The sequence below is a fragment of the Pollachius pollachius genome, assembly GCF_949987615.1.
Source record: "Pollachius pollachius genome assembly, chromosome: 13".
NCBI lineage: Eukaryota > Metazoa > Chordata > Actinopteri > Gadiformes > Gadidae > Pollachius > Pollachius pollachius.
Window position 1 is genome coordinate 8,408,762 of NC_136946.1, and position 141,117 is coordinate 8,549,878.

At 46.3% G+C, this 141,117-nt stretch overlaps 6 protein-coding genes across 12 annotated transcripts; all 6 read right to left on the reverse strand.

Annotated features, from left to right (window-relative positions):
• Positions 1 to 7,944: 7,944 nt before the first annotated feature.
• dus3l (dihydrouridine synthase 3-like) lies at positions 7,945 to 15,416 on the reverse strand. 3 transcript variants are annotated; one of them, XM_079749921.1, is made up of 17 exons: positions 15,401 to 15,416; positions 14,924 to 15,025; positions 14,149 to 14,266; positions 13,618 to 13,912; positions 12,888 to 13,251; positions 12,411 to 12,490; positions 12,158 to 12,247; positions 11,902 to 11,943; positions 11,646 to 11,798; positions 11,285 to 11,401; positions 11,120 to 11,185; positions 10,635 to 10,745; positions 10,256 to 10,352; positions 10,085 to 10,160; positions 9,649 to 9,837; positions 8,764 to 8,892; positions 7,945 to 8,212 (listed from the first exon to the last, which is right to left on the reverse strand). In XM_079749921.1, the coding sequence occupies exons 3-17, from the start codon at positions 14,262 to 14,264 to the stop codon at positions 8,137 to 8,139; spliced, it is 2,001 nt and encodes a 666-aa protein (XP_079606047.1). In that variant the 5' UTR covers positions 14,265 to 14,266; positions 14,924 to 15,025; positions 15,401 to 15,416; the 3' UTR covers positions 7,945 to 8,136. The 3 variants fall into 3 exon arrangements, with proteins under 3 accessions (XP_079606047.1, XP_079606048.1, XP_079606046.1); XM_079749922.1 differs by lacking the exons at positions 14,924 to 15,025; positions 15,401 to 15,416 and adding an exon at positions 14,669 to 14,851; XM_079749920.1 differs by lacking the exons at positions 14,924 to 15,025; positions 15,401 to 15,416 and adding an exon at positions 14,663 to 14,851.
• On the reverse strand, positions 15,152 to 17,139 carry mterf1 (mitochondrial transcription termination factor 1). The gene is made up of 2 exons (XM_079749923.1): positions 17,013 to 17,139; positions 15,152 to 16,650 (listed from the first exon to the last, which is right to left on the reverse strand). Exon 2 carries the CDS (start codon positions 16,622 to 16,624, stop codon positions 15,404 to 15,406), a length of 1,221 nt encoding a protein of 406 aa, XP_079606049.1. The 5' UTR covers positions 16,625 to 16,650; positions 17,013 to 17,139; the 3' UTR covers positions 15,152 to 15,403.
• Positions 17,140 to 17,721: 582 nt separating this feature from the next.
• Positions 17,722 to 93,009, reverse strand: akap9 (A kinase (PRKA) anchor protein 9). 5 transcript variants are annotated; one of them, XM_079749539.1, is made up of 52 exons: positions 92,779 to 93,009; positions 86,280 to 86,618; positions 83,427 to 83,471; positions 82,985 to 83,044; positions 81,672 to 81,821; positions 81,089 to 81,244; positions 79,849 to 80,034; positions 75,395 to 78,631; positions 73,901 to 73,969; positions 71,865 to 72,012; positions 71,180 to 71,441; positions 68,257 to 68,311; positions 66,360 to 66,731; positions 65,011 to 65,382; positions 62,288 to 62,427; positions 61,203 to 61,414; positions 58,470 to 58,711; positions 51,944 to 52,106; positions 47,648 to 47,742; positions 47,239 to 47,356; positions 45,269 to 45,307; positions 43,783 to 44,015; positions 43,139 to 43,258; positions 40,454 to 40,630; positions 39,362 to 39,466; positions 38,753 to 38,905; positions 37,735 to 37,824; positions 35,745 to 36,806; positions 35,004 to 35,555; positions 33,444 to 34,709; positions 33,274 to 33,318; positions 32,684 to 32,824; positions 32,522 to 32,566; positions 31,463 to 32,308; positions 31,121 to 31,181; positions 30,914 to 31,035; positions 30,360 to 30,569; positions 29,942 to 30,109; positions 28,967 to 29,072; positions 28,513 to 28,708; positions 27,617 to 27,767; positions 24,687 to 25,004; positions 23,628 to 23,897; positions 22,929 to 23,158; positions 22,246 to 22,351; positions 21,604 to 21,810; positions 20,940 to 21,149; positions 20,234 to 20,469; positions 19,712 to 19,800; positions 19,338 to 19,491; positions 18,891 to 19,021; positions 17,722 to 18,343 (listed from the first exon to the last, which is right to left on the reverse strand). In XM_079749539.1, exons 1-52 carry the CDS (start codon positions 92,824 to 92,826, stop codon positions 18,300 to 18,302), a joined length of 14,352 nt encoding a protein of 4,783 aa, XP_079605665.1. In that variant the 5' UTR covers positions 92,827 to 93,009; the 3' UTR covers positions 17,722 to 18,299. The 5 variants fall into 5 exon arrangements, with proteins under 5 accessions (XP_079605665.1, XP_079605663.1, XP_079605661.1 ...); XM_079749537.1 differs by having other exon boundaries at positions 33,444 to 34,919; XM_079749535.1 differs by having other exon boundaries at positions 33,444 to 35,555.
• An 8,190-nt stretch (positions 93,010 to 101,199) lies between these two features.
• Positions 101,200 to 109,071, reverse strand: cyp51 (cytochrome P450, family 51). The gene is made up of 10 exons (XM_079749001.1): positions 108,750 to 109,071; positions 108,501 to 108,599; positions 108,220 to 108,396; positions 107,177 to 107,303; positions 106,758 to 106,932; positions 106,168 to 106,287; positions 105,398 to 105,593; positions 103,574 to 103,669; positions 103,013 to 103,181; positions 101,200 to 102,263 (listed from the first exon to the last, which is right to left on the reverse strand). The coding sequence occupies exons 1-10, from the start codon at positions 108,903 to 108,905 to the stop codon at positions 102,085 to 102,087; spliced, it is 1,494 nt and encodes a 497-aa protein (XP_079605127.1). The 5' UTR covers positions 108,906 to 109,071; the 3' UTR covers positions 101,200 to 102,084.
• Positions 109,072 to 109,393: 322 nt separating this feature from the next.
• On the reverse strand, positions 109,394 to 135,070 carry LOC307084753 (zinc finger MYM-type protein 4-like). The gene is made up of 26 exons (XM_079749245.1): positions 134,850 to 135,070; positions 133,080 to 133,845; positions 132,673 to 132,743; positions 131,825 to 131,995; positions 126,811 to 127,094; positions 125,455 to 125,620; positions 123,269 to 123,475; positions 122,164 to 122,314; positions 121,726 to 121,841; positions 120,758 to 121,018; positions 120,216 to 120,366; positions 118,333 to 118,505; positions 117,813 to 117,954; positions 117,328 to 117,432; positions 117,137 to 117,174; positions 115,836 to 115,971; positions 115,591 to 115,700; positions 114,746 to 115,052; positions 114,212 to 114,442; positions 113,644 to 113,753; positions 113,132 to 113,267; positions 112,788 to 112,939; positions 112,303 to 112,417; positions 111,602 to 111,862; positions 111,024 to 111,147; positions 109,394 to 110,417 (listed from the first exon to the last, which is right to left on the reverse strand). The coding sequence occupies exons 2-26, from the start codon at positions 133,702 to 133,704 to the stop codon at positions 110,171 to 110,173; spliced, it is 4,590 nt and encodes a 1,529-aa protein (XP_079605371.1). The 5' UTR covers positions 133,705 to 133,845; positions 134,850 to 135,070; the 3' UTR covers positions 109,394 to 110,170.
• A 2,988-nt stretch (positions 135,071 to 138,058) lies between these two features.
• Positions 138,059 to 141,010, reverse strand: paqr7a (progestin and adipoQ receptor family member VII, a). The gene is made up of 2 exons (XM_079749003.1): positions 140,889 to 141,010; positions 138,059 to 140,308 (listed from the first exon to the last, which is right to left on the reverse strand). Exon 2 carries the CDS (start codon positions 140,263 to 140,265, stop codon positions 139,198 to 139,200), a length of 1,068 nt encoding a protein of 355 aa, XP_079605129.1. The 5' UTR covers positions 140,266 to 140,308; positions 140,889 to 141,010; the 3' UTR covers positions 138,059 to 139,197.
• Between the last annotated feature and the right edge of the window lie 107 nt (positions 141,011 to 141,117).

Genomic DNA, 141,117 nt, shown 5'->3' on the forward strand with positions numbered 1-141,117 from the left:
GTCTTAATGTTTTTCACATATGGTCGACGGGAAACTTACTTGAATGAGGTGCAGGTCATGTAGTTCTTGATTCGGTTCCCCTGGTGTAACTTAGAAGATGAACGTTAAGTGAGCCATAGAAACTGATCTTCCACAATAAACTTCCACCTCAGCTGATGTCCAAGTGATCCGGTGTAACTGCGGGTCCTGCTGTAGCCTGATCGAAGGCTAAGAAAGCATGGGGAAGACGAGTCTCTCAATACAAAATAGCAACTCTCCTTTTCTTTCTTTCTTTCTTTCTTTCTTTCTTTCTTTATTTATAACCAGTTGTATGGTAAGTATACAGCTCCCTCTATGTGCCGGCGAGTGAATCTTTTAGAAAAGAAGCCCAGATGCGGTTATCACATTCAGGGTGCTAAAATGTATACATAGCCTACATACCAAAAACGAAGCGAATATTCGCACCGCATGTTGAGTAAATATGCAGAATTGCAGTGGTCAAAAAAATATTTTTGGACCTCAATTAATTGGGCCTCGCTGCTGCTATATTTCAAGGGAAGCAGAAATCCACCTTAAAGTTAAAGATCTCAAGTTTTGGGAACAGGTTGGAAGGTTTCTGAGGTGGGAGATACATTAAACACGGAAACAAATTAAATCACATGCTAAACTTGTCCTTGTCTTTAAGTAAATTAGCAGTTATTGACATGAACTAACTTCTGTGTTTATCATGGGAATTATTGAACTGAAACACTATATGTCAGAAACAACCCAACTGATGACGGCATCTCGGGCCTTCTGTGTGCATATTATTTATGATATTATATATTTGCAATGGGTGACATATTTTCTTATATATGTACAGCCAGGGGCGTAGGAATGAGTTTAACATTGGGGGGGACACATATCGGAAACCTGACAGATCCGTTAATGGTTTGAACAGAAATATGTCATAAATTAACAACACTGAAAAAATTCACAAATATATTTTATTCTACTAAAAAGATACATTCGTAAATGTGAAGGAAAACACATTTTGAATGGCAGTAATGAACTGATAAATATCAAATCAATTATTTAATTGCACACTCAATCATCCAGTTTTTTAGAATAAGAAGCGGTGACAAGACGCTGTGTTGCGCTTTCAAAATAAAATAAAATATTTTTCTCCCCCCGGTATAATTTTTAGGTGGGACAAATGCGCCTGTCTCCAATATTGGAGGGGACACGTCCCCTCCATCCCCCCCGGTTCCTACGCCCTTGTGTACAGCGCACATGCACTTTTAGTGAAATCACACACACACTTTAGCAAGTATCCGACCAGATGTGCGCTGGATCAGTCTACTAGCCTACCAAGTGGACTGCAGCAAACGTTGCTCATCTATCCGTGCCGTTTTTTAGAGGTAGGTCAAGGAGGAGGGTGGGGGTGTGGCCCTGAGCAACTTACAGCCACGGTACCACGCGCTCGTGTTTACAGTGGATGCATAGCAATGGCGAGGCGCACAAAAGCTTTTGGCCGTGTTCTATAAATATTCTAGAACTCTCCGGGATCTCCGGCGGCAGTCCTGGAGCTCTATACCTAAATAATATCATAATATACATAGATATCTATATCATATTTATATATATTATTACGGCCAAAAGCTGTGTGTGCCTCCAGACGATAGGATCTTACGTCTCTGTTCTTCCACTTCCACATCAATCTGAAGTAGACTGAACCGCGACATGGAGAAGAAAGAGATTGTTGTCCGCGATTGTTGAAAGCGATTGGCTCCGGCGGGAGAAAATCGCGGGCAACAATCCCTTTCTCTTCCATTTCGCGTGTGTATTCACGCACCCACACATGTAGTGCTCGCACGGTCGTAGCTCATTGTCGGGCCAAATTCTGTGGGCGGGCAAAGCAGAGAAAGGAGAGGTAACATGTTCCCTTATGACGACATACAGGGAAAATTCCGAATCGGCGCGTCTGAGCTTTGTTATTTCAAAGGCAGAGCAGGATACCTAGTGCTCGTTTTACACCTAAAGCCATTTCTAGCTACTGGGGACCATAGGCAGGCTAGGGGAACTAATTGTTAGAAAACCTCTTAAAGTGACATTTTCATGCCATTAGACCTTTAAACATTAAACTAAAATTAAGTTAACTTTATAAAAAAATGACTCAGATGTCACCTCCCGTGCTCCTTAAATACCCTTTTCACATTTCTCCATTTTAATACGATATTAGAAGCATTTTTAAAAACATTGTAACATCCGTTGGGGTGGAAGTGCCTAGATGCAGATGTAAATCGTTGCACTAAATTAGGAGATGCTAGTGATTTCAGATGCTGATGCTCTCCTTGTAGTTGTGTAGAAGTGTTCTTTTAGGAATAAGAACATAACCTTTTAGTTTGTCATATTTAGATTTTTTGAAATGTTACTGATACTAGCTCACATGCCAAAATCAAACACTTTAACATTTACAAACAGTTGGGTTAAAACATGTCAAACCATTACCAACCCATCAAGACCTATTAACTCTCTACCAGCTCTGCCAAAATGGACAACAGGACAACGCTTAAAACTGTTGGGTTCTGAAGGACTGACAAGCAGAGAAAGAAATTAAGGTCTTTGCTGTAGATTAATTTGGATTGTTTCAAATGTTTAAGACACATTTGCTTAGGACACCCCCTTGGATTTAGAGCAAGCTGTAATTGTATGTGAAAGTGAACATTTGAAGTGTTTTATTTTGCTCCATTTTCTGGGAAAAATTAAGCAAAGCTTGTGCTGGACCAAGTGAAGCATGTTTGAGTAGCAAAAGCCTTGAGTTTAAGTTTTTGTTTAGCACAAATACATCTGTAGCGAGGCCTATGCAGGCCTCGCTACACTGGAAATGCAGGCTGAACATAGAAATTGGATCCACTAGAAAGGGAGGTTATTAGGATCAAAAGCAAAAAAAAAAAAAAAAAAAAAAATTCTCTTGAAGGAGCGTCAGGTAGACAGTAGATGTTTCAATTCAAGAAATCGGCTTTTAATTTTGTCAGATGCTTTTGTACAACTAAAGTCAGGCTGATTCTGGACCCCTTGGCTCGCCCACTGCGATTTCTGGAATCCTCCAGCAAGTCTGAACACAACCGAATGCATTTCAGCCCACACCTTGTGGCTCCAGTCTGTCTGGTTCTTTCCTTTGAATACTTCAGATAAGAGACCCCAACGGCAGGTCTTCATTGTACGCTTATAGATGTTCCAAACCTGACATTAAGTGAGTGATTTAGTGACATTAAATGGATTACAGCAATTAAGAAATTGTCAGAAACTTTATTTAATTCCCCATTTGGTACAGCACAAATCTATTATGGGCTCTGTAGGAGGAAACACAAATAAGGGTTACATTAGCATATACCCGGTGACATGGGTAAAATCCAAATTGTAAAGTGAATGTTGTCCACCCACCATGGTGCAAAGCAACCTCTGTTACACCAACGCCTTTTTAGACAGACTTCTGTCGAGCACATGAAGAAGATCTGCAGGGAGAAAGAATCCAGTTAAAACCAGTGGAAGCAGATTAAAAACTATTGGAAGTCCGTCACCCGACAAACGCAAGGTAGAGAACCACTGGACTACAGCTCCGTGTTCCCCACGATACAGTCACCTCTTCGTCAAGGTACGTGTTTGTTTCCACATTCATGAACTGGAACGCTTGGACCATGAAGCGCTTCTGCTTCCTGCTGCCGCGGCCTCGCGTAGACAAGATGGAGATACCAGGGTCATTTGGGTTTGCACAGCTACAAAGCAGGACAAAAAGGAGGTTGTCAATTAGCACATGAGCCATCTAAATACCAACGTCTTGAGAGTAAGCTGGTACTCGCCCCTCGTAAACCAGCACTAGCGCTTTCTTGGCGTTCCTGGGGAAGGCCAAGCAGTAGTTGACCACGAGCACAGCGTATCTCCGTCGCCGTCTCCATCCCCTTCCCAACAGCTGGGGGTCTTCCTGGAGGTTGACCTCCAGGTAGACCGGCGAACCGAGAATGACTCTCAACGGCAAGGAGTCCTTGCTGTAGTAAGAGTTAAAGCTTCCATCTGGTCGGTGGAGTAAAAATTAAGGTTTGGTTACGCACACCGGCCATAGCCAAGGGACAACTATGCAGTGTTCCGATTCTTCCCACCGACACACCTGTAGCGAGTCTCAGCTGCACACTGTAGCGTCCCTGGGAGCTGAGCATGACGGGCAATTGCAGATTTGGGACCCTCACCGTGTAGCCCACACTGGCCATTGATATGCCACAGGAGTCCGAATGGGGGTAGCGACACTCGATCATGAATCTACCATAAAACAGGGTGTGGTTAATACCTCAGAGCTGCCCATATACACCGAGACTGTCATTTTGGAGAGGACATGTCCAGATATGACAAAGCATTGAAGGCATACACATTGTCAAAACGGATGAGAAAGTTATCAGGTTGGTTGATTTCATCGCACCTGAAAGCATCCTCCCTCGCTATCACGCCATACTTGAGATCGAGGGCCTCGACTATGGTGTGAACCTCAACCATGTAAATGATGGTGTGCCCAATCATCTGTAAGGGGATACGGAAGGGTTAGATGGCGAGAACATCAGGGTGGACCTGAGGAGGGCAGAAGCATGACCTAATACTTGCATAAGAATGAACACCACAATCAGTCAGAGGGATCTTGTAGATTGCAACCTCGGAGTTGGAGATAGTGGGAACGCAATGGGGATACCCGGGAATAATGAGTCTTGTTGGGTCAATAGGGATCGATGCAGAGTTTTTGCGGATGGCAAACACAAAGTGATTATCCACAGTGCATTCTAAAGGAAAATGATAGGATAGGTTAGTGCAATGTTACAGCCTCGATTAACGACCTCTGCAAGATAGTAATTGAGGACGATATGATCAAATTACTATTCAAGCAAGACAGACTTTGAGTAAACTAGACCCACCATCTAGTGGGTAATGGCAATTCTGCATGCCATTTTGAGTGTCGAAACAGCAACCCTTTAGCTCGCAGGCTGCTTCGCTTATTCCCACATGGCCACACGTCAGCTGCTCTTCAACAGGAATGTCACACTCTGAAAGAAAAAAAGGGCAACTAACATGACGCGCTTAAATTTTAGGCTGAATCTCAAACAACTAAAAGCCATGCTTGAACCTACTTTGTGCCACGCCCGTGTGAGGATAGGTACAGTGGTGCGTGGATTTGCCCCTAGGGTCCAGCAGATCTGTTGAGTGCACATTGGTGCCAGCTACGCAGGACACCCATCACAACACAGTACAGAAGACTTTTGGCATCTCAAAACAAACTAGGCTTAGACTTACTTTGTGCCATGGCCGTGGGGGAATCTGCAAAGTTTGAGGTTGACTGTGCTTCGTCGGCCCTAGGGTTCAGCATATCTGTGACATTGGTTCCATCGGTGCAAGACAAGGTGGTGTCCATCAAGCGCCCATGCTCACTGATGTAGGACAGTTTCAGGGTGTACTGCCCCTTCTGAAGCACATTGAAGCCACCGCCCAGGTTTTAACATGCAAAGCATCAACGAGTTATGAAATTCATTAGAGGAACAAAGAAAAACAATGTTTAAAAAAAAAGATACCTTTAAAAACAATTTGGAGAAACGTCCTCCTTGCAAAATTACCTGAGCGTCGACGTGACAGCCTGTGTAGGGCACCCTTACGGTGTTCTTATAAGGGCTCACAGAGTAGCCACACGACTTGGGAGCATTTACGAGTATGGTCGCTGCACCTGTAGAGTAGGGATGTGAGAAACTGATTCCATGCAGTCACCGTCCTCAAACATGGCAGCTACCACTCGTACATTTTAGAGATTCGTAGGACTACTCACCCACTACTTTCAGCTCTTTAATGGGGCTAGAGTGCATGGAAAATGTAAAGGCATCGTCGCTGCACGTCAGGTGTAGTTCCCGAGAGGACACGGAGTCGACTGGGCGCCAGGACCGGGGCGAAGTGTCAAAGTACTGCTCCTCCTCATCCTCATCCTGCCCCTCATCCTGCCCCTCATCCTGCCCCTCATCCTCATCCTGCCCCTCATCCTGCCCCTCATCCTCATCCTGCCCCTCATCCTCATCCTGCCCCTCATCCTGCCCCTCATCCTCATCCTGTCCTTCATCCTCATCCTGCCCCTCATCCTGCCCCTCATCCTCATCCTGCCCCTCATCCTCATCCTGCCCCTCATCCTCATCCTGCCCCTCATCCTGCCCCTCATCCTCATCCTGCCCCTCATCCTGCCCCTCATCCTCATCCTGCCCCTCATCCTGCCCCTCATCCTGCCCCTCATCCTCATCCTGCCCCTCATCCTCATCCTGCCCCTCATCCTCATCCTGCCCTTCATCCTCATGATCCCACTCCTCCTCCTCCTCCTTCTCCTCCTCCCGCAGGAGCCTCGCCCAGTAGTTGGAGTCGGCAGCACCGTTGTTGACTGTAGTGTCTGGGTCGACGGCAGCTGCGACCACTTCGTCCTCACCTTCCAGGTAGTCATCGTCTACACGTTTAACAGTAGGGCTTAGATCAGCGTGCATCATGGGATAGTTGTTGCAGCAAAACTAAAATCCTGAATAAGACTTTATATATATCGTATCCTAGGACCCACGTTTTGCCAAGCCTAGCATGAGAAACATTGGCAGTTTCAAAACACAACTAGGTCATCCTATAATAAATTGCAGCATTAATTACTAAATGAACCTTTATATAAGCTAGTTTAAACAGATTAAAATACTTTTGGATACATTGCGTTACGTCACAATGAAGCGTTTGGAAGCACTTGGTCCCAACACATTGACCAAATGAAGTTTGAACGCTGAGATGTGCATAGCAAAAAAGTAATATAAAATGTAAAATGGTCAGGAGTGGCAAAGCGCCGCATGATGCTGATAAAGGAAAACTTACCCCACATCCTGTCAAGTTCGGCGTAGGTCAACGCAGGCCACTCGTCATCGTCTCCGTGGGGGAAGTTTTGCAGTTGGGCGACTGACGCCGTCATCGCCACCACTAGGAAAATCCGGAGCGTCGTCTGCCGAGCCATGTCTACCGCTCGACTGAAGGAACTTAATTAAATGGCTGTACGGAACACGGGGTATTTGTAGGTCTTAACGTGCTGGCTTAATTGACTCACCACCAATAGGGGTGGCCGACCAATTAGGTTGTTTCTCAGGCGGGCCAAATTAAAATCTGCTGGGGAGATGACGCGGAGTAACTCACGCGAGATGCGGGAAAGTAACGCATTTGAATGATCTACATTTTATTATTTCTTGTTTTGAATTTCTGAAGAGTTGTGAATTATTTGTTTTCGTTTTTCATTGCATGGCACCTTGTCAGCTTTGTTTTAAAATATTTTTTAAACAAGTTATCACCATGGACATATGCTCTTGTATATGGTTCATGGGTTTAGCTGTAAGCTATTTATTAATATTCCTGAGAATTAAAAAAAAACCCTGATTAATGAGTAAGCCTTTCAAAGTCAAAGTCAGCTTTATAGCATTGATTTGATATCATTAATTCATCATTAAAATAATTAACAAATGTGCTTCAATAGTTATCGGATGAACTGCAATAAGATGTACTAAATGTACGTACATCTGTGAAGAGCTCCATTTTTTTAATGATTGAACGTTTCAGATATATTGACTTATTGAAAACGTCTCACACAGGACAATCATTGATTTTCGTGACACCAAAGGCAATTCTGATACAGAGCCTTCCCAAGCTGTCCCTAGACGAGCAACATTGGTGAGTATATCTCCATTAAAAAGACTCAGGACATATTTTCATCAATAGGGAGCTGCGACTGAGAGATTAAGAGAGTAAGACTCTTAATCTCTCGCATTTTAGAGACTAAGATGCACGTGTATATAACTAATCTATGTATATATCTCACCATATAGGATCAGTGCAACAGTAGGAAATACACAGACAAAAGAAGAAAAACACTGCATACTTTTTTATTGATATGTTCTATACACAGCCACATACATATTATTTAGAGAAAACAAACCAGATATTAAACATCTTTTATCATTCCAAATTTGCATACACACACACACACACACACACACACACAGTCTTCAAACGTTATGTTTTTATCTCCATGGTCAAACATAATAGAGCAAAAGAAACAGGGAGAGAGAGATAACAGAGACAGAGAGACCATCACTTTTCATAGGCGTTCGCTTTATGTTTGGGCAGGAAGTTGAAATTCTTCGGCACGGGTCCAAGAAGCATTTCACTGTAAGAGGATGAGAGAGGAGATCAGAACCCATTAGGGGGGAGGAACCGTTCCACCCCAGGGTCGAGAACCAAACCCTGTCACCAGCCAATGGCGGACAGAATACATCATTTTGGCGTGTGCATCATTTCCAGGGTAACATGTTACAACAAGAGTTTGGTCTGGAGATTTTAAAATGAAGTTAGGACCCTGAAACCCAATCCACACTACGATGGCTGATTTAGCGTGAGTGTAACCGGACGGAGGGACACAGAGTGGAGGCGGTAGTAGGGCTGATAGAGTATGGAAAAAAATCATAATCACGATTATTTTGGTCAATATTGAAATCACGATTATTGAAACGATTAATTTTGAGTTTGAAAACATGATGCATTAATTCAACATTTCTCTCCAAAAAAACACTTTGAAATTTCGCCTTTAAAAAAAAGACACAAAATGTTCAAAAAGAAAATAATGTACAAATATGTATCCAGCCATTCGGAAATTGTGAACAAAATTGGATTAATGGCACAGCCCTAAGCGGTAGGGGAGCCGTTTGAGGGTAGCCTCACCTGATCTTGACCCAGTCCCCCACGTGCTGACTGGCCATCAAGGACTCCAGGTAGTCCCGGCCCATGTAGTACGGAGGACGGTCGTTGATCCTCTGAGGAACGCGCTCCAGGAGCCCCACCGGGACGTACCTGGAGGGGGGGGGGGGAGATACAGAGAGAGGGAGTGAGAGAGAGACATACAGAGAGAGGGGGAGGGAGAGAGAGACATACAGAGAGAGGGGGGGGGAGAGAGAGACATACAGAGAGAGGGGGAGAGAGAGAGAGGGACATGGAGAGAGAGAGACATACAGAGAGAGGGGGAGGGAGAGAGAGACATATAGAGAGAGGGGGAGGGAGAGAGAGAGACATGGAGAGACATACAGAGAGAGACATACAGAGAGAGGAGGAGGGAGAGAGGGAGAGAGACAGACAGACAGACAGACAGACAGACAGACAGACAGACAGACAGACAGAGAGAGAGAGAGACATAGAGAGAGAGAGAGGGTGAGAGACATGGAGAGGGAGACATACAGAGAGAGACATGGAGGGAGAGAGGGAGACATACAGAGAGAGAGAGAAATACAGAGAGAGAGAGACTTACAGAGAGAGGGAGGGAAAGGGCGAGACATGGAGAGGGAAAGAGACATGGAGAGGGCGAGAGAGACAGAAACCCATAGACTTTTCTAGCCCAGTTTCCCTTACCTGAGAATTGTTCAGTTACGTTTAAATGTATCGTATTGAACATTTTAAATACACTGTTCAAACAAAATGACCAACAAACTCTACAAAACACAGCATGTTCTAAGCATAATTGTAAGCACAATAACATTAACATAATATAACATTCGTATGTGTAACCCCCCCCCACACACACACACACACACACACAAACACACACACACACACCTGCACAGGAAGGAGAGCCACTCCAGCATGAAGGTGCGTGTCTTCTCCAGGCCGCGGGTGTCAGAGCCCCAGTGCTCAAGGCCATAGTTGGAGAAGTTCCTGAGGTTGTCCAACCGCTCAGACGAGGAGATGTCCCAGTTCCGCCTCTCCTTGATCTCCGTGAAGATCCAGGGCTTAATCAGCGCTCCCCTGTAGCCAGAGGTGGGAGTGCATGCGCGAGACCAAGCAGAATGAAAGACCTTTCACTTATAATTCTATTGATTTGTTTAAAAAAAAATAAAAACATTCCCAGTAGATACAGTCTTATATATGATATTTCTTCCCTACTTACGGGTCAAATAAGAAACGGTATTAGTGAAAAATAGCTGTTTTTGGCAAGTGTAGCTTGAGCTCCACCTTATCAAACCATCTCTTCCGGGGGACACTACACACCCACCTTGCGATCATGAGGCCAGACACCCCTGTTTCTCTTGCCTTCATGGCGTCGTCGTACGACAGAATATCTCCATTCCCTGGGTTCCAACGGTTAAATAAGTCAACAACAACAACAACAACCAGTGAGTAAAACAGTGAGGGGGGGGTCTGGAATTCACGAGGTCATACATACCGAAGAGAGGGAGAGGTGAGGCCAGGGAGGAGCAGGTGTTTATGTAGGCCCAGTCCGCTAGCTTCGTGTAGCGCTGCTCCCTGGAGCGACCGTGAAGCTGTGGGTGAAGACACAGGCGAGGGTGAGGCCATGACCACGTCAGGACTCAAGCACAGAGCGCCCGGCGGACGGATAATTCGGGGCTGTGTTTCGCACTGGACATCAAGTTTATTTCTGACATTGAAAAAGGCAAAAAACTTTATTTTCGAGACACTTCTCCAGACATGGCCGCGTGCTCTGGCCTCGAACCCTGACGGCCCCGCCCTCGTTCCAGGATCCTGCCAGGCTAGCGCGGACGGCTTGGTCGGCACGGCAATACAGCGGCCCCCGGGGAACGCACCGTGATCATGGACACGCCCCACTCCTTCATCTGGGGGATGAGCTTGTGGGCCACGTTGTACTTCTCATGGACGCCGGTGCGGATCTTCACCGTCAGCGGCACGTCGAGCACCTTGGGGGCCGGGAGGGAAAGACCAGGAGGCTGTTCATTAGACCCGCCTCACTGTGGTGCTCTCCACCTGATTGGACCATTTCCTCAGGTATGCTCATTTCAGGTAACTGATTTTGTAGGTTCGAGAGACACAGTTCCCTTCAAGGAAGACATTGCTTTCAGTGCACTGACTTAACAGAAAGGTTTACATGTCCAAAACAAGATCACTTATCGTGTCTTCGATAAAAATGCTTGATAGATACTTTATACAAAACACAAGTTAATAAATCTAAACTTGAAATGGTTGTTAACACAATATGTGATGGTGAAATCAATAAGCGTGAAAACTTATCTTATGGGTAACATTGTACTTGATGTTTCATGGTTGGACTTACGTAGTTCATTCCTCTGATTATCTGTTCAAACTTTTTGGTGCGAGTCATCAGTCCACATCCTCCACCCTGGAGAGGAGACAGTAGCAGACGAGTTTACACACACACACACACACACACACACACACACACACACACACACACACACGACCTGTGAGTAGGTGGTACCTTCTTGTACACGAGGTCGATGGGACAGCCGGAGTTAATGTCCACAAAGTCCACGTCGATGTGTTTGTTGATGAGCTCAGCGCACCTGGTCATGGTGTCCGGGAAGCAGCCCTCTATCTGGGGGACGACACGGAGCAGACCCACACCTTCACGTGTGGACCACGTTCCCACTAAAACCACACCTCAACCTTCTAGAATGAACTATTTGCAAACCCAAAATCCTTCAAGTATACCGTATCTAATTTCTGAGCAAATTTATACTGCCTCTAATTTCTCCGTAAATTTTAACCCCTTTATAATGTAACTATGATGACGACGATGATGATGATGATGATGATGATGATGATGATGGGGTTTTGACCTGCACGCCGAAGAGGTCCTCAGACTCGTGTCTCTTGAGCAGCGCCCACTCTGACTGCTGGCCCTGCAGCAGGTTGGTACACATGGCCATCTCGCCGCAGGTGATGTCGGCGCCGAATCGCTTGCACACACGGCGGAACGGGAGGTTTCCACACTGGGGGGAGGCACAAGCTGGGTTAACCAGCGTAGCTGCAATGCCTCTCTCTGATATGGCCTCTGATACGGTTATTTTCACAGCTGCGACGGCATGGACTTACTGTAGTGAGCGGGGCGAGGTAGAGCTTATCTTCAAAGTCCACCTTAAAAGCAGATGGAGAAATAGACCAATTAAGAGACAGGAACTCGGGTAAATCAGTCATCGTAACACCTATCTGCTTAAAACAATTCAACCTATTTAACCCCATGCCAATGACTGCATCTGGAAATAAATACTCATGGTTTATGTTACTTTGTCATCTTTTAAAATAACAACTCCTTGCACTTTTATTTTGAAATCAGCCTTAAGACAGATACCTGCTTCTTTTCACATGGGCGCAACTTGATGACATCAACGTCTGTCAGCGGGCCAATCGTCTGCACCGTCGTCTTGTTCTCTGTGCCAGCCTGAAATTTATCCAAAGGGAAAACCTAGTAAGGCTTCTATTGAATGCTAAAGACAGCTCCCACTTAAGGTGTTATCCTTGGACTATGGCAGTGCAGTACATGCAGTATAAGAGCTTGAACGTGCGCTGTCAGGTCAGGTGGTGCCACCAGTGAAATGCCTTACTTCAACATCCGGTGCCGTGGGTTCAAGTGCTCCTTCTGCTGCTGGAGTTTGGTCAGAGCTTGGAGCTTCAGGCTGGTTGCCTGGGAATGAAGAAGAAGAAAAAAAAACGCATTAAAACAACCATATCATCATTACTTTATATAGCTTTTTTTTTGTCCTTTGGCACAGGTTTCATTACCAAAACGTTTCAAGTCGAGTTACTTCATTATAAGCTATGTCATCTTCTGATCCAGCCACATTCAGAATGGAAATAAGAGACAAAGTTGTACTACTACTGTCATTATTTACTAGCTATTTATGACTTGCATTGGATTCAGATACATGGATGAAGATGTAGGGGTACGGGGGGCATCTCGCTCAAGGGCGTTTTCAGCCTAGACTGCGAACATCAGGGCACCAAACCCAGGACCCTTTGGCAGTTCCCAATCCAACACTCTACGCCCCTTGACCTAAACACACCCTACCCCTGTGCCTCACCGTTCCTCTCCTGCTGCTGCTGTTTTGGGCCGGGCTCCTGGGCCTTGGCGATGGTCTGGAGGTACACGGCCGAGCGGTCGAAGGCCACCTTGTGCTTCCTCAGGCTGATCTGCAGGTCCTTGTCCAGGCTGTTCCTGACGGGCGTGCGCCCCTCCTGGGCCTTGACCCGCGCCTCGTCCCGCATGCTCTGGAAGTCGGCCGTGGTGTGCGCCAGGGCGAAGCGGCACGTCACGCCGTAGAAGCAGGCGCCGAACGTGTCGTACAGGTAGCAGGAAGGGCCGACGTCCGCCGGCTTGGACGCCATGTACTCCGCCACGTCGTGGAGGAACTTGCACTTGTCGCCGTAGTGACACTTCCTGTTTTCCTGTAGAGGAGTGAGGAAGATGACGTGTTGTTTTTCCTTTAAATGTGCAGTGTGACAGTATGTGTGGGACGTGCGGGACATGCCAGGTGTATCTGGAACTGACACTGTAAGTGACTTGTGTATGAAGCGTCTGCAAAATAACTATGCTAAAAAAACAACATTCGCTTCATTCTTTGAGAGTGTGAGAGGCAAGTGAATTGTCGTGAAGTTAGTGAACGGTAAAATGACGTGGTTTTACTCGTTGTTTTTTAGTTTTCACTTTAGTCCCTTTCGATAAAAGCGTCTAAATTACCAAATCTATACATTGGGGATCGAACCCAGATCCTTAGTCGGTGTATGGGACACACTGGCCTCAGGCTCTCCCACCTGCGCCACAGACTGACAGAGCCGCTGGTCCTCGTACGCGGTCGGCTTCACGTGCGGTCGGGACTTGTTCTGCCCTCGCTGCCTCTTTCCCTGCTGCTTCCAGGTCAGTTTGTTCTCCTCCTCCTGCTGCTCCACCTTCGGCTTCTTGGCTGCCGGTTCCTCCTCCCATGCCTCCCTAGTGCCTTTGAGCTCATCGCTGTCGTGGGGGAGATCCTCCTTCTTCTCCTCCTTTTCTTTGGGGAGCTGCCCATTGGAGTCAAGAAACTCGTGGAATTTGTCTTTAGTGGTTAGAAAACTGTTAATTTGGAAAGAATAAGGCGGGTTGGGGGATAATAACATGGGTAAATATACATTGAAAAGAACAACCAATGCATTCATTAAAGATTAGAGTAGCCTACCTCCTAAACAAAAGTGCTGCATGGCCATGTTGCTAGGGTTAGGGTAATAAACGTTTGTCTGCATGTCTTCTGTTTGCTACTGTTAACTTATCCACTTCACACACAATATTTTCATGCCAACCGATTAACTTACTCTGTTTTAATGGCAGCTGTGCCTTTTCTAACTCCATCTCGCCTTCCATCAACAGCAAGCTCTGGTACTTTCTCCGTCACCTGTGTTTCTCCACCATGACTGGCTGCTTCCTCCATTCCTATCGACACCCAAACAGCTACGAGTTAGCTCGATTAGGATGAGAACAAACGGTACCTTATGAACAAAGTATCGACTTTATTGTGTGTTCAATGGCCGATGAGTATTAAAAGACAAGTGCACTTATGTGTGTGCATAACATGCTTGTGTGTCCAGTTGTGTTCAACGTTAGTTCCAGTGAATGACACCAGCGGTCTGAATGTTTGAGGTACAACGTTTACAAGCCAACTTCTTTTCTCAGTGAGAGTTGATCGCTACATGAATATTTAATATTAGCGAGCGACATGACATTAACAACCGTTGAAATGATTATGAATGAAAATACACATAGCAACACGTGATCAAAACACCACCGATGTGCTTGTCTGCTATGCTAATGGCTGGAGAATGAACGCACGTTTACCGACGAGGCGCTTTATTTGATGTAAATCAGTTTCTTCGGTCCAGGTCAAGAAAGCTTTTGAAATAATACGTTATCAATAATGTACATCTAATGCTTATTTAGGCTTCAATTTATCTTGTCAGCTAGCAATAAATAGTGACCGATCAGTATGCTTATATCAGTAGCTGATAGTGCTAACCTACGAGCACACTTCCTCGTCGAACATGTATAATAAAAGTGAAAGTAGTGTATAGTAGTATTGTTGCAGTCGGATACCTTCACAGGAGCACCGAGTGTGTAGTGCGAGCGTGATGAACTGCTGTGCAACGGTTTTGGACGGTCCGCTGGATGCTCGGCGACAAATGTAGGTTCCGAGCTCTAGCAATGCAGCACAAATTATTCTTGAGCAGTAAGATAATACTTATTAACACCAAACCTGCCGCATACAATTATGAAGAACACACTCTGCCACAGCTTTCACAAACCAAATACAAATAATGGTGTTCAGCATCTTTTTATGGTCTTTGATCAACTAAAATAACAAAAATTCCATTATTTCATAATTTATGTTGAAAGCAGATTATACAATCTATAAAAAATATCTCGGAAACATTAAGAGAAAAGAACAACAATTCGGAGAAGTAGTGCGCATCGAAATTCCCATTTTAAAACTGACCAATAGAACTAAACAAACATCCAATCAAACATCCATCCTTCAGTCATAATAGCAACAACATTCTCCCTGCAGCTCACAGATCATCCTCCCCCTTCCTGTGGCGGCGTCGACGGCGGCAGCGCAGCACTGAGCTTCAGCATCTTTGCGTCGAACCTCTTGCGGCTCGTGTCCAGGATGGCGATGCCGTGCCTCTGGAACTCGTAGCCCACCCTCTGCAGCTCTTCGATGCGCCCTGCGATGTTCTGCGTGCTGTAGTCCAGCACCTTAGGCTTGTCCACCACCTGCTGTACGCTGACCCCGCCCCTCAGCAGGGCGTCCAGCTTGCCGCTCAGGTTCTCCGAGCTGATGTACAGCACCATGGGGTAGGCCACCACCAGCCGCTTCACGTCGGCCCGCCCGCAGCCCAGCGACGCCATCTTCTCCCGGAGGCTCCTGAAGTTCTTGCTGAGGTACTCGTTGGACAGGTCCAGGATCTCCGCGCCGGGTCCCTGCAGCAGGGCCAGCAGCTCGCCGTCGTCCAGCCGCAGGGACGCCCGCAGCACCTCCACGTTCCTCCGCACCCGCTTGGTGCTGCGGATCAGCACGTACACGTTCCGGCTGATCACCGCCTTGGCGAAGCCCTCGGGCGTGGGCTCCGAGCGGTGCGTCAGGCCCAGCTCCGAGCCCACGTCCTCCAGCAGCTCCACCATCTGCCGGTTGAGCTCGGCGCTGTTGGAGAAGGTGCGCGGCGCCGTGGTCAGCAGCCGGTGCAGCGCCTTGGCGTCGAAGCCCAGCGAGGACAGGAAGACGATGTTCTTCTCCAGGTTCTCGTTGTCGCTGGAGCGGAAGAACGACTCGGGCGAGCGGTGCAGGATGTCCACCACCTCCGCGTCGCTGGCGAACACGCGGCGCCAAAGCGCCCAGCGCTGCTCCAGGTGGTCCAGGGAGCGCGTGATGGCCCGGGGGTACCGCGAGATGATGCCGGCGATCACCTGGCGGCTGGCGCCCTTGGCCTGCAGGAAGCCGGCCACGCCCTGCTCGTTGGTCAGCAGCTTGCGCAGCACGCCCGGCTGGCGCTGGCGAGCCTTCTTCAGGTCCACGCCCAGCAGGCTCAGGTTCTCCAGCAGAGACACGTTTTCGGAGCCAGCCAAAGTCTTCTGCTTGCCGTGGAGGTGGTCGCCGTCTGGGCTGGGTGTGGCGGTGCAAAGCCCCCGCGAGAGCCAGGGGGCTGTCGTCAGGACGGGAAGGAGCGATGAACTGCAACGCAGCGCCACTGCTCGGTCTAGGCTCAAAAGAGCTCTGGTTATGGATACTAATGTCATTTTTGTGTTAGACAATGTCTGTTGCACTATATTGTGGGAATAGAAAGAAGTCTGCATTAGTCCACATATATTATCAAAAGCAGGACAGGTGCAGGACAGGGGCAAAGGAGAAGAAGGCACAGGTTACCAGTTTTCTGGAGTAACTAGGTTAAATTAACTTATTAAATTAAAACAATGCCCCACCTATTATTTTTATGTAACTATACTCGTTAATAGTACCGTATACCTATTCTTGCATACGAACTGAGCCTCAAATGAACCCACACCATTCATTCTTTCGGTTTTGGCATGTTTAACCCATAGCCGACATAAGTTACAATAAGTTGAAGCAAACTAGTGTCAACACAGATCACATATGTTAGATAGAAGTTGACGCCTCGTTAGTTACCATTAGTTTGTGAACATGTTATCAAGGTAAGTCCTTTGGTAAATATTGTACGTCATCAATAACAAAGTCCAGATCAACCTGCGTAGTTATAACCTCACACCGTACACCGCAGGACCGTGGTTTATTTCTTGTCGGACCCAATTGATGACGGACTCAATAGAAGAGGAAGATGACGCCGAAACAGCTACACGACAGTCAGAAGGACCTGACGCCCTCTATCGGTGTGGAGACTGATACTGGCTAGCTGGCAACATATGGCAGCAGTAGAGTATCCTCTCTATTGGTATTAAGTCGTGCACTATATAAAGAACCAGATTTGCACAATCACATTTGACTATAAATTGGTTGCACCTTAAATAGGACACAATATGGGCACAAGTGGACCATTCTTAATATATAGCACTACCTGTAAATCTTCAGTAAGCCTAGGCCCGTCTCCTGAAGACGTGACATCTTTATTCATTTTAAGATGTAGATAAGAAAATATGTAATCGGTTAATTTCATCAACCATTTCATGTTATACAGTATTTAATCATCTCTTTTTAGTTTTGGTATCCATGATGACTGTTTTGTGTATTAGATACAATCTGTCAACATCATTGTATCGTAGGAGAAGGCGAGTTAACTAACTATATGCGCTATAAATGTTATATGGAAAACTCCCAGGAATCGTAGACTTTAATTGGGAAACAAGCAATGCCACATTCATTATTTCAAATATCATCTTTATTTCAGTTCTTGACAAAATACCCAGGAAATTCAAAAGCACCTACCCTTTACAAAAATACACTCTCTACAAATGTCGTCTGCAGTCCGTCCGTTAAAGCGGTCTTAACAAAACACAGTGTAGTGTATTAGCATCCAGCCGCAGCCTCCTCTACCCCTCAAACTCTCTCCACAGTCATGTTCCAGTCGTCCGAACAGAGAAACAACAACAACGACAACAACATACATTTTCATAAATTAATCGAGAGAGTTTTAAATTAGCAATAAGACCAATATACATGATTGAAGTTCCATTCAATACTAAAGAGAGGCAGATTGAAAAATGACAAACAAAAGCTATTTTTTCCATTGTGTGCTGGAGACAAATCAAACGCACGCAAAAGTAAAAATAAAAAATAAATAAATAGCCAAATAAGCCCACCGACACCAAAACACGACGAGAGTTTTGGTCCACATGGAATGTAGCGTCCGTGAAAATAAAATAGCGCACGCTGCACTGCACGAGAGAAAGGCCACAGAGAATTCTTCAAGCCAGTTTCCACGGCAACACCTCAGCCTCCTCATCTCCTCAGACCAAAGTGCAATGGGGCGTAGGAAGATGACCCTGGGGAAACAATGATATCATCATTTTTATGACAAACAGCTGATGTATGCATCACAAAGGAAAGGACAAGCACACAGTTTACTGCTCACAGTTTTGTATTTGTGACTCAGTAGATGTATTTTATGCACGTGCACTTTGCGTGTTAGTACCTGAGGTGATATATTTGTGACTCTGTAGATGTTTTTGATGCAAGTATACTGTGTGGGAGAATGAGTGAGTGAGTGAGTGAGTGAGTGAGCGAGTGAGCGAGTGAGTGAGTGAGTGAGAATGAGCGAGTGTGTGACAATGAGCGAGTGTGTGTGTGTGTGTGTGTGTGAGAGTGAGTGAGTGAGTGAGTGAGTGAGTGAGAATGAGTGAGTGAGTGAGTGAGTGAGTGAGTGAGAGAGAATGAGTGAGTGAGTGAGAATGAGTGAGTGAGAATGAGTGAGTGAGTGAGTGAGTGAGAATGAGTGAGTGAGTGATAATGAGTGAGTGAGTGAGAATGAGCGAGCGAGTGAGTGCGTGAGAGAGTGAGAGAGTGAGAGTGAGAGAGTGAGAGAGTGAGTACCTGAGGTGACGCTGCCCAGCCTCCTCTGCAGGGCCTCCAGCCGGGAGATGTAGTCGGTGAGGGCGCGGTCGGGGTCGTAGTTCAGGAGGTGGGAGCACGTCAGAGAGCCACCGTCCCCGCCTACATGGTACCTGGGACAGGGAAGGTGGTATTAGCGCTTTAGGTTATTGCCTACCATTCACCCATTCACACAGCGACGGCGGTGTCAGCCACGCAAGGCTACAGACATCTCGTCGGGAGCAGTAAGGGTTAGGTGCCTTGCTCAGGGACTGAGTGGGTTGAGCGTCGAGGTACCTCGACATGAGGAGCCGGGGATCGAACTAGCAACCTTGCGGTTACCCTTCTTCATCAGGCCCCTAAACGTGTTATCTGTGTTCAGCTAATACCACCAACGAGTCGAGTAGACCAGGTTGACCTCTGACCCCAGGGGGTGATCGATGACCTTACCTGTGGGTGGTGTTCGAGATGGCGGATCTGGGGGAATCCCGTCCGCTGCGTCCCCGGCTGCTGGTGCTTCCTCCTCCACCACCTCCTCGTTCTCCTCCTCTCTCCCGGTACACCTCCACGCTCCCCGGGTGGAGGAAGCCCTTCACCTCCATCCCTGTTTCACACACACACACACAAACACATAGCTGGTTAGCGTTCTTGGAGTTACCATTGTGAAGATTGTCACGTGACCACTTAAAATGCTCCTGCACTCATTTAGAAATGTTTTAAACTTCAGTCAAATGCTATCAATGTACTACGGGAGCTGGTTTCTCCTAGCATGTCTGAATGCTTCATCAGAGCCTCGATGGAACCACAACACTGGAGACAGGTACCTATGGCGTGTGTCTTGCCCACACCGGAGCTGGGGCTTGGGCTTCTGACACCGGTGGCCTTCTGCCATCGCCGCACCAGGAAGCGCATCCTGGTGTGAGAGAGGCAGGAGAGGTGTGGGTGAGGTTCTGTTGCCCTTAATCACATTTCCTTCGCATTTCGCTTTTTTAAAAAAAAAATGATGCGCTACCACATAGTACAAGGTGCTTCACATCAATGCTGAACGAGTGACAGATACATTAGAGAGGTCGCTTTCTTTACAAAAAAAGATGGAGGAGGGCCAGGAGGGAGGAGGGGGGAGATGGAGGAGGACCAGGAGGACCAGAGGGAAGAAAGGAGGAGAAGGGAGAGGTGCATGCAGGATGAGGGAGCAGAAGGAGGTAGGAGAGTGAGAAGGAAGGATGGAAGGAAGAAGGACCGATGTCATAAGCGGACACCTCCCAACACACGCGGTCCTCGTCCACCCGGTCCTAACCACGCCTCTCCCCACCCTCCACCCAGAACCCCCCCCACGGGCCCCCTACCTGGAGAGGGCGATGGAGACGCGCACGGCCGAGCGGAAGCGCGTGAGGCCGCGGCGGCGGCGTAGTGCGACCGAGTCCGGGCCGCAGATGGCGGGACGGCCCCCCATCCTGGTGATGAGGGCCAGGGTGGCCTCCTCACACTCCTGGAAGCTCCCCAGCAGCAGCAGCAGGTACTTCTTCTGGTAGACCAGCGCCTTGCGGAAGCTCTCCGACCGCAGGTACTTCCCATATATCCTCTATGGGGAGGGGGGGGCAAGGGATGAGGAATGTATTGGTTAATGTATTTTTCCGTTTAATTTCATGTGTTTATTAAAAGGACAGTGCACAATGATCCACGTTTCTGCCAGTGTTAGCCAGCAGGCTTATTTTCAACTGTAGTCCTTTGGCAAGATGTTAAGCTAGGCACAGGATGGCTAAAAAATGCAAAACATATTAAAGAATACACACAGCAACGGATAACAACAGTATATTACAGGTTTTCCCAAAGCACTTTACACTGTACCAAAAGAAAATAACGAAAAGAATAACTACAATTTACATACAAATACAAAAACTATTCTAAACTTCATTCCCTCTCTGGTGTATAGATCAGGCTGCAGGGCATCAGTCTGACAGCCTGCATGATAATAAGCAGAAATGTTGCACCTGTAAAAGAGTGCCCCCCCCGCGGCCCTGGTCAGACAAGCATCCCCCCCCCCTTGCTGACCTTGAGGGCGGCGTGGTCCAGGTCGGGCCCCGTGACGTCGCTGAGGGCCTCGCTGCGGACCTCCCCCCTCAGCCGGCCCGTCTGGGCCTGGGCCTGCTGCAGGGCCTTCTCCAGACGGGAGCGCTCCCGCGACCACGCCTCGCGCTCCTGGGACAGCAGCGCGCTGGACACCGCCCAGTCGCTCCTGGTGGGGCCGCTCCTGATCCCAGTCTGGGAGGGGCGGAGGAGAGGGTGAGGGGGGGGTTACTAAAGTACTGACTGAGTACGACCTGAGGTACTCTCTAAAGTGTTCACTGATGTAGTGAGTAAAGTACTAAAGTAAGTACTCTGTAAAGTGATCAGTGATGTATTGACCATAGTACGCAGTGATGTAAGACTGAAGTACTGGGAGAAATACTGACTAAAGTACCGGCTGCAGTACTCTCTAAAGTACTGGGTGACGTACTGACTAAAGTCAGGCTGCAGTACTTAAGTCAGTACTCGGTGATGTACTGACTAAAGTACTGGCTGCAGTACTCTCAAACGTACTGGGACAAGAACTGACTACGGTACTAGCAGCAGCGCTCTCTAATTTACTGGGTGATGTACTGACTAATGTCCCGCACGCAGTACTCTCTTAAGTACTGTCTGCAGTACTGTCTGCAGTAGCGGCCGCAGTACTCACGGTGTCTGCCGACAGGGCTCCGGCGTGGCGCTGTCTCCGCAGCTCGTCCTCCAGACGCAGCGTCTGGTTCCGCAGGTCGCTCTTCTCCTCCGTCAGCCGGCTCACGAAGCCCGTCAGCTCGGCATTCTGACGCAGCAGGCGCTCCGACAGGAAGTTAGACGAACTGCTGCCCAGGGGACTTCCTGCCATCGGAGCCAGACGCTGGTGCTAGACGAGCAGGACGTCAAAGTCACAATGATTGAGTTTCTTTCGTTTTTCATGTCAGTAATATGAAGTCCTGGTTGAAGTTACTATATTTGATAATGGTTCATGAAGAACAAAATATGAAATGAATAATATACAGAGATAGGGAATTTAAAGATATTAAGAGATATTTTAATACAAATAATCAGCAGTCTTTGGAAATTCCATACAGGTCTGCAGTAAAAAAAACGAACATGTTAACGAGAAAACCGTCTGAATTGGTGTAAAAGACTATTGTTTTGATCACATTCAAAAGTTGACCGCAACACAACAGGACGAATGCTTTGCTTGAGTTATCGGGTGTGTCACATTCAATTCAAGAAAGGTGCTTGTATGTCAAGGGCCGTACTACCCTGACACAAAAAGGAAAAACAAACACGCCAACAGCAGTGGACTGACCTCAGAGAGCGCGGGCAAGCCGGGGGACTGCTGTAACATACTGATGACCTCGTCCAGGTTGGTCTGGATCCAGGAGAGCTCCTCCTTCTCCACCTCCGCGGTCAGACTGCAGCCACACACAGGACAGTGATGGGGTCCAGAGGGGAGATCAGGCCACTCCTGCTACCACTAGGTACCAGCTAATGGTACAAACTTTATTTCATCCCACGCATGAGAAATGTACTTGTTACAGCAACCCATAGAATATAAAAAGATGCAATAATAAAATAAAGAAGGTTATAGTATGTCCAGCATACATAAAAAAAAAATCAGAGTGAATACAATGCCATGTCACAGAAGCATAGATGAACAATCCTAATGGTTACACAACAATTGAGGCACAATGCCTCAAATGTTGTGTAACCCTTAGGTTACTCTGTCTTCAACAGGTGAGTGGATGCTTAACTGAGTGCTGAGGTTAAAGGGCGTGTCAACACTTGTTTTGAACACATATAAACACACAATTGCAACGATGGAACATAACAGGTTATAATTTCATACTTTGATTCTTAATTTTTTTTTTTTTTACATCATTAAGGAGAAGGGAGAGGTTTCCTCCCGTATCAGAAACAAGCAAAAACGTCTGATTGAATGAAAGGAATTAAACAGGCACCGCAACGCAGGGCACAGGAAGTGCGTGCTACCTGTCGGTGCTCTTGCCGGTCATGGCGCGGATCTTGGAGGCGGTGAGGTGCAGCTTGCCCAGGATCTGGTCGCCAGGGCGCCATGCTCCCGGCGGTCCAGACTGGGCCCCTCTGGTGCCGTCAGAGTAGGGGCCGGGGCCCGCGGGCCCATGGGTGGTGGAGGCGGAGGTGGGGGTCTCCTGGTGGTGCAGCCCGTCTGTGGCGCGGTCCGTGGGTGTGTCGCGGGCAGGCTGTGGGAGAGGCACACAGAGCGATACGCAGGCTTAGCTGGAGATGGCTAGGTCGTGGTTGCACTACTGTGAAGAGGGGGAAAACACCACTATAAACCTACTTCAACTTTAGTGGGCCATTTTAAATAGCACACTACGGTTAGGATGTTATGAATCCGAAAATGTAACGCTAAGCTATTCGGTCATCGAGTAGTTTTCAACTTAAAAGGTGACGTATTATACCCCCATGTGTGAGTGTGATTCGCGAATAAACGCCCATTTGAAAATCGGCCCTCTTCTGACATCACAAGTGGGCGTGTCCACCTAGATGTATGAGGGATTTTCAAAACGGCTTGAAACGGCTAATAACACTCAAACCTGGTAAAAGGTGTAAAAACTGGATATGACGTATTTTAGCCTGACAAGCCTTAAAATATTAAAATATCACAACAAAAACCCAACAACGAGGTAAAGCTCTTAAAACGCTCACGTCTTGTGGGTCGTGCGACCGCGCCAGCTGCTTCCCCACCTCCGCCAGCCTCTCCTCCAGCGCCTCCTTCTCCTGCTCCAGGCACCTCCTCCTCTGGGCCTCTCTCTCCAGCTGCTGCTGGGTGTCTCCCGCCCGCTGCTCCAGCAGGGCCAGCTGGCCGCGCGCCTCCTCCAGCGCCCCCTGGTCCCGCTGCCGGCCCCGCTGCACCTCCTCCTGCTGCCGCACCGCCTCCAGTCGCTGGGCCTCCAGCTCCCCGAGGAGGCGCACCACCTGGGGGGGGGGGGGGGAGGAGGAGGAGGAGGAGGAGGAGGAGGAGGAGGAGGAGGAGGACGAGAAGGAGGAATGAGGAGGAGGAATGAGGAGGAATGAGGAGGAGGAGGAAGAATGAGGAGGAGGAGGAGGAGGAAGAGGAGGAATGAGGAGGAGGAGGAGGAATGACGAGGAGGAATGAAGAGGAATGAGGAGGAGGAGGAGGAAGAGGAGGAATGAGGAGGAGGAGGAAGAATGAGGAGGAGGAGGAGGAGGAATGACGAGGAGGAGGAAGAATGAGGAGGAGGAGGAGGAGGAATGACGAGGAGGAATGAGGAGGAATGAGGAGGAGGAGGAGGAGGAGGAAGAGGAGGAGGAGGAAGAGGGATTTGTAGCACATTTGTGTTATACAGGATCTGGTTAAAGATAAATAAAATATATATATATATATATATATATGTATATATATATTTAATAGCCGCGTCTGTGTGTTAGGCTTCCCTAACACATAGCCACAAAATGTTGTGTGGCGGATTTCATATTCAACATCGCTCATTACAACTGTTACACAACAACGGTATTAAGAAACTATCTTTAAGTTAGCCTGGGTCGTAACCATGGGGACAACAAGCCCCCTCTTTCTCTAAAGCTCTCAGCCCTAAACATCATTATTTTTTAATCACATAGTGTTCAAATCATCATTTAAAAAACAAATCTAAAACTAAATGTTTTTGTATACCATTAACTCGTGTTAACCCATGTGGTAAAGTGTGTTCCCCATCAGGTCTCCAGGTGGGACCCCACCCTCACCTGTGCATGCTTCTCATCCAGCTCCAGCTGCAGCCTCTTGAGCACGCTCCTCTCCCCCCCCCCCGCCTCCTGCTCCTCCTCGGCCCCGCCGGCCCCCGTCCTCAGCTCCCGCTCCCTGCCCAGGGCGCTGCTCATCTCGCGGGCCGTGGCCTGCTGGGTGTCCAGCTGCACCTGGAGCTCCTGGAGCCGGCTCTGCAGGGAGAGCTGGGCCTGCTGGCCCTGGAGGCTCCGCTGGGAGGAGGCGCGGCGCTCCTCCTCCAGGGAGGAGGCCAGCTGGGCCGCCTGGCTCCGCTGCTCCTCCGCCGCCACCCGGAGGTCCTGGGAGCGGAGCGGTGGGAGAGGACGTCCGTCAGGAGCACGGCATCACTCAGCATTGTGGTTATTAATACAGCTATAGCCTGGGACAGGTTATGTTATAGACGTTATACATGAGGAGCATAACATCATTTATAATGTAATAATACTTATTAATACAGCTATAGCCTGGGACAGGTTATGTTATAGACGTTATACATGAGGAGCATAACATCATTTATAATGTATAATACTTATTAATACAGCTATAGCCTGGGACAGGTTATGTTATAGACGTTATACATGAGGAGCATAACATCATTTATAATGTAATAATACTTATTAATACAGCTATAGCCTGGGACAGGTTATGTTATAGACGTTATACATGAGGAGCATAACATCATTTATAATGTAATAATACTTATTAATACAGCTATAGCCTAGGACAGGTTATGTTATAGACGTTATACATGAGGAGCATAACATCATTTATAATGTAATAATACTTATTAATACAGCTATAGCCTAGGACAGGTTATGTTATAGACGTTATACATGAGGAGCATAACATCATTTATAATGTAATAATACTTATTAATACAGCTATAGCCTAGGACAGGTTATGTTATAGACGTTATACATGAGGAGCATAACATCATTTATAATGTAATAATACTTATTAATACAGCTATAGCCTAGGACAGGTTATGTTATAGACGTTATACATGAGGAGCATAACATCATTTATAATGTAATAATACTTATTAATACAGCTATAGCCTAGGACAGGTTATGTTATAGACGTTATACATGAAGAGCATAACATCATTTATAATGTAATAATACTTATTAATACAGCTATAGCCTGGGACAGGTTATGTTATAGACGTTATACATGAGGAGCATAACATCATTTATAATGTATAATACTTATTAATACAGCTATAGCCTGGGACAGGTTATGTTATAGACGTTATACATGAAGAGGATAACATCATTTATAATGTAATAATACTTATTAATACAGCTATAGCCTAGGACAGGTTATGTTATAGACGTTATACATGAGGAGCATAACATCATTTATAATGTAATAATACTTATTAATACAGCTATAGCCTGGGACAGGTTATGTTATAGACGTTATACATGAGGAGCATAACATCATTTATAATGTAATAATACTTATTAATACAGCTATAGCCTGGGACAGGTTATGTTATAGACGTTATACATGAGGAGCATAACATCATTTATAATGTAATAATACTTATTAATACAGCTATAGCCTAGGACAGGTTATGTTATAGACGTTATACATGAGGAGCATAACATCATTTATAATGTAATAATACTTATTAATACAGCTATAGCCTAGGACAGGTTATGTTATAGACGTTATACATGAGGAGCATAACATCATTTATAATGTAATAATACTTATTATAACAGCTATAGCCTAGGACAGGTTATGTTATAGACGTTATACATGAGGAGCATAACATCATTTATAATGTAATAATACTTATTATAACAGCTATAGCCTAGGACAGGTTATGTTATAGACGTTATACATGAGGAGCATAACATCATTTATAATGTAATAATACTTATTAATACAGCTATAGCCTAGGACAGGTTATGTTATAGACGTTATACATGAGGAGCATAACATCATTTATAATGTAATAATACTTATTATAACAGCTATAGCCTAGGACAGGTTATGTTATAGACGTTATACATGAGGAGCATAACATCATTTATAATGTAATAATACTTATTATAACAGCTATAGCCTAGGACAGGTTATGTTATAGACGTTATACATGAGGAGCATAACATCATTTATAATGTAATAATACTTATTAATACAGCTATAGCCTGGGACAGGTTATGTTATAGACGTTATACATGAGGAGCATAACATCATTTATAAAGTAATAATACTTATTAATACAGCTATAGCCTAGGACAGGTTATGTTATAGACGTTATACATGAGGAGCATAACATCATTTATAATGTAATAATACTTATTAATACAGCTATAGCCTAGGACAGGTTATGTTATAGACGTTATACATGAGGAGCATAACATCATTTATAATGTAATAATACTTATTATAACAGCTATAGCCTAGGACAGGTTATGTTATAGACGTTATACATGAGGAGCATAACATCATTTATAATGTAATAATACTTATTATAACAGCTATAGCCTAGGACAGGTTATGTTATAGACGTTATACATGAGGAGCATAACATCATTTATAATGTAATAATACTTATTAATACAGCTATAGCCTAGGACAGGTTATGTTATAGACGTTATACATGAGGAGCATAACATCATTTATAATGTAATAATACTTATTATAACAGCTATAGCCTAGGACAGGTTATGTTATAGACGTTATACATGAGGAGCATAACATCATTTATAATGTAATAATACTTATTAATACAGCTATAGCCTAGGACAGGTTATGTTATAGACGTTATACATGAGGAGCATAACATCATTTATAATGTAATAATACTTATTAATACAGCTACAGCCTAGGACAGGTTATGTTATAGACGTCATACATGAAGGTGATAATACCATTCATAACATGAATGTCTGACCTCTAGCTCCTCCTGCTGGCTCTCCTCACTCCTGCCGGTCCGACACCGCTCCTTCTCCAGGACCCACTGCAGCTCCCTGCTCCTCCTGCGCTCCTCAGACAGCTGGCCCGTCAGCGCCTCCAGCTCCCCGGCCCGCTCAGACACCTCCTTCCTGGGGGACACATACTCTTCACCACGTGATCCAGGCTTTAGATCTATATGTCTGACTGTACCGGACTCGCGCCCGAGGCAACAAGGGCCGGCCTGGGGGCAGATATTGTTTCACTACTGGTAGTAAAGGGAAGCTGTGGGTATGGCTTGGACATAATTGAACATCATGGAAGAAAGTGTTTAGGCTTAGAGACATAATTAAAGTTGATTGATCACTTTATATATTTTTAAACGTATCTAAATAAAAATAAAAAGCCATTGTAAATAATTTAATAGATGGTCGATGAATGACAAGTGTGTGTGTGAAATGTAATTGTCCAAGAGTGTGTGTGTGTGTGTGTGTGTGTGTGTGTGTGAAATGTGATTATCTTAGAGTGTGTATGTGTTTGTAAAACGTGTAAGAGTGTGTGTATGAGTGTGTGTGTATGTGATTGTGTAAGAGTGTGTGTGCGCGCGCGTGTGTGTGTGTGTGTGTGTGTGTGTGTGTGTGTGAAACATGATTGAATAAGAGTGTGTGTGTGCGTGTGTGTTTGTGTGTGTGTGTGTGTGTGAGAAACGTGATCGTGTAAGAGTGTGTGTGTAACTTCATTGTGTAAGTGTGTGTGTGTTTGTGTGTGTGTGTGAATAACGTGATCGTGTAAGAGTGTGTGTGTTTGTGTGTGTGTGTGAGAAACGTGATTGTGTAAGAGTGTGTGTGTGTAACTTCATTGTGTAAGAGTGTGTGTGTGTGTGTCTCCGGGTGGGACCTGAGTGCGTCCAGCTCCTTCAGGTGCTTGTGCTGGGCCTTCAGCGTGGTCTCCAGCTCCAGCTTGGTCTGGGACAGCGCCCCCTTCAGCTCCTCCATCAGGACCCTGTCCCCGGGGGCCCCGGACCCAGGGCCCGCACTCCCTCTCTGGGCCCCGCCCTCAGCCTCTGGCCCCGGGGACGAGGCTGGCTGGACGCCTGGAAGACACAGTGAGATTGAAAGGCTGTTCAGAGCAGGGGTTCTCAAGCTGTGGGGCGCAGCACAGGACCAGGGTGGTCTTAAGGACGTATTTGTAATTAAAATGCATGCATGCCTTTTCCGTTTCATTTGATTAGTAGTTTAGTGGAAGACTGAAAAGTGTGTTTGGATCAAGGTTATTATTATTTATATCGTTTTTTTGGTCATATTTGTTGAAATTCTGTTTACATCCTGACAGCGTTAACACATCTAATGACCTTGGTGGAGCTGCTCCATCGTGGCTCTGAGCTGCTGGACCTCAGAGAGGAGACTGGAGCGGTCAGCGGTGTGGAGAGAACCCATGGCCTCTCTGTGGTGGACCTCCTGCATTAGGGGACAGACAGAGGGACAACACACTGCATGTTAGTGACCAAGACTGAGACAACACAATGTATGTTAGTGAGAGACAGAGAGACAGAGACAGAGACAGAGAGAGAGACAGAGACAGAGACAGAGACAGAGACAGAGAGAGAGAGAGAGAGAGAGACAGAGACAGAGAGACAGAGACAGAGAGAGAGAGACAGACAGAGACAGAGACAGAGAGAGAGAGACAGACAGACAGACAGACAGACAGAGACAGAGACAGAGACAGAGAGAGAGAGAGAGAGAGAGAGACAGAGACAGAGAGAGACAGAGACAGAGAGACAGAGACAGAGAGAGACAGAAACAGAGAGAGACAGAGACAGAGACAGAGACAGAGACAGAGACAGAGAGACAGAGACAGAGCGACAGAGAAAGAGAGAGACAGAGACAGAGACAGATACAGAGAGACAGAGAGACAGAGAGACAGAGGGTCAGAGAGACAGACAGAGCGAGAAAACAGTTTTTTGTTGTTTTTTGCAATTCTGCCCACCCGGCTTCCAAGGGACTTCTAAAAATAATTATTCAAGCGACCCCTGGGATATTTTATTTTTAGTTTATGCTCTGCTGTTAGATGTGCTGCCACATTTCATCCGATTGTGTGAGTGTGCGATTAAGACCCAGGAGTAAACTGACTACTGTACACAAACTTGCCTCAGCAACATCGTTCAACAACGCTCAACCACCACTCTTCTTCACTGAAAGCATCAAAAATAGGACACTTCTTTTTTTTTTACCAGTAAACTGGATCCACTTTTTTCGTTTTCCAAATGAAAGTCCTCCCATAAGGGGGTTCTCCCGGGCAGAAGGAGGGCCAAGGCCGGGGGGCTCACCTGCTGGGCCAGCCTCTGCTCCAGCTGGTTGAGGTGGACGACGGCGTCGCTGCTGTCCAGCTGGTCCAGCTGGCTGTAGAGGGTGCTCTTCAGCACGCCACGCTCCCCCATCAGCACCTGCTGCACCGCACCCAGCAGCTCCCCACGCCAGTCCGCTCCTCCGGGGGTCTGGAGAGAGGGGAGGGACGGGGGGGACGGGAGGGACGGAGAGAGGGGAGGGACGGGAGAGAGGGGAGGGACGGGGGGGACGGGAGGGACGGAGAGAGACAACGGTCAACAAACAGGCCCAAGCAGTCTGGATTGGAAGCTTTTAACCGTTACCCAAAACGATCAGACTTGTTACGTTAAAGTCATGAGGAGAAAATGTATAACGGTAAGTTTAACTTCCTTCCAAATCTAGATGATAAGGTGGTCTCACCTGTGTTCCCCTGCTTGTCTGCATCTGGGTGACCAGGGTCTTCAGGGACTGCACTGTGTCCAGCAGGGCCTGCCTCTCCCTGGGCCAGCCTGGGCTGGGGGGCTGGCCCCACCCTGGTCCTCCTGACCCCCCGGCCTGGTCCTCCGTCAGGGGGAACTCTGACAGGGACAGGACCTGCATGCCCTCCTGGTGCACCTCTCTCAGCAGGGTCTGGATGGACACACACACACAGACGCACAAACAAACACACACACACAGACACATTCGATTACTGTCAGAAATATATGGCCTGTTCTGCCCTTTGGGACTGTAACTGTGATTATAGGCTAAGAAAACACGATGGCACCGATCTTACTTGCTGTTAGGCAGGTATTACTGTTAAGATCAAGCTGATTTTCTTTTAAGCAAGCTTAGATGCCACATCCATCAAAGATTAAAGGTGAGGCATTATGGATAGAAAGTTGAACTGTTCATTGTCCGTCTGCCTGCAGACTGAGACTCCCTGCGAGAAATGACGTTCGCAAGCGATCAATAAAGTTATGTCCTTTGAATACCTTGATCTTGTCAGGGAGTGGGTCTTCCCCGTCCCGCCTGGCTCCCTCCGGGGTGGTCCTGAACTCCTGCTGCAGGCTGGGGGGGTCGTAGCCCGTCCGCTGGCTGTAGTCTGAGCTGCTGTCTGTAGGGGGAGCCACACAAAGGGTACTTCTCACACCGGTTCTGCCAACGACTGAATGCTGAACCATTAAGACGGTGTCTCTTACCGCTGGTGTATCCGTCCCTGAACTGCAGTGACGCAGGCCGCTCTGTTCGGGCCGACGATGCCTGGAGGGAACATCAAGGTGCTTAGGTCAACACTAAAAGGTGCTGTAGGTCAAATCTACGAGCCGGAATTTGACTGTAATCCCTTGGAGCGGCAGGGTCACCCGTCAGCTATTAGCCAGGGAAATGTGCTGTGACGCACAGTGTGACGCGTAATCTGTTGTTTGTAAGCCACTGCGACCGCCAGTGCATTGAATCTAAAAAGGCTTCTAGAAACCATGTGACCTCATAGCGTGCATCACGGTGCCCTGTCCGACCCGTCCCCTCTGCCCTGCCCCCCTCACCTCCCCGGAGCGCAGCTTGTCGACGACGGCCTTCAGGGCCTTGCACTCGTTCTCCAGGGCCTGGGTGTCCAGGCGCAGGCCCTCGCTCTCGGCGATGTGCCGCGCCTCCATGTCCAGGATCTCGGCGGCGTGGAGCTCCTGCATCTGGACGATCTTCTCCTGGAACTCCCCGATCACCTCCGCCACCACCTCCTGCTCCTCTTCCTCCTTCTTCTTCTTCTGGGCCGCAGCAGATGGACTCAGGGTCTCCGCGCCCACCCCTGTGGGCGTGGTGGTGGTGGGGGTGGTCGTCGTCTGGAGGTCTTTGTGGGTCTGCGTGGAGGAGTCGGCGACGGACACCCGCCGGCGCTGCTCCTGCTGGGGCTGGCGTTCGGCCCCGGGGCCCCCTGGGCTCTGGGTCTTCTCAGAGGCCTGCTGGGCGGCCGCTGCAGAGTTCTTCCTGGATAAGGACGCCTTGTCTTTGGCGCTACCGCTTCCCTTACCGGACAACGACTTTCCCGCTTTCCTCTTGGGCTGGCTGCCGGCGGCCGCAGCGGTGGTGGTGGAGGAGGAGGACGACCGCGGCTGAGGGGAAGGCGAAGGGGACGTCGGGGAGGGAGAGGGGGGCTCCGGGGACAGGCTGGCCGCTGCCAAGGCCGCCTGCAGCTCCCGGAGCTCGTCTTTGAGCCGGGCGATGGCGAGGTCGCGGGACCGGAGCTCGTCCTGGAGCTGGTCCGCTCGCTGCCGGCAGCTGGCGAACTCTTCTTTGGTGGCGGCCGCCTGGGTCTGGACCTCCTGGAGCTGCTGGAGGATCCCCGGGACGCTGGATCCTCCTTCCTCGCCTTCCCCTTCTGCGCTCGCGGTGACCTAGGAGGGACCAGAGACGGAGGGGAGATCATGAGGGAGGGAGTCTGGCATGATCGTTTCACATTGCGCTTTTTATTCAGAGCGACTTAACAGGGGAGGCAGAGGGCAATCCTAGCATATAATCAGTGTGAGATCAAGTACAAGAACCTGTTTAAAATACTGTTAGTTAATGACTGGTATACAGTTCAAGGAAGTGAACTTGTGTCTTCTTACCCGGTAGAGTTCTCCTTTAAGGTGGGCGATAGTCATTTCCCTCTCCTTGAAAACAAAAACAAATTACAAACTTACAAAAAGCAAACTAACAAAAAAAAAGGTCTAAGGATCCTAATCACATATTCATTATCCTTATAAATTCTTAAGACTGAGCTGTCCAACCTGGAGCAGCTCCTGTAGCCTATCAGAGCTCTGCTTGCAGGAGTCCAGCTCCTCCCTGACCACCACCACCTCCTTCTGCACCTCCTGAAGCTGAAGGTCCAACCCCTGCTGAACAGCCTCCTCACCGACTCCTGGCGATGCCTGACGTGGAGAAGGTTAGAGGAGATGCTAGATGCTGAATGACTGCCATGAAAACAACCTTAGATGCACCCTTCTTTAAAAGGTGTTGCAGGTAAGATTCAACAGCTATCATTCGAGCATGATTATTTAAAAGTGCCTTAGTCATCAGTCAGCTAAAAAGTGAAATGCGATGCAAGAATATCTGTTTGATATTCTATATTGAATTGACTGTGCCCGCCTCTTCGTGAGCAGATTTTGATTTTAAACCTCATCTCATCCTTCCCTGATTGGTTCTGGATGTCCATCTTGCCTGTCAATCAAAGGACCATGAATGTAACAGCAAGTCTTGCCCTCTTGCTCTTTTCGGCTGTCTTGTCTTTACAACTGTAAAATCGTACCTACAGTATAGCCCCTTTAACGATGGACAATCATTACATATCTTGAATATAATATTTTTAATAAATCCATACCTTCTGCATTTGCTCTTCAACCCTGCTTATTGCCAATGTCTTCTCCTGAAAAAAAGGAAAACAAGAGGTCTGCCAACAAATCCATTGATATTTATATGAAAGTATAAAAAGTGAATGATAAGTCAACAACAATTATAAATCATATCAATGCAATTATTACAAGTAAATACCTCAAGCTGCTCTTGGAGTTTACTATAGCTCCGCTTGGAGTCATTCAACTCTTCCTGAATTTGACTAGAGCTCTGCTTGTTGTCATCAAGCTGCTTCTGAAGTTGACTAGAGTTCTGCTTCTGGTCTTCTAGCTGTTCTTCAAGTTGACTACAGCTCTGCTTTGAGTTGTCTAGTTCTTGTTGAAGCTGACTCAAGCTCTGTGTATAGTCAGCTAGCTGTTTTTCAAGTTGACTACTGTTCTGCTTAGAGGCTTCTAGTTCTTGCTGGAGTTGACTAGAGCTCTGTTTGTGGTCTTCCAGCTGTTTTTCAAGTTGACTACTGTTCTGCTTAGAGGCTTCTAGTTCTTGCTGGAGTTGACTAGAGCTCTGCTTGTACTGATCAATCTGCTCCTGAAGTTTACTCGAACTCTGCTTGTAGTCTTCGAGTTGTCCTTCAAGTTGACTAGTGTTCTGCTTCGAGTCATCTAGTTCTTGTTGAAGTCGACTTGAGCACTGCTTGTATTCGGCTATTTGTTCTTCGAGTTGACTACCGTTCTGCCTCGAGTCTACTTGCTGCTGCTGTAGGACACTTGAGCTCTGCTTGTTGTTTTCCAGCTCCTTTTGGAGTTGACTACTGTTTTGCTTGGAGTCGGCTAGCTGTACTTCAAGTTCACTCGAGCTCTGCTTGTATTCTTCTAGCTGTACTTCGAGTTGACTACTGTTTTGCTTGGAGTCGTCTAGTTCTTGTTGCAGTTGACTCGAACTTTGTTTGTAATCAGCTAGCTGTTTTTCAAGTTGACTACTGTTCTGCCTGGAGTCACCCAGCTCTTGCTGAAGTTTACTCAAGCTCTGCTTGAGTTCTTCCAGCTGTTTTTCGAGTTGAATACTGTTCTGCTTCGAGTCGTCTTGCTGCTGCTGTAGCTCACTTGAGCTCTGCTTGTTGTTTTCCAGCTCCTGTTGGAGTTGACTACAGCTCTGCTTTGAGTCAGCTAGCTGTACTTCGAGTTCAATCGAGCTCTGCTTGTTCTGGTCAACCTGCTCCTGAAGCTGACTAGAGCTCTGCTTGTAGTCTTCAAGCTGTTTTTGGAGTTGACTACAGCTCTGCTTTGAGTCATTTAGCTGCTCCTGGAGTTGACTAGAGCTCTGCTTGTAGTCTTCTAGCTGTTTTTCGAGTTGACTACAGCTCTGCTTTGAGTCATTTAGCTGCTCCTGGAGTTGACTGGAGCTCTGCTTGGAGTCATCTAGCTCTTGTTGAAGTTGACTAGAGCTCTGTTTGTACTGGTCAACCTGCTCCTGAAGTTGACTCGAACTCTGCTTGAAGTTGGCTATCTGTTCTTCAAGTTGACTGCTGTTCTGCTTCGAGGTGTCTTGCTGCTCCTGGAGTTTACTAGAGCTCTGCTTGTAGACTTCTAGCTGTTCTTTAAGTTTACAACTGTTCTTCTTCGAGTCGTCTAGTTCTTGTTGAAGTTGACTAGAGCTCTGCTTGTACTGGTCAAGCTGCTCCTGGAGTTTATTAGAGCTCTGCTTGTAGTCAGCTAGCTGTTCTTCAAGTTCACTAGAGCTCTGTTTGTACTTGTTAACCTGCTCCAGGAGTTCACTAGAGCTCTCCTTGTACTGGTCAAGCTGCTCCTGAAGTTGGGTAGAGCTCTGTTTGTAGTTTTCCAGCTCCTCCTGGAGTTTACTAGTGGTCTGTTTGAAGACGGCTAGCTGTTCTTCGAGTTGCCTAGAACTCTCCTTGGAGACATTTAACTGCTCCTGGAGTTTACTAGAACTCTTCTTGTAGTCGTCACGCTCTACCTGGAGTTGACTAGAACTCGCCTTGAAGTCGCCTTGCTCCTGTTTGAGTTGACTAGCGCTCTGCTTGTAATTGTCCAACTCTTCCATGAGTTTACTACATCTTTGCTCGTAGTCAGCTAGCTGCCCTTCAAGTTGACCAGAGGTCTTCTTGTAATTGTCTAACTCTGCTTGGAGTTGACTGCGTCTCTGCTCGTTGTCGGCTAGCTGCTCCTCATGTTGACTAGAGCTCTGTTTGTAGTGGTCTAGCTGTTCTTTGGTGGCCAGGGCCTCATCTCGGACCTTCTGTAACTCCTGGTGAGCTTCACGCGCATCCCGTTGGTCTGCTGCATGAGATGGCTGATGGGAAAGAAAATGTATAAACACAATCAGTGCATGACATACTATGTTTTTTTACTATGTTCTTTCCTTGGTGGATTCAACAACGTCTCCAATTAACAAATTCTCTCAACCGAAAAGCAACTCCCATCAAAACTTTTAAAAAGGCTTTCGTATGCAAACCCTCACTGTTGCACAGTGAGCCCTTACCTCAGACGTGGGCTTCCAGGTCTTGTGGTGGGCTCCAGCCTTGCTCCTCATCTGATTCAGCAGGTCCATGAGCACGGCCAGCCTCCTCTCGTACTCCACCACCTCCTCCTCGGAGCTGGAGAGCAGCTGCTTCTGCAGCTCCTGGTCCTTCTGCATGCCGCTGAGCCCCACCTCCAGCTCCCGCAGCTTATCAGTCAGGTGCCCCGCCCTACCGGAGCCGCCCGCAGGCCCCCTGGCTCCACCCACCCTGCTGAAGGAGGAGGAGTCCAGCTGCGGGAGGCCAAAGACGTGGGTCAGAGGTGCGTCTGACCGCGGGCCTTGAGGCTGGCTCTCCTCCACTTCAGTCCGCTTGGGGTCCGTCTGTCCTCGCGGCTCCCCCTGCAGGGAGTCCCGATGCTGGGCCTGGCCGGTCAGTGCCGACGCATCCGTCTCCGTCTCCCGGAGTCGTTCCTCCAGGTGGTCGACCTTCCCCCGGAGGGTCTCGGCCAGCAGGCGCCCGCGGGCCAGCTCTGCCTCCTTCTCCTCTGCGGAGCGCTCTAGGTCCTCGACGCGGCGCCGCAGCTCGTCCACCCTGGAGCTGGCGCTCTGCTCCAGCGCCTGCACCTGGGCCTGCATGACCACCAGGCTGGCCGTCTCCCGGAGGGCGTCCTCCAGGCGGGCCTCCGAGCGCTCCTCCTCCTCCGCCCTGCCCTGCTCCTCCGTCTGGGCCAGGGCGGCCGACGTCTCCTTCAGCCGGCGGTACGTCTCAAACAGCTCGCCGTGTTTGCCCCGGAGCGCGCCCAGCTCGCCCGTGGCCTCGTCCAGCCGCCGCTGCGTCTGGCCGAGTTCGTCGACGTCGCCCCCCCGCACCCGAGCCTGGGTGTCCAACTCCTCGTCCTCCTCGTCGTGGTGCGGGGGCAGCTTCTGCTCGATGTTGGCCAGCTCCTGCTGTAGCTTGTCGATGACGGCGTTGAGCTGCTCCAGCTCCACCTCGCCGTTCCTCTTCAGGCGCTCCTGCTCGCTCCTCAGGCACTCCACCTGGGACTCCAGGTCCCGGATCAGGTCCTCCCGCTGGTCCAGGTCCTGAGGAGCGTCACGATACGGCACAAACAGCAAGGGAACGTCAAGCTCGTCCCCGACAGGAAGTGGACTTCCAGTTAACGTGGAAACCCGAAGTGGATGTAAAGCTCCACCGGCATAGGAAGGGAACGTCAAGTTACAGTGGAACAGGAAGTGAACTTCCAGTTACAGTGAAACAGGAAGTGAACATCGAGCTCCACTGTAACAGGAAGTGAACTTCAAGCTCAACCGGAACAGGAAGTGAACTTCAAGCTCCACTGTAACAGGAAGTGAACTTCAAGCTCAACTGTAACCGGACGTGAACGTCAAGTTAGAGTGGAACAGGAAATGAACGTCAAGCTCCACTATAACAGGAAGTGACCTTTAAGCTCCACCGGAACCGTAAGTGAGCATCAAGCTACACCAGACCAGCAGCAGTTGAGGCAAATCTTTGTTTTTAAACCTTGGGGACCCATTTGGAAAGAGTCGAGTTTCTTGATTAAATAATATTAGGTCTTTGTCCGTCAATATTATTTATCATAGTATGATCGATGTTATTATCATTACCTCTATAATTGGAGGGTTTGTTAATATTCATTATTTTGAATAATATTTTTTTGAATTTTGGAAGTTTTAGGTATCAAAGGTTTAAATACAAATTTTCACAAAAACATCACACGACTACCTTACGAGCATGGAGGTGGGAAGTAACTTACCAGCAAAACACACACAATTCACCAAATAATACAGAATAAAGACATCGAAGAAAAAACAGTCACTACAATAACACCGCACAGACAAATCCTTACAGGAACGAATGAAAAATGGAGGGGCAAGCCACGGCAAAGCAAACACAACAATGGGACCACTACCACGGAAGGGATGCGTATGCCAAACATAAACCAACCAATAGAAACTATTGTGTCCATATTGGATACCCATGCCAGGTTACCTTCGTAGCGGACGGCGCAGGCTCCGTGTGTTGGCGCTTAGATAGTTTCTCATTAAGAACGAGTATTTGCCTGTCCTTCTCCTCCATTACCTTTGGAAGTCAGAGAGTCATAAGGGGGGGTGTGGGCAGCTAGCAATGGTGTACCAGTAAATACCTGCTGGTGTGACCTATCGGTTCAGTCACGTTTATAACGGGCACCGGAGAAATGACAAAAAACGGTTGCAAAGATGGGATGAAGAAAACAAATCCTGAAAATTATTCTTCACTAGACTACAAAGTGGACCGCTGATATTTGCAGCTTTACTGAAGCGTGAAGCAGACGCTGACTGTTTCTAAACTAACCTCGCAGCCTTGGGTCCTTAGGGAGGTTTAAGTAGTTCAAGGAGAACATGACTTTACACAATATCACTGAGTGTAGGGCAACAATCCTTTTAAAACGCAAATATATTGGGTTGGGAGAGAGGAGGGAGAGAGGGAGAGGAAGGGAAGAGGAAGCAGGAGCAAGTCCAGAGAGAGAGCGAAAGAAAGAGCGAAAGAGTGAGTTAGTGAGTGAGTAAGTGAGTGAGTGAGTGAGTGAGTGAGTGAGTGAGTGAGTGAGTGAGTGAGCGAGCGAGTGAGTGAGTGAGCGAGTGAGTGAGTGAGTGAGCGAGTGAGTGAATGAGAGAAAGAAAGAGCAAGGGAGGACGAGAGAGAGGGGGAAGTGGGCGACAAATGGAGAAAGACTGAAAGGGAGGGAGGAAGAGCAAGGGAGACAGAGCACGAGAGAGCAGGAAGAGAGCGAGAGCAAGAACGGGGAGGGAAAAGAAAACATGAAGAGGATACAGAGGGGTGAGAGAAAGAGGGTACAAGAAGAGCAACAGTATGTACAGTGGGAGAAAGGACTTTTTATTGTGCTATAAACGTGTGGTTCAGCCCTGCTGCTCTTGGAAGAGGCTGTGAGGGAACCTCTAACTCATTGCTTCTGGAGATTCGGTGCATCAAGGCTCTCTGTGGTGCGTTGGGGCGGCGGGGTCTGTACCTGGAGCATGCTCTCCCTGGTCTCCAGGTGCTCCTGCTGGCTGCCCAGCTCCCTCTCCTGGATCTCCAGCTGCATCTGGAGCTGCTGCGCCTCCTCGCTCTTGTTCTCCAGCTCCTCCCGGAACTGCTCCAGCTGCTCCTCAAGGTGGGTGATCTGCAGGGTGGAGGAGGAGGAGGAGGAGGAGGAGGAGGTCGAGGAGGACGAGGTTGTGTAGGAGGAAGATAAAGTGGTGGCGGAGGATGAGGAGGAGGAGGTCGTGTAGGAGGAGGAGGAGGACAAAGTGGTGGCGGAGGATGAGGAGGAGGAGGACGAGGAGGATGAGGAGCAGGAAGAAGAGGAAGAGAAGAAGAAGCAGAAGAAGATATTTTAGTGATAGAGGCCGTCTAAGCTCTGAGTGTGTTCCGACCTGGTTGGTCTGGTTCAAATCAGAATTTGGACAGTTCCTCCTTAGAGGAACTGACATAAGTGACTTACTCAGAATCTGTTGAGGTTGTGTCCAAGGGCACAAAGATCTTTACAAACCATGTTTCTTTGGTTCCACATTTGAGTTTGGATGATAATGTTCACAACAGACCAGGCCATAGGGGCAAAAGCTCCCAGGTACGCTACCTCTTTCTCCTTGCGGTCCAGAGCCTCTCTCTCCGTCTGGAGCTGGGCTTCCAGAGTGTTGTGTCTGGCCTCAGCGGCAGCGTCATGCTGCTTCCTCTCTTCGTCCTGGGAGACAACGCAAGCACACAGTCAGGTTAACGGAGGAGATAACACATTCAGGTTAACGGAGGAGCTAACACACAGTCAGGCTAACGGAGGAGCTAACACAGAGTCAGGTTAACGGAGGAGCTAACACAGAGTCAGGCTAACTGAGGAGCTAACACAGAGTCAGGCTAACTGAGGAGCTAACACAGTGAGGCTAACTGAGGAGATAATACATTCAGGCTAACGGAGGAGCTAACTGAGGAGCTAACAGACAGTCAGGCTAACAGAGGACCTAACACACAGGAAATAAACTGCTGGGAAGGTTCTCAACAACAATAACAATAATAAATGATGTGCAGCAAACAGACTTAAGTTCAAATCAACTCAACATTGCTGCACTCGATTTATCAACACTTTCTGTTAACTCTTAATGCAGTTGTCATCCAGGAAACTGAATACAAGGGACAACATTTCCAATATGTGGATCTCCATGCGCCACCATCTTTTTGGGCTCTCTCAGTGCCACCACTAGGGGGCAGTGTAGCCAGTAGCTAGCATTAGCTCATCACTGCGTTTGTCACACGGGGAGCAAGTCTACGTCCCCGCCCACACTTGGTTCCGCCTCTTGCTGCACGCAGAACGCCTCCCCATTGATTTATTGGCTGTCCTCACAACACAGACGCGCGCACACAGCTGCGAGTGCGCACACACACACACACACACACACACACACACACACACACATCTATTGTTCCCTTGCACAGCTTCCAACCTCACAACCCGCTCCCTTTCTCAGTTTCTCTCTCGCATTCTCTCTGTCCATCTCCCCCTTTGCTCTTGATCACCCAATCGGACACTGTCTAATTCCATTTCCCTCTCGTTCCCTCACTCTCTCTCTCTCCCCTCCCCCTTGCCTCCTCAATCCAGTAGCCCATGCACGCTCCTCTCCCACCCATCCATCCATCCATCTGTCCGTCCGCTGCCCGCCCCCCCCCGGCGGACGCTCACCTTCCCCAGGGACTCGGCGCTGGCCAGCAGGGCCTGCTCCAGCTCGCGAACGCGTCCCTCCAGCTTGTCGATCTCCTGGTCGCGGTCGTCCAGCTCCCGCTGCCGCTGCTCTGAGCCCAGCAGCAGCTCACTGCACCAGTCAGCCTTCTCCTGGAGCTGGCTGCTCAAACGCTCCACCTGGTAGAGGAGGAGGAGGAGGAGGAGGAGGAGGAGGAGGAGGAGGTGGTGGGGAGAGAGAGAGGTAAGGAGGGAGAGAGGGGTGGTGGTGGGCGGGAGAGAGAGGGGAGAGAGAGGGAGGAGGAGGGAGATAGGGGAGGGAGAATGAGATCAAGAGATTGAAAGGTGGGGGGGGAGAGAGGAGAGGGGTATTTAGCGAGAAAGGGAGAGCGGTAGGGGGGACAGAGAGCAGGAGAGGGAGATATGAGCGAGATAAAAAAAGAGAGAGAGAGGAGAAGACAGAGGCGGGGAGAAGAGGGGGATTATTTAGTGAGACCCGCTTTCAAAACACACACACACACACACCCCCTGGCCACAACGTAGCTAGCAGATGAGGATCAGCCTGCAAGACGGTCAGCTGGTCAACCTAAGAGATGGGGGAGTAAGGAGAGGGGGAGGAACGGGGAGGAGAGGGGTGAGAATTAACTGGGGGCAGAGAGTGGGCCGGTGTTCAGGTGGGCTGCAGCGACGCCCACCCCGCCGCTCGCTCGGCCCGGGAGCTGGAGAGAGGGAGAGCGGCTACAGGACTGATGGACAGAGTGAGATAGAGAGAGGTGATATGCTGGAAGTCTCAGAGCTTTGCGACACTGTTGTCACACGGGAGGCATGCCAGACAGGGAGAGAGGGGGAGAAAATCACGTTTTGCGTGACAACACAGGGTGGTTGCCCAGCAACATATGTGCCATTGGAAGATTTAAACATCTTTGAACTAGAAACTATATTTTGTGTGGACTAGAAACTTCTATGCATGATAAAAATAGAAGCGGTCACATCTGTCAACAACAGAAACTAAACATATTCCAGGCGAAAGTATAAGAAGAAGAGAAAGGAGAACGACAGGACGGGGATAACGAAGGACGAAAGATATAGAACTTGTAGTTTTAGGAGCGGGATCATTCCGGAACTACAGGAGTCGGGAAAACTTCATACAGCAAACGGAGAGGGAGGCTGGGAGGGAAGGGGGGAGTCGGGACCGAGCGATATATGTTGACTACAGAGGGACGGACTTGGGGTGGGGGGCTTGGGGAGAGATGGAGCGAACGCTAGTGGGATCTACGCGGAGCTAGAAGCAATACCTTTACGATTACACCGTCCGCCTGAGAAGCCATGAGAGAGCGAGAGAGAGAGAGAGAGAAAGAGAGAGAGAGAGAGGGAGCGAGAGAGAGAGAGAGCAAGAGAGAGAGAGAGAGAGAGAGAGAGAGCAAGAGAGAGAGCGAGAGAGAGAGAGAGAGAGAGAGAGAGAGAGAGAGAGAGAGAGAGAGAGAGCATGAGAGAGAGCAAGAGCGTGAGAAGAGCAAGATTAAGCCCAGTGGGATCGGAGGAAGAACAGGCGGGAGGACCGGAGCAGAGATCAGGAGAGAGAGGGAGAGAGAGAGAGAGAGAGAGTGAGAGTGAGTGCAAGAAATGGGGAGAAAAAGCATGAGTTGCTATATTAGTGAAGGTTTAAGCAGGTTTTATAGAGCTGGCTATTTGACTCTAACTGGAAGGCTTGGGGTTTGAGGTGGGGGAGTTTTGATTAAACTAAGTTTGAATGGAGGTTGGATTTGTGTCTAAAGGAGATTTCAGGTAGGACGGTTATGTGCTTTATACTTACAATTAGAACTTAATTGAACAATTATAATTAATTCAAATCAACTAATGAACACTAATAGATAATAGTTTAGAGGGTTGGGCCACACAGTATCCTACCGGAAAACCTTGTGAAAGCGATCGTTTGCTGAGGTAATGCGAATGTAAAAGCAAAGGAGGAAGGTGGAGGAAAGATATCCCAAAATGCATTGCAACACAGAAGAACAAACAAGAACGCCAGACATTCGCTGCAGTTTTGTGCCTTCCTCACTTGGTTATAAAAACTCTCCTCGAGGCATTTGCATAATATTTAAGCAAGCTGACAGGGGAGGCCTTGTTTTCCAGAAGAAGGCCAGTAAACCCACCAACGGCAAGACCAGCTTTGCATCTAACCAGCTTGAGACCTTTACATGGCAAATATGTCTTGACAAAAATATTGATTGATGTTTAAAACACGTTTGCAGGTCGTCACGTTTCCTATTTAAATGCATTAAATATAGATATATTCATAATCTTGATAATTATTTTAATTGTTACTACTAGTATTTCCCTATTAGTATTTCTCTCCTAGGGGCCCTGGTGGCTCACAGGGTAGAGAGGTACCATTAAAGCAGTCCTGATCACTGGGACCCGGGTTCGATTCCTACCCGTGGTCCTAGGGTGCATGTCCTCTACCTCCCATACCTTCCTGTCGATCTCACTCTATCATAAAGCAAAAAAATGCAAAAATACATCTTAAAAGCGTGTTTCTCTCCTGTACTTCTGTCGTGACACAGGACTCATCCTGTCCTACTAGGACCTGCAGTGCACCTTTACAAACCCCAGGGTCCCAAACAAGCCAAACCCCTCCTCCTCCGCCCCAGGAGGTAGACTGTCTGTGTGCTCCCACGCTGCCGTTACCTCCTTGCCCCTGGGGTCCGAGGCCCCCTGGAGCTTCTGGGGGTTCCTCAGCTGCTCCTCCAGCTTCTGGATCTCCTGCTGGAAGACGTCCCTCTCGTGCTCCCGGTCCACCGCTTGCTCCTGGGAGCGGATCAGGAGATCAATAAAAGGTCAGGAGTGAGGAGGGAACGACGGAGGAGGCAGCGTGACCCGGTTGTACTTAGCAACGTGATGGTCGACTACATCTCTGGTACAACCGTTCCTGCCCGTTTGGACTCAGGAAACATCTCTCTTTGCATCGCGATCTCACAACCATTTTAAAAGGTGACATATTATACCAGTTTTATATAGTTATTATACCACGAGTTTGATTAGCCGTTACAAGCCGTTTTGAAAATCTGCCTCTTCTGACATCACAGGTGGGCGTGTCCACCTAGATGTATGACGGATCGATTAGCAACGTTTGCTACAGTCCACTGGGTGGACTGGTAGACTGATCTATCCAGCACACATCTAGGTGGCCACGCTCACTTTTTCAGCTTGTAACGGCTTGCGTCGGCTAATCACACTCACACCTGGTGGTAGAATATGTCCCCTTTAAATTGCGTGGTTTGAAAACGCCTGTGAGAACAGGGCCCTTTGACCCGAGTGTAGTCGTGACTCACAGCCAGGAACTTGCGGTTGTTCTCCATCTGCTTCTCCAGGGACTGGATCTGCTGGCGGAGGTCCTGGCCCTCGTTGCGCTGCGCCTGCTCCAGCTCGATGGAGCGGTTCACCTGCTCCTCCAGCTCCGCCTCCAGCTGCTTCACCTGCTTGGCCAGGTCCGAGTTGTCCTTCTCCGCCTGCCGCTGCACCTCCACCTTCTCCTTCATCAGCTTCTCCGTCTCCTCCAGCAGGTCTGCGCGGGGTCGGGGAGGGGGGCGGAGAACTGAGGTCAACTTTTGGTTATGAAGGATTCTGTTTTGGGGTTATTGTTGTTGTTGTTAGGTTAAGCGATTGAGGTTTGATTTCCGATTATTCAGATGTTGAGGCTTTGCAGAGTCGGAGGTTTTGCAATGACTTTTAAGTCCTTTGCATGCAAATGAGCTGTACTTTTGAATACATAACAGTATGATTGTATGTAAAACAATGTCTTACATACAGTTTATGACAATGTTCTGTACGTGTTGTTATCAGTCACATTACCCATTTGAATTTAATTACTTGAATATTCATCCCAGTTCATTCACAATTTCTTTGGTTTCTTGCCTCACTATACGTTCTATAATTTGTACTTAAATGTATTGCATTTCTATGTTTTATCATCGTCACTAGGTCATCCATTTAGTAACCTCAGACTCTCCAGGACCACCTCAAACATCTTCCCCATCATTGGGTTCTTCATTCCCCCCCTAATACCACCATGCCCCATTTTGTCCCAATGTCTCCAATGCCGTCACCAGTGAGCCCGTTTCCCCGCTGCGACCAGGATCAAACCCCATTGGGTTAGTGCAAAGGTTAGACCAAAGGGAGCGAGGTGAGAGAGTGCAGGAGACACACCCAAAGACAAGACAAACCTAGACATTGGACATATGCATGCCCAGCGTGTGATTCCACAGGCATGGACAAGGAGGGGGGGAGGGAGGGAGGGAGGGAGGGGGGGGGGGGGGTTACTCGCTGGACAATCATCTCACAGAAACGCAGAGTTGATCAACAAAAAAAAAGAAAAGGAAAAATCAGCCGATGCAACCCGTGTGATGAGATTAGACATTAAAAGATGATTGACAATACGTAGATTGATTAAACAAACACTTTTCATAATTAATTAACATTGACCCCATGCTCAAAAAATGTAGGGCCAACGTCCACCCAAATGTGACTGTGAGAGACGGGGGGGTGTGGGGGGGGTTAACAGAGAAACAGTGGATGAGGATATTGAAAAACCAAAGAAGCCGGAAAGGACAAGGATCAGCGGAAGCAGAGGTGAATTATTGAGCTCATTAGCAGGCGAGCTCCGAGCGTTAACCGGGCGGTGGGTAGCTTGGCGATCGTTGCGTCGGTGGGTTGGGGGGAGGGAGGGCCAAGGCACCACCACTGGACTGAGACAAGGGTTAATAAAGTAGCGGCACATAGAGAGTGGAGCGGGCGCCATGCTCAAGAGTGTGGACACACCTGCTTCAGGTGCAGCGGCCACTTCAGCATCAACTAGGCCTATGGGGGGAGGGGGGAGGGGGGGGGGAATAAGAGAGCACAGGGATTCAGGCATGCGGTCGTCACTCAGGCGATACTCAGAAGAACTGTTTGTTTGAAAGGAGGCTCGGAGGAGGAAGAGGTGGACCACGGATGGAGATGGAGGTGTGTGATGGGGCCTGTGTTAGGGATGCAGCAGCTCTGTGGCCAAAGAGGACGGAGGGGGAAGGGGAGGAGCCACTCGTTGGTGGTTGGTGATGATGCAAGTGAATGGCTTTCCGTCTCCACGGTGACCTGTGTGGAATTCTCAAGACTGATTATGGAGGAGAGAAAGGTTTTGTTTTTTTTACTTTTGTTCAACGTTTTCCTGTTAATGGGTTGCTGTGATATGTGAACGAACGATCTCTGGCTGGTGAAACATTGACTGGGCACTGTTGAGTTAGATACACAGAAAGGTTTCACAGTGAAGTGTGCTATACAGCAGTACACTGATATACTACACTGATCGAATATGACATGGTCTTTAATGCATTATGATGCATACATATTGTATGTGATGGATTATATATTACTTACTCTCTTAGTCTAAGAACATTTTTTAAATGCGATTCCACACTGGATATTACTAAAGCATAACGTGTACACATAACTATTGAGGTTTGAATGATAAAAAAAAAAAGTATCCTACTTTGATAGAAATGAATCCACCATTTTCATGAATGTGATTACAAAACAAGTACAGTGTATAAACCATATGGTTTCATAAAAATAATGTCCACACCGGATTTGATTAGGCTTTACATACACATAGTACACAGGCTGTGGCAAGCTCTACAGGAAAGCTTTGAATGTCATTTGTTTGATTTAGTTAATCATTCAATTATTTTGCATCCGCTGGGAAACTTCATGGCGTTTCAAATCATAGAATGAATACAGAATCAACCAAATACACAGCACCCATTCCTACCAACACCTCCCAGTTATAGCTGGTTTACCCTACACCTAAACTAAACGGTGATGTTCACAATTTGAAAACTGTGAAATTCAACAATAGCTCTGCATTAGTTTCATGTATTAGCATGTCATAATATGTCAAGAATGATGAGGCTCTAGGTGTATAGATAGAGAGATGGACATATTCATAGAAAGATAGATAGGTAGGTTGATATTTAACCAGAGACAGAGAGTAAATTACATGGAGGACAACCGATGACTTCCTGTAAAGATGCAAATCAATGACAGCGCAGAACAAAATGTAGGCGAACTTGTGGATCTTGTGGAATTTAAATGGCTGTAAGGAGGAAAAAAACTACCGTATTTTCCGCACTATAAGGCGCACTTAAAAGCCGGTAATTTTCTCAAAAAACGACAGTGCGCCTTATAATCCGGAGCGCCTTATATATGGATCAATTGGTTAATTGGTTGATCCATACTGGTTGTAAACGGCGCTCTGTCAAAATGTTTCAGTATGAAAAACCAATAAAAACAATTTAATAATAATAATAAAATGTTTCACTACGACTACGATAAAGCCACACCGCTTGCAGCATTACGGCTATCGTAGTCAGTGCACACAGCATTTTACTGCGCTTACTCACAGTCCCAGTATCTCACAGTATCACACTCACAGTATCTTCTATGCTATGCGCCTTATAATCCGGTGCGCCCTATTTATGAAAAAAGTTCTAAAATAGGTCATTCATTGAAGGTGCGCCTTATAATCCGGTGCGCGTTATAGTGCAGGAAATACGTTACACCTTCTTTCTCGCAACAAAACACTTCTATAGTGTACAGCATAATTCAGTGTCATGTTTATTATCTTAAGATTACTCTCCTGTAGAGCGATAAAAATAGATGCAGAGAAAAATCTCAATTGAAAAATATAAACTGAAATGTAAAACTGATGAGTAAGACATGAAGTGTGTGGCCCCGGTGCATTGTGGGATACGTACGGAGCTCGCGAGGCCCTGCCGTCTCCCTCATGGCATCCTGCTGCCTGCCCAGCAGCTCTTTCTCCTGGTGCATGAGGAGCCGCTCCTGCTCCAGCTCGTTGAGACGGCTGGCTGTCACCTGGGGGTTCAGAGGAAAGGGGCGTGGTCAAACCAAAGGGGGCGGGGTTTCACCCGTCGTCAAAACACGGGGAAATGGAAGCTTTATTAACGTGTTGATTTATTTTGTAATCAGTGCATGTATCCCCATTTTTTTTTTTTTATTGTTAATAGAAAAAAAACTAATTTTAATAAAATGGTTTGTTAAAGGAGGCTTACTGGTTTAATATATTAAAATGACACCTGGCAGAACTTTTCATTGCATCTCAACAGGCTAAACTCTACCCCCAAACACACGGCCTGGGTTTGTCACCTGTAACTCCTGCTCCAGGCTGAGCTGTAGCTCCCCCTTCTGCCGGGCCTCCTCCTCCAGGAGAGTCCGCTCACCTGAGTAGCCTTCAATCACACCTGGTGGGGCGAGAGAGAGAGAGAGAGGTAGAGGTAGAGGGAGAGAGAGAGGGAGAGAGGTAGAGGGAGAGAGGGGTAGAGAGAGAGAGAGAGGGAGTGAGGTAGAGAGAGAGAGAGAGAGAGAGAGAGAGAGAGAGAGAGAGAGAGAGAGAGAGAGAGAGAGAGAGAGAGAGAGAGAGAGAGAGAGAGAGAGAGAGAGAGAGAGAGAGGTAGCAATAGAGAGAGAGAGGTAGAGAGAGAGAGAGAGAGAGGTAGAGGGAGAGAGGTAGAGAGAGAGAGAGGGAGAGAGAATGATAATATAAATAAAGTGGAAACAAACATCTACTATAGAATGCCTTGATATTCTGCCTGGAAAATTTGGCAGACATGCAATGTTTGCTTTCACACACTGTGTGGCGTATCTTTATAATACCCCTCAATCAACCCAAATACAAACACACACACACACACAGGAGTAACAACACCAAAAAAGTAACAAACACAAGCCGAATCGTACACAAACAACGGCGACGTTGTACACAGCATGTGTGTGCAATGCACTCACAATAGGCGGCATTTCTGACCCATTTTACTTTACAGGATGTATACGAACAAGAGGACAACGAAGCACTGATCCATTTTCCCACATTCTGTCACAGGTCAGCAAGCAACAGTCGCAGCGCTCACGCACGCATGCACGCAGACACACACACGCGCAAACACTAACACCTGCCCCTCCCCACACGCAAACACACAATTACTTTAGTGGTCTTTAAATGCACATTTGTAACGAATACGGGACATTTGTAGAGATCATATTGTTGGTAAACTACGTTATATTAGCATTAATAAAATAAAAGATTTACTCATGGATGTCCCTGTTGTTTTTCATTAAAAGACTCATTAACAACTAGTCTTAACCTGAAAACCAGTTAATGCATGTGTGTATCTGCGTGCATATGTGTGTGTGTGTGTGTGTGTGTGTGTGTGTGTGTGTGTGTGTGTGCGTGGGAGTGTGTGTGCGAGTGTAACATGCAACCTAAAAGAAAAGCCCCTTGCTTTGTTGTAACATTGGTTTAACTCCACAAAGACTTCAGAAGCCACCTCACACTGTGCCCTATTCGCCTTAGGAGTGGACAGCCGTCAAATGCACATCTCCTCTCTGGTGCATCCTCAGCTCACCAGCCAACCATTGCTACGACGAAAATTCGTTAAGACGTATTTACCACCACGGATATGAAACTGCATCTCTGCGTAGATAACGGGATTCGAAAACCGCCCTGTTTCGTTTATTATTTTTTTAATTAGTGAATGTGTTTTTTAGTATACCTGGATGGACTCATGAACTAAAATAGATTGTCTTTGAATCTGTTCCATGGAAAGAGTCGCGGTGGTGGTGTGAAGAGAACAGATTCCTTAGTGATTTATAAGCCAATTATAACCCCCGGGGAGAGGCGGGTGTTGGCCCGGTCTCGTAGAGACGCACGAATCAAACAAACCGATGCACGCAGCCGGACGACACCCATTGACAACGCGAAGGGGAGCGAAACTCAGAGGAACAAAAACCACACAAAGAAGGTACATTAGGTCAATGTGTGCTCGCCCATGATGGGAGTAAAAAAAAGCATGGATCTCATTCATGAGAATAGAAAGGAAAAATGGTTAACGCCCAATATACTAGGCTTACATCTTTTGATTTATGGCTCCCAAAACCTCATGACAGACTCATAATCACGCTTTGACACAACCCACTCAACTGTGTCCCATCAATATCAGTGATTATCCCTAACCTAGCGATTGTTAGTACTTGCACTAAGTTCTATGATGAACTTTACTATACCGACAGCGATAATTGTTTCACCTCTTATGACAAATGTACTTATTATGAGTCACTTCGGATGAAAGCATCTGCTAAATGCACTAAAAGTAAATATCCCGTTATGACTGATGTATTACACATTCACCCCGATTTCTAGATAGATCTTTCCTCTATAAACCTTCCTTTGAATGAGCGTCCATTTGCTTTGCGTTTCTTTCTCATCCGTCTGCCAATAACACAACCCCCGTTCGTGTTTGCGTTGCGTTTGTGCGTTTGTGTACAGGCTTCACAGTAACACGAGCCCACGTCCTGCTGTCCTCCCCGGGACCTCGGGGTGGGGAGCTGCTGTAGTTTCCAGCCTCATCTAATGGTTATTGTTTACTCCACAAGAGGAGGATCCTCTCCTTCTCGGGGCCGGGTTCAGAACCAGTTTGGAGATGCGGCCCCGCCCCGAGTCTGGGCAGGCTCCAGATTAGTGACACAAAAGAACAGAGAGCTCATGCTGTCCTGGTGTCAATGGCGTACAAACACAACCATGTCAAGAAAACGCAACAATGCAATTCCAGTCATTATTTTGGGCCTGGAGACTCTGGGAATGTACGACTGTGTCGAATGCGTTCCGAACCGGGAATCGAACACTGATCTTCGGTGCTTTGAGGCCGCAGCGCTGCAATCGACTGGGCCCCAGGCTGATGATGGAATGTAGAAATCTATATATATAAATATCTATACAGACAAGTTTCTTTCTTTCAGTCCGCTCCACCCAACAATGGTAGCACGACAGCGCACTTATCAACAATTCCTCATAGCTATGCTGTGGGGCGTGAATGATAAGAAAGAACTTTTCTTGTCATCAGGACTTCCTCGGCACATACGGCCAGGCGTGACACGAGATGATCCGGCTTTAGGACAGCAAATATTGACCATCCTTCAACACCTTTTATCCCATTACAGCCACTAACTCAAACAGCCAACCAGGATGCTAAGACACGGGGATACATAACATACTACCATACAGGATACTCCCCCAGACACTCAGTCTTCAGGAGAGTGAAGATATCACTCACCATTGTTCATCATGTGCCAAAATCTATTTTTTTCCCCTACAAGCCTGGAGAAAATATTGTGTTTCCTTTTGTGACCACACCGTGTGGTTATGGAGAAATGCTTGAGTGTATTAAGTGTTGTTTGTGCGTGGGTTGTGTGTGCGTGTGGGTGTGTGTGTACGTGTGCATATGCGTGCGTGTACATGTGTGTGCATGTGAGTGTGTTTCAAGCCCCCTCTTCAAGCAGCTGTCTCTGACGGGGGAAATACACACACCAGGTCAGCACACACAAACTTACCGGCGCACAAACACTCGCAGATTTAGCTATCACAATCCTCTCTTCACATCCCTCACATGCCCCAAGACAGGTACTCATTATTATATTTTTAATAAAATCATTCGATAGTGCACGTGCATGCAGAACAACCCTCACGTTTAGTCAGATCCTGGAAAGTGATACACCCCAGTGTCATAGACTTTCATTTGTTGTCTTTTGACAACAGATGCTATTACATTTTCCACTAAAGCGGACAGCTGATCCTCTCCTCCGAAACACACACACACACCACTAAAAAAGAAAACACAAGCATATACACACATTGCACTAAAAGGCAACGCAATGTGACGCTTGTCTGATATACGGGCTCATCCCTCATAAACAAGCCATAACCATAGCATGCAAAGCATAAAGCCATATATACAACAGAAATAAATCAAAGAATCAAACAATATAACCATATCTCTGAACTTTACCCCAGGGACAACAATGAAATTACCCTAATTCAGGTGACAGGCCAGAGAAGCTTTTTTTCCAAAGAGACTTACAGTAAATGTGTGTCTTATAGGAGAAGATAAGGGGTTAGACAGGGGCTACAGATAGAGTCTAACCCCAACCCCTGCAGTGCATCCTTTAAACCCTGAAAGTAATCAGGTTGGATGACCTCCAACCAGATGTATGATGTCCGGGCCTACCAGCCTACCCAGTGACTGTACCATGGTATGCTGATCCATCCATCGTTCATCTGCGTGTACTCTCACACGTACGGGGTCAGGGTTCAACATTTAAATCATTGGCCCCTGGTCCAGTCGGGCCAACGGGTCTGAGTCTGGAACATACTGGCCTTAAGGCATTCATTTCTGCCCCTAGTTAAAGTTTTAATCATCAGGGGCAAGTTTTACTTTTCTGGCATACACCTGTCCCGATCGGGGCGGGGAGTGAAACACTGTCCCGACATGACTTCCTTCTTGGGCACCCCTTAACCCTGTCCTGTAACGGCTGCCGGTGATAACATAGGGGCTCTTTAAGACCAGATAAAACCGAAGCACCACTACGCCCTCCCCCTCCACCGGTCCTTACCCTCGGCCCGGTGCAGCTCGAGGGCCAGCTGCTCGCGGGCACGCCCCTCCTCCGCCAGCCGCTCCTGGAGCTCCTCCTGCCGCTGAAGGAGTTCCCCCACCTCCTTGTTGTGGCGGAAGGACTCGCGCATCAGCTCCGTCTGGGTGACCCGCGCGTGCTCCAGCTAGCAGGGGCGAGAGCAGAGGGGGAGACCACGGGTGAGCGGGGGGAGAGGCGACGAGTGAGAGAGGGGGGAGAGACGACGAGGGAGAGAGGGGGGAGAGACGACGAGGGAGAGGGGGGAGAGACGACGAGGGAGAGGGGGGAGACGACGGGTGAGAGGGGGGAGAGACACCCAGTGAGAGGGGGGAGAGACATCAAGTTTGAGGGGGGAGAGGGCAAAGAGAGACGGTGGCTGATGTGTTCTGGTGAAGAATCTGCTAATCAGCACCCAAATACAATTTTGGGGTATTTTCGAGCCCTTGCAAACGCAAACTGATGTTCTGACCCTTAGGAGACCTGGGTGTGACCCTAAGTAGGTATTGACAGAGTTAGAGCAGCTATGTATTAGTGTAGTTATTGACAAGATTAAAGTAGCTTCGTATTAGAGCACGTAATGACATGGTTAGCATAGCTACGTCTTAGTGTAGTTATTGACAGGATTAAAGCAGCTTTGAATGAGGGTGGGTAATGACAAGGTTAGCATAGCTATGTCTTAGTGTAGGTATTGACAAGGTTGGACTACAACAAGGTATATTACCAACTGTTTTGAAACATATGTTTATCCCAATTTTATTAACTGTCTATGTTGAGCAGCACCGGTTTAACTTTTTGCTTTCTCTCAGTCAACTTCGGCTCAGCGCATTGATTAAAGATGAGTGAAATAATTTTCCTGCCAATTTTTGTGCATTCATTTATTTTATCATTACTATTATGAGTCACTTTAAACTGGCAATGTAGTTGATGGCAGTTTAATGTCGGTTTTAATGTGAAACTCCTTGAGATGCTGAGATTAAAGTGATGTCACGTTCTTTGGCTCAAGAAAGCCGGCTGGTTCTGACAAGGGGTAAACACAGTCAGTGAACGTCTCTAAAGTAAACATCCATACAGTAGACTCTGGCAGAATCTCCAAAACACATATCCCTATCTCACTGAGCAAAGGTCACGTCATAACCGTGTGGCAACCAGGAAACTGTGACCTTTTCTCAGATACAAACTCTCCCACACACAAACACACACACACACACACACACACACATACCTGAGACAACCGATTCACATGCGTGACTTCAGGAAACCACCCCAGGGCGAAAAGTAGAAAACTAATGAAACTAACGACAACTGGAAGTATACGTGGAAAAACGTATGTTTGTACAGAACACACCGGCAGAATATCAACAGAAGTACAATGTCTGACAGGGCAATCAGGAGACTGTTTGACAGAGGTTTGACACAGGGGCTTCTCTGCAAAACCTGCATGAAGCGCAGAACCTTCAACCACGAATCCACCACAACACTGCTAACCCATCCAACCCACTAAATCCTTCCACGGATCCACAAAAACACCAAGACACCCCCGGTGTTCAAACACTTACAGTATAGGGGGGCGTGGGGAGGGAGATTTTGGACACCACCTTAAGCAGGTGCCCGTTCTCGCGGTGGCTGATGTGGGAGATCTGAGTCTGCACCACCACGGCGTTCTTCTCGTTCAGGACCGAGGTGAAGGGGAAGGGTCGCGGCAGGGGCACGCGTGACTCCACCTCATACACGTCCTGGTCCTCGCCGTCCACCCACACCACGCTGTTGTGGGCGCTGGAGTTCCAGTAGGACTTGTACGAATCCATGGCAGCGGTGGGGGAAATACGCCGAGACTCACTGCTGAACACCGGTTCTGACAACGGCGTCGTTCACTCAAACATCGGCTGGCGACTCGCCAACTGACTTTCCTTGTCTTCTTAAAACATCAGTCGATCAAACCGTCTCGCTCCGTCGTACTCCATGGGAACAGTCTTCTCTGCCTCACCGATGCTTCCTCGGGGGCCAATCAGGTCAACCGATATCCACAAACTAAACATACACACGATACTCCCTGGGGGGGGGGGGGGGTGTAGGTGAGGTTGTTGTGTGTAGCAGCGGTAGCCCAAAGCAACAGCAGTCTCCTTCCTACGTCTCTCACTCAGCGCCCGGCTCCGGCTAGAGTCAACATTCAGCGCGGCTGAAGAGGTTGTGGCTTTTCTCTTTTTTTCTTTTTCTTTCCTCCTGCCTTTAACGTCACCTCTGATCACATGTCAAGCCAGCGAGGGCGAGTCCACTGGGTGTCAGGTGGAGGTGGAGACGTGGAGACGTGGAATCCTCGCCCAAGGAGCGGGAGAACTCGTACGGCCACCGAGGAGGTAGGACGTCCGCTCGCGTCCGGGAAGAGAGTCATGGTCCCGTGTTAAGAGCGGCCCTGCTCCCGGTGGGGCTGAAGTTGGTCCTGGGGCGGGGGGGGGGGGGACGCCAACCGCGGACCACGTGGAGGTAAGTCCTTCAAATGAATGTTTTGTGTTGCCCCGAGTGAATGGTTTTGAGTTTCTTTGCCTGGTAATCTCTCGCTCTCTTGGTGCTTCCTCTCACTCCGTCTCTCTCTGGTTACTGAGTGGAGCGCAGCCGTAACCGTGGCGCACACCCCCACCCTGACGACTAGCCTGCCCCCCCCCCCCCCCCCACCCCCCCCTCACTCTCCCTCTCCTTTCTCTTTCCCTTTCTCGCTCTCTCTCTGTGCTCGCTCACTGGAGGTTCGTCAACAATGCCGTGCCGCCGTGGCAACCGTGACCCGCCGGGAAGCCTAGCCCTGGGGAACCCCCCCTCACAACACTACCCCTCCCCTTGATTGTTCCTTCCCAAGTCAGTGCAGCCAGTGAAGGGTGAAATGTCTGATCCAGGTCGTGCTCTCCTTCAGTGTCTCTCTCTCTACCTTGTTCCCTTACTCTCGCACACACACTCTCTGCCTTGCTCTCTCTATCCCTCTCATTATCTCACACACACACACACACACACACACACTCTGCTTTGCTCTCTCTATTTCCCTCTCACTATCTCACACACACACAAACAAACACACACACACACACTCTGCCTTGCTCTCTCTATTTCCCTCTCACTATCTCACACACACACAAACACTCTCTCGGCCATGCTCGCTCTAGTTCCCTCTCGCTGCTGCTCTCTTGCCCCCCTCTCTCGTGCTCTGCTGTCAGTTGCTTCACACAGCCAGCGTGCTCCAGCCTCATGCGACGGTACCTCATGTACTCATTCCAGATGGTTCTCCTTGATTTCCAACACCCAAAACACAACCAAACCCTTTGCTTGCTCCCTGTTCTCCCTTCACCGTGCGGCCGGCTTGACGAGGTGTTGTCACTTTCATAGGTCGCTCTCCAGAAGGACAGGCTTAAAAAAGGATTAAATCCCAATGTCCCAGTTTTTCAGTGTGTTTTTTTACAGCCGTCTCTCCGTGTACTTCCTGTGTGTGCACAGATCAGGATACTGCCTTGCAGAACGGGGCGGGACGCAGGTGAGTCTTCAAGCCCCGGGGCAGAGCCAGCTCAGGTAGATTTGCAAACATCGCAAGCTCATTCACACGCTCCCTCTCTCTGACAGGCCGAGGCAGAGACACACACATACAAACACACACAGACACACACACACTCCATACAAAGCATCCCTTCACACACACCCTATGTTCCTTCTCCTTCTTCCTTGACACAAACTTGTCAAACTGGATCCGCTGTCTTTGTAGACACAGTAAGCCTTATTCCATTTTGATTAGGATCATTTACAAGTTTTGAAGTGTTGAGGATTATTTCCCCCACGAGGCTCCTCCTCCTCCTCCTCCGTTCAAGGGGCGTTCTAATCTCAAAACGCACACGAACCACAATCCAGACTATGTAGACACAGGTAGCGTATACCATTTTGATAAGGATAATATACACGTGTTGAAGCATTGAGGATTATTTCCTTCCTCCTCCTCCCTCTGCCTCTTTCAAGTGGTGTTCTAATCTCAAAACGCACACAGGCCACAATCCGGACCGGGTCACCCTTCAACGACCCACTGTGGCTGAGTAAGCCATACAATCACCACGTCAGGGAAAATCATTTACCAAACGCCATGGCGACCAACCAGCGATAGAGGCACCACAACATTCCTGAGGAGCTCCCCGCCGGAACCAACCGCCACTCCGGGTGATCCACTGATTGATACAAAGTCATAGTGGCGGCCATAACTCACGAGACAATCGCTTGTTTCGATCGATCGCCGTAGTAGTAGTCGTGGCGGTAAGGGTCGTTTGTTACTAGCCGCTAGCTGATCGAGCTGATTGCTAAACGTTTTAATTACGTGTTCGTGGGAAGTGGGGGAAGGCAGGGCGTTGAGCTACGAGATGGGATACACAGCCAGGGCTTGTCAAACATGTTTTTAATGAAGGTGGGATGCCCCGTGGGGTCTGTGTCAGTCACTGTGGTGGTTCAGAATGCACAAACCAACACTGGCTCACTTATAGTGGGCTTACAATCCACCCACACGCAGAAACACACATGTACAAACAAACACAATTTATCCAAACCAGGGATTGTTTAAGTTCGATCAACGCGAGAAAACGTCAATCTGCACTATCGTGGATTGAGCTGGGCATAAATAGAGCAGAATAAAGCCTGGTAATAAAACTGGAATAAGACAAAAGTCCCTAGATGGATTGACCCGTGGATGGACACGTTTAATTCTTGAAAACTTTCTAGTTCAGATAATTTTTTAATACAGTAAGTAGCTCCAGTTTAAAACTTACATTGCGCAGGTTTAAAGTACATCAAAAACCAGGACGAGTATGCAAATAAATTATACATGCACACATGTGCAAATGCTTGACCTGATGTACTGCACTCATTTACATAGTAGATGAAATGCGGTGTGTACCATTTAATTTCATTTGTTGTTTTGGATAAATTATCCAAACAGGGTTGAGAGATGAGGAACCAACTTAAAAGTGTCTTAAATAATGCAACCGTTTTATAAGAAAAATAAAACCTACATTATTGATAGTCATTCAAAACATACATTTCATCATGCTATGTGCCGACCGTGCACTCAGCGAGTCATAGCGCACCTTACTGACGCTTGGCCAGAGACCGGGTGCTATTTTTAGATGGCCAAGATAAAGGGCATTTTGCCGTGAGTAATGTGTTGCGTACAAGCCAAGGGGGAAGACTCTAGCTAGTTAGCTTAGCACAATTAGTGCATCACAGTTAGCGTAGCACATGAAACAGCCTGGCGCATGCTGGCCTCTGGCTGGGATCTGAGGCTCCGACACTCGGAGTGTGTGTGTGTGTGTGTGTGTGTGTGTGTGTGTGTGTGTGTGTGTGTGTGTGTGTGTGTGTGTGTGTGTGTGTGTGTGTGTGAGTGTGTGTGTGTGAGCGTGTGAGTGTGTGAGTGCTTGGACAGGCTTAAGGGGGGCAGGGCTATTATTTGATGCTGAATTCCGATAGGTCGAGTGGCCGGACAAAGGGGCTCATGCAAATTGGGTCTGGTATCTATAGGCAACTGCCGGGAATGAGACGACCCTATTGTCACTAGATTCTAGACCGCACAACTTTGTTGACGGTGGAAATTCTGCAGCCTCATCCCTATTCTGTCGTTTTTTTTTGGACTCTTGGAAGACTAACGTGGATACATGATGCACTGACTGTTTGCGTGTGGGTGTTTGCGTGTGTGTTTGCGTGCTTGTGTGGTACAACGTTTTGAATAAAGCCTAGTGTGTTGACGTAGTGTTTAGATCTGTCGGTCGGATTTAGGAACAAACCAACCCAGCTGATTACAACTCACACATTCCGTTCATTCTTATAAAAACAGGACCACATGTATTGTGATCTGATTATAGACTTTGTCTGCCAACGTTAAAACTATGACAGTGACAGTATTTATGATGCCAAGTTATGTCACAAATTTAAATATAGGAAGATTTAACTATGACAAACATATTTTTCATATTTCTATGCATATATATGTTCTATGTTATGAGTCTTACCCACCCATAGGTTTATAACAGGTTTGTTTTTATTTATGTAGAAACAGATTTGCTTCATGCCATTCTTACTTGATAGGTATATTATAATAAAGAGTTAATTTGCAGCAAAGTGTAACATTCAAATAACAGAGTTGTAAGCCACAGCGGTGATGAACATTTGAAAAATTGTCTTAAACATGCAGTATGTAGAACTTCCCATTAGAAGCCCCTAGTGGCCTGTGTTGCAGCTACAGTTAAAACAATATCATTGATTTTCACTTGTATTGTTTTAAAGAGAAAAAATCCCTGGATCAATTGACTCGTTATATTAAGATATTTAATAGCTAATAGAGTTTTTAGCTGCAGCCAAAAAATGACATAGTGCAGGTTTAAAGTGTTATAAAGTTATAATAAAAGAAAACAATAAAAAGGACGACAACACAATTGAGTGCAGTGATGAGGTTGGGCCAGGGAGTGCCTGGGCTCCGTGCCGGCTGATCTCTGCTTCCTACCTGGTCGCTGCTCTCTGCGATGGCCACCAGCATTCGCTCCAGGGCCCTCTGGAGCCGGCTACTGGCTCCCAGCAGGGACTCCTGGTCTTCCAGCAAGCTCAGGACCCCCGTGGACAGGAGAGCTGGGTCGTCCGGAGCCACAGTCCCCCCTGGGCCTCGGTCGGGCTCCGCCACACCGGACCAGGCGATGGATGACTCATCCGCACTCGACTCACTGTCCTGGAAGCTGTCCGCCGCGGAACCTGGAATCACACACACACACACACACACAAAATAGACACACACGTTAGTTAGCATTCAATACAGTTTAACAATGCCATACTTGGGATGCAGGGATCAATTTTTCTCACCAAAGTGGAGTTCAATTGCTTGATAAATAGTTTAAGTGTAAGTAAATACATACAACATAGATGCACACATATGGACAAGCGTTTGCGGTATATAAATATATGTACCTGAATAACATTAGTTAGAATATGCACTGAGTCATCATCTTCAAATATTATCTTGGGACAACATTGGGGTAAACTGTAAAAAAAACTATAAATATCCTCCTAAGGCACTTCCTATACATAAGATGCATGCATGCTACCACCAAAAGGCCAATGATTGTTAGTGCTGCAGCAAATCTCAGGTTAATAGTAAAAGACAAATCAAACAAGAACACTCTAACAGTGCAAAATTATATTTTTACACTATTAGATAGCTTCACATTGAATACAATCATAACCACCAAAACTAAAATAAAAAGGTAACAAATGTTAGGTCATATGTGCTTCATTAATCCCAGAATATAAATTTGGGCCAACAATTGAAGTGGTGGATAAGCTTTAAATGTGTCTGGTCTTCAATGTTGACCTGGATATAAAGGACACTGTGTACTACATCATGTGACCATGCCTGGGGTGTGTATTGAAGGAGTGGTTCAAACACAATGCTGTTCTGAACCGGATAGACCCGCAGTTCAACAGGAACTCAAGGTGAAGGTAGGTGACTTAAAAGGTGCAATGCACAAAATAAACGTTCACTACAGATTTCATAGATATCAAGTGTAATCACTTTTTATAAGATTGGGTAAATGCAGAAGTTATATTATTTTGAATTTTATAGTGCAGTCTCTCTGGCATTTCTATGAGCAATAACAGGCCTGATCATTATGAAATAAAGGAATATCATAAACACCTTTTTGGTCAACTCGTTTAAACAAAGTTTATAACAACATCAAGGTTTCTTTTAGCGTGGCTGGCCTCAGTGGGAATTTAACCTCTAACCTCGGACGTGTTAACAGCAGGCTCTACCAGATGAGCTAAAACAAGCAAATGACCAATAGACTGGATAGAGACTTTGACACGTAGTACTTTTTTCTCTCTATCTGGGATCCGTTTACTTTGCATTTTGTGTGATTTAATTCACCCATTGTTTTACACATCTATCAAACCCTCCAGGTCAAAACAATATATTTGTATTATTCTTTTATTAATTGATCAATACACCATAATCATTATTAGGTGGTACAATGCCACCATCATCAGTGAAAATTCAGTGTGACTTTAAATGTTTGATTCATGGGATAAGCAACCCTACGATGGCGGCTCCGTCTCAACTAAAATGCTAGAACTCATTACAAGGTAGAAATCATTAACATGTCATTTTGATGGGCCTAACAGCCTTTCTTGTAAACCAGTTAGACAAGGCCTGCAGGACTAGTGACATCAATTTTCTCCTGTAAAATACCAACCCATTAAATCTCTACCATCTCACACCAAATGATTGGAATGTTCCTCCTGTGTTCAAAGGGGTGACCATCAGACACTTCATGTTTAATGATTTGAGCTTTTAATCAAAGTAGCAGCTTTACAAATTCACATTTGCCATATGAAATTGTATCAAAGCCCCTAAGCCCCATAAGAACCCCCCCCGGTATATAATACGAGCAGCATGTCAATTCAAATAATAATTATTAAAAATAAAATAACCAGCAAGCACTCAATCAATCAATCAATCAATCATTCATAGACGGAAACATTTCATTGTTCAGTTTGAATTTTAGTAAATACAATACTAGTTTGACCTTTAGTTTTCATTTTTTTAGTTGCTATCGCGTTGACCTCAAGTAATAAAGCAGCTGCAGTGATATCATTTAGCCCAGTTTGAACCGGATAGACGCCACCGTCGCTTCAAGTATTTGATGTTTCCCCTGAAACAAAAACTTTATGAAACCCCCCACCCCCTCTGAAAAAGCGACAAGCAAGCAAATGACAGACAAGCAAGCTAGCAACGGGCTACCAATTAGCAAGCTCTAATTTGTTCTTCCACGAGGGAAACCTCAAGAAGGGCAGGACGCTTGAATGTGCTTAATGACTTCGGCTTCAACCTCGACCCCAGCTACCAAACACTCGATCGCTCCCTCCGATTGGCCCCGTAGTGTACGGCGGCGATCAGAGCGTGAGCCTCTCCCACTCGTAGGAGTAGGGCTGCTCCTCTACCAAGAAACCCTCGATCGCTCCCTCCGACCGCCCCGTATCGGCCAGGGTTAGGGTTAGGGTTCAATCAGAGCGTGAGCCTCTCCCACTCGTACGAGTAGGACTGCTCCTCTACCAAGAAACCCTCGATCGCTCCCTCCGACCGCCCCGTATCGGCCAGGGTTAGGGTTAGGGTTTGATCAGAGCGTGAGCCTCTCCCACTCGTACGAGTAGGACTGCTCCTCTACCAAGAAACCCTGGACGGACTTGCCTGCGGAATAGAGGCTGAAGGGCTTTGTGTGGAGCCTCCCCAGGCAGGCCTCCGACCGGAGGTCAGCGTCGCTGGGCGGCGGCGGCTCGGCGGCCGAGGCCAGGCGCAGGCTCTCCACGTGGAGGCCCATGGTCTCCTCGGCGGCCGCCGTGGTCTTCAGGACGTCCTGAAGCACCTGGTGCAGCCGGTAGTTGTGCTCCCGCAGCAGGTTCCTACGGGACGAGGGCGGAGGGGTGGAGGGGGAAATAAATGTTACTGTGAGGCAAGGCAAATTTATTTATAAGTCATCCAACAAGGCAACCCAATGTGCTTCACAAAAGACATATGATCAGAGCACCAGAAGGCACAAATTGGAAAAAGAATGGAAATGCATCAATAAAGTGCATTTTTAGTGGGCTTTTTTTTATTTGATGGTTTTTGGGGCTGTTGTTGGCTGTAGGTAAGATTTGAAAGTTGTAAAGAGAGAAATATGAGTAGATAAGAGCAGAACGGGCAAGGTTTTAAAACAAAACAACAATAATAATTGAATGTGTCTAATCAAATGTGCCATTCATGCACTTTTGATTGACAGGCAAGGTGGATTCCCTGAACCTTTGCGGAAATGATGACCTGATTGGTCAGAAATAAGCAGGGAGTTTATTTTCTAAGATCTAGATTGCCTCATAGAGACGTGTTCACAGTGCATCAAACTCACTCATAGCATAATGCATGGCTCATTGAATAGCTTTCGCATCTTACTTTCAGCACCATTAATTAGCATGTTTTAATATATATAAATATATATATATAAAAACGTATATAATTTTTTTATCCATCATGCATGTGTAGCTGTAGTTCCATGGCCAAGTTTTATTGAAACCAATACACAATACTTTCTTCAACAGTTTTTTAGGAGGTATGTCCAGTTGTGGGTGTGGAGGAAAGTATCAGTCTACACATGGTATAAAAATTATCTCACATACTATATAAACTACACTCTACAGACTGAGCCGTCTGCAATTTTAATGTTCATGATTTTACCGTGTGTGTTGTCATGTTAAAAGGCCTAATATAAAAGCGTATAACCATGATAACAATCCCTCTACCTTTCCGAGGTGACCTCTTCCAGACCGCTGGACTCTCCTCCAGCAAGCATGGCGATGTCCCCTCCTCCAGGCTTCCCCGTCTCTTCCCCATCCTCCCTCTCCTCCTCCTCCTCCTCTTTCTCCTTCTTCTTCTTGACGGTCTGGAGGGGCAGCAGGGACCAGACAGACAGTAACCCCGTCATCATCAGTCTATACACGCACCCTCACCTTCCCCAGACAACACACAGCACTACACTACAGTCCAGCCTCAGAGTTCGCTGGCCACCATTATTAAAAGTAGATTCAAAACCAGGCAAAGTGCAAGCGGCTCCAAACACAGAACTTATGCGAGAGTGACCGCAAACACCCTGATTACTCCCTCCCTCTTTGGCTCGCTCTTGGAGCCACTGCTGGGAGACAACAGTAGTATCTTTGTGCTGCTATGGCAACAGGTGTGCTCCACTCCAACAGTGAGTGGCGATGGTGGTGGTGGTGGCAGAGAAGGAGGCAGCTCCCCCTGTTGGTGGGGAAATGGAACTGTGACGACGTGAGACCACCAGAGAGTAAAGGAGGGGATTGCACTTCTGAGCCGAGGCACTCAAAGTCATGGGTATAGCCCACGGAGGCCGCCGCCGTACCTGATGTGCACCTCTCAAAAAGGGTCATCACACTTGAGGGCCCGCCCCTAGTTAGTCGCAAATTAACCGGAAAACGTAGCAGTAAAGACTTAATGCTACATTTAAGTTAATGTAGCCGTTAAAAGTTTAGTAGCCATCCAGGGAAAACAAGTTAATTTGTGATAAACTAGTCGAAGAGGTTGACATATACTGTATTGTTCATTTTCTGGTACAACCTGCTGTACTATCAAAGACATCATTTTTGTGTTATAGACCAGATGTTAATGATTCGTGACTTTTTTGACATTGTGGCTCAGACTCACTGACACAGAGCCTTTCGGCATAACTATTTGTTGCAGAAGCGAAACGCAACCTTAACTATCCGTGCTGTGAGTCACCGTGTTGTGTTAGCCTTCAGGCACCAACCGCCACTGTTAGATATCAAAGAATCCCTTCATTATGAACGGCAGAATAGCTCAACACATGTTGAGCTACAGGGAGTGCTTTCACCTTTACACAACCTCCGTGAAGAACATTTAGTTCTAACATAAGGTCATTCAAGTAATATTCTGTACGATTTGATATGAACATTAATAATACATCTGACTGCATAAAATGTATATATTTATACATCAAATAGTCTTTTCATTAATTTTATGAAAAGACATCCAAGTACAAAGTTGTACGTCTTCAGGAATTAGTGAGTGGGTGGCTTCAGGAATTCAGGTTGGGTGAGATGAAGCTCGACTACTGAGCCCATCGTGAAAGTGTGATGAAGCCGGCCGTCACCGCACAACGCTGATCGATGATGGCAGCCGTCGCCTCGCGTGCGTAACTCCTAACGATGCTCCAAACGACGCAGGGCTAAGAGTCGCTGAGGCGGGATCACTGCCATGGTCACAGAGGCTGGCGTGACACTAGGAGCGTTAAGTAAGGCCTCAGACGGGAAAGGGAAGAAAGTTATTGAACTCACTGCCAGACCACTATCCCTACATTTGAGACCTTTAAAAGAGACACAAAATTGTGGCTAATTCAGCAACAATCATGCTCGCATACTTCGTTTTTTTACAAAGTGCTCTCTGTATGTCTTCTTTTATTATTTTCCTTTTTATTTAATTTCCATTTTCTTACTTTTTAATAATGTTCATCTGTATTATTATTTTAAAACAAAAGCCCCACTAGGGTAAAGTGTCATAAATTATTTTTGGCAAGAAATACTAGGATAAAAACATTGGATGACTCACGCTTGTCCATGTTTCTCTATCTGTCCCTATTCAGATAAACCTTAAATAAATAAGGTTTATTTCCTTCTCCCTCCGGAAAAAGGAAATAGCGGAGTGAGAGCATGTAAACTAGTTCAGAGATAGGACCTACTTTACCCTTTTGGACTAATCGAAAGTACTCCCTAACTAGCACCCTAAACTACTCTCTAACCATCACTCTAAACTACCCTCTCTATAACTAACCCTCCAAACTATACAGCAACTACCACTCTTGAAGCTGAGAGAATGCTGATCCCAACAGGGACTTGAGCTTGAAGTGCTCATTTGGTCCCCTAGCAACTGAATGAACTGCATCTCAAAAGCCCATTAAGTCACCACAGAAATCTGTGATAATAGGTTTTTAACACCCACCAGGAACAATTAGATCACAAATATTACATACTAGAATGCTGTTGCAATTATCATAACCTAAAATCTACTCTTCAATGTCTGTCTATCAAGCTGGCTGAGAAGGCTGTGGGCGCTGCAAGATAGGACAAACAACGTTTATCTAGACGCATGTGATTATCAGGCAAGCTTACACAAACACCCCGTCCGTTTAGACGCAGGCCAAAACCTGCCGCGAAACAAGGCCAAGATGCAGAAGGAGATTAGATCAATCCTTTGAAACAAACAAGCTCATCAGCCAAAAGGTTCTGGTTTTGATCCCCGATGTCCTCAGTCTACCTGTAGGCAACCCGTGAGCGAGACCCTAACCCCTACCTGCTCAATAACGAAACATACTATACATACATTCTCTATGAGTCGCTTTGGATGAAAGTATCTGCTGAATGACTTGATAGTCAAACCTATGGAACAGTGAGGACTGCATCGAGGTGTGCTTGTACAACAACGTTCCACTGACCTTCTGGACTGCCCACGCAGCGTTCCTCAGCTGTTCCTTCAGCCGGACCACCTCCGAGGTCAGCTCTCTGACCTCCGTCTCCAGCTTCCCGCAGCCCTCCACCTCCTTCAGGGAGGAGGTCGCACTCTTCTCCGTCACCTCCTCCTTCTTCTTCTTCTTCTCAATCTTGGGGCGGGTCTGAATGGAGGAGGTGCCCAGGACCGTCGGACCGCTCCTTGGAGTTTCCCTCTCCTCCTCCACCTCCTCCTCCTCCTCCTCTTCCAACTCCTCCTCGGGTTGAGTCTGCATAGAGGAGGAGATCTGGAGGCCCCGCTTGCTCATGCGTGCCAGCTCCGACTGCTGGGCGAACTCCACCGACATCTGAACTATGACCTTTGGGGATCGCATGGATACATGGCAATTCAGTCACGGCTCTTGTAGTTTGCTTGGGGAATTAACAATTATGTCAGTGTAACAAGTAGGGCTGGGCAATTAATCGAATTTCGATCTCTATTTCGATTTTAGCGTCAAAAAATCAAAAAACTAACATAATGGATTTTTTTTTTTTTTTTAAATGTTTTATAGAAAGTGCAGAACAGCTGGATACATATCGGTACATTATTTTAGATTTGAACATTTTCTTTTTGACCATTTTGTGTATTTTTTTAAGGCGAAATTTCAAAGTTCTCAGTTACAAAGTGGTTTTTGGAGAGACATGCAGAATAAATACATCATGTTTTCAAAATAATCGTTTGAATAATCGTGATTTCAATATTGACCAAAATAATCATGATTATGATTTTTTCCATAATCGAGTAGCCCTAGTAACAAGGTTGATTTGTCTAACATGACAAGATGTTCTGAGATGTTCCTTTATGGAGGTTGCCGGGAGCGACGGTGGTTAAAATTGCGACAGGAGAACAATATGCTTCCTTTTGAGGGAATTCACCACTAGCACCACAGTCCAACATCAAACCATTCACTTTGCTGCAGGCTATGTTCCAGCATTTTAGAATTTGAAGGGATAATCATTTATTTGCAACTGATTTTGAAGTGAGAATACTTTTAAAATTAGATATTTTCTAATTTTTGCAAAAATTATTCCATTGATAGTACATCCACTGTATAATATCTTACATTCAGAAGGAAAATCAATAACACAGTATTCGTTGAGCTTGAAATTCCTGGACACACTTTTACAACTCCAACTCTGTATGGTGTATTATAACTCCATTTCTGTGTGGTTCAATTCCAGTCAAACCATCGCTTAACAATTGATTCCTCAGTTCCCCTTTTGAACCCCTTCTTCTTTAAACATCTAACCCTCACTCTACAAGCCCCTCAGGGGGTCCCGAAGCCGATGCACCTACCTTGGCCACCTCCTCCTCCACACTCTCCCAGTATCTCTTCTCCTCCTGCAAGGTTCGAGCCCCTGGTGCGGTTTCTCCTGCTCCTTCCCCTGGTGCCCTATCCAGCCTCCCTCCTCCTCCTGCCGCGTCGCCTCCTCCTCTCTCCCTCTGTCCCCTTCCAAACTCCTCGGCTCGCTCCTCCTGGAGTCTCCTCAGCTCGGAGTGGTGCTCCTCCTTCAGCGAGGCCACGTCCTGGAGGTACTTGTGGTAGAGAGCCTTCCTCGCCGCCTGCAGCTGAGTGGTCAGGCCCGATGACCCCACGGACTCTGACGCCGTCCCTGACTCATGCTCCGCCCCCAACTCGGTGCCGGACTGGTGTTCAGAGAGGAGGAACTGGAACACAGCAGAGGAGAGGGGAGAGAGAGCAAGAGAAAGAGAGTGAGTGAGACGGAAAGCCAGCAAGAAAGAGGCAAAGAGAGAGACAAGAATGGGAGCGAGAGAGGAATATCGAAAAAACCAAACGAGCAGCACACAGAGAACAATATCGCCTTATGCATCAGCTTTTCCCCCAAACACGTGTCTTATTCGACCGCACCAACTCTGATAGGCCACAGTAAGAATAAACACAACGGGCCAGTGTGTCTCTCTGGTCTCTCCAATCCCCACAGGGCGTGTGAAGGGATAAAAAGAGTCTGCTCACGAACCACGCGAGCAAAACATTCCCGTCAGCTCACAGAGACACTAGCAGCCTTCTCCAGATCCCCATCCACTTGTGTCGGCTTGTTGACATGTTATCTCAAGTGTACTATTCCCTTACTGACTCTGCCTTCAAGCAAGCCCAAAAATCAGACTTTTTAAATAATTCATGAATAAATGTGTGAACCTATTATGGGTCTTCTGCGCTGGATAGAGTTTTATTTGAACAAGCTTGGTTGTGCAGCACTTTCACTTTCTGTTGTTGCTCCAATTTGTATTTCCTCACAAGATTCGTCCTTCACATATATCCATCCATGATTCACACACGCACTCGCACACACACACACACACACACACACACAAAGAGCAAGGACGCCTGGTTCAAGAGCAGCACACCACCCCAGTTGCATAACCGCTCACAGCTGTAAGCACACACAGAGGAAGAAGGGGTGCTGAGGGGGCTGCATCACCCCCTATTGGCGGGGGGCCGTTACTGCAAGCTAAAAAGTTAACTAAACAAATCCATAAAAGTCTTGAGTTTTTTGAGAGAAGCTGTCTATAAGACCAGGTTGTTTGTTAAATGGTTGGAATCCACCCTTTGTTTTTTCTCTGTGCTTCTGATGTGCAAATACAGAGCACGGAGCGAGGTGCGAAATCAAAGCGTAATGGTGGGTTTGTCTAACCGTATGTCTCCAAAAATAATATCTGATATCTTTAATAATGGCCCCAAAGCCAAACAGCCAGTTGAAGCCTTGTTGGGGGTAGTGAAAAGTGAAAACTTCCTTAGTGTCATGCTTCTCATATGTCAGTGTGTCTGTGTTATATTGATACCAGTATAGTGCAGTCGTGGCTCAGTCAACAATAAATCCTCTTCTGATAGGAATAATCATGCACTGTGCATGGACAGTCCATTTCTGAATATGACACTACGCTGCTTTGACACGCACGCACGCATGCACGCACACACGTTAAGGGTGGGAGTGAGGCGGGGAACTGGGGCAGGTTTCGGCCCCAAGGCAATGAGAGATGGTCATTCTTCCTCCATTAAGCGTCTCATCTCTCCCCATTCCCATGAACACACACACACACACACACACACACACACACACACACGCACACGCACACGCACACACACACACACCCTGTTCTGCTCACAGAGACAGCTAGCCAGCTAGCTTAGATTCTAACATAACAAATGCAGAGATGGACAGAAGTGTCAAACCTGTATGTTTTCGTCGTGTTGCTCCGGTATCTCAGAGCTGCTCACTGATTGGACACTGGACAGAAAGACAAAGATACTTATTAACACATATGATCGTAAAAAACATCAGGAAGACGTATAGTTGTACCAGTTTATCCATACATGTTTTTTGTGACAGATTCAGCAGCCGTGTGTGTTATATTTTGTTCTGAAATGCATAGATAGAATGCATTAGGAAATGTGTTAAAACATACTGTGGCAACCCGGCCGTTGCCCAATAAGAAGATGCAGAGCACCTGAGGAACGGGTGGAGAAGCAGCTTAAAGAGCCTGCTCCTCCACTCATTCGGGGCTCTCTCAGCCATGTGGCTCGTGCCGGGATGGAGCCGAGTGGGAGACAGTCCAGGACTGAGCGGGAGAAGCCGGGAGCGGTAGCCACGCCGACCTCACTGACCTGGACCTGGAGACTCCTCACCCTTTTTGCCCCAGTGTGGACGAAACTTAAGTTGATGTATGATTTCCCCTTTCTATTGTGAGCTGCACGCAATAAAACCGCTGCACCGCAACCCTGCCTGAGCGTTTGTTTCGGGAATCGCAGCCGCCGATGACCGGGGATTGCCACAATACATGTATGTATGATATGATTGTTATATGATGCTATCATCATATCATGGTATTATCCCTGCAATACATTATCTGAATACTGAACGTAGATGTGCTTGGAAAAAGTCCATTCCTAATACAAGCGACAGTAACAAGTGTTGCATTGTTTGTGTTTTCCCTTGCACATATAACCTAACGATTGTTATAACACAGCTTTGATGAACACTTGATTCTGATTGGTCAATTACAGCATGCTACGGTCGTTTATTTCTGAATAAACGACTGGTTTGAATAATGAACTGTTGCTATGGTCACAGTTCAGGCAACAGTACAATTAAACAGACATTTATTTTAAGCTGCGTCAGTCTGTCTGGGATCATGTCGCAATAAAGTAATGTAATGTAATGCTGAACATTATCCTTTACATTGGGCATATAGATACAAAGCAAATTAGAAACAGCAGAGGGCAGTGCAGTCAAAGCTTTCTCTTAAATAGTCTACATAAACAGGTAGACTATACATAAATAACAAACCTAACATGAACATACATCTGGAGTATGGAAAAAAAAAAAAAAAAAAAAAAAAAAAAAAAAATAACGAAGTGGTGGCATTTCAATTCGCTGAAACAAATATTTGAACAATTGGCTGAGAAAACATTTATGAACCGTATGAAGTCCTATTAAATGGTATACTAAATAATTTGTGCCACCGGGAGATTCATTAATGTTCTATTTCAATCAACTCTTCAAACATTAGCCAACTCTTATATGCAGGAGATCTTGAAACATAACCCACCTATCTATATAGGTTATTGGGACAGCAACAGGAGGTAAGTAGGACTTTCAAATAACCCTGTGCATATTTAATAGGTAAAGTCTTTGAGTGGAACTGAAGTGTCGGTCAAGCTTCCATGCTATACAGAAGTATTTGTGTATCATTTGCGCTCTAAATACTGTGCGCAGTACAGTACGAAAAAAATATTTTCTTTGAGAAAATGTATATTTTCTCCTGGTTAAATAAATAAAATAAAACATGTAAATGCACTACTAATAGTATTTATAATGTATACTTTAGCAAACCTTCATTATTTTGCCTCTTTCTGATTTGATGTGGTTCTTCTATATTAATTTACGATTAACGATACAGTTCAGAAATATAATTTTGATTAAACCTGATTTATGAAGACCAAAAAAAATAAAAAGCATACTTTTTACTACCTACTAGCACTAAATGAGTTATGAGCTGAGGTTGATCGGGTTCACTGTCCAGTCTCACACTCTACTCCCGTCCTCTCTGCCTGTGTCTTATGGAGGTGCAGAGGAACAAACGGAAGACAAGCGAGAGCAATAAACTGCAATATTGTTGCAGAGCGCCTGCGGGCAGGCAGACGATAATCACATTCCTGCTCCAACCGCAGCCTCTGCTACTGCTAGGATAGCTGGTTTTCAGGTTTCTGGGAAATTGGTATTTTGTGGAAGTTCTCCGCAAAGCAATATTACAAAATGAATGAATAAATGAAGAAGTGTGATCTCGGTGTGCTAAGCACATTAGCACAAGAATTGAATGGCTTCATCGCAATATGGCCAAAACTCATTAACATTAAAACCCTTAATATCTTTTAAATCAAATAAAACTGTCAAACGTTACCTCTCCGGATGCATAACATGGAGATGAATAAGCCACTGAGATCCAAACCGAACACCGGGTAACAAAAATCTTATAGGCTTTATATTACGAGATTTAAATCATATTTCTTCCTGTTGACTTGGGCGGAGGGTCTTTCTGCCTCTCACTACTGCGAACCACCTACAGGCCGTAAGAAGAACTACACCTTAGTCTCCTCTGCCTGGGCCTGGGTCTCACTAACGGGCCGGGCTCTCACTCACAGGCCGGGGCCTCACTATCAGGCCTGGGCCTGGGCCGGGGCCTCACTAACAGGCCTGGACCTCACTATCAGGCCTGGGCCTCACTCACAGGCCTGGGCCAGGGCCTCACTAACAGGCCTGGGCCTGGGCCTCACTAACAGGCCTGGGCCTCACTAACAGGCCTGGGCCTCACTAACAGGCCTGGGCCTTACTAACAGGCCTGGGCCTGGGCCTCACTCGCAGGCCTGGGCCTGGGCCTCACTAACAGGCCTGGGCCTGGGCCTCACTCACAGGCCTGGGCCTGGGCCTCACTAACAGGCCTGGGCCTGGGCCTCACTAACAGGCCTGGGTCTGGGCCTCACTAACAGGCCTGGGTCTGGGCCTCACTCACAGGCCTGGGCCTCACTCACAGGCCTGGGCCTCACTAACAGGTATTGGCCTCACTGAAGGTCACCAGCCACCGCTGCATTGACTCACCTGAGGTGGGTGGTGGTGCTGTGGGTGGAGGTGAGCCGGTGCAGGCGCTGCTCCAGCACTACCAGCTGCGCGGCGTGGCGCTCCTCCGCGTCGGAGGCCAGCTGGGTGTAGTGGGAGTGCAGGCGCTGCAGCTCCTCGCGGTGGCTCTCCTCCAGCAGGAGGCGCTGCCGCCGGGCCTCCTCCCTCTCGCGCTCCGCCTCCCCCACCTCCCGCTCCGTCTCCTCCCAGTGGGACATCGGGTCCGGTCGCTGGGCGGCCAGGTCTGGGGGGCACACATATTTAAAATAGACAATAAATTAAAAGACAGATTGTTTACAAAGATAGAATTTAACTAAATAACCTTTTCTGGCGTGATTGATTTGAAGTGTGTTTCTGTATGGATTCTGTGTGTCGCTTCACATAAACTTGCAGAAGACAAATCAATGCTTTCACTGACTCTCTTATATGCTTAAATGTCTGTGTATTCCAACAAATCTAACTTATTTTGAAAGTCTTCATGACTGATTTTGATTTTCAGTTGGTTTTTTCGGTAAGTATTTTTTGTTTTATCTAATCCTGAAGAACGTGGGAAGAAGGGCTTGACTTTAGCAATTTCTGCCCATCAGAAACAACAAGTAACAAAACTTTACAAAACAAATGTGCTAGATGACCCTGACAGACGAGCCCAGTGTGTGTGGACCCTCACCCTGCCCGGGCCGGTCCCTGGGGCCGCCCAGCCAGGTCGCCAGGGAGCTGGTGTGGGCGGACGTCTGTTCTGCCAGCAGTTCTAGTTGGGCGGCGTGGATCTGAGACAGGCTGACCCTCTGGGCCTCCAGCTGCAGCCTGCACTCTGCCTACACACCGCAGAGAACCATAATCATACGTTATGTATCAGGGCTGCAGTGATGAGTCAATGGACCATGTCCACAATTATCCAAACATTCGCTTCTTGAAGGCCCAGTGTGTAGAATTTAGCAGCGATTGGCTTGTACCAGCCTGAATAGTGAAAGGTACCATGAGACATTTCCTTTTTACGAAAAGCAACATTAATCTTAATTGCACCACGGTCGGTTTTTGAAAGCTCTAGCCTGCAAAGAATCAGTTTAACAGTTTAACCAATCCCAGTTGGGTATTTTTGTAATAGTCACCGTGGTCACTGTCCATGTTATAGGACATGTTGGAGGAAACAGCTTCTTGGAATAATAATAAATATTGTTAGATTAATTTGTTACCTATGGTCAGTTGCAGCCGTTTTATATATTATAACACATCCTGTTTTGTTTTCACAAACCCAATGCCCACCCAGTGGCAAAGGCAATAAAAGTAAGTAAACAACAAACAAGAAATCTAATCATCATAGCAGCCAGGTACCCATTTACAGAGCCAGGTAATAAAGCTAATTTAAAGGAGATCTGGCGCTGTGCTCCACTGTAATATATTAGAACAACCGCAATCAACACAACATAATCACCGGTCTGCACCTTCATCGTGTTCTACAAAAGGAAATTGATTTGTTAATAAAACATTTCTTTCAAGATTCGAGAGAATTCTTAAAAACAACGACGCAAGGATCGAGAGAAGATGAGGGGAGGGGGAAAGATGTAGTGAAAGGTAAAATAAAATGAAAGGGGGGGAATATGAGATTAGGAGAGAGGAGAAGTGAGGAGATTAGGAAAGGCGACAAGGGTAGAAGAGACGGTATAAGACGAGTGGATGGGCGACGAGAGGAAAGGTGAAGAGGACATTGAGAGGATGGAAGAGGAGAGGAGATAGGGGTTGGAAGAGATGACAATGGATGAGGAACGGAGACAAGAGGAGAAAAGATGAAATGACGTCAGATGAGAGGAGACAAGGAAAGAAGACAAGGGGAGAAGAGATGACACACGATGAGGATCTCAGGAAAGGAGACGAGGGGGACAGCTGATCACATAACATGAGAGGATGGGGGCCGAGACGGGGAGGCGTGGAGATGATCAATCCCACGGTGAGAGAACAGACAAGTGGCTGCCGGCCCTCTCCCTCCTCTCCGGTCCGTTTCCCGTTCTGCATTAATGAGAACTCTGGGTTTGGGCGTTCTGTTCCGTTTGATGTCGGGTCCGCTTCTGCGCACTCTGCATTTTAAATCAGCGAGGCCGTTGTTGTCACATCCTCGTCGCCACTTGTTCACGGGCCTACGGCCTCACCCGCGTGGTGCAGAGCACTTAGCCGAGATAGGATTGCTTAAAAAGATGTAAATTAAGGACCGCCATTGCCTGGCAACCCGGTCTCAAACACTTCCAATGGAACATTATGAAATGTCCTTCCTCCTCCCCCCCCGTGATAATACATTTGTAGAATTCACCGCAGGTTACTTTGGGCAAAGGCTATCTATGAATATTCTTATGCTGTATCGATTGAGCAGGATTTAAATAACATAGAAAAGTACAGAGTAGGGGAAACGGAGCCAGCTATCAACATGAGATGAACAGCCGGTTTTAATCAGCTCAACGTGCCTGCTAAAAGACGACTTAATAAGGTCCCGTCTTCATAGCTTTGAAAAACGAACCCTCATCTCATCCCAACAATTACGTGTTCAAATCCCCTCCCTTTGCTCTCCGACCCACACTGCGCGACCTTTCCCTTGTGTGACCCCACCCCCCACCACCACCCAACCCCCCGGGTTCCATCAAACGACCGGGGCTCCAAAATCAAACATCCCCTAAAGCCGTGGAGGGGGAGGAGGCAAGATAGAGCGACATTTACATGTTGGGCCGTGCTGCTCTCTCTCGTTCCGACGGCCCGCTCCCCTGGTACTACGGCCCGGCTCCTCACCTGAAGAGACAATCAGAGAGGGAGAGGAAAAACGGTTGAAGATGAACACTATTGGGATCAGTTGGTCGCCAGCTGAGGGATTGGTGAGAGTTCAGTGTTTTGTTTATGATAGATGGACTGTGAAAGGGTCATAACAGTCAACGTTCATTTTGTTGCGTTGGTGCAGAGCTTTAACGTGGATCTGTGGCTTTGCTTATTAAAAAACATATTTTCTGTATGCTTAAAGCATAAAGGGTTTACAAGTAGGACTAACAACTCTACATGTAAGAATACAAGTGTCGGATAAGGTCTTGCCAGCAATACGTGTTCTTGTCTTGACTCGAAACCAATTCATGGAGATGGATTTACAACCGTAAATGTTCAGAGGTTAATACACTTGTGATTAGTCGGCCCAGTTTTTCCAACCAACAACCCAGCAGCAATGTTCCTTCACACTTATCACGGCCAGCTCTCCAAGGATACTGTTGGCTACATAAATAATACCATCCAACGAAAATAAATGGAGACAATTCTTCCAAAGAAACAGTTCCGAGGCAGGAGGTGTAGAAAAACATGATAAAGAGAAACATTATTCTATTGATCAGGGTAACAATTTTTATTGTCCTTAACCCCTTACGGAGTTGCAGGGACACCACAATCCATACCTTTAAAACACAAATGTTTCATAGCCAGGAAACGCTCAATATCTCAGTTTGCCTCCAAGTCCGTTTTAATCAGACACTTCGTACCAGCTTTGGGAACCAGGCTACAATGGCTAGAAGAATATTAATATTGCACGCTGTCTGGCTGTATACTCTGCACCTTTTATCTCCACAATATTTGCCATAGGGCTGTTAGGTTTTATGGGGTGAGGGAAAGGGATTGCGTAACATTTGGTTTGCATTTCAAAACCGAAAAACCTGAAGCTGTGTCACGGATTTGAGTGAGAACCTCCCGAAGCTTCAAGAATTTGCATATCGTCACCAATTAACTATCGGAAAAATAACAACCCCTTCTTGGCACTTAAAAGCACCCGGCGACAGCGTGCTTCTTTTTAATGAAGAGCAGTATTTAACCCCTTAACACGATTACTCTAGACGCTGTGTTGCCAGTGTTGATTGCTTAAACGGGGCTCATTACAGTGAAGGAAAAAAGGAATAAGCTGGTACAATGAAAGTACCTCACAAAACGGCTTCTGTGTGTGTGTGTGTGTGTGTGTGTGTGTGTGTGTCACATTCACAGCAATGCAGGCAACTCTCAACACCGTAGTGTAACAGGTATCCGTGCAGGAGAAATAAGAACGAAAAGAGCTTCCTCTGCGACAGCCCTGACATGCCGTTTTAAAAGACTTATGAAGACTGAATAGATGAGGCGGTGGATGGCGGGGGTTATTAATGCTGAAAAGGACGGCAGCGGCGGCAGCAGCAGAGGCGTGCGAGCACCTACCGGCTTGGTGATGCTGGTCTCTGCGTCTCCTTGGCAGCGGTCCGCCGAGCCCTCCTCGGCGCCTCGCCTCTGAGTCGAGCGAGACGCTGCCTCGCTCTGCATCCCGGCTCCCACCGCCGGCTCTGCAGCTCTCCCCAACTCTGCTGCTGCCAGCAAGAGCTCCTGTTGCTCCTCCTCCTCCACCTCCTCCTCCTCTTCCATCTCCATCTCCGCCTCCTCTTCCCCCCTTTGCCTCTCCTCTCTGCTGATGCTGCTGCTGCTGCCCTCTGCCAGAGCGGCGACGGCGGTGGTGGTGTTGGTGGCTTTGCGCTCCTGCTTCGACCGCTGCCGTCTCTTGCGCCTGTTCGACCCCAACCCCGAGGCTGGGGCTGCTGGGGGCTTCTGTGGGGGTGGGGGTCCGTCCCCTGACGTTGCCGTGGGCGATGTGGTCTGCAGCGGGAGGAGCCTGTGCGGCACCTGGGGGGCTCGCTCCGCTTCGGCCGCCTGTAGGCGGGACCAGAGGGACTCGACCTCCCCTTGCAGGGATTCGATCCGTCGCTGGTGGGCGGCCGAGGCGTCGGGCTCGGCCGGCGCGGACGCGCGGTGCTGGGGTTTGCAGCGCCGCCGCGGTTCTCCCTCCTTCTTGGTGTCCGTCGCCGCGTCCCGTTCCCTCTCCAGCCCCGCAGCGAGGCTCTTGTTCAGGGCGAGAACCTTCCCGTGTTCCTGGTGGATCTCCAAGAGCTCCCCCTTCAGTCGCTCCAGCTTGCCTTCGGAAAAGCTCAGCTTGTCCGTGACGTCAGACAGCCGAGCGATCAGGCTCTCCTTCTCGTTGGAGATGGCGTTGAGCTTCTCCATTAATTCAGTAGTGTCTTTTTCCATCAGTGCGTCGGCTCTGTCTCCGCGTCCCTCCCTCTTGACCTGTCCACCGCTCTCCTCCTCCTCCTCCTCCACCCCCTCCTTCAGCTCCCGAACTTGAGATTGCAGGCTGGCGATTTTCGCCTCAAACTCGAGTGTCTCCTTCAGTGTCCTCACCTCCAGCTGTGTCTTGGCCTGAATGAGGCAGGTGTACTCCCCCTTGAGCTCTTGAAAGTTCACCTCAAAGTTCCTCTCGGCGAACGAATAAGTTGTGCGCTGCTTCTCTATCTCGTCCCTGAGCTTGGCAAATTCCTGCACCTTCTGATTGCTCTCTAAAGTGAGAGACTGCACCGTTTCATTCGCCAGGTTAATCTCTTTTTTCAAAACAGTGTTGGATTCGTTCAACGTCCGATTTTCCGACTCCTTCTCTTCAAGTTTGCTCCTCCAACCTTCCTCCTTCTCCCTCGCCTCGTTCTCCAGTGTCTCGACCTTGGTCAGTAGTGCCTTGTACTCCCTCTCCACTTTACCCCTTTGCTCCGCCCCTTGCCTCAACTCCACCACCTCCACCTGGAGCTCCTGCAGCTGCTGCACCAACTCCTCTGCCCTGGAGCTGCTCTGCGCCGTCTTCAAGTCCCCCTTCAGCACCAGGATCTGCTCCAGGAGCTCGGCGCGCTCCGTGGCGAACACCGCCGTCTCTTTCCCCAGAGATCCCAGTTTTTCCTCGTACGTGGCCCGCAGCTCCTCCAGGGCCCGCTCCCGCCTGACTGACGCCTCGTTCAGAAGGTTCTCCGTGTTGAGAAAGCTCTCCCGCTGCAGGTCCTCCCTGAGCAGGATCAGCTCCTCCTCGTGGCTGAAGAGCAGCTGGGTCCTGAGCCGCTCCAGCTCCGCCTCCTGCGACTGGGCCATGCGGTCCAGCACGGCGTCCTTCTCCCGCTCCAGCATCTCCAGCTTGATCTTGTAGTTGGTCACCTCCGACTCGTGCTTGGCCTCGACCTCCAGCGCCGCCTCCTTGGCCGCCTCCAGCTGGCACCGGAGGCCGTCGCTGATGCGCTGCAGGTGCTGCAGCTCCGTCTGCCTGCTTCCCTTGCTGAGCGTGAGGTTGTGCGAGGCCTTGTCCGCCACGTCCTTAGCCTGCCGCAGGTCTCGGAGAAGATCCTCCACCTGAGCCTGCAGGCCGAGCTTCTCCTGCGCCAGCCCGTGGAGCTCGTCCTGCGCTCTCCCGTGCACGGCCTGCGACTCCTGCAGGGTCCCCTGCAGCTCGGCCAACTTGGCGTTGAGCTCGTCGACGTCAAAGCGTCGCCGTTCCTCCTGGGCCCTCAGGGCGTCGAGCTCGGCCCCGTGTCGTTGGCTGAGCCGCTCCACCGCTGCCCCGTGCTGCAGCTGGAGCTCCTGCTTCATCTGGACGATCTGCTGGCCGTACATCTCGTCCAGCTCCGCCCTGAGGCGCTCCAGCTTGCGCAGGCACTCCTCCTCCATCCTCTGGACCACGTCGCCCTCCGACAGGCTGCCCTGGTGGCAGCGCTTCTGGAGGTCTTCCACGGTGCCCATGAGCTGCATGATCTCGCCGGACGACGTGCGCTCCTTCTGTCGGGAGGCGGCGAGCTCCTCCCTGCAGCTCTCCAGCTCCCTCGTCCCCTTCTCCAGCGCCGATTTGGAATCCTGCGATTCGTCACGAGAGCTTTTCAACTCCGTCTGGAGTTCTGATTTGGAATTCTCAAGTTGTTTCTTGTAGCTTTCCAGGTCTATGATTCTTTTCTCAAATTCTAATTTGGAATTCGCAAATTCATCCTTGCAGCTTTTCAACTCCGTCTGCCCTTTCTCCATTTCCACCGTGCAATTCAGTAGTTGATCTTTACAGCGTTCTAACTCTCTCACCCCATTCTCTAGTTCCACCTTGGAATCGTCCCACCCACTCTTGCAGCGTTCCAGATCCACCCTGGTGCTCTCCAGCTCCCCCTGGCAGCTCTCGAGCGCCTGATCCTTCACTAGGCAAAGTTCATTCAGGCGCTTCTCCGAGGACTTCAGCTGCTCCTCGAGTTGAGCAAGAGAGCGCTCCTGCTCTGAAACGACCCTCGCCTGCTCTGCGATGCGCGCATCTTTCTCGTTCTGGCTCTGGGCGTCTGTCGGGGACCCGCTCCTTGCTACCTGGGTCAGCTCATCCCGAAGCAGGGAAAGAGACCTCTCGTGCTCTGAGATTATTGCATTCTGCTTCGAGATCAGTAGGTCCTTGTCTCTGAGCGATTGGGCAAACGATTCCTCGCTAGCCCTCGACAAAAGTGCGAGCTGAGCTTTCAGGTCAGCCAATGACTGCTCCTGGCCTGATATCAGGTGTTCCTGTTCCGCTACCAACGAGTCTTTTTCACTCAGCTTCTGTGCAAATGTCTCCTCCGATCTTCGGCCAGCCTGAAAACACAAGAATGAGTTGTTTATGTTATAATAAGTTACATTCCAAAGCAATCTCATTCTTAAATCTAGATTAAAGGGATACACCGAAAGATCTGTAAATTGGCAAGTGCCCTGCCGAGTTGTTTAATTCAAAATTCCTCATAGTTTAACTTGCAGAGTTACAGTAGCCTAGCTTCTGCCCATGTGAGGGGTATACAGTTTAAATTACTTACAGTCACTCATTGAAAAAAAGTGCCAGTAAAATCACAACAAGATTGTAGTTTTTCTACAAACCACACATAATTTGGCAGTATTTCCGTCGCTGTGTTTTTATATCATCAGCTGCTTCTAGCTGGTTGCTTTGCGCAGAGAATAAGGTGTCAGTGGCGTATCATTCAGTGACTAATAATGACAGCGCCGAAAGCAGTGCAGAATAATCGGTGTGTCTGTAGCCAAACAACAATCTGGTTGTGTTGTTCCTGGCATTCGTTTTGAATGAGTGACTATTCTGAACCCCTTGGCAATCTTTGGAAAGTAATTAAAAGCATTAAAATTAAGTCCCCTCACACCAACAAGACCTGAGCTATTGTTACTCTGCAAGTCAATGGATGCAGCAAACAAAAAGCAAAAGCTAAACAAGGGTACTCCAATTTTGGACCAACCATGGTGAATTTGAACTTGAGGACTCCTCTGAATCAGTGCAAGACATCAAATAACCAATATACAGATTTCCCTGTGTATTCCTTTAACATAGCCCTAAGCCATTAACAACTAACTATATTAGACACAGAGAGAGAAAATAAACAAAAAGCGAAAGAGATGGGGAGAGAGGTTGTGCAGAAAAGGAGAGAGAGGGGAAGAGAGTAACAGAGGGTCATGAAGACAGAGCAATAATTAAAGGTGACATATTATACCACTAGGTGTGAGTGGGATTAGCCGTTACAAGCCGTTTTAAAAATCTGCCTCTTCTGGCATCACAAGTAGGCGTGTCCACCTAGATGCATTACAGATAGATGAGCAACGTTTGCTACAGTCCACTGGGTAGGCTGGTAGACTGATCTATCCAGCACACATCTAGGTGGACACGCCCACTTGTGATGTCAGAAGAGGCAGATTTCCAAAACGGCTTGTAACGGCTAATCCCACTCACACCTGGTGGTATAACATGGGACCTTTAACCAACATTGAGACAACACATCGTCATGGTCTCCAGGTCTGGGGAGCCGTGGTCTTACCGTCTCCATCTGGCTGAGTTTTTGCTCTAGATTGGAGACCCCCAGCAGGTGTTCCTCCCTGCTCCGGACCTGGGCTCCCAGGTCCTCCAGCTGCTGCTGGTACTGGACCATCTGCTGGCGGGCCTGCAGGAGGTCCGCCGCCGTGCTGCTGTGGGTGGTGTTCCTCAGGGTCTCCCCAGCCTGCAGCTAGGGGGAGGGGGGGGACACCACCGAGACAGGTCGGGGAGGGGTTAGCTTCGACGAGCAAAGCGTGGATGATGAATGCTCAACAGGTGCGTGGGTGTGTCAACAATGAGACATTTTATTTCAAGTGCTTCCAAGGTACTTAAAAACACTTCATATACGTTTAAAACAAAGAATGATTTTATGCATATATTTGTGTTTGATGGTGTAAATGTCTAGAAGGCTCTCATGTAAATGAGATTCTATTCTCAATGAGATTTCCGGTTCCTATACATGAGATGCCATTTGGTGGCTGTTTTTACACAAAGCATTATAGAGAGGGTAGAGAAGCGGGCATCTACACAACATAAAAAAAACATCCCTTCACTCTCCGAGTTTCTACACCATTGCAAAGTAATGGATTTCGAGCCCCTATGATTGACAGGCAAGATTCCTGAAACAATCATGGATATGATGCCCTGACTGATCAGAAACTAGCCATCTCAAATCTAAATTGCTGATACAGAGGCAGGTGCGGCCATTTTAAAATATTCCCGCCAGCGCATTGACACACTAATAGCTGAAGGGTGGCAATGCCATTTCTAGTGTAACAGTAATTTTATTAGCATTTTGTTGTTTCACAACAGAAGGCCATGCCTTTTCTCACTAATTACACTCAAAGCTCTTAAATCCTACCTACATCACCTTTAAGTGCATACAAATTTAACATGGGAATTTAACCCCTACTACTGGTAGTGTTAATGCCTTGCTCCACTAATTTTATTACACAGGTCCACAATGTTTCAGACTCAGGTGATATTTGATGCTTGAAGTTGCTGCTCATCACTGGAAAATGGAATGAAAATGAAAAATCGAGGTCCAAGGAGTGTCTAAACTAACATAATAAATCCATAACACCATCCAATAAAGTTTCAAGTATTCAATTAACTATAATCATAGTTAGCAGGACTGAGAGATGACAACGACCGCCGTGAATTTAAGACTTCCTCAACGAGAACGCAAAAAGTTTGAAGGAGAGCACTCTTGTAAACAGGCCGGCTTGGGGAAGACCCTTCACCTGTTGGAACTGGATGTGCAGCTTCTGGCTCTGCTCCGTCATCTGCAGGAACTCCCTCATGATGTCCTCCTTCTCGTCCCTGGCCTGCTTCAGGTTGGAGGTGAGCTGGGTGATGATGCCGTCTCTCTGCTTCAGAGCCGCCTCAAAGTCCTGCAGCTGCAGGGCAAGAGCGCAAGCGTGTAAGGACCACCGATTATTTTGCATAAAATTGCAAAGGCTACAAAATAACGAGTTATATCCCAGAGTACACTACAAAACAAGCACAAGAATGCACGAGAAGAATCATGCATTACTTAGGATTGGTTATTTACTATTTAGTTATTTAGCAGACCAATCAAAGATATAAAAATCAAAAAAATGGGTCTGTTCGACCCTCAAAGGTACTGGGTTCAATCCCCAGTGTTGCTAGTCTGTCTGTAGTCGTCTTCAAGCAAGACGACTACAGACAAACTAGCAACACTGGGGATTGAGCTGAGGGACGAACAGCCCACTTTTGTTCGCTCCCAGCCTCCCTTAACGTCAGTCACTTCGGATCAGGGCCAAATAAACCAATGTAAACGTCCAAACCGGACAGATCAGGTACCTGGTGTATCCCATCGCTGCCAAAGCAGGCCCTGATCTCCTCCAGCTCGCGGCTCAGCTCCTCCACGGCCTGGGACTTGGCGGCCAGCTCGTCCTCCATGTCATCCATCTTGGCCCCCTTTGTCATCAGGTGCAGCGCGTCCACCTCCTCCTGGAATCAGTTGATTAAGTCAATTGACTTTATTTATACAGGTTAAAAAATAATTAATTGTTGGGAAGCACCTCTTTTCCAAGTGGGACCTGAGGGCAGAGATATATATATATAGAACGGGTTAAGGTTCGGGGGTTATTTGCGTGGAGCAAGCTTAACAGAAAATCAGTATTGACAGGAGTATCCATTGTGATTCAAAACACAAAACACAGCTGATTATCATAGTGATGTGCTGGAGGGTCTCAGCAAACAGCTGGAGATGTGTTAGTGTCTGAGCCGCAGCATAGTGTGATAAGGATTAGGTGCCGGTTGGCACGGTGCTGTAGGCATTAGTCGGGTTAGGCGGAAGTGTTCTGATCAAAATCTTGAAGGGTCTGCTGAGGCGGCCCTCCTACGCTTTGTCCTGTGACAATTATTCGACTCATAAATGCGTCATCACATTTCTTCTATGCGCGCCACTTCACTTCACAGTGTGCGCTTCAATATGAATTATCACTCCACACCTGATCACAAAGTTGTCTTAGTTGAATACAACGCAACCTGTCGTCACGGCTACCTTTAACCAAACAACAACAGCGTAACGTCTCTTTCTTTCATTTCATTCATCCTCAGTCTGGTTTTCTTCTGCTTCACCTTGAAACTAGCCAATAGAGGGTGCTGGTTGCGTAACACCACCACACACTCACTCACTCCCTCACTGAAGCCCTCTGTCCAAACCATCCGCATCTCTCCTCAGCTCCTGTCGCCCTCTTAGGCTCTGCTCTCCTGCCGGCCTCACCGCCAATTTACTCCTTCTGAAATGTCACGATGCACCGCTGGTACGTCTTAAGCTCTTCTCAGGGCACAAATCGCCCTGAGAGATGTAGCAGTGCAAAAAATATAATAACACAAGGAAAACTACTTGGGTCTGCATCGGGTTTTCTTTCCCCCTCTCGAGTGCGCAACTTCCTTTCGGACTCCCTGTTCTCACAAGCGTGCCGGCGTAGGGCAAATGCGCAAATTACAAAAAACAGTACAAAAAAAACATTGGTTAGTGGATAACAGCAGACGACGTAGAGGAGAAAGAGTGGGCAAGCGGAAGGAAGGTAAGTGTTATAACAAGAGGTTTGGCGTTTAGATTTAGGCCCCCGCGAAGCAGAGGGGTTGTCTTTTCTCTACTGTACCCAGATAAATTCCTCAGAAGACGTCATGAGGTTCACTGTCGTCACATGGCAGCCATTGACCTGTTAATTCACAATACGGTCGGTCAGAGTACAAGATTCTGCAGGAAAAAAGGCCACTTGGTGTAGTTTTGTAATGTATGTACCTAGCATCTTGTTTAATTATGTTGAATTAACACAGAGAGCACTCCGGATTTTTTTATGCAATCAACGTGAAACATAACAATCCAGTAATTAATCTTTAACGAGGCTGGATCCAGCTATGCTACATGCTGATCAAATATACATTTCAAATGGATTTGTTGATGCAATGCTCTTCTGAATCAGCTTTCCTTGTATTTGTTGCCTCACAAGGGAAGGGAAACAAATAACAAATGCAAATCGTCACACAAAATCCTCTTTATATTCTGATTTGTTTCCCGTTGTCCTCGCTGTTTGGTCTAACCTCGGAGGAGTAGTCGTCGGCGGTGGTGGAGACCTCGCTTTCTGGCTGCAGAGAGGAAAAAAGGAGACAGGAAACAGCGGATGTCAAAAATCAAGACTGCACCACAATAACACCATTTGACAGTATAATACGTACAGCATCGAAAAAAAACAGGCTTGATTCCAAGTCTTAGAAAGCAGCAAAACAACAATAAATCTTTTCCAGAGATCCAGTTGGTGAGGAACGTCAAATAGAGATAAATGAAATGCGTACAACAGAAGATTTATGCCAAAAAATAATGCAAACATAAATTGTTCATGTTCAAAATTGATATTCAAGATCCCTGGGAATTTGGTCTTTAACCAACAGCAGAATCTAAAAAAAAAAATCAAGAAATCTGCCACTTCCAACCAACCAATCAGCAATGACAACGTGACACAGCGTTATGCCCTAGTTACACACAAAAGTAGACAAGGCACAACATTAATTTGTAACAGCTTCTAGATACAACGTGTCCGAGTCTGACACACACAAACACACACACACACACAGGAAGACAGCGCATAGCTACTTTGCTTTCAAACACATCTATGGCTCGCGCAGGCACTAGTGAAAGGACTTATGATGGAACTTTAAGGCCGTGTCGGTTGCTACGGTAACCTCCCCCCCCTCCCCAGCTCCCTGTCTGCTGCCGCAGGATTAGCAGCAACCAAGAGCCTCAATGGAAAATCAACAGCAACTAGTGTAGAGCTCAAAAACAAAAACAGTCCGACGAGAACACGACCAATTGAGACGGGCATGGATCAAAAACAAAGGTGCTTGGTTATAGAGCAGTTTAACCAAATTGACTTCCTTAAAAAACATGTCACTAGTCCAACTACTCACATCGGGTAGGGACAATACTCAACAGTTTATTTTTTTTTATTTTTTTAGCAATAAAACATTGTACGACATACACGTTATAACCAGAATTGTATACACAAGGCTAACCATTTTCACTCTAGTTTTCCCACTGCAGACGGTCACTTAAGTATAGCACGGATGAATAGCGGTTCAAAGAAAAGACTGCACTGTCTGTCAGACATCGACGGAAACGTTCCAAGAACACCCGAGAATCAATGATAACATCAACCCTAAATTCTACCCATGATATTTGTTACCTGTCGGGTCAGGATCATTTATCTAATCCTGCCAAACCTAGAAGCTCACCTAGTCTTGCCTCAAGGGCACCCCGTTCTGAATACACAGTGAAGTACACCCACACCGAAGTACACACACATCGAAGTACACACACATCGAAGTACACCCACACCGAAGTACACCCACACCGAAGTACACACACATCGAAGTACATCCACGAGAACAGGGGTCCTTCGTGATTCAACCTGTCTGGTCCGTTGCAGTGACTCGGCCGAGGGTCACATCACACACACACGCAACGTGGCAACGCAACCCATTTAGCGGCAATTGTCTGTTACCAGGGCAACCGGTAGTCTAGTACTAGTTCAACAACCCTCACAAGCTTTCAGGGAAAAAAGAACCACTACAAACGCCGTGGGGTGACACACACACACACACACACACACACACACACACACACACACACAAACACACAACACAAACACACATATAGGTGTGTGTGTGTGTGTGTGTGAGGGCTGCTCGGGCATTAAGCACACAGTGAGCCACATTTCACCAACACTGGAGTGCATGGGTTTTAATGGATCTTTACGCTGTTAGTTTGTCCATGACTGCCTGACATTCTCTTCACAAAAGGCAGAATCAAATGTCATGTTCCTACAGCAAAACACAGCTTTTTTTTTTCCTCAGTCAGCCTTGAGAATTATGCACCTTTGAAAACATTCTAGATACATTTCGTTCCTCCATCAACTACAGACGTTTTTTTTTAGATTAAAGCAACTAGCATTAATTTTAAAAACACAAACGCAAGATCATAATTTAAAGAATTTAAAGTGCACCTTCCAGATAACTTTAAATTTGAGGGTCCCTCATGAACCCCAAAACATAAAACAACATAATTGTACTGCAGAATTTAAACGCAGTCAAAAGAGTTTCTACTAATTAACGCACTGGATTTGAATTGATCACCATGACAGCAGGTTAGGCTTCCAAGACCATCTGATGTAAATTATAGCTTCAGTAGCATGGCTAGTTACACCACCATCCATGTTACCATGGCAGTTAACAAGGTGGCCTTAACGCACCACCCACTGCATCAATAGGAAGAGTGAATCAATCATTAAAAACACAGAAACATTCAAAAGGGGGTCTGACAGACATGGAATTGTATGACATCGTCTGCACAAGAAGTCTATGCTTGCATCATTAAATGTTTGCAGACATAAACGCTACATAAAAATGTATCGTTATCCTGCCAAGAGTACATTGGACAATTCAGAAATCCAGCACAATAACACAAGGCATTTTCTTCAGTTGTAGTGAGGATTAACAATATTTACTTAGTAATCCTGCAGTCCTATGCATTTTGTAATATGTGACAGGATCATTTTCTCATCTGGGTTAATTAACAATTAAATTAGCACTCTTTAAGTGGATTAAAAATAAATAAATAAAATAAGTCCTCCCCACTTTTCCACAACATCAACAGCAACGTGGCGAAAATCAACAATCAAGGACAACCACTCGTTATATTTGGTTTGACTGTCTGAGAATGTGTTTACGTCAACTTTTTATACCACAACCGGACGTCTGGCCTACATGTACGGTCAGTCGCTCCTGACTGCCCTCTGGACCGTTGCCAGACATGAGCAGGTGTTACTTAAACCAGGAGAGGAAGTAAGAAGATGAGGCCCGTCTGCCAGCCAGGTGTCCTAGTTACAGCCACTCTCCTACCTCGATGGTGTAGGTCTGGTCGTGCTTGACCGTCTCGCCGCTCCGCAGGGTCCTAGAGAACGTCAGCTCCGTCGTGTTGGGAACGTCAGGATCCCCCCTGACCCCTCCCCCTTCGGGTAGCTCCTCCCCCGGCGCCGGCTGTTCTTCATGCTCCGCCCCTCCTTCCTCCCCCTCCTCCTCCTCCTCTTCCACTTCCCCTGGGATGACCTTACGGGCGTCCCTCCCCGGGTGCACCTCCTCCCCGGCCGGCTCCTCTTCCTTATCCAGCCTCCTCTTCTTCTTCTTCTTCTGTTTCTTCTGGGAGTCGGCGTGGGCCTTGCGCTGCCGGTACTCCGCCAGCTGGGGCAGAAAAGAGAGAGGAGAGGAGTTAAACACCGCTAGGGTACAAGCTACTTTATGCAGTCAGTGGTTGAACACAAACATAAGTCTTCCTCCATGCAAGCTGTACAAAGTGACCAAACATATGATTATAAATAAAAAAACAATAATAACCAATCTCAATTTTCCAAAAAGATAATGGGCAACAAAAACCAAATCGATGGTTTTATGCATAAAGCTACATCACATTACCGCCATTTGATCCACAACGTAGAATCCTACTCTCATGTCCAATCCTAAAACAGACAGCTACGTAACCAACAAACGGTACCCACAGTGCTGCTGCACAGCTTAGTGATATTCAAGCGCCACATTCTGTGCTCCATGAGTCGTGTCCGCTGGCTCTGTGAACGAGCGAGTGAGGGAGTCCTCCCTCCTTCAGTTTATATATGACCGGCCACCTACGCTTGTTGCTGCGCCAGGCGTTAATCCCGTAAACAGCTTGGCAAACAAATAGATTACGGCAGAGTGACTTAACTTTGGGGTACGGGCGTAAGTTAAGTTGGTGTCACCAGATAGGGGTTTCCCGACATGGAAGCAAGTGATATTTAAAAAGAAAAAACAGTTGCAGAAAAAGACCTTGAAAAGGTCCCCTGGAAGGTTCTTCTATACATAAGAACAGACTGATTTGAAGCCATGAGCAATACAACTACAACTCCCTTCATGTGGTGCAAAGCGTACGACTTTGATATTAAGGGCAGACGTATATTGGGTGAGAGTGATGTGTGGGGAAATGCACAAATATACAAAAAGTAAAAACATTTCAGACCTTAAAAGGAGGTCACAAGCCTTTGAAAAAGATTCTGAACCGGTTGATTATAATTTATTAAAATGTACCTCAGGCCACTTGATTTCTTATTTAACAGAAATTCTCACTTTCCCTTTTACGTAACTTACTATACGTCATTATCAGGAAATACTTCTGACTCCACTGCTTCATAGGGAGATTGAGATAATTATCAATATGAGTACAACCTAGCAGGCTTAACTTGCACTTAAATATAAAAACTTCAAAGCACATCGCTTTAGTAAGACGGGTCAAAGGGGTTAAGATGAGAGGGATTCAAGGGTACTTAAATCCTCCCTAGAATCTCCCCATTGGTTCAGTCTTGTCACATTCACTAATTTTTCTACAAGACATGGGGATGGAGGGCCAACACATTCCAACCAGATCACTTTTTGTTTTTGGTTCAACAAATACCAGTTCCAAAGTCACCCATTAACGAACTGTGTAGTACACCCTCTGTTTTTAAATCTGCAGTGTTCCATTGATTTAAAATGTTCTGAACATTCAGATTTACCGTTAATGTCTACATAACACAGAGAGCGTTCAGGCCTTCAGCTTGAGGGAACACCGAGTGCAGAGCGGGCCCGAGGCTCCAGCCCAGAGGAGAGCACCGAGTCTAATGGTGTGAAACCACAGGTAGCACAAACCCCCACAAGTGGGCCCACCTCTCACAGGTGCCATGTCTTCCAACATTCACACCCCAAGGATGAAAAAAGTCTCACAGGCCAAATTAGGAAACTCTTTTAAAAAAGCACGGGCATACAATGTGGATCATTTGCATTTTTGGAGAATTAAGGGGTAACAGCAAGCTTCCAACGTTTTCCTCTTAACTGCACCTTGAACAGGATCCGAACACTTATTGTAGATCCAATAGAGATCTTTCGCTGTGGGGAGACACATTTCTGAATACAATTTCTGTTCATAAAGCCCTTAAGATCTGAGATAACGCAGATCGATCATTGAGTCGAGACATGCCTCTTATATGGGGAGCCCTCATTCTCCATGTCACTGAACAGGAAGTGCTCTTAGTTTGTGAAGCAACATGGTTGAAACACAAAAATCTGCTGCGTTGCTTCCCCAGTAAGACCATCGTTCCCCAGCCGGGAGGTTCAGAGGAACCGGGGCTTGCCGTCTGCGTGACAGTGAGGTCATGCCACAGATAGAGCGGGGCCTAGCCATGTGTTGAGGAGTGAGAGGGCAGGGGTGTTGGTGGAGTCTGGGAGACACCGCGGGTTGAGCACCATCTGGGGGGAGAGGCGTAAGGAAGGCGGGACACCATCTGCTGTTTCCAGGCTGTGTTTGCAAACATTGTTTTAAGGGTCTCAAATAGGTCTGTTTTTGTTTCAAGTCCACAGTCGTCCTATACGTGTCACCGAGCGAGATTCACAACGCGGACGTGACTCGTGTCTGAGGCCACTGCAAGTGTATGCGCTGTAATGACTAAATAGTCAATATATTCAATATAATCACTCATAAATATGTCATAACCAATACAAAAATATGGTACATTAGTAATATTATTATTAACGTGAGTAGTGACAATTATATATATATGATACAATATGGCTTTGTTATGCTTGTGATAAGGGAGGTAGGATCGACGTGATCACACATCAAAGTGTGATCAGATCAAGTGATCACACTTAAAATATTTCATGAATCATTTACATTTACATTTAGGGCATTTAGCAGACGCTTTTATCCAAAGCGACTTACAATAAGTGCATTTGTTACAATAAGTATCAAGAATCATCACTTTCAGGTTGTCAATGGAGACCTGCAAATTCTTACAAAAAATATATGATATACTTTACGAGTTATAGCAAGCTAATGCCTCATCGCTGCTTATGCTATAGCGCTTGGTTATTCGTTGTGAATGATTTCCAGGGCTAGAGTGTGAATGTGCACAGTCACGGCACCAGTGAGAGAGCTACATTAGCTAACACAGTGTGTGGCAGGGCTCTCATGCTACTGTAATTTGTTTTTTCCTTTTTGTTTCTCAGATATCTCACACCCACTACTCATGCTAGATACCGTAAGACAGGGCTATGTCCTGCTATGGGTTATCCTGGCTAGTAGGCAGACGATAATTATTTTAAAGCCATCTTATCTTTACAGTAGCATGTATTGAGTTGCTGCCAGAGCTACTGAAGCTATTCCAGTACTTGGTATTGATTAGTCATTCAGCTGACTATTTTATCCAAAGCAGCGCTGCAAAGCGATCCAAAGCATTATTAATGAGCAGGTAGGGGTTCAGGGGCACCTTGCTCAAGGATGCCAACAGGACAGGATATTATGCATTGATTACTATCTCCATTATCTACCTTAAACCTGAGTCTACCTGAGGAATTGAATAGAGGCTATTTGTATGAAAAGGAATTTGTTATACAAGTGGCATTAAGTTCAGTTAATCAATATAATGTGCAGGACATCGCTGGCTACCACTCTGTCTAACAAACAGACAGGACTTTAATCGCCTTGCAAATCACGATTAACAGTCTCCAAAAGGATTAGCCAGGTCCAGAGGCAACACTAGATAAACGCCTGCCTTGCTTCCCAATGTGTCTGCCCCCGTCCCACATTGACACTGACCTTTAAAACCAGTGAACCGTGCATTCATTTTCTCAGACTCGGGATTCAATACTTGACCCAAAGCTCTTTTAAAGGGGTCGCTGTGAATCCATTGTGTTATTGTATAGGGGCACAGCTGGGAGAGATAATGAAAGTAGCGTGTAAAAAAGGGTTTGTTCAGAGACACAGGACATATGTTCGGTACCCCTCTGTTGGGTTTGATTCCCGTCTAGGTCATGGTCCAGCCTATATGTGGTTCACACCGTTTCTCTTGATGTTTTCTTACACAGCTAATTGGGCTAATTGAACCAATAAAGCTAAGCATATTTAAATATATAAAATGTATAAATAAATAAAGCTAATTGGCTGGTGTGGTGTGACTTTATGAGAGCAAAGGTATGCGACAACGCTAGATCAAGTCAAATTGTATTACCCCACTGGGATTATTTTAACCTAGCAGACAGGACATAGTCACAACAAAACAGTAACAATACAGCGCAAGATCATATAATGTGAAGCCAAAAGATGAGCAAATCGCAGAGTGAAACAAATGCTAATGCAATCATTTGTGCAAATTCTGCCAACTAATTGCAGTGCAAACAAAAGAGTCTTTGAAATGTAAAGTCCTATTTGTTGAACCTCTCTATCTTCTACCTGGACATAGAGGAGCTAACTCACTCTGCAGGGGGTGTCACTACAGTCCAGTATGGCATGGGTCTTCCCTAACACCTGCCGAGTGTAACAGTCAGGGAGCTGTGCTCGGTTCAACCCAATAACATAACTGGCTACCATGACAAGACTATTCCTATTGGCAAGATTCAGGTTCCCAAGTTCCCAAACTACTCACAACCAGACTCAATAGAAGTTCGGTAGAACAGAGTCCTTATTTTGCTGCACACATTAAATTAATATTTCTTAACACATAATGGCGTCGTTGTACCTTAGAAATGGCATCCGCATCAGCCTGAAAGCTCAAGCCATTATCAAACACAGTAACCAAATATTTGTAGTTATCCACCATAGGTATGAAGCGACACTTTATAGGTGTGCCGCAATGCCCCCCTCTGTTTGAATTCCCTTCTCTCTGTAATCTACATCCATCACCCTGGATAATAAATTAGCATTTAGCTTTTATCCAAAGTGACTTATGTAGAGACATGTCACTAAGGAAATGGTATAAGGGTTAGGGCATCTTGCTCATGGACTGTCTAGTGCTTGCATTCATTTAGCGCTTTTCTAACCAGTGGCCACTCAAAGCGGAAGCGCTTTACAATATTGCCCAACATTCACCCATTCATGCACATATTCACACTCCGACGGCAGTGTCAACCATGCAAGGACACGGCGAGCTCGTCAGGAGCAGTCAGGGTGAGGTGTCTTGCTCAGGGACACCTGGACACTCAGCTAGGAGGAGATGGGGATCAAACTAGCAACCTTCCGAGTACCAACCCGCTCTACCTCCTGAGCCACATGCCGTCCCTATGGTAACTAGATGTTACCATAGGGGCTGTTATAACACAACTAAAGTTCTGCAATAGACTACAACTAAGCCCATGTTTGGCAGGTCTTTCCAGCAAAAGTTACGCTGACATCCTGACCAATGGGACGTGAGATACTTTACTCCACACTCTGCGGCACAGATGCAAGGTCACATCCAAGGCGACCCCCACAGGAAATTGAGAATCTTAAAATCCGGCTACACACAAATATTTCTCAGTACTGCACTCAGTATTGTATTTGTCTCTTGATGATCTGTTGGTTTGGTTAATGGAATAAAAGGTTTACTGAAATTGTCTTTTTAAAACACTTTAGCGCTTGATTATAAATTGTATTGATAAACAACGATTCACAATGATTATTACTATTCATAGGTCCAACATTGCGTCTTATAACATCCTATAACAACGTATTGCAAATATATATTATTCCAGGGTGTGGCAGATAGGAATAAACAAAGAAATGTATAACACAGTTATTGGTAAATGAATGGCTGAAGCTCTACTGTGAAGGTCGCAGTAGGATAACCAACTGTCTTCTATTTGATTGATTTGAGATCAGGCTTATTATGAAAAATAATTAGCATATTTATTTACAAGCAAATGCACAAATGAGACCGTTTTATAGTCAGGCTCTTGTGTAATAACGTTGCACTGCTCATACATCATATTATAGCATATGTTGGCTTAGACTTTGTTATAGTTGACAATTAGCATAGGCCATTTTTCATAGGCCATTTGGCGTCCCTGCATGGTATAGCTATAACAAGCATAGTGTGGTTCGAAGTATACATAAGTAATTCCCGTTTAGTGGTATCTGTCTTGCTAAAGCCAGTGATGACACGTCCCGTAAATCCAGTCACACAGGATCCATCGTCTTCGCGTGGCTGACGTTTACACGCCATTGATTAACAAGGGTGTAATAACACATTCTTGACCTGAATGAGTACACACAACGTTGTCCTTAAAACGTTACAACGAAAACACCAGCACCTCGACGATCAAGCAGTGACAGCAAAAACCCATCTGTTTAAACAAGCGTACTACTACTTTTACTACTACTACTGACCAGACCCTCAGCTGTCAGAGCAGGGCGCATGTTTAGTGCGAATGACAGCAGGGGCTGGAGGAGGGAGCGACGCGGGTTTAGGACAGCTGACACACCAAACCGGTAGTCGTTCAAATAACGATAGCGTTCATAAAGTTGTTGCACGAAAGATACCTTTTAATTAACTTTGTCCGGATGAAGTAACTTATATTCACATACCTTTGCCTTGCCGGCCTCTAGCTTCTTTTGCCTCTCCTCGTCTTCCATTTCGGTTGTCCCAGTTGCTGAAACAGGACGGGGAATTGCTTCATAAGAAGACACAACAATACTACTAAATGCTTGTTACGAGACCCTCTGCTCCAAAAGCCTGTTCCATGGAGTGAAACCTCCTAAGGTGTGCGAGGGAGTCCCAATACTAGCGGCTAGCTCCGCGGTGTCAGTGCAACCCGGCCGCCATGTTTTCCACGTAAACATGAGACTGGCTGTGATGACGTCGCCTAGGTGCCGTATAGGCCACGCCCCCTTCAGAATGTCATTGAAACATTGGTGCAGAAAACCGTTAAGAGTTTATATATTCAATATTAAGTTGGTGATTATATAATTTGTAACAGGTTATTATAATATGAAATGGAAAGGTACGGTTTTTGTATTCCGTCATTCAAGTGTTGCTTCTAAGGTTTCAGTAAACTATTTCACTACTTTTTAAGAAGATTATCAATTGGTAACCAATGCATGGGAATTTTACAGGATGTTGATGTTGTAGGAGAATAGTATGTATATTGTTAGTTTATATTTTCAGCTAAACTTTCTAAACTTTAATATGTATATATCTGGTCTCATCATTCGTTTTGATGGCATACACACATATGCGAGGTAGTTGGGGGAATTAAGCACATAAATAGGTAATTTCGCACAAATTCATCTAAAAGCGCCTAATTTGGCACAGATGTAGGGACATACTGAAATGACTTAGCTAGGGCGCCGGAGCCAGCGACCCTCGGGGCCAAGATGGCGGCCAAATCCAATATGGCCGCTGCCCAAAAAGGGTTCAATGTGGTTCTTTTGAACCACATGAGCTAAAAATACAAACTTGATGTCTTTTTTAGCTTAATTGATCATGGGAAACACATAGGAATGTTCATATTTATGATCCAGTATATCTGGACCCCTTAATCCTCCAAATCCAATATGGCCGCCACCTGAAAAGGGATTCGGCTGCATATTTTGAACCAGATGAGATACAAATGTAAAGTTGATATATATTTCACCTTTTCTGGCTATGGGAAACAAAAAAACAATGTTTATATTTATGATTGGGTATATGTGGACCCACAAATCCAATCTGGCTACTGTATGAAAAAGGGTTTTGACTATAAATTTTGAACCAAATAAGCTACAGATGAAAACTTAATGTCTATTTAATTTTGTGTACCACGACACACACAGGAATGCTTACATTTGTGATTTCCTATGTTTAGACCGCACATTTGCATTTGCAAGAGAACAACTACCTGATAATTCATACTTTCCTAATATTCCCACCATTTTTTTTCTAATTGAGAATGTAGGAAAGGCATATATGAGGGTGTGTCAGAATCCCAGCATAGATTTGGCAATATTGAGCAAATATTGAGAATACTAGTTGACTATATGGACTGTGCTGGAGCAGCTGTTTAGTGCTACTCCGTGCTTGTGAGCAAGATGGACAACAACGGTAAAAGATGAAGATGACCAACAACAGTGTTTAACCCACTACATCCTTTCCTACCAACTTCCTTCCTTGTGTTAGTAACCAGGTGTTCTTTTTTCTGCAAGTGTTTTGTTCTTAATATGAATACAATTGCAAAATAGAAAAAAATATCCTGCTTTATGTCCCTCACAACAAGCTAATGTTAGCTAGCTGTCTGCCTACTTTCAGCTAGCTAGTAACAATGCTTTGGTTGATGAGTTCAGATTACCTCAAATGTTACATGGGTTAGCAAGTAACAAGCAAGTATAAATTAACATAATTTGAATGGGCATTTAACTAAATATATTAAGATTACCTTTTATCATATTTATTTATGTTCACCATTTTAATTGATGGGAGACATCCACAAGCTGAGTCTTTCTTATTACCTCCCTCCAACTACTTTCCTGCAAGACCTACATAAACCTTCCTGCAATGTAAGTCATATGTATTATTACAATGTATGTTGTATTGTTATAAAATTACTGCAATGTAAGCCATATGTAACATCTTACCACAGGTTTCTAACTATGCATGCATTCTTATTCAATTGAAAGGAAGCATCCTGAGTGGGTGAGATGCTCTTGGTCTTCATCTGTCTACAAATAGCCTATTCCTGCAACTACATAGAATGTTGAGTAAGTCATCTGTCTTTTCCTTTTCAATAGATGTATTTGTGTCAATCAATATTCTAATGTAAGCCTATTATCAATCTCATGAAGTGAATTTTCCTACCAGGTCTTGGGGAGCCAATCTTGCTGCATGTAATTGGTGCATGACGATGGAAAGGAGCGGATTTACCACTGCTATTAGTTGTGTCACCAATATGACCTCTACCTCTGGTAGTAATGTTACCAGCGACAACATCAACTGGGACTTATGCTGCCTATGCCAACAAGAAGCTAATGAACCACTGCAAACACCCAAAGAGGAAGGATGTTTATCATTAGAAAGGGATCTAAAAGCTTTCTTCAATGTTGCTATTGTTCTCCCTTCTTCTGTGAATGTAACTATTGATCAGTTGAATAATATATCAGGTATCGCAGAAACACTAAAAACACATGAGAAGCAGATGCAAGAATTTTCCTGCATCTTGCACATGCTGGGGCCAATGGCCATAAAAAGGCGTTTGTCCGGACTGTCAACAGCGATGTTGTCATCCTTGGCCTCCGCTTCTTCAACACACTCGGCCTCACAGAGCTCTGGATCGGCTTTGCAGGTGGAAAAAAACATAGGGACATTCATGCTCATGAAATCAGCAAGAATCTTGGTCCCCAGAAGTCACTGGCCTTACCAATCTACCACGCTTTAACAGGCTGTGACACAACCTCAGCATTCCTGGGCCATGGGAAAAAGAGTACATGGGCAGCTTGGGAGGCAAAACCAGATCTCACAGAATCCTTGGTTACCCTCACCTCGCACCCTGAACAGATCAACAATGACGTCCATGGCCAAAGACTGGAGCGTATGGTTGTCATCATGTACAGCAAGAGCTGTGGTTCCAGCCGCGTAGATGAAGCTACACATCACCTTTTCTCGAAGGGTACCAAGACTCTCAAGAACCTGCCTCCCTACCAAGCTGCACTGATTCAGCACATTAAAAGAGCACTGCTGCAGGCCAGCTTCTACTGGAATCAGGCAACTGCTGTCCAGCAAGATATCCCAGAGTTCAATTCATGGGGATGGTATCGGGACTCTACGAGCAAGACTTGGGAACCTTACTGGACTAATCTCGGAGACGCCAGCCTGCACCATTCTCCTCCACTGTGGCTGCAAGAAAGCATGTACAGGGCACTGCAAGTGCTGTAAAGCCGGAGTTCGTTGGACTTCTATATGTGCATGTGAGGGTGCTTGTACAAACAATGATGGTAGAGACGATGAGTGATCTGGTGATTGTGAGTGATGATGTTAATTCGTTTGAGAGACCATGAGAATTCACTGTTGTTTTTTTTGTTATTGCTGTTTTTTTGTTATGCTAAGCAAACCTTTTTGGACTAATTTACTATATTATTCTTTTAATAATTTGACATAATATAAATATTGCCTTGCAATAATAGTTGTGTCTTATTCTTTTCTATTTGATTACACTTTGAATGTATTCACCTGTGAATACTGTCACCTTTTATGAGGAAATTAATCAACACTGAGAATAACCTTCAAAGTTGTGGTAAAAAAGGATTTTCAACCACAGTCTTGAAAGAATACAGGTTACAGACTTACACAAGCATAAATATAAATATAACCGCAAGCGGTGATTAACGGGTTCCGAGCAAAATTAAAAGTCAAGAACACACTAATGGAAGATATATAAATATGATCTATAATTATGAAGGAAAGATGTTCAACTTAATGCAATACTGTGCCTCGGCTTTCAGATGAGCTGCAGAGCAATGGTTCAGCTGGTTCATAATGTTCTAATCGGGATTCAAACACTCAAACTAAGGATCACCTGTACAAGGCATTATCCCATTGAGCCATTTATAAACCTGAACAACAGCCTCATTCACATGGTAAAAATGTCTATTGACAAGCACACAACATCCAGAAAACTCCAAGCACACATTTTAATTAAGGGGAATTAAGGGCTTCTTATAGCATGTACCTGAAAAATCGTTGAAATTCTGGGGAAATTAAACATTTGTAGTCAATAACACTAACGGAAGAAAGATAAAAATGACAGTTAATTATGAAGGAAAAATGGTTAACGAAGAAGTTCCCCTTAATGCCATACTGTGTCTTGGCAGTCAGATTCTTGGAAACTAATGAGCCGTAATTTTGATTGCCTGATGAATTTCAGGTGCTGGTTCAATGTTGTGTTTCTTAAATGAGTGGCATTGACAGAATGTCATGTTCAGCTTGTTCATAATGCTCTAATCAGGATTCAAACTCTCAACCTAAGGATCACCAGTACAAGGCATTATCCCATTGAGCCACTGAAACTCCTGAACCGCATGAAGCCTCATTCACACGGTGAAAATGTCTATTGATAAGCCCACAACATCAAGAAAACTCCAAGCACACATTTCACAAGAGAATTAAGGGCTTTCTTAAAAGAGTGCAGATCTGAAAATTTGCACTATTAACGGTATCGACCTAATGATAGCCGTATGGTATTTATACAATAACAAAATAGTCATATTGGCAAAATGGGTTGAGACTGTGGACGTTTGACTTTTCTATGAAATTGTGGGAAAAGTAAACATTTTTAGAGCAGAAGAACAGGGTGAAAACGATGCATCTGATTTTAGAGATTAATATGATGAAAGAATTTTAATTCCAAGTCAATCTGGTAAGGAGAAATAAGGCTAGTTCATAATGTTTTTAAATAGCGCCACCTTTGGGTGCAGTACCACAATTTGGGTTTTTGGGTAGTGGGGGGTATTGGTATCCACCTAATAATAGTCGTATGTTTTTTTTATACAATAAAAAAATGGTCATATAAGAAAAATGGGCTAACTGCTCCAACTTCATTGGCCAATATTTCTCAAATGGAACTAAATAAAACAAATTCTGTTTGATGATTTTTGTTAGGCTTGGTCTAAAGATTTCATGTGGCGATTTTAGTGAATTTTTGATAATTTTGGAGCCTGTGAATATTTTTATCATGTTTGGCTTTAATATGAAATTGTGGGAAAGAAAAGTAAACATTTATAGGGTTTTATAGATGCATCTAATTCTAGAGATTAATATGAAATAATTTTGAGTCCAGGTCAATCTGGTGAGGAGAAATAAACCTAATTCATGATTATTTACAATAGGACCACCTTTGGGTGCAGTACCACAAATTTGGGTTAATGGGTAGTGGGGGTTATTGGTAACCATACTTGAAAATTTCAAGAGTTTTCGACTTACGGTATAGGCTGCAGCATGACTTTTACAGAATTTGAGGGAAGAAAAACCTGTTACAGAAGCAATAGGGGACCCCTAAATATGCCAATGGACTTCCTGTGGTCAATAAACATAAAATAGACACTACATCCTCATTTGTAGCGCATTTGGTTTACATTTTTTAGCCTAAACCCTTTTTCAGACAGCGGCCATATCGAATTTAGGGAATTTGGGGGGTCCTGATATAACCAATCATAAATGTAAGTATTCCAATGGGTTTCCTATGGTCAAAAAAGGTAAAATAGACATCAAGTTTGTATATGTATCTCATCTGGTTCAAAAGCTATGGACAAATCCCTTTCAGGCGGCGGCCGTATTGGATTTGGCAGCCATCTTGGTCTCAGGGGCCATTTGCTCGGGCGCCCAGGCTAAATCATTTCAGTATGCCCTCAGCTACATCTGTGCCAAATTTAGTGCATGTAGTTGCGCCAACAATGGGGTGTAAGGCCCCATACTACAGCCTAAACTGCTTTTTTGGACAGCGGTCATATTGAAATTGAAGGAATTAGGGGTCCAGATGCACCACGTCATAAATATTAACATTCCTATGTGTTTCCCATCACCAATAAAGCTGAAAAAATATAAAGTTTGCATTTGTTACTCATGTGGTTCAAAAGTTATGGCCGGAACCCTTTTCAGGGAGCGGCCATATTGGATTTGGCTGCCATCTTGGCTCCAAGGGTCACTGGCTCCGGCGCCCTAGCTAAATCATTTCAGTATGACCTGAGCTACATCTGTTCCAAATGTGGCGCTTTTAGATTAATTTGCGCGAAAATGTTCTTAATTCCCCCCCTAAGGATAATAGTTTGTTTATAAATTAGTAAAATAGCAAAATACACCCTTGTGACAATCAAGGTGTCACACAGCCAAGATCGTTGATTCTCATACTCGGTTTAAACTCTCATAGCCTATAGGGTTTAAACCCTGTCGTGTTAATGTATACATACCAGCAGCTGAAGACGCAGCAGCCGGAGACGAAGGTCTGTTTCTTCTCGAGATGGGGGCCGAGCAGCTGATAGTCTGACTGATCTTGAATTCTACCCATCTTCTTTTAGACATCCTGCTCGCCTCGATCACCGGCCCGACCAGTGAGCACTTTGTTGTGCGCGCAATCCACTAATGGCGAGGCCCCACCGGACGCGTTGCCAACGCGATGTCCATCGCATAGAAACCTACCAACTGCACCCCAATAGATTGAGCGCTGCGCCATTCGAAAGTTTAGCCGCATGAAATATTCATGTTCCACGGGGAGTACTATGTCAGGAGTACTGTTGTACCCGGGTTTCTCAAATAGCAACTCTAAGTAGAACACCTTCCCCCCAGTCATTATAATTGTCTAAACGACAACGCGTGTGTGTGTGTGTGTGTGTGTGTGTGTGTGTGTGTGTGTGTGTGCGTGCGTGCGTGAGTGAGACTGCACCTGCAACAATAGTGCTGCTTAATATTTTGACAGGCTGAGCCTACAATACATCTGTTGTTGTTTGACTATTGAGCCATTTAGGAACTTGCAGGGACTTCAGATACATCACCATCAAGAGCAGGTCGTGTGAGATCTTGCTGATAGCTCATGGTTATAAGTGGTGTGAAATGCATTCATCCTTAATGACCACTAGCCCTTCTATTCCTCTCATTTTGAGTTCAATGAGTTGTGATGCTGTGTTGTAAATATTATTTGTTGTTTAGGGAAAAGGGTGAATGGGTGTTGGAAATTAATTTGTTGGGACTATACTGAACTAATTCATATATCTGTTTTATGCTCGCTATTGCCATGCTATCTAACATTTTCTCATTGGCAACAGAAGTATATTAATTTAACTTGATGTGTAATGCATAGTTGGATTTATCACTAGGATTTGTTCAAGAAAAGAATCATGATAATGACAACAGCCGACAAAATAAGACATGCATGTTGCCTTTAAAACAAGATGCTAGTTTTATAACTACCTACCTTATCTTGTCTTACATAACTAGAACCACCATCAGATCATTTTTACCGCAGTTATAATCCCATGTTCTATGTTTCATGGTGTATGGGTCGATGGTTGGAGTACTTTGATTCGTGTGTCCATAAACATTGAGCCAGCTGAAGAGTACTTGAGGCCTACTTGTAGCCTATGAGTGTTCCAGTGTTGTTTTACACCAGCCCTCCTCTTCTCTGTGCAATGTTCTGTTACCTTACACACCACAAGCACAGCATACCATCTCAAAACATACACAATACATAAGCATACACAATATACAATGAAAACATACCAATATACCAAAACTAATTATATTTGAGTAACACTTGCAGACTACAAAATCGCATTGTCAATCGGGTTCCAATTCTGACAATGAGGATTATTTTTTGGGGTGTTTGTTGTTTTGTTGAACTATTGTGTATCTCCAATACATATGCCGTGAATAATAATGATACTAATAATTGAAAATGGTATACTATTCATTTATTATTCTGTTCAGTATGGAGATCGGTTTGACCAAGCGTCTCGGGCAATCGAACCTTGAAGTAGTGGAGCGAATATCCGTTTCAATATGGAGGATATCACTAAGCATCATTAAATATTCATGCATGGGGCCCAGTGCATCAAGAGGAGAGGGGATGCACTCCCTCCACCACATGCCAGATTGGACACTACAGCAAGAGAGTCATCTGGCAAACGAGCTGGTCCACATGAATTAACTAGGGGGAAGGGCGATCGTGTGTCTATTTATTTTTATGAGTATTCTTTATTCTAAATCTTTTGGTTTTAGTGTTAGGATTTCATTTTCGGCTTTCGATTTAGGGTAATGTTTTTGTTTTGGTTCTTATGTATATTATACACACAAAGAAAATGTAAAACCACAGACTACTGATGTGTTTCTCCGACTTGAACTTCGCAGAGAGCAGGAGTAGGCTACAACATGTTGATGGAACTCTTCTGTGTCGCCAAATCACATTCCACAGGAAAAATCAACTCAGTGCAGAACAGAAAAGCCCAACCAGAACAAACAGCCTTAGTCTTTGTGGTAGGGTGTGTGTTTATTTGAACAGAAACATAGGTAGATAACGGTACACTTAACGATCATAGAATAAAGTGTTTTTCACTTGGGACAAGTGAAATCCATCGAGGCACTACTTGGACTCCCATAAACATGTTGAGGCTTTAGAGGGCAGCATACCTCGGAAGAAGTAGGCGAGACTGAAGTCCTTTGCAGACCAACTTGTTCTATGCTAAACGCGGTTTTGATTTGGTCACGTAACATTCCATTAGTTAAGGCAAGTGGGGTCGCCATGGAGACGGGAAATCTGACATGCGATTGTGGGAATGAATCTTAATAAATCAGGGAGCCTGGATTTTTGGAATAATCACACACAATGTTCGCATGGACGTCATCTGCTGAGAAGTGGTCATTCTTGTAGATCAAAGAAGTGGCGAAAAACTATTCTGCGAAGTATCATTTTGTTCTTACAACTCGCCCAAACATATTCTCTGCAAGTAGTGTGTTGATAGCTGTACTCATTCATAAGTAGTTCAACTTGGGTTTCCTTCCACAGAGAATTTCATAAATGCTCGACAATGACGGTGGATGAATCAGAAGAGAGATTTCATAAGATCATAGAAAAAATGAAGCTGTCCAGCTCGCAGAACCGCCTAAGAAAGGTTCCAAATGACATCATTACATTTTCCATGTTGAAACATTCCCATAAGGAATAAGACTAGTCAGTGCCACAGCAGTGTAAAACTTCAGTCATGCTTCTAAAAGCACCCCACCCTAGGCCCGACAACGGGGAATAACTCCCCGGAAATGCAACGCGTTCGTCGACATTCTCTGAACAAAAACCCCAACGGGCTTTGCATTAAAAAATAAACGGAGATGTCTGTGGTGTCCTCCCTGAACCCCCCTCCAGCCCCCCCTCTCTGAGCCCCTCAGTGCGCCCGGCTGCGGTATCTGATGACGGGGTTGTGTGGCGTGTGGATCATGGTGGTGAAGTTGATGGTGGGGAAGTAGCCGTCCACCAGGTCAAACTCATACTGGCGCATCATGGTCGACAGGATGGTCTTCAGCTGCACGTACGCAAAGTTTTCACCGATGCAGCGATGGCGACCTGGAACCAATGGACATTGTTAACATTATCAATGTTGATATTAAGAGCTTGGTGGCCAGCACGTAGGTGACACGCCTAGGATCAACCCGGGTCTGATTCTATTTCCTATGCCAAATGTCATTCCCCATCGCCCTAAAATAGCAGAGTTTCTTCTGGTTTGACTGAAACAGAATTTATATCTTCCCAATATCAGCTCATTTTTAAAACTCTGGGTAACACTTTATGATAATGTTCCGTCATGAGTCGTTTGTAAGCCTTTAGTCAATGATGAAATAACTATCAACAAAACCTGAATATATATTTGTAGAAGATGAATTAAGTTCTCAGCCGACCAGCCTTCCCAGTGGACTGTACCAACTGGTAGGCTGATCTATCCACTATACATCTGGGTGGACACTCCCACTTGGATTGTCACTAGAGGGTAGATCTTGCCTTCAGGTGTAATGGCTAATCAACATCACAGCATTTTGGTAAAATAGGGGTTATTTTATCTACAATGTATAATCATGTTTTGTTAATGCTTAGTTCAACATTAACTTAAGGCTTATTAATTACTTGTAACTGAACTTTATAATAAAGTGTCACCAAACTCTGAATTTTATTTACATTCGTTAGCAAAGGCCATGGGCCCAATTCAACTAGCGGCCATCTTGGTTCCATAATTCCACATTCAGTCCCCCCACCCGGCTAGCATTTAGAACCAAGATGGCCGCTTGGTGAATAATGTCAGACAGACGTTAATTCCTCACCGGCACCGAAGGGCACGTAGGCAAACTTCTCGCCGCTGGCGGCGCTCTCGCTGAGGAAGCGGTCGGGGCTGAACTGGTCGCGCTCCGTCCACGTGTCGGGCAGCCTCTGGTTGACGGTAGGGGAGACACACACCTGGTGGCCCGCCGGGATGGTGTAGCCCGCCACACTCTGGACACACCCACAGCACAGGTTAGTGAAGTCATGATGAACTGGTGTCGGGTTTAACTTGAGTAACAGAGATTAATGCCGCTGAATTTTAGTAACACTTGTGCGTTGAATTCGTTTGTGTCACAAATAGGTCAATTCAGTTGGGATTTAGTACCATAAGTGAATTCAATTGAATTTAGGTTGGATAAGTGAATTAAATTGAATTTTACTTACATAGGCAAATTCATTGAAAAAAAGTAAGACGATGAATTTAATTGTATTTTAGTAAAAAAAAAATATGCAACACTCTTCTTCTGTTTTTACTCTTCCTTTCTGGCTCCACCATCAACTGTATGTTTTGTGGTTCTCGACCTCATCTTTCAGTATAAAAGGTATCATCTGAGCGGCGGTACCTGTGGTGAGCGAGCCATCCGCATCATGGTCATAATGGGGGGGCGGAGCCTCAGGGTCTCCTTTACACAGCGGTCCAACAGGCCAAGGTCCTTCAGCTGTAGGTAGGAACCCGGGCACGACATTAACACATCAATACGCTTTGAGCACAAAGTTAAACCTGTTAAACCTAGGGAAGACACACCAGACTGGCCCAAACATAAGGGCTGCGTCACAGTACTCAGAGATCTGTCTGTGCCGAATTTGGGCTGTCAGGGACCTACGCAAAGCATCCCCCCCTTCTCTGCCTTTCATTTTGGCCGGCAGACACAAGTATAACATTTACCCTCATGGCGAAATCAAAACGATGTGTTCGCAGTTGGTTGGCTACACTAGCCGCATTACAGCTGTACATCGGAAGGACTTTGCTGCCCCCTTGTGGACAAGTACAGGTGGAAGCGTTTACGCTGGCAGCTCTGCGGGCATTAGGGATTGACAAAACGATTATTTTCCGGGAATAAGTTCTTTCAGTTCCGTTCACTATTACGATTCGTTCGTTTGATTCTTTTGATTGATTAAGTAAGATGTTCGTTACATCATTTGGCAGGGAATCGGAAATGATGGAATACATTCTAATCAGTGTTATATAATATCGTTTTTAATGTAATATTATATAGACTAAATGTAAAATTATTTAGACTTCGTTCAAGAATCGAGATATACATTGCGCATTCAAATATGTGTTTTTTTTCCCAATTATTCAGTTGTAACAAAATAACGGACTATGGCGTTTTGATTGTGTATCGGAAGCTTGCGCAATTCAAAGATGTCAATGGTACAACTCGACTCAACATTCTCACTTAATATCAGTCATACGATACGACTTTATTAATCCCCCGTAGGGGAAATTAGTTAAACCCTAACCCTAGTTAGCCATGATACGACTTTATACAAAGCAACAGGCGCGTCGTTAGACCTGGGCATTCGAGGCTATAGCCCCGGATCTTTTGGGAATAGCCCTGGATCGCTGTGCCGTCAAAAAAATAAATAAAATAATAATAATAATAATAATAATAATAATAATGATGAAAATAGCCCCGTAGAGTATACTTCTTTGTGGTTGCATTACCAGCAGCCATAGATGCAACATTGTAGCCAGTGAAAACCGCAAAATTCTGACGAGTCCATATATGGGCAGATTTAGGATAATTTCTTGCTAAATGTTGCAAATTCATCGTCGGTATTCTATCTTCTCTATGCATAGCGCATCTCGTCGATAATGCTGTTTCGTTCTGCCAGCCTTTTAGTGAGATCAGAGAGTGTTGAGAATGACAGTAATAAAATATCTTTTGTAAGATGGATATAAGAAGAGAGACCCGCAGTGAATTCAACCCGGTCCACACTTACCGTAAAACTTCAATAGCCTGGGCTTTTATTTGTTTCAATCACTGAACTTTCGAACAAAACTCTTGCTCAGCAAAGATGGGAAATACTATCAAATGTATAATTTAAACCAGTATGAATATTAGTAACCTAGGTTGCCTGGTAAGTAGGTGGTAGGTAGGCCTGCCCCGACGTGAGTCAGACATAACGATTGGTCTTTCCTTTTCTTCTAAAACTATGTTACAATTGCATATTTCATCAGCCCGATTTTCTAATTTTCTCGGGGATAAACCCCCGAACCCCCCTTTTAAAATGACTCTTACTTCTGGGCTTTAGCCCCGAACGTTTTCAATTGCTAGCGACGCTCATGCAAAGCAACATAAAAAGGATAATTTTACAAAAGTCGAGAGCACTCTGAACTCTGCCCCAGTTTAGGGGTGATGGACCGGGGGGTTGGGGGCTACCTGGTCGAACTCCAGTGGGGGCAGGTCATCTCCGCACACAGCCTTCTGCTCAGCGTAACAGCGCTCCTGTAGCTCCTTGTCCCGGGCCAGGAAGAAGGTCATCCAGGCACTGGTGGTGGAGGAGGTGTGCTGGCCCGCCAACAGCAGACCAATCAGCAAGCCTGATATCTCATCGTCGCTCAGGGTGTGGCCGTCTCTGCAGAATAAAACGAAATTAAATTCAGAAGAAGTTACAGCATGTGTGCTAAGAGGGGCGAGGAGTTTCACCGAAAAGAGTCAAAACGCCAAATACAACTGTGTTACCCTGGCTCCCAAATAAATACAATTAAATAAATAATTTAAAAAAGGGTATTCATGCTACTTCTTGACAAACACTTACTTATTGATGATGAATTACCATAATTAGTGTTACATTAATTAAAATAACATATACCACTTTAGGTACATCAATTAAGCATGTTGTTTTTAACACCTGAAACCTTTTTCTTAATAAAGTATTTATTGCGGTATGAACAACAAAAGAGAGAGAGAGAGAGAGAGAGAGAGAGAGAGAGAGAGAACTATTTTGTCATTTTTAGCTCTAGTGTTTGATTTAGATTAGAAGGCACTTAGTTAAGATGCACAGTCTTCAATTGCACATAACAATAAAAAAAGTTTTTTAGAAACTTGGTAGCGTGGAACTTTTTAAAGCATTTTGCAGTTCCAATATTGATTTGATAACATCAATATGGAAAGATGAGTTAACAAATTAATCCCTAGCGTGGTTTTACTTGTAGGTTGCGTCGATGAGGGTCTGCAGGAAGTCATCGCCCTTCTCACTGGAGTTCCTGCGTTTCTGGATGGCCTTGAAGAACATGCTCTTGATCTCCCTGTGAGCCCGGTCCCTCTTCCTGCACAACCACAACATAGGCATCCATTTGATCAGTTTACCTCACCTCCTGCGTGCACTTGACTGTGACATTGGTTACCGCTACATACTTAGATTCAATGTTAATTGTTTTGAATGGGACCCATTTCCTGTAAACTTGACAGCATAGGCCGGCATTTTACGACATTTTTAGGTCATATAACCTGTTTTGATATGCAGGACATAGGCTGCAATTGTATTCGTATAGTCCTGTCACCTAGCGGTTACTTTGCTAGACTTAAGATATATAACAACATGCCTGTGACAATCATCAACAGTATAGGCAACATCAAGTTTTAATATTTAGTGACTTTAAGAGGACTTGAGGCCCCCCCCCATGCTTTTAATTCACCTCAACATAAAAAAAAAAATATCAAGGCCCTTAGTGATCCAGTTAAAACGACCATGCTAGAGCCAACCCTGGTCCAGGTGCTACAGCCAGCGGCCCTCTACCTGAAGCTGGGCAGGGGCAGCCAGCTGGGCAGCAGCCAGGCCTCGTGGCTGAAGCCCCCGTCCAGGTCGCAGTACAGCTGGGCCACCTTCTCATCCAGCATGCTGCGGATCTCCTTCCCATGGAGACAGCTGCTGGCCGTCAGGATGATCAGCTCAGACAGGGCTACAAATAGGTCTGGAGAGAGAGAGGTAGGGGGGAGAGAGAGAGAGGGGGGGAGAGAGAGAGGGAGAGAGAAAAAGGAAGAGAAGTTTGGTTTAAGATGGTGTGTGTGTGTGTGTGTGTGTGTGTGTGTGTGTGTGTGTGTGTGTGTGTGTGTGTGTGTGTGTGTGTGTGTGTGTGTGTGTGTGTGTGTGTGTGTGTGTGTGTGTGTGTGTGTGTGTGTGTGTTTGTGTGCGTGAGAGAGGGTAAACCACTGTACTTGTCTCTCCGCTGTCTCCCCATCTCTTCATGTACTCCACGGTCTCATCCTCGATGAGAGACACGTGTTTTTTGAACTGGGCAATGTTCAGACCCGTCTTTAACATCTTTTTTTGTTCCAGAAAGATCTGCAAGGTTACAACAAAAAAGTTTACAATTAAGTAAAAGTGATGCGTTATAACCCTTATATAAGACTACACTAGTTGTTGCTTAAAAAAAAATAATTAATTAATTAATTAATTAATTAATAGATATAGAGACAGAGACAGATAGAGAGAGAGGGTGTGATGACGCGGCTATTGGCGCGTCCTCACGCGTCCGTATTGAGGCCGCACCGGGGCATTTATCTTGCATGCAAGAGTAAGCGAGAGTAATCAAGTTTCTGCATTATGTTTGGGATTTGATGTATTATGCGATTGTGGGGCGGGTTTGCGTATTGAGTGGTAAAAAAAAACAACTGCTCCCCGCCGTTGTCAGTTGTGCGTTCCATGCGGCTTCTAAGAAGCGCGCGCCCGGCTGGGGACAGCTATATGGCGCGGGGGCGTGCGCGAGTGACGCCGTTGCGTCTCTGTGGAATCAATTATCTTTATTTGAACATGTACTTTGTAAGTAGTGGCGTGTGTCCACGCAAAAAGAATAACTAAGGTCTGATGTAGTTTAATTTATTATAGGTACGTTTGTTTTGACCAGTTTGATGCATATTTAGTTGATTGATATGTAAACATCCCCGGCGATATTTCATGGATTGGTATGTACCAATCTCGGGTGACCTGACGAGCAGATATAAGGGAGGCGTGTGAGTCCCGAGGGGAGAGGCTAGAAGGTGGAAGCTACGCCATGTGCTACCTGTGTATTCTCAGTTGTATGAAAGAAAAAATGGATTAAAGTGGATTCGAAGTAATTTTTTCTTCACTGCTGCCTTTTTGTGCTGAACTTAAGACCCTCGACATTCTACCCTTTGACAGAGGGGGAGAAAGGGCAAGAGACAGAAAGAGAGGGACAGAGAGAAAAAAAAATTGCTTGGTTGAGGTCCATTTGACTTACGGGGTTGGGGACATCGTAGGCCACCCCCTTGCCAAACACCGGGGTGGTGATCTTGGAGTAAACGTCCTCGGCGCTCAGGTCCTCGTTCTTGCTGTTGAACATCAGAGACGCGGCGTCGCTTCCCAGCAGGAAGGTGAACGTCTTCCCCACCATGGTGAAACTAACCACGGACCCGTACTGGGGACAGACGAGAAACATAATCCAGTGGGTTAATGACAGAGTCCCCTTCAGAATAGGTGACGGGAAAACGAATTGCCATGGCCTCGAAACGGTGCACTTACTTTTTCATATGCCTTTTCAAGGAACTCAATCGGGCTTTTGCCGAAGGCCACCGCTTGTCCCAGGAACGGAATACGAGAGGGGATGTAAGGTGGGTATTTCTGAAAACAACATTAATAAAAAAGATCATTGAGTCGAGCTTCTGAAAAGGACCATTGCACGGTGCATATTACACAGCAGGAGTCACCATGAATACGTGGTTTCCACATGCTTGAGTTTTTTTTTCCGAAGTTCTCCAACCTCCAACTCACCACATTAGGGTCGGAAGTCGACTGCTGCAGCATCATCTTAGAAAGGTATCCTACAGCCAGGGTGATCACCGAGACAGCCAGGAACACCGACGTCAAGTTGTCGCTCATCTTCCCCACGGTGTCCCCAAACAACATCTGATACAAAGGAGCAGCCATAGCGATTCCGTCGGACCGGTTTTCCCCCCACACTCCAATGCAACGAAATATTTGCTTATGTCTCAGGATAACATCAAAGCCACGTTAAGCTAGCCTTCAAATGCAAGTTCCAAGCCACCACAGCACAGTTCGTATTGTTACCCTGGGATGTATACCTGTCAAGAGATCCTGCCCCCGCCTGACTATGCGAGCCGTTTGATTGGCTGTTGGCGGCGTGTCGGTCAAAGAACCGCCGCCCGTCGCACCCAATGATTGGCCGTTGTTGCATGGACCCATGTCTTGCTATATGATGTCACGGCCCATGGATGTTGGGCCGCTGCTCTGACAAGCTGTGCTACCTGCTCAGCAATGGGGTCAGAGGGTCGGAACCAGATATTGAAGAGGCGTTCATGAGGTAGATCGCGGCCTATATGTGCTGGGTTTAATACCTAACCTCATCTGAACTGGCTGACTCCGAAAGAAAGTCTGCAGTAATATATAAGGACTAAAAGTGTCACTATCAAGTAATACCAGACTGCGTTCAATTTTTAATACAAATTGAAGAGCATACAAATAATCTCAACATTTTTATCTTACTAGAACCCATGATGTATGAAGGACACTGAAGGACTGAAAGACTGTATTATCTCTATGTACAGATGAGTTATATATCATATTGTATCTATTGTGCATGGTAATAGGGACCTTCAGAATGGTTTCAATCAGCGTGTGAAATATGCTTATTGAGGTTAAAGTTAAAGGGGCATTACTGCATTGGGGAACTTTAAAGTATTTGATAGAACATTTATGCCGAACAACTGTTCAAGAATCAACAGATACCGTTCTTCAAAAATTAATAAAAGAAAATGGAGGGCATTTTCATCTTGTTTTTTTATAAATCATTAAGAAAAATCAACAGAACTGAAGAAACTTTCAACAAGACAAGAGGACCCCTCAGGAACGAGCAACGAGGACGAAAACACACCAATCATTGTTGCTGAACAGCCGAGTCCCTCCCCAACTTAACATCTGAGACCTCCTTATCAGTCCACACAGTAGACCTGCTTGGAGGGGGGGGGAGGGGGGATAGTTTGCTTATAGAAATATATACCAGACATCTTTTATTAGTCTCCTTTTAAAAACTCATCACTTAGCGGTGGGTGTTTTCCAACGTTTTTCCTTTGTAAAATCCCAGCTCGCCCTCAAAGTCTCTTCAACCACGAGCCCAGACCCTCACTCCCTCCGCCCCGCTCTTCCTCCTCGACCATAGGCCTTCGTCTTCCTCCTCAGTCCTGGTCTCCGTCGGGGGTGAACGGCGGGTCCTTCTCTTTGGCGGTGGGGGTGCCGGTGGCGCTGCCGGGGACCGGGGGGGGCAGGAGGTGCATCTCCCGCACGCTGAGGATGCGTGTGAGCATGCCCCCCAGGGTGGCGTCGTCCAGGGGGGTGCCGGAGAACCACAGGGGGCTGTTGGGCACGCAGCTGCGCTCGGGGCGGAGGTAGAAGACGTTGCTGCGCTGCTTGACTGTCTCCGAGCTGGGAGAGAGACAGCGAGGGGGAGGGAAAGACAGGACATTAGTGAGCCGTGCGCCCGTTTTGGGTCCTTAATTAGGCCTGCAGTCGATAGAGGGGAAAAACCGTATCGGTTCTGAACAGAGCCCCCAGCAGATACTATTTAGTCGTCCGGAATTTCAGATACATACCCGTGTTTCCCAAGAGCAGGGAACTTTGAAGGACTGCCGCGGATACTTTGACGATATCGAAAATGTGTCTTTTTTGTTGACTTTAATATTTGTTATGAACGATTGTACCATCATGCTACCGAAATTTAATTATTTGAATCGGGATTCCACCTAAATTAAATAAAAGGTAATCTGAATAACTGAAATGTTTCTCAGCCAAGTGGTTGCACCACGCATTTAAGATTCATGTTTGCACCACATAACATGCACACACATTACTCATAATAACTCGGTTTATTATATTAGTAATGCATATACATTGGTAGTCAAGGCGGGGCCCTATTGTTGTTAAGGCGGCCGCCTTAACCGTACAGTGCTGGGGGGGACACTGAGTGCTGAGCTCAACGAGGGGAGCTTGAGGGGTTTCCCCGGCATAAGCCCAGGGGCCGGCGCTCCTCACCACTTGGAGAGGTAGAACTCGTAGAGGCGGACGGGGCAGCGCAGGGGGTTCTCCTGGTTCTCCACCATGTCCAGCATCCCCTCCTCGTCCGGCTTACTCCGCTTGGCCGCCGTGGCGTCCGTGTCTGGAGAACACACACACACACAGACAGACTCACTTTTAGTATAGATCAGGTAGACAAGTCAAGGGAGGTCAGTGACTCACTTTGTGGATGAGGATGTTTACTTCACAAAATCAAATATCAAGTCGGAAGTCTGATCAGTTCTTAAACTAGGACGATAAAAATGTGCACAATAAGAAAGAAAACCTGCATCTCACGGGGTTGTGAAAACACAACCAGTTCCGCACTATTTTGCGTGACAAGGTAAAATCCTACAAACTTCCCCTCAAACTGTGTTCTCTGTCCTCACAGGGAAAAACAATCAGCACCATGTAGTGGTCAAAAAAATAAAATATAATATACAAAATATTATTCTAATCATGAAAAATAAAAAAGGAAAATCACTACTGGCATCTGTGCATCAAGACGAGATCGGCACGCAAAACATTGCGACACTACGCTCCGCGGATTTCTTTACCCGATGGCGGATACTTCATGGAGCCGGCGATGTTGGCGGGCGGGTAGAAGCGCAGGAAGATGGTCTTGGTGTTGTCGGGGTTGTTCCGCGAGCAGCGCATGAAGTGTGCGAAGGAGAGGCGGTGGTGCTGTGGCACGGTGGTGAAGCCCAGGAACTTGGAGCAGAAGAAGAGCAGCGTGTTGAGCAGCACGATGGGCGAGTACGCCCCCAGCTGCTTGCAGTCCCACAGGTACTCCTCCTCCACCCGCGAGTGGATGTAGCCTGGAGGGCACCGGGAGGGTTGGTTAGTCAAGTCAAGTCACTTTTATTTGTATAGCACACATAATTATGGCAGAGTACAAAAATACAAAGACTCAGCTGCCTAACAATTGAGATAAGTCTAGCAAATAAAAAAGAGATTAGAAATGCAAACAAATACAACCAAAATATGAATATAATATTAAAACACAACTAGCATAGTTAGTTTAGCGGATGTACCCTGGAGGGTTAGTTAAGGTGGTAGAACGGGGGGTAGCTAGTATAGTGGATGTACCCTGGACAGTTAGTTAAAGTGGTATAACGATGACCAGGGATACGGCCCAAGCAGAATTTCTGCTCTACCATAAAAGGACTGCTGGCCCTGAGATTACGCAGACCCTCCATATGCGGTGCAGGTTTTTGGGCTACAAATGGAGTAGAAAGTGAGGCGTTTTCCTGCGTACCGCTGTCCGATATTGACGGCTTGAAGTCCTTCAGCAGTTTGGTGATCTCCATGGAGAATTTGCCGTAGAACACGTCTGTGAAGATGTTCTCCACGCGACTGTTCTCAAACAGGTGCTGCGGGAATAGACAGGGTTAAGGTTGCTGCGGCCTATGACCGTGGGCACTGTAGAAGCAGACACAAGGTCAATGTTGAAAATGAATTCTATATCCATGATAGCATTTGCTTTTTTGTCTTGCGTCTCAACTTTTTGTGTCATGAGTCTAGTTGTAATACAAATTTAAGCATGATCCTCAATCATTTGCACACAAAAAACAGGCAGAGGCTGACTACCAGCCGACTGGCAGAACCTTGTTTGCTAGCAGTGTGCGTTACAGATATTAATAACTATTTTTGGGAGAATACCAAAGTTGTTTTTAATGAAATGACCCAAATGTGGACATGACTTCAGAAGCCCATTGCTCCCGGTACGTTTAGGTGTCTAACCTGCTGGATGCCTAGGCAGAGGTAGAACAGGCTGTCTGGCTGGTAGGGCTCTCCGTTGGGCCTCTTCACCTCGACGGCGAAGCGGCTCAGACCGTAGCTCAGCTCTGTGGTGGTGCAGCGCAGGACGTCCTCCTTCAGCTCTAGGGGACGAGCTACCACAACAGGAGACAGAGGGACAGTACATACGTTTGTCGGCCTTAAGCAACTGGGAGAATATAATAAGAAGGGCAGCGACCAAGGTCCTATTGGTTGTCTCTTCCCATTACTCTTGTGGATGGGAAGAGAAGTGGAAGAACGCTACAGTTCGGGCCCCCCCCCCGTGTGGCCTCCCCCGGGCGACTCACAGTGGATGCGCGGCGTGTGCAGGTCGGGCTGGGTCCTCCTCCAGCGGACCCATCTCTCCCAGGCGTCGATGCCGTACTTGCTCTCAAGCTTGGGGGCGCGGCTGGCCTCCGCCAACGCCTCCGCCGCCTGCCGGCCCTGGGGCACAGAGATGCACAGATGTAGAGAGAGACGTCTCGGACCACGGGGCCGGCGTCTCCTCCGCGTCACAACGCGCTGTTAAAGGTGATATGTTATACCACCAGGTGTGAGTGGGATTAGCCGTTACAAGCCGCTTTGAAAATCTGCCTCTTCTTGACGTCACAAGTGGGCGTGTCCACCTAGATGTGTGACGGATAGATGAGCAACGTTTGCTACGGTCCACTGGGTAGGCTGGGAGACTGATCTATCCAGCACACATCTAGGTGGACACGCCCACTCGTGATTTTTCAAAACGGCTTGTAATGGCTAATCACCCTCACACCGGGTGGTATAATACGCCCCCTTTAACCATGTGTTCTGGAGCGCGCCCCACCCTCTTCTTCTCCCGGGCCTTCCTCCGTCCCCGGCCCGGAGCAGCTCGCCGCTTCGTCTCCGGCTGTTTCGTCTCGCCTGACCGCGCCGCCTCCAACTGCTCCAGGGTTTCTACGGAGACAACCATCGGAAAGGCCATCAGCTGACCTGATATTTATGATCCATCACAAGTGATAAAGTAGCACTAGTCAAGATGGTGCTTGATCGAGCCAAGGTGGGAAACTCTGGAATTCTTGAGGGCAGGATGTCGGCTCCGGAGTGAAATCTACAAAAATGTCAATAGTTACATGGGTAGTATTCTTTCAGGAAAGGTTGTTCAGACATACGCCCCACCAGGAGAATATCAGGACTTATGGGTATGTCTGAAAGCAGCTATGATGACTATCTTGAAGAATAATTTCTATTTCCGTACATTGGGAATGCCAAAGAAGCCATTCTGGACAACGATACAACTCTACATCGTCAAAATTCCCCTTCCTCTAAGTCACAACATAAGTTCCTTCTTGCTACTATGGCCCCCCCACAATCAACCTATCGTAGGTCTGGATCCTAACTCCGACCCCACATACCGATGGGCATGTCTGCCTCAATGTCCATTGGGAGAGGTTCTGGAGGTGGACTCTCAACGGGCAGCTTGAAGGAACCCCCGACAGGGATGTCTGTGATTGGCTGCAGCTTCTCCTTGGACAGAGGCCGGTTGTCAGACATCAGACCAATGGTGGACGGGGAGTCTTCCCATCCGCTCAGAAGACTCTCTGGAATCTCTGGGTCTAAGTCGCTGCTGTAGTTGTTGATGTACTCTAAGGGATGGGAGAAGGACACACAAATGGGTCAATATGTACCAAAACACCATCACAACACAGACATTTTTTAAACAAACATTAGCTTTTCTTTACCCTAATTGAAATCACTGTAGATTAACATCTGACTCGGTTTGTCTACAGAGTAAGGTTTAGACATCCATCATCACCGTTTCAAAATTCTAAACAAGACATGGCAACCGAGGGCATCCAGCAATTCTTCTATCACTCCAAGTTAAGATAAACAGTCATAAAAAAAAAAAAAGGTCAAAGGCGAAGTTCAAACCCCTAGCCCGGCCTCACCGTTGAGCAGGTCCAGCCCGTCCTTCTCCTCTTCCACCGCTCTCGTCCTCTTGTCCGCCTTCCTCTTCCTCCCCTTCTCCCTCTCCTCCGGCGCCCTGCCCCTGGCCTCCCTCTCCCCCTTGGCCCTCTCCCGGCCCTCCCGCTGCTCCTCCACCTCCCTCTCCTCCTGCTCCGCCACGATCTCCGCCATGAGGATGAGGTCCGCCTCCAGGGGGTCCGAGGGCGTCTTGTCCTTGATCTGCCGGATGGTCTCCACCACGCTCTCTGCGCTGTCCAGGGTCACCGGCAGCAGCATGGGCACGGGGAGCTGGGGAACACCACATTTACGTTGAGGGCATTAGGGCACGCTTTTGTCTAGAGCGAATAACAACGCTTAATGCACACATTGACACACACCGGCGGCGGAGTCAACCACGCAAGGCGACAACCAGAAATGTAGATGTCAGTTGGACACAAACCTCATAATTAAATACAGAAAATATCTCTATATACACAGAGTAGTATATATGGCCATGGTGGGGATGAGAGTGAGGTAAACTATTTGCCCAGAACCGATATTTCCTGCCTTTGATAGATCAAGTACCGTCTGGTCTCAGAAGGTACTTATCCTGGTGAAAATTATTTCAAAATAGATTAATTAAACTGGCTTTAATCTAAAGGGACTTACAAGGGACACTGAGCAGCGTCCACAAGCCCTGAAAACTCATCATGCAATGATTATTGGAGCAAAAAACTGTGTTTAAATGGCAACTCCATCATAGAGAAGAATTCAGATTCAGGATGAAAACAGTGCAATTAACGCAAGGTATACAACAGCGCCTTGGCGGGGAGGGGATTCAACCTACCGGCAGGGGCATGCTCATGGGCGCGGGGCAGTACTGGCTGTACATCGCCATGGGTACCGGGATGTACACAGGGACGGGAACCGGCACAACCATCACCCTGATCGGTTCATCTGCAGAAAATACGTGTGAATCCCGTCAAAATGTGTAAATCGGTTATCTAATTTTATCGGTCGGCTGCACTTCATTTCAGCACTTTGTTTGGAAAGGTGGTTTATGTGTGCATGTGTTTGTGTCGGTGTCTTTACCCGTCTGCACTTCAGTGTTGACCATATCAGGTTTGCAGGTGGTTTCCTGGTGCTGTACCATTGGTCGACACAGCAGGGCCTTGTTCTTGAGGACCTTAACCACGGGGGGAAGCACCCGGTCTGTCTGGGTACCGGCCTTACAGAGGAGGAACAATAGGTACAATGTATCAATAGCTTTCCAGGGACAGCAGGCTAAAGCCTGTTATTAGTTAGTTGCGGTTTGATTCTTCTTCTAAAAAAAAAGGGAACTACTGCCCCCTATTGGGTACTGATGGTTTCAGAGCCACAAAATAGTCTCCATCAGTTTTTATTATCAGGTATTATTATTAATGAGTACATTGGATAAAGGCATTATGATTGAGTGAATGGGTTTACAGGAGAGCCTTTATAGAAGACATTAACCATCTATATATATATCTATATATATCAACTGCAGTGGCATAGGTGAATGGCCGATTCATTTTCAGATGATATATTAACAATGCAATTTCACGTTTTTCATATATATATAAAATAGTGCTGTCAAGCGATTAAAATATTTGATCGCGATTAATCTCATTAATGTCATAGTTAACTCGTGATTAATCGCACACTTTTTTCTATTCTAAATATCCCTTGATTTCGTGCTGCTAGCCTTTAAGTGAGATCAGAGAGTGTTGAGAAGGACAGTAATAAAATATATTTGGTAAGATGGATATAAGAAGAGAGACCCGCAGTGAATTCAACCTGGTCCACTTGACATCGGGTAGGTGCATGACCGTGGTAGGCCTAGCGTAAAACTTCAATAGCCCAGGCTTTTATTTGTTTCAATCACTGAACTTTCGAAAAAAACTCTTGCTCAGCAAAGATGGGAAATACTATAACATTTATTATTTAAACCAGGGCAGCCCCTCCCGAAGTGGTACAGCCCAGGTGGGCCCTGAACTGCGATTGGTCAGAAAGACGTAACAGCTAATGACAACATTGAGCTCTCGTGCAGGCTCGAACAGAGTGACACACAAACACACACACACTTTTAAGGAGTTTTTCACCCGCTCCGTATCCTTGCTTGCCCCAACAAGTTTGTGCGGCGTGCTTGTTTTTCTAACGTGACTAGTTGTTGCTAGACACTACAACGTTTGCCAAGCCAAGAGCGTTAATTGCGCGATAAAAAATTAACGCTGTTAAAATTGGTTTGCGTTAACGCCGTTAATAACGCGTTAAACTGACAGCACTAATATAAAAACATAAAGTTGATTTTTGCCAAATAGAGATTTTATGAACTATCGAAAAATGACCAGAAATGACAAACATTAGCTTACATTTCCAAGTCTCTTCATTTGAAGTCTTGGCACAGTGCCTGTGTGAGTTGAGCACAAAAATACATTAATAAAACACAACAACAACAACACCTTTTGGAGTGTATTGTGCGCCCCCCAGTGGCCACACATGTATAAACAGCTTTAAATACTTAATTACATAAAGCCAAGTGATCTTCATGTCAATGCATTACCTTGTAGCGCAGGGTTGGCCTGCGTGGACGGCCGGCTGGCCAGGGAGATGACGTTTCCGATGACAGGTGTGGAAACCGACTCTGAAGACGCCAGAGCCTCGGAATCTGTAAGATGATGGAAGAGCGGTAATATAAAAACAACTTCACTTCCTCATAATAAAGAAGCACTGAGGCAAACTGCCCTTACCAGCATGTTTCCCTCTCGTTTTTCAATTGTGTGTAACCTTGTTTAGCCCAATTGAATGTCTACATGTTACTAGCTATACTGGGGGTTGGTTGTTGTGCACCCAGAGCTAAACAATGCTGTACTGAAAGCAATTACCGTAACCTGGTTGGATATTGTTGTGTTGCGACACAATGTTATGAATCACTATCTCAGTATAACATGAAGAAACGTACTGCGAGTCACAGACAAGCGTCAGAAGAACTAGAACCAACAGTAAGGGGAGATGTGGCGAAACACGACGAAACGCATGACCACCTACTCTTGGTGGGCATGGAGTCCGGTGTCTGTGCACAGCAGAACTTAAGCATACACGTTAGCCGGCAGAAGCGTTTGGGCGAGCCCAGCAGGGGCAGGGTGGTGGAGAGCCTCCCCCGTCCCCCACACGTCTCACACATGGCGAGCTGAGGAGAGAGCAGCAGGCCGGATTAACACACTGTTTCAATCAAAAACATGACCTCCGGGATTTAGGAGGGGTGTGTGTGTCTGTGTGTCTGCGTCTGTGTCTGTGTGTGTGTGTTTGTCTGAGTGTGTCTGTCTGAGTGTCTGTGTCTGTCTGTGTGTGTCTGTCTGTGTGTGTCTGTCTGTGTGTGTCTGTCTGTGTGTGTCTGTCTGTCTGCGTCAGCATAATCAGATGCAATCATGCATGGATAATGAATAGATTGATTCCAAAGAAAGTGATTTCCCAAAGTGCTTTCCCTGGTACTCAAAACCACAGAATTACGAACACATCATCAATCCAATGCCCCCAAGCCACACTCCCATCCCCATGCCTCTGGTACCTGTTGGTCGAGCAGGTTGTATTTGTTCCGGCAGTGCTCGGAGCAGAACTCCTGCACCTTGCCGGCGTAGCGGGTGCTGACCAGGGAGCGGGCGATGGAGAAGCAGAAGGCGCAGCAGCGACAGTGGCTGCCCCACTGCTTGGCCAGCTCGTGTTTATACAGCAGCTTGCAGCCTGAGACACAGACAGAGAGAGAGACATGGAGACAGAGAGACAGACAGAGAGAGAGATGTAGAGAGAGAGAGACACAGACCGAGAGAGAGACATAGAGAGAGAGAGACAGACAGAGAGAGAGATGTAGAGAGAGAGAGACACAGACAGAGAGAGAGATGTAGAGACAGAGAGACACAGACAGAGAGAGAGACATAGAGAGAGAGAGACACAGACCGAGAGAGAGACATAGAGAGAGAGAGACACAGACCGAGAGAGAGACATAGAGAGAGAGAGACACAGAGAGAGAGAGACACAGACAGAGAGAGAGAGATGTAGAGACAGAGAGACACAGACAGAGAGAGAGACATAGAGAGAGAGAGACACAGACCGAGAGAGAGACATAGAGAGAGAGACACAGACCGAGAGAGAGACATAGAGAGAGAGACACAGACCGAGAGAGAGACATAGAGAGAGAGACAGACAGAGAGAGAGACGTAGAGAGAGAGACACAGACAGAGACAGAGAGACATGGAGACAGAGAGACACAGAGAGAGAGAGAGACATGGAGACAGAGACACAGACAGAGAGAGACATAGAGAGACACAGACAGAGAGAGAGACACAGACAGAGAGAGACATGGAGACAGAGAGACACAGACAGAGAGAGACACACAGACAGAGAGAGAGACATGGAGACAGAGACACAGACAGAGAGAGAGACATAGAGAGACACACAGACAGAGAGAGAGAGACTTGGAGACAGAGAGACACAGAGAGAGAGAGACATGGAGACAGAGAGACACAGACAGAGAGAGAGAGACATGGAGACAGAGAGACAAAGACAGAGAGAGAGACGTAGAGAGACACAGAGAGAGAGACGTAGAGAGAGACACAGAGAGAGAGACATGAGACAGAGAGACACAGACAGAGACGTAGAGACAGAGAGACACAGACAGAGAGAGAGACATGGAGACAGAGAGACACAGACAGAGAGAGAGACGTAGAGACAGAGAGAGAGACATGGAGACAGAGAGACACAGACAGAGAGAGACACAGAAACAGAGAGACACATAGGGAGAGACGTAGAGAGAGACACAGAGACAGAGAGACATAGAGAGAGACGTAGAGAGACAGAGACAGAGAGACACAGACAGAGCGAGAGACACAGAGAGCGAGAGACAGACAGAGAGACAGATAGACACACAGACAGAGAGAGAGACAGACAACGAGAGAGACAGAGCGAGAGAGAGGGACACAGAGAGAGAGAGAGACAGACAGAGGGACAAACAGAAAGAGACAGAGAGAGAGTGGAAGGGGGGGGGAGTGTAGGAAGATTAGTAAGGACAATACCAGTGTTGTTGAATAATTGCTTCTGTTTTGTCGATAATGTTCAAAGTGTGTTCAACGGGGTATCTCAATCTCCATGGCGCCGCATCCGCAAGCCACATGCCTTTGAGCTGTTGTTGTGAGATTCGTTGAAAATTGATCCCAATTGATTGAACGTCAAGTGGATTCCATGACAAAGCAAAAACAGCTTCAAGTACCCGAAAACAATATTTTAATTTCAGCTGGGTTCTTAAAAAAACAAAAACATTATTACATGGCTGAAAAAGAAAGCCGTAGCACACGCACACGCACACGCACACACGCACACAACCCGGAGCTCGTTGTGACCGCGGCACACGATAACAGTAACAGCACCAGGAGGGGTGGCCCACACAGGCCTCTTCACCTTCACTGCAGAAGCTGCAGTTCTTGGAGCCGATCCGCTTGATGTCTGCTGGGACCTTCAGCAGCTTGCAGTATTCACACCTGCTCAGCGAGCAGTGCAGCGTCCTGAACTCCTCCGCACAGTCTACGCCACACAGGAACATTATCTTGTCCTGTAGGCCACACACAAACACACCAAAGGAACCGTACTGCAAGGTGGACGAATATCTCCCTGAACTTTAAGTGAAGCATCATCAAAGTTCAAATTGTATATATTTCATTACATTATACATACTTTTTATGGTTCAATTATGGTTTTGTAGCACTTGAATTGAATAGACACAGAGCAGCACAATTCAAACCTAGGATTGAATATATATATATGCATAAAATATAAACTCAGCAACCATAAAGACATACATATAAACACACTGTTTCTAGCAGACACTGCAGCTGAATCAAAGCTCCAACCATTAATCTGTTTCCGTCTTAAAACAGCCAAAGGACCCAATTCTACTCAACATCAAACGGTTACCAAGAGGATGACTGCGGCAGCAAACAAACCTTTTCCTGGACCACCTCCGGGTAGGAGGTGATGGCTCGCTCGCAGATTGGGCAGTGTAGCTTAGGCACGCCGCTCTTCGAGGTAGCCTCCGTCAGGCCAGATGTGGAGGTGGAGGTGGTCTTGGCTTGGCGCGGGACGGCCATGCAGGGGTTGGCGATGGCGGCGATGGCGGCGGCAGGGAAGGCGTTGTCCTGGTTGGAGGGGATGGCGGTACGGCTGACTGTAGGGCCTCCTTTGGGGGTCTTGTGGTGGTGTTTCTCCTGTGGCGTGTAAGGCCAACACCGAGGGGAACGGTTAATATCATGGACGCATCATAAGGGGTAACACTTTATAATAATGTGCCATAATAAATAGCAAACTAGTCATTACCTAACCCTTTGTTAATATTTGTTAATTGTTACTAAAATATCTATTTGGCAGAAGTGAACAGTTTTTTTCACTGACCACAGAGTGTCGCTGGTTAGGGTTAGGGCCGTGTGTTAGGGTTATAGTTAGGGTTAGGGTTAGGGCCGTGTGTTAGGGTTAGGGCCGTGTGTTAGGGTTATAGTTAGTGTTAGGGTTAGGGCCGTGTGTTAGGGTTAGGGCCGTGTGTTAGGGTTAGGGCCGTGTGTTAGGGTTAGGGCCGTGTGTTAGGGTTAGGGCCGTGTGTTAGGGTTAGGGCCGTGTGTTAGGGTTAGGGCCGTGTGTTAGGGTTATGGTTATGGTTAGGGCCGTGTGTTAGGGTTAGGGCCGTGTGTTATGGTTAGGGTTAGGGTTAGGGCCGTGTGTTATGGTTAGGGCCGTGTGTTATGGTTAGGGTTAGGGCCATGTGTTAGGGTTAGGGCCGTGTGTTATGGTTAAGGTTAGGGCCATGTGTTATGGTTATAGTTAGGGTTAGGGCCGTGTGTTAGGGTTAGGGTCCTGTGTTAGGGTTAAATAGGGTAAAATAAAATAAAGAAAAACAAATCCATATGTCCTGCCCCGTTACCTGAAAGCCAAGCACGCAGGGTAAGGAGCAGAAGTTCCTGATGGAGCTGTCGGACATGGCCAGGTGGTAGGCTGGCACCTTCAAAGACACACAGTTGTTGCACTGCATCATGGTACCTATGGCATCATCCAAATGACAGAGGTTCAAATCAGTAAACGCTGGTCAACACATTAGGAAACGACATTCCCATCCCTAAATGTGACCATTATGGCCCAATCAACAGTAAATACAGTCATTAAGTATACAGGTATATTAATAAGGACTTTGAATTTATTGCACATAAATATGGCTTTTTAAACCAAAGGCATTACGTTTTGAATCTGAACAGATATCTATTTAGCAGCAGTTTTAAATAGAGGTGCGTCGGATTTAATTATGTCTTGACCATGGTTTAGGACCAAGATGGATGCCAGTTGTGTGAGGCCCACATGCAGTTACCCGAGGAGCTGATTGACTGGATCTTGTGGGCCAGCAGGCAGCCAGTGGTGCAGAAGGTCTCAACCACACCTTGGCTGTTCTTCTCCTCCACCATCTTTGACAGCGACTGCATCGTCGCACACATGGCGCACGGATGGGGAGTGTCGTTTTTCTGCAGGTCAAAGTCAATGCATTTGTAGAGCCTTTAAAGCACAGTTAAGGGCCGATTATGGTTCCACATCGATGCAACGCAAGGACCACACAGATGCTTCGACACAGCCTTGAACCTGTTTTGGGTTCTGCGTCGGGTTTTAGTGAGAGGACCAATCACAGCCCTTGCTGCTGCGTCGCCTCGACGCAAGGTTACTATTTTTGGGAGGGGCACATTAGGCCCTTGCGGTGGACGCAAGGAGGGTCCGCAAGGGCGTAATGGGTTCTTAAGCCCCTTGCATTGCGTCGACGTGGAACCATAATTAAGCCATTAGTCTCAAATGGCATAAATGACCACATGTTTGGGCCTGTGACAATGACATCCCCTAACCCCTCTAAAAAGTACAATGGGCAACAGAAGAGGGATCCATCCTTCAAGGGATGGTTAGGAGTGAAATAGATTCTGAATGGGCAGGTTTAGTAGGAATAAGTTCTAAGAAAACATTCAAAATGTGTTATTTTGGCAAGTCTACGTTTATTTGTATTTAAATGTATTCCTAATCAGTGTCCGATGCAAGAGGAAGTTTGCTTTGGCATAGATGCTTGCCTCGTTTTGTAAAAATGTTATGTTGATGATTCATGTAAAAATATGTGTGAGTGTGGGGGGACAACAGATGATCCGCCACCCTGACAACAGATGATCAAGCGTCCTCCCAGGCGACCAATTAGAAGAGTGCAATGTCACACACACATTTAATTTGGGCCATTTTCCACACATGAAAATAGCTTCTAGTGTGGAAGACACAAACACTCATAAGCAAGCTCTGTGCTCACACCCCAACACAATGCCTGACCCCAGATCATTCCATCACACACACACACACACACACACACACACACACACACACACACACACACACACACACACACACACACACACACACACACACACACACACACACACACACACACACACCTCTTTGTACTTGACCAGACAGGCGTCACTGCACAGGTTCTGGATCCCACCAGCGGTTTTCAGCACCACGATCTTGTTTGCGAAGTGCTCGCCGCAGACCGCACAGGTGCTGATGTTGATGTTGTGGGCGAAGCGGAAGCTGCTGAAGCAGACGTTGTTGCAGATCCGGTGGGTGACCCCGTTCAGGGCCACCTCATGCTTGGTTTTCTGTGGAGGAGGTACCAGGAGTAGCCCATTCAAAATCATGCAATCACGTTAAGAGCGCAGAGTCAAGGCCTGTGTACTAAAGAAGTATAATTTGAACCAGGAGGAGCCCATTCAAAATCTTGCATTCAAATAAAGAGTGTGTATAAACTATAGATGTAGAATATGAATTTGACATTAAGCTTCAACAAACAAACTCTTAAGCATCATTGATACTTTTGCATAGAATAGCCGCCATCGCCAAGCCGTGGGTCCCAACCAGTGTTGGGCAAGTTACTTTAAATTAGTAACTTAGTTACAGTTACTAGTTACTTCTTTCAAAAGTAACTCAGTTACTTTAAGTTACTCGTTACTTTCAAGGTAACTAGTTACTAGGGAAAGTAACTTTTTTTTTTTCTAAATTATCTTATTGTGTTAATGTGGCAAAGGACCTCCCTAACTGGATAGCTAGGGAGGCTGCCAGTCCTCTGGCTTGCTTACACGTAAGTCCTATCCTACCACAAGCGCAATGCGCCACCTAGTGACCTGAACGTGCCATAGCAGTGAAGTAGTGTGAGTGCAAATAAATGAAATATTTCCATTGTTTCCAACTGTTTCCAACCCTCTACAAATGCACACACATTACTTTGGGGTTGACGTGGCATAGTGTTCGACAAAACAACTGTAAAATTTGATCATTGTACCCAGTATCACTACGATGAAGCAGTGGATCAACAAAACACAATATAAACTTTTGATAGGCATATTTATCGTAGCCATTGAAACAGGTACAAAGTATAGTTTTGGCAGTGCAAAAATTAAACTGTGCCTCAGACCATTTAGCAACTGTAGGAATCAATAGTGCAAAACTGATACAATAGATGTTTTCAATGTAAACACAGTGAGGTTTATCCGTTCTTTGTAAGTTAACCTTAACTCAAAACAGCTAAACTCCACCAACTGGAGACCTCATTATCAATAATGATGGGCAAACTTAAAAGTATTTTCAGCCTCACAAAGAGAAACTAAATAAATAAAAAGTACTTTCAGCCTCACAAACATAGTTAATGTTTGACAAATATAATATTTCCTCCACTCTGGCCGTTTAGATAAATAAAATAACTGATTAAATAAATAATGGTGGATAAAGTGCTTAAGTAGTCTATGTTAGTATGTCTATATCAGTCTTTGTCCATACATCTCCATCATTTGTTTAGCTGTGTCTGGGTTATAGACTGTGCAACAGGCTTTGTAAAATCAAGCTTTCATTGTTTGGCTGGAGTGGCTTCTCCTTTAGCGTCGGCGGAACTGACGTTAGCAGCAGCATCACCTGTGTTACCTTCAGGGTCTTCAACTAGCTTGGTAGATGCCTGTTGTTTCTGAAGATGTTTCATCAGATTAGAATTGCTAGTTTTTGATGTGGCTAGAGTTTTCGAACCTCCACAAAGGTGACAGGTCACCAAAATATTCCTTATGTCTTTTACTGTCAGAAAGGAAAAATAATGTGCATATTTCCATGAGAGAAATACAACGCCTGGACCGTCGTCGACTGCCGCCATTGTTTTAATTCATTTACTTGCGCGTCGCTGCGTCACGTGACTCACGTCCGCTTCACGTCCACCACGGAAACTGCAGTCCTGGGTTATGCACGTGAAGTAACGAGTAACGAGCCTGTTTAAATCGCAGTAACGATAACGCGTTACTGATTTTGACAAAGTAATTAGTTACAGTGCTCGTTACCACAAAAGTAACTTAGTTACTGTAACGCGTTACTTAATAACGCGTTAGTTCCAACACTGGTCCCCACATCAAAACCGGCGTAGCCCTAAGTGGCCTACGCTCCCGCCCACATCTCCACGGATATAAGCTCTTGTCTCTTACGCAGAACAATAAACTCCAGCACAGTTGTACCGACTAACAGCGGGATCACAGCGGCTATGGTTAAACAAAACAGGGTGTGAGAGAGAGTGAGTGAGTGAGTGAGTGAGAGTCTCCAGCCTTACTGAGACGAATTTCTTGCACACGCTACAGGTGGACTGGCGAGGAGCGGGGGCGACCGTCTCCTGGGACGTGTTGAAGGCCGCGAGGCAGGCTGGACTGCAGAAGTCCCGGACTGCCGTGGTGCCGTCGATGGGGGACCGGATCAGGTCGGCGGGCCTCAGCACCGCTCTGGAGGAGGAAGAGACGGGCGTTACGAACACACGAGGCTGCAGGGGATCCAGGGGGAACCTAACCCTACGGTCACACTACCTCCGCCCGTCGACGGATGACGGCTTTTTGACGTATCCATGTGTTTTCCCGGGTTGTATTACAAATAAGGATGGGGATCGAAACCCGGTTCTATCAAGGACCCGGTTCCACTTTTTTCAAAACCCGAAAATCATTAACGTTTGGGCTTATCGATACCACTATCGAGTCCCGTTGTTCATTTATTATTATTTTTGGTCCCTGTAATGTAATGTTGTGTCCCTTGAGTCGCGTCACGGCATTTAAATCAAATCAATCCAATCACTGCAGCGTGTCAACAAATGTTTTTGAATGGAATTGTAAGCAAACAGGTATAAGTAAAACAAGTGAAGTCTGGCAGTTAACTTTGCTTGCGAGGATAGCTGAACGAAAATCATTTATTGTAAAGGGGGGAACACAACCTCAATGGCCAAGCACATTAGCATTGTGCATCAAATAAAGGCCAACTGCAGTACCTTCGACTGTCTCCGAGTTGAAAAGACTGTCTCCTCCTTCTCCTGTCGCACCACAGACAGGCCCGTCTTAGTCATCCACTCAAAATACGAGCGGTAATCGCACACACAGACATTGTTGATAGTCCCGTCAGTTAAAAATAGTAATCCAATTGTGAAATCGCTGTTGTAATCGGCAGCATACAAGCTAGTTATCTTAAAAAGTAAATAAAGTTTCAGATGTGCTGCGTGTTGAGGTTGGCTCAGGATATCATGATGCATTCAAATGTAACAAAAGGAAACGGTAAATTGAGTTTTTGGTGAGAAACATGAGTAATACTGTATTACTCATGTTTCTGTATTACTAATACAGTTGTGTAGTATTCGGGTCTTCGTATAGTATTAAATATTAATGATCCCCATCCCTAATTACAAAAGCGTTTCATTGGACAGTGTGTTTGCGTATATTTGCAAAACGCGATCTGATTGGCCGACGGATCCGTTGCTGCCTGAAAACTTTTGACGCAGGCCACGCAGCCGAACAGAACGGACGGACCCACAATGCATTTCAAGAGCGCCCCATGCAATGTCAATGAGATCCGTCGACGGACGCGTGTAGTGTGAATGTAGGGTAAAAGGGAGGTGTGTTGATTGATGCGGCCATGCGTAAAGGGGACTCACTTGGTGCAGTGGTGGCAGATCTTGCCGGCAGACTCCTGGGGCTTGGCCGAGAGGCAGGCGGGGGAGCAGTAGAGCTCCGGGGACCCCTTCTTCTGGTAGGCGGTCTGGCCCTTGATCATGAAGGTTTTGCAGAGAGAGCACACCACGTACAGGGTGGAGGGCCCGTGGCCGGGAGCTGGGGCGCCGACGGGAGTGGGCTTCGCCAGGGCAGGGGCCGCTCGCGACGCCAGGCGTGGCGAGTCGGACTTCCCCTTCACGGAGAACACGGAGCTGATCATCAGCTCCTGGGAATCAAGGATTGTGTTGAAAGAACACGTTACAAGATTCAAGTAATACTATTTTCTTTTTTTTAATGACATTATCCCAATTCCACTTGGAGTCAAGCAGGTGTGTCCATAGAGGATTGATGGAGAAGGATTTTAATATTTTAGCATTGCATCCATAGGCGTCGTTTTCGCTGGGGACGCTTGGGACGAGCACCTACCAGTTTTAATCAAGATTCATTTTGTACCCACCAATTCTAAAAGAAATTGAACATTTACTTGAGTTGAATTCAGTAAAAAAAAAAGATAAGTTCAAAGCACATATAATTCTTGAGACAGATGCCAACAAATCCACAAAAAGTCTATCCGGATACGGAACACAGACCTACTGCTATTGTGTAGCCAAGGGGTACATGATTCTCTGTCAACAGTTTAACAATTTTAACATCGTTATCAGTTCTTGGATGGGGGAGGGTTGGGTGGCACGGTGGGCGGCACGTGTCTGCCAATAGAGCTCGTGACTTTGACTGGAATCCTCACCATGGGAATCACACATGATTGGATGATGTCGTCATGTCAGTTATGCAGCTGAAAACAATGTGCCTTCCCTTCTAACGACTACTTCTCTATGCAACCTGACTGTTTTGGTTGCACTTCAATGGACAATCTGCTGCGGTTGCCGCCTGCATTTTAGGAGAGGAGGAGGTAACGTAAGGTATTTATATTTATTCTTGACGATTAGTAAAAACTCCTTAGTCGTAGTTTTGACCGAGGGCAGCGAGCAAGTTATCTGGATAGTTGAGACTACTACTAGTTAAGACTAAGTTAGTCTAAGTTCTATCATTGACGTTGACGCTAGCCAACGTTAGCTTCTAGAAGCCAGGTAGACCTTGCCTAGCTGCCACAGTAAAGTTGGATCCGCCGGCTGTTAGCGATAGCTGCTACAGTGTAGCTTACTAAGGAGTTCGCAGCATTACATAATTTTATCATCTTAGATGGAGACTAAGATGCAGAGTTCAGATGGGTTTAATAGGGACGGTAATGTTAATGCTACGCCACCCTCGCCCAGTCTTCCCATGTGTTGACTTTTTAACAAAGTCCAGTGTTTCCCCTACATGCATTCAGCAGCGTCGCACCGCGGCTGCTGGATTGCCAGCGCCACTGCAAAATAAAATAAAAAATAATAGCAGCTCAATCTGTACATTTTTCCCTAAAAAATCTCAATAGAAGTAACCATTTAAAGTTGTTTTTTTTCAACAACTCACAGCACCACTGCTACAAAAGATTCTAGGGGAAACACTGCAAAGTCAAGTTGTTGGTGCTGTGACATTTCATTTGCATGTTTTTGTTTGTAAGCAATAAATAATAGCCTGTGGATAACCTAAAACAGTTCCTCTGATCAGACAGTAGATTCAAACGGGTGAGCGAGAAGACTATGTCTCTAAGCTTGTTATTGATGGGCTAGTGTAACAAAATTCCAAGTGTGTAGGCCTAGTGGTTATATTTCTGACACGGATGCCAATTCATTTGATTATAGTCCTTCTCTAGGCCACCCTGTTGAGCTCAAGACCTGCAAGTGCCTTTGTGTGGACTGAAAAGAGGTGGGTGCACTACGTTGTTGTGAAAATGCCAAAGTAAGAACTATGACCAGAGAAGGATGGCAATTCAGCATCTTTTTTAATTGAAATAACCCAGAAACACAGCTTTTTGATTGCAAATTCTAGCAGAACACAGAACAGGTACTAAATACAACCAAACGTAAGTCTATTGCCTATTCTACCTTTTAAAATGCCCCAAACAAATGTGCACGCCTCTCCGATGTGCCAATGAAGGCAAGAGCTATTTCCTTTCTGGTAATTTTTTCTAGCTTCTCCCTGTGGACATGGCAGACTGATACACTGTTGAGTCGTGACTGCGACATCGTGGAGCGGAGCAAAGTCTTCAAACGGCGCAGCGCACTGAAGCTCCGTTCAGCTTTGCAAGAAGACACTGGGACCACAAGCAACAGCCTAACAAGAGCCTCCACTTGGGGAAACAGCCGCCTAACCTCTGGTACCATTGTCTTTAAGATATTACTGACTTCCGAACTAGAATTGAACTTGTTATTCGCCTTCAGCATAGCTAGTTGCACTGGCAGCAGCTGTGCATCCAATTCTGGGTAGAGCTCTACTACCTCGCTAATTTCCCCAGACAGTAGCTGTTGCTCCAACATGGCCAAATTGCCAAGGCTCTCCTGGTTGAACCTCTCATCCAGCTGCATGCTTGCTGTATCGATGGCAGAGAAAAACTGCACCCTGAAATATTCCTCTGCAGAAGACGAGGTGGGACTATTTGAAGGCCCACCATATCGGTTTGAGGCTTTCCGTACATGTGGTAGATTTATTGGCTGCAGATCGAGAGATGTTGTGAATTCTACAGCTCTCGAGTAAAGCCTCATAAATGTCTCGCTCGTTCTCTGTGCCACAAACGCTTTCTTTGTGCTATCGACAGCCTGTAACATCCCGCCAATTGTTACTGCTCTCCCTTGCAAGCTTTTAATGAGACCTTCAAGTTTCAAGAGAATATCCTGCCCAAGTAGAAGGCCAAGTACTGTGTTTCCTTTCTGGAGCTGGTCAAGAAGCCAACTTGCTCGAGGAGCTGAGACTTCCTCTTTCGCTGAAGCCATCTCCTCCAGAGCAGCCAAGACCACCTCGTATTGGGTGAGGACTGACTTGATCGCTGGCGTTCGCACAGTCCATCTGGTAGCACACAACGGCTTAATGGTGGTGAGTGAGCAATTTTCAGATATGGCTATCTGTTTGAAGATGGTTTTTAATTTCCCAGACTGGCCAAACAAACAACCCAGGTCATAGATCCACTGGAGGGCATCACTCACAACTGGTGTGGATGAGCAGGTTGCTTGTATGACCAGGTTCACACAGTGAGGACCACAGTGGACAAAACTGGCAAGCGGTTGTTCGCTTCGGACCAAAGCTTGCATCCCAGATAGGTTCCCCGACATGTTTGCTGCTCCATCATAGGTTTGGCCACGAAGGCCCGAGAGTGGAAGATTGAGACGGAGCAGCACATCGGAGGCAATTCTCCAGAGATGCTCGCCAGTTGTGGAAGAGGCCTCGTACAAGCCCACAAACTCCTCCCTTGGCTCCAGGTCTTGGTCCACATAGCGGAGGCAGAGGGAGATCTGCTCTGTGCCACTGACATACTGTGTTCCATCCATTATGAGGGAGTACTGCAGCACAGGTAAGGCAGAAATCTCTGCGGCTATCCCCTTAATTATAATATTACCCATAATGCTCAGTATCTCATTTTGGCTTTCAGGGCTTGTGTAGGGCTGCTCTCTCTCCAGCCAGCTTGCCAGGTTGGGGTCATCCTCTGCCTTATCTCTGAGATAATTCTGGAAGTTTCCGTCCTTGTTGGAATGGCCTCTTAGAGCCAAGCCCTGTTTTGAGAGGTACCTCACAGCACCTACAATTTGTAAAAGCGCCAACCTGGCTTCCTCTTGAGCCCTTGCTAGAGGGCTGCACAGTTGAATTCTAATAGAATCCTGTATGTGTGCCTGTGTCTTCAGAGCAATCGCATGTGCCTTGCTGTTTTGGTGTCTGCTGAAAGCTTCCCTACTTTTCTTCCAGTTTCGGAACCCTGCCAAGATAAATGTTTGCGAAGCACGTTTGGCCAATGTTGATTTTTGGTTTGCAAAAGCAGTCATGCAATGAAAACACAAAACCCCCTTAACTTGCTGGCTGTAGTGCAGCCAAGGGAATGCTTGATACCAACTATCCTGGAACTTTAGAGTCCGATTCAGCAGTGTTTGTGGCTCAATTTCCCTTGGACTGGGCTGGTACGGGCCATCCAAGGGGTGTTCAAGGCGGATCCCCTCAGTTTGAGTAGCTGACTGCTCCTGAAATATAGTTCATTAGTTGTAAGTGATTGGGTAGTAGCTTTTTAAGTGTAAATAGTTCTGTGCGTAAATAGCATTTTTGTCGAGAAGTCCAGTAGGATTGAGGTCTGCATATTTGGTTTGTCTATGTATGGCAAACAGAATGCAGATTTCAATGTTGACTTGTTTTAAGATCATTGTTGCTGCCTCTCTGTATGTTTATTTGAATAAATTCAAGTTTTTCTCAAGATATGTGCGGGCCTCACCTCGTCATGATCATCTACCTGTTCCTGTAGGTCTCTGTTTATTTCAGATGGACCTGGGTCCTGTTCCTGATAAAGACCATGTAAAAAAAATGTGACTTGTTTCAATGTATTGAATCATACTTTAATGTCACAGGGTGAAGGATTGTTGTTCATTACCCTGTAGTGTTGCTTGTTTTAATGGAAAAATCTGTCCATTAACACACAGGTTTGTTTTTCTAGCGTGACTGAGTACTGTGAGTGGCCAATAATGTAAAAAGAATTGGTCCAACAACCCAGACCTCGATCTCCTTGTGACAAGTGCATCCAGACAAGTTACAATGCTAATTTATTGGGCAGAACTTAAGGCCATGCTCTTGGCCTGTTAACATGCTCAAAATGTCATTACAAGCACTATGCAACAAGAACCAGCTCCCTACAAGACACCTGTTTGCATGTACTTCTATCAGAACCTTTCATTACCTGCACTAAAGAGAAAAAAAAGAGTGCATCCTCATTGTACCCAGCAATTCTGAAAATGCACTTCCGAATGCGTCCCAGCACATTTCAAACCAAACTGACGCCCATGATTGCATCAAAGTCCTCCCAGAGTGATATTTTAGAAGTCCTACCTTTGGGGTCTCAGGCTCGTCTTTAATGTCGTCCGTGGGAGTGGAGGAGGAGATTAGGGCCTGGTTGTACTCCTCGTCTATGGGCTCATCCTTCACCGTGACCTGGCTGGGCGAGGCGGGGTCCCCGTTGGGAGACAGCCTGGGAGGCCGGGTCGCGGCCTGGAGTCTGTGCTGCAAGGAAGGAAGAAGGCCAGCCGGAGGTGAGGAGGTGGGTCTCAATGCCCCGTGTGGGTCTTCTTCAAACGCTTCTCTCTGTCCACAGTCCTATAGGGGATTCAGTTCTTATGGGATCTGAGTATATATATTCTTTCGGTTATGCTGTTGTTTTTAGTAAGGTATGTTTGCATTGGTTTTGTATTCCCGTTTACTTTTTATTATTTTCATCTGGCGTTAACATACATGATGGATACTATTTCAACAACATATTTTGCCATAACTATGTTATTGTCAAAAAAGATATTTTGTTTTTCCTTTCATCACGCAAAGCACTTTATAATGTTTTTGTAAAGGGTTTAAAAGGTGCTTTACAAGTGTACTATAATTATTTATTTATTTTGATATAGGTCACCAAAAAGCAGGAGTTATGGCATCTTGCGTTAGGATAAGTACAGGTGAACTGAACACTGGGCATGATTGATCAAATAAACACTGGTAGTGCTTAAACTAGTATTAAGTCATGAAATGAGCTTGATTAAAAAGAGACATGTTTCCCCCCCTCCTTATTTCAGTCGCATTCAATGTTTTTCCTGAGCAAATGTAAAGTGCTAAGTATACCATGCTAATGCACTGAATGAATTGGGTTAGCTACTCATTGGTAAACAGTCAACTAGTGAGCATTCCATACTCACATCATCCATCGCAACTTTAACTACTTGAATGTTGTTCCCCATCAATGACAGCCCAGTCTCCTTCTCTAAGGCTAGAAAAGAGAACACCCAATTAGGATTATTGTAAATACAGCCACAGATGCTCCGAATATAGTGAATGTACTTTTAGAATATGTCTTTATATATGCATGCTAACAATTATACACATGGCAAAGCTACAAAAGTTGTTTATAAAAAACACATTATGAGGGATAAACACACAGGTAAGCCCAGCTAACGTTTAACCTCACACCCCCCTACCTTTCACACCTACCACTACCTGTCCACCTGCCCCAACCTATCGCCCCCTCACACTGCCCTACTCCTACCTCACACACACACACACACACACACATTAACTCTCGGATTCAAACTTTTAAATATTTCACCTCTCCCCATCATGGTTTGGCCACTGTTTTCTGAGTCTGACATGTTCTCCTCCTCGTCTTTCATCTGAGCCTCCTGTTCCTCTTGGTCCACGGTCCCCATGTCCATGAGCTCGTCCAAGTGATCTCCCCTGGCTTCCCCTGGCTCCTCCGTGTCCTCCTTCACCTCCATTAGGGTTTCACTTTGTAGATCAATAGAACACTTTATGTCAGTTTTGTCCTCTTCCTCTTCCTCTTTTGGTTCATCCTCAACAGATGTAGTCATGAGCAGCTGCTCCTCCTCCTCCTCCTCCTCCTTTGGTACAGTGTCAGGGGAAGTAGTAAGGTGCTCCTCCAGCTTCTCTTCTTGCGTTACATTGCCCACGACTGTAGCTGTGAGCTCCTCCGCCATGTCCTCCTTCGGCTCATCGATGTCATACGTTCCCTCTTTTGGGACCACTGTCCCTGTGGCGGTCGTTGGTGCAAAGTCAATACTTATCCTCGTCCGCTTTGCTGTACTTTGAGAAGCCTGCGACTCCCTCAACTTGTCAGTCGCCCCGGCGTCCTTCTGCTCCTCCTCTTCCCCACCCTTCACTGTGTTTTCCGCCACCTCGCAGCTCTTGTTGGACCCGTCCCCAGAAGCCTCCATCGCCAGTGAACCTCTCAAAGGCTCAGGGGTCCCAACTGACGTCACAGCAAGTATTCGGGCTCTATGGTATCTGACAGAGCTGAGCGGTCCTAAGAGCTCCTGAATCTACTAGGCTTCAGGAATTTCCATCCGATTGCCTGCCTGCGTACACACACACACAGGGAAATGTTTAATCATAGTTAAATCAGTCTATAAAATGTCAAATGTATCACCTACTTTTTCGCCATATTGGGAGCATCAAGACAGTTGTATCAGGCAAAAGTGTTTAAGAAAGTCCCTGAAAAGCCTAAAGAACGACCCACGAGTGATGCACCTGTTACCGCTATCCCAGATGCTTTCTTCAAGTCCGGAATCCTGAATGGTTGAGCGCGTTTTCCGCCAGAAATGTCTATGTTATAACTTGAACAGGTCATAAAACATTTTTTAGGGAAGCTAGCAGGTACTTGAGAGAGGTGATAACATAGAGATAGACACCAGTCTGGCATGACTCATAATTAACAAATAATTTCAATAAGAATCACAAAAAAAGGACCATAACACCCCCCCCCCCCCCCCCCTTGCTACCAAACATCCTTTACGTCCCAGTGCTCCTAATATGGCGGCGCACCCTGCGATGTGACGTAGCGATGTCACGTCTCAAACCTCTCCAAGTTAATATCTCAACTGCAGCATGTATAAAAGCATGCCCACCTCTATACGAGCAACACAGAAAGCCTGCAACAGTTATCACCCAGTACGGAAATAACACTTCAAGATTGCTTGAAGCAGCAGGAGATGATCGAGAGCAGCACATCAGCCCATGAAGTCGACCTGCACGCCCCTTATTGACGATCGCGGTTCTCCGGGGTGGTGCTCGGCAAAACATAATAATAGTATATACTTGTACAAAACGTTCGCTATGCATAATACGCATATGAAAACGGTTTAAGATCGTGGCTCCCCTCTATAGGTGATATGGCCACACGACACGTGTGGGCTTTGGTGGATGTAAATATACTGCTACAAAACAAGCTAACTTCTGATACTAGATCTGCAACCCGCTCTACACCAGTTTATGGTCACTTACTCAGCTGCAATAACTCGATCATGTCACTAGGTTAAGGGGGATGCAAGTTTAACTATATTTATAAGTTAAGGTTTGTTACCTTCGTTTTGAATGCTTCTTGAATTCCGACGCCACTTGAAACACAATAGCTTTTACTTCCAAAACATGTAAATTGTTCAAACAACCACCTTCTCAGTGGTCGTTTCTTCAGAGCTCAGTGTGGTTGATCTACTTTATGTAATGTGATTGGCCGTGTGCGGATAACATACTGCTAATGTCTGCATTGGAAACCAGATTTGGAGCCAGAACCAATATGGAGCCTGTTCCTTTCTGGTTAACCTGGGAATTCTGGGTAAAATGAGTTACCGCGGGATACGGATATGCAACACGGTGTTGAGCATGCGCTCTAGCCTCAGTAGCGCCACTGAGCTGCTGATGGGAACCTCCATACTCCCAGTGGCCGGTGCTTTCATTCTGACCACTGTTACTGCGCGCACACGCACACGCACACACACACACACACACACACACACACACACACACACACACACACACACACACACACACACACACACACACACACACACAGGAAGACAGCGCATAGCTAGTTTGCTTTCAAACACATCTATGGCTCTCGCGGGCACTAGTGAAAGGAGTCTATACATTAAGAGGTCATTTCAGATTGCTTATCATCTATGTTAACTAAAGTTAGGCGTGTTAATTCAAAGCATATTGTTGCGTGTTAAAACTTCATCAAATTAATCACTAGGGGAAAGGTTTATTTTCTTCCTATCTCTCCAATATAGCCACTTGGTGTGTCAGATATGAGCGCCACACACGCACGCACACACACGCGCGCATACACACTCACACAAACACACCCATATAAGTGTAAGAGTAGTGTAAAGTTTAAGAATACAGTCTGACCTTTAGTCATCTATTTACAGAAAACATGGAAGATGCACTAAAACATGAAGATACAAACCATATGGTTCATTTCTATAAAAAAAATACAAATGAAAAATAAAATTGGGTAGTTTTGTTACGTCAAAAGAAACGATTAATTCCTTTTTCAGCCACTAGATGGCAGCGCGGACATTGATTAAAAAGGACAGGAAAAAAAATGCATGGTGGGGCCTAATTTGTTTTGATGAATCCACACAGTCAGTCAGTCTTGTATGGAACGCACCAGTGCAGTCTTAAGTAAGTACGAGGATAAGCAGAAAAGGGGAACAGACTATCCCCAGTGGGGCCTCCGCGTAGCTTACCACAGTGTCAGACATGAAGCCCTGCAGTCTTAACATACCAACCACTCCGGGAGTCCACAATCCAGGAGGCCAGGGGAGTGTCTACCTGCTTTTGGCGGTGCTTGAGGCACACACTGGTTATTACAGAGAACATTACACTCACAATGCTAAGAGGATGGCATAATCCAATCCCACCTTTGGCTGGTAGGCAAACTGAAGGGAGTCCAATGATGGTTCAACCATGGCTGAAGGTGAACCAGTGCCATCTCTCAAGGGCCTCCTCCAGTCAGAAGTCATCGCCTCTGACTCGGTCTGTAGTCTTTGGAGGCGATAGGGCGAGTCTTCTTTGTTACTGGAACCACATAGGATGTCTTCCCCAATACTGGGATCCGGTTGGAGATGTGTACTCCACAAAGCTGGGAATTCAGACTCAGGCTGACCGTCCGGATCCACTGTCTTGCCTGGTCAAAGTTTGTTCAGCTCTGACCTCACCTGCTCCACCGAGGAGAGGGGAACAGGGCCCACACCGTCAGTTCTGTTGAACCTGTTGATTAATTGGGGCCGACCTCAGAGAAATAGGACACCTTTTCCACATTCATATTCAATATGGGGGAGAGCTAAGGTCATCATGGCCACATGTTTTGCAGACCTGAAATGGAATAATATATGAATATCACAGATCTTCGTATCACTTGATGATTGCCTAATACAACCCAAGTATGCAGCCTCACCCAGAGCCAGGGTCTTATCAGTCTGACTCCATATCTCAAGAATGTTTGCATCTTTCTTGTTAGATAATTTCCTATGAAAATACTGAAGGTTTTGGATTAAGTTGCCTTTTAAAATACGATTTTATTGTTATAATTGCATCCATTTACAAAGGTTTTTCATCATTGTAAGGTGTTTTAGGAGCTTTTTTATGGACTTGGATGTTCCCTTTTATTGTGGCTATTTAAACGTTGACGTTTTAACTTACTAGGCAAAGGGATTGCTTTAATCTGTTAGTGTGTGTTTGTGTTTGCAGGCGTGCATTAGGCGTGGGCCAGATGGATGTGACCCTTCAATGAACTGGCCTGTACCTTTTGTGACGCATGCCATTTCCTTATCTTGTATGTATGCTTCACTTTTAGCTTGATGGGGATATGACTTGTATTTGATGTCTCAACAGTCATAAAATCAGAATGCAGTCTTGGTGACGGTTGATGCATTATTGGATGCAAATTAAGCAGGGCTGATGTTTGTGCGGGTTGGAAGGGAAATAGTTGAGTCGTGATGGTGCTTCATTGGTGAGGGGGGGCCCTGAAAAAGTAATATCACTGGGGACCATGGTACATTGATGACGCCTTGACTGCACCTGCCTGAGAAAACACTATAGCTTCCAGTTTAGAAGGTCAGTCATCTGTCCATGTAAGGAGAGTGCTGTTTCATCCCACCAGAGAAACATGACGCATAATAGACCATCACTGTGCAACAGAAGAGAAGGCACCATATCATGTTCAACAGTAGTATATTTGTTTTCTAATATTTGTATTGTATGATAATGATTGTATTGGTCCCTAAACAGACAAACTTCACATTCACATTTCAAACCCTACCAAATTGTGAACGATTACTATTGTCCTTGCCTGTATTTTGTAAACATGTAAACATTTTGTGTTTGAGAATTGTGAGATCCCCAAACAGACAAACATACACCGTTCACAAATGCGTTGGCTTGTATGTACAAATGCGCACACAGCATCTTTTCCTTTACACCTTTATTAAATCCCTCTGTGCACAACCTCTGTTTAATTGAGCTCACCATGGAGACCTCTGAGCCAGAGCCAATCAGAGGTGGTGTACGCTTGCGTCAGAGCCAATCAGAGGTGGTCTACGCTTGCGTCAGAGCCTAGCTCAGAACACAGGGAAGGGAGCCGGAGATGAAGATAAATAAGCCAGACCTGGCGACAACAACACTAATTAAACTGCCCCGCCTCTCCACACACCCGTTCCATCTGCACACAATTACTTAGAAAGAAAATGAAATAACCAAAAATCATTAATTTTTCTATACACTGCACGGTTAAACAGGGGGAAAAAAAAATCCAAACCCTTTGACAAAATCAGTCTTTTGTATGTTCGGTTAAAGCGGTTGAGCATTTGACGGACCAGAAAAATGCTATCACAAACAGTCTCAAGGCTAACCATTAGAATACAGGTGGACTACAAAGAGAAATAACAAAACAAAACAAAAGTCTATGAATAATGCCTAAAGTAAGTTAAGTGAAAACCTTAATCATTCTTATTTACTGTAGTTAACCCAAACTACCTCTTTAGCGATAGCAGAAAATATCATGCCTCAGGTATGCATAGTAACACAATCTAGACTTTCCTATCGTAACCCAAAGGTCATCATAAACGTGGTCCAAAAACAATCCACCATTTATCAAAAGCTTAGGAGCTTCCTTTTCCATGATTGCACTTGATACATTGATCTCAGCCTGATTAGTGCATGGTTGGGAGGGCTTTATTAAAACACAGCATTGATCCAATTTGATATAAATTGAGAGACAGCATATACTATACTCTTTATAAATATATTCTTTGTGGTTGCCTGACAATCAAAAGGTCAACATTTCAAAAGTCCACAAAGTTTCATATCCTTGCTCGCACTTAGTTATATTGGCACTCATTGCACTTCAATATGATGCATAAACCACATTTCTTATAATATTCTACCCTCCAGCTCTGTTTTACCAAACCCAAAATAGCAGATCTTTATTCAGTGTACTGACTGGCCTACAGGGGGCAAATCTGCTGTCCCTTTTTCTATAATACATGGGAGAATTGTCTCCCTCTCTCTCTAAAAATACAATTATGGCACTTAACTGTAACTCTGATAAAATGGCAGGCTTCTGATATAAAGGGATTATACAGTAACATATTCTTTGTTTGTATTTAATACAAAGTAAATACAAGATATTTCCATTTATGGCTCTTGCTATCATCCCGTAAATGTGCAAGAAATTCATTAGGCCGATCAAGTACATCATCATATACAAATATCAGTGTTAAACCTATACAATACTTACTTGTCATCTCAGAAAACGAATGAACAAAACACTGTTTTGCAGTTTTTGGTAACTCTCAACCGTGGGTCAAACCATGTGTCAAACCCCCAGACCAGTCCAGAATTCCCCACGCAACACAAATTCTTAACCCTCACTTGCATTTCTGCACTTTGCCATCCAGCACTCGCTTAACTTTAAAGACCATACCGGCTACGATCAACACGCACGCCGCCACGGTGACCACGTACAATCCCACGACGAGCCCCGCCTCGCCCTCGCCATGGAGACGCAAGTACAGCCTCCTGCGGCCCAGGTAGTCCAGGTGCGACGCCCGGATCTGGCACAGGGTGCACAGGTTGAGCAGCACGTGGAAGATCTGGTGGCTCTGGCCCACGATGTCGCAGCGGCCCGGGAACCAGCGCTGCGGCAGCGGGTACGTGAAGAAGAAGGCGCTGGACAGGAAGAACACCACCTGGCCCAGGTGGAAGCACAGCGCCGCCTCATCGTCGTCCGCCGACCACCGCAACAGCCGCTGGAACACGGGACTCGTGTCCCAGGCGTAGGCCAGCGCCGAGGGGGTCACCTGGCCCACCCGCCGCACCCAGGTGGGCAGGCTGTGGCTACAGAACTTGCCGTAGCAGCAGCCCAGGCAGGAGAGGCAGGAGAGGAGCACGGCGGCGGGCATGAAGACGCCGGCCACGCGGGCGTGCCAGCTCTCCTCCAAGGCGTAGTAGAAGTGCACCGTGGCGCTGCCGTACTGGTACTGTGCCACACCGATGTAGTCCATGAAGAAGAAGAGGTAGTGGCACAGCTCTGACTTGCCGCCCAGGAGGTGGGCTGTGGCGCTGCAGCCATTGTAGCCCATGGCCGACACAGCCAGCACCAGCAGGGGCCAGGCGTGGGGGTCCCCCACGAAGTCCACCGTCTCGGCCAGGCGGCACAGGGTGAGCAGGAACACCAGGAAGCCCAGCAGGTGGGTCCAGGTGTTGACCGTCTCGTTGTGGCGCTGGAAGAGCGACCGCAGGTAGTAGCTCCAGGTCTGGTCCAGGGGCCGGTAGCCCGAGTGGACGTGGGCCTCGCGGAAGTACCGGGGCACCTCGGTGTCCCGGAGGGTGGCCGGCATGGAGGGGGCCGCCTGGGTCAGCAGGAGGGGCATTTGCCGGAGCTGTTGGAGGTTGATGAACAGCCGACCAATTCTATCCATGGCGATGGTTGCCATGCTGATGGTGCTGGTGGTGCTGGCGGTTACAGCGTTTTGTGTTCTGGGTTTGGATGGGTGTTGAGTGATGATCAGGATATATAATGTCAGATGAAATATCTAAAGTAATATTAACATCTGTGGTAACATCTGTGGTAAAAACCTTTCGCCCAAAAAGGATTTTCTGATTATTTATTTTTTCTTAACATCTGACCAGGTAAAATCTGTAATTTTGTTACACACTGTCCAATGGGATCCCTAAGCAAGCCAGTAACGTGGTTTCATACATAAAGCGCTTATCAACAAATATGGATTTGACAAACGAATCTGTTAATGTGTAACGTTAAAGTTAATTTGATATTTTTCTCATTCCTGCTGATCGTTGTTTCCAGGTATGTCCCACCAAGTTACTTTATAATACTCTACCATCCCAAAAAATATTCATCAAAGTCATAAAGTCATAATTTTCACAAATTCAATAAAAATACAATAACTTTATGAGTGTCCGCAAGTTTAGAAAACGGGCTGAACTACTGCTAAACTCTGAACTACTGCTAAACTCAGGTCAGCTGCCCGTCCGTTGAGGGGAGTGGGTAATAAAAGTTTTCACGCTGCTTTGGAAGACAGAAGGTATGCGCTCTTACTTTCAGTCGACAGCACCACAAATCAGATCCACGACACCGCGCCTTCCAGCAGACGTCTCGTCTTGTCCCCGTCTCGGATCAAACACGTCCCACTGCGCCCACGGCGTGGAGAATCATCCACGGGGTGATGAAACACCGACGGGGTGGAGAAACACCAACAGGCTGGCTCGATCCTCTACTGCAAGGTGTCCAGTGACAGGAAAAAGGCGGGCCCGTTTTCCGTGCAAAG

What these genes read in the sequence shown, in the direction of transcription:
- dus3l (XM_079749921.1), bottom strand. Translation starts at nt 14,264, where the DNA reads ATGGAGGAAGCAGCCAGTCATGGTGGAGAAACACAGGTGACGGAGAAA. An exon ending in TCTGTCAGTCTGTGGCGCAG is followed by an intron (nt 13,252 to 13,617) that starts GTGGGAGAGCCT and finishes ACTCCTCTACAG; the next exon opens with GAAAACAGGAAGTGTCACTA. An exon ending in CCACGGCACCGGATGTTGAA is followed by an intron (nt 12,248 to 12,410) that starts GTAAGGCATTTC and finishes GATAAATTTCAG; the next exon opens with GCTGGCACAGAGAACAAGAC.
- mterf1 (XM_079749923.1), bottom strand. Translation starts at nt 16,624, where the DNA reads ATGACATTAGTATCCATAACCAGAGCTCTTTTGAGCCTAGACCGAGCA.
- akap9 (XM_079749535.1), bottom strand. Translation starts at nt 92,826, where the DNA reads ATGGAAGACGAGGAGAGGCAAAAGAAGCTAGAGGCCGGCAAGGCAAAG. An exon ending in GGCTACAGGAGCTGCTCCAG is followed by an intron (nt 32,567 to 32,683) that starts GTTGGACAGCTC and finishes TTTGTTTTCAAG; the next exon opens with GAGAGGGAAATGACTATCGC. An exon ending in AGACAAGCAGGGGAACACAG is followed by an intron (nt 30,110 to 30,359) that starts GTGAGACCACCT and finishes CCCTCTCTCCAG; the next exon opens with ACCCCCGGAGGAGCGGACTG.
- cyp51 (XM_079749001.1), bottom strand. Translation starts at nt 108,905, where the DNA reads ATGGCTGCTCCTTTGTATCAGATGTTGTTTGGGGACACCGTGGGGAAG. An exon ending in TTGAAAAGGCATATGAAAAA is followed by an intron (nt 108,397 to 108,500) that starts GTAAGTGCACCG and finishes GTCTGTCCCCAG; the next exon opens with TACGGGTCCGTGGTTAGTTT. An exon ending in CTGCCCCTGCCCAGCTTCAG is followed by an intron (nt 106,288 to 106,757) that starts GTAGAGGGCCGC and finishes GTGGTTGTGCAG; the next exon opens with GAAGAGGGACCGGGCTCACA.
- LOC307084753 (XM_079749245.1), bottom strand. Translation starts at nt 133,704, where the DNA reads ATGGAGGCTTCTGGGGACGGGTCCAACAAGAGCTGCGAGGTGGCGGAA. An exon ending in CGGGCTGGACCTGCTCAACG is followed by an intron (nt 114,443 to 114,745) that starts GTGAGGCCGGGC and finishes CCCATCCCTTAG; the next exon opens with AGTACATCAACAACTACAGC. An exon ending in GCCGTCAATATCGGACAGCG is followed by an intron (nt 111,863 to 112,302) that starts GTACGCAGGAAA and finishes GGTGCCCTCCAG; the next exon opens with GCTACATCCACTCGCGGGTG.
- paqr7a (XM_079749003.1), bottom strand. Translation starts at nt 140,265, where the DNA reads ATGGCAACCATCGCCATGGATAGAATTGGTCGGCTGTTCATCAACCTC.